Source organism: Trematomus bernacchii, unplaced genomic scaffold, assembly GCF_902827165.1.
Source record: "Trematomus bernacchii unplaced genomic scaffold, fTreBer1.1, whole genome shotgun sequence".
NCBI classification, from domain to species: Eukaryota; Metazoa; Chordata; class Actinopteri; order Perciformes; family Nototheniidae; genus Trematomus; species Trematomus bernacchii.
In genome coordinates, this window is record NW_022987582.1 from 7,374,156 (window position 1) to 7,518,334 (window position 144,179).

General features: G+C 41.6%; 1 long non-coding RNA gene across 1 annotated transcript; it reads left to right on the forward strand.

The window, feature by feature from the left end:
- Positions 1–5,384: 5,384 nt before the first annotated feature.
- LOC117480067 lies at positions 5,385–110,089 on the forward strand. The gene is made up of 7 exons (XR_004555631.1): positions 5,385–5,486; positions 6,893–7,261; positions 60,974–61,110; positions 72,449–72,527; positions 89,927–89,989; positions 102,792–102,847; positions 109,231–110,089. It is a non-coding gene; the product is annotated as an uncharacterized LOC117480067 (long non-coding RNA).
- Positions 110,090–144,179: the final 34,090 nt, after the last annotated feature.

Below are 144,179 nucleotides of genomic sequence, written 5' to 3' on the forward strand. Positions count from 1 at the left end.
GCAGGAAAAAGCGACACGTTTGTAGACATAGATATAATTATCTATGTCTACAAACGTGTCGCTTAAGAAGTGTCTTATAGCAAATCCTTATTTTCCTTATATAACCGACTTTATGTATTTATTGGCGCGACAATGCTTTCCGAAAAGATATAAAAAGAGAGTAAGAATTCAAACTAAGAACACACACTCATTATCATTTATTTTAAACCTTACTATATGTATTCCCAAAAGTGGTTAACATGGAGAACCCAACTTTTAAGAAATGAATCAAATGGATTTTAGCAAATCCACTCCAATTGTGTGACAACATACTGCATCCTAACCAACATCCACCTCTCTCTTTCGAATGAAGCACAGATGATTGTGGGCACTAAGGTGTGAAATGAAAAGGCCATATATTTCATACTTTTAGTTATTAAGTTAAAATATTTTCTTTCGCAAACATCTCCATATATGAAAAGAGGAGTTTCATTCAAGTTTCACATTTGGTGAGTATTGTCCATGTCAGCACATATTTGCAAAACAGGTTTTCTACATTGAGTGTAAATAGCCCACAGATGGTCCACAAAGAGTTTGCAAAGCTCATCACTGAGCTATGAAAAAGCACTACACTACAGTAGGCATGACTGATTTCAATAGCTTTATATCAATCTCTCCCTCTACATTCTTAGGATGCATGGTCTTTATTCTGTAAAGCCTCTGGGAAGCTTACACCAAGCACACTGGAGCCAAGAAATAGATGTATTTATATAGACTCAGACAGAGAAAATCAATAAGATTATTTTAACCCTATGGTGACACATATTTGATAGGTTTCATGTTAAGCCCCCATAAGGCTTAAGTCTACATCATGCATTCAAAATGAATCTTAGTAGGGGAGTGTTGATGTGAGACTTTGATGTCCCATACTGATGATTATATGGTCTTGTGACATAAGTATAGAAATCATACAATAATTGTAATCCCAATTCCTAAAACCTATAACACTACCTGCACCAAAATTGTAAGAAGTTACACAATGTCTAGAATATCTACGGTTACAAGTGTAAAACATAATAATGGATGCATGACCATATAGTTCTTGTCCACTTAATATTTAAAAAAACAACAATCACTGTTAAAAGAGTGAAGCATTAGAAAAAGCCTGCTGTAACAAATGCCTGCATCTTTCAACACATCCCCCTGAAACGTCAATACTCATAGAATCAAGAACCCAACTCAAAAGCTCCTGTGCGCTGACCAGATGAAGCTTCACATGAGGCTACTGTAAACACATCTGTACATTGTACAGGATGTGTATTTATTCACCTAGAGGCCACATTATAAACAGACCATGAAGTGATGAAGGCGAGCAGATTTCACCATCCCATGACTAACAGTACTGTTTTATTACTAATGTATTAGTAATTACTAAAGTAGCCAATAATGCTGCCTGCTTAGGTTTGTCTAATTGCCGAAAATGTATTCCTTCTGAAGAATAAAATCTCACTCATTTACATCATGAATCAAAGCTGCACACACACTAAGGTCATTTTAATTGGCTGAATTATAAGAAATGGCTGTAATAAAGGCTGTTTATTGGCGAATACACACTCAGAAGTTCAAAAGGTAAATATTCTTGGGCTTCATATCCAGGCAAACTGAATTTATTTTATTCTAGCCTGTAGTGCTGCTGTATGCTGGCTGTCTGGTGTTCAGACAGTCATGATTTCCCCTCCCCCTCTCCCAGACAGACCCTTATCGTGGGGGAAGGGCTGGTTTAGCAGCAGTCAGCCAAGGGCCCTCCAGCATAGCTGACAAGCATGTCTGTCTGTCTACGGTGTGTGTGTGTGTGTGTGTGTGTGTGTGTGTGTGTGTGTGTGTGTGTGTGTGTGTGTGTGTGTGTGTGTGTGTGTGTGTGTGTGTGTGTGTGTGTGTGTGTGTGTGTGTGTGTGTGTGTGTGTGTGTTTGTTGTTGAATCTCTATTCATCAAATTGAACCCCATGACATGACTTTCCCTGCAGATAGATTATATGTCTACCTCACATAATATCCAATGTATCTTCTTTGAGTAATTATTGTTCCTCGTCTTCCGTCAAAACAGCACACTATGTAACAATATTGCATAAGGAATCTTCACCAAGCACTATGAACATTGCTGTATGTATTTGTTTACTGTGACTCCCTGTAGCAATATTTTAGCACTATTGCATAACAGCCTAATTAGTTGTATAAAATTACAGGTACCATAGCTGTTACCGTGTGCAGCCATTATGTACGGTATAAACACTAACGGTTAATTCAGTTCATAGAGCTTTGCATTTCTTAATGTTGTAATTGGATGCAAAATGGTAATAGCAAACCATTTCAGGCTGTTCATTATTTTGTGTATCAGTCACACATTATACCATATGTAGCTGTTTAAATAAGCACTCGTGTGCATGTCATATTAGTTGAATTGCCTGTGTGTAATGAGTAGGTTAGTAGAAGATGTTCAGTATGTATTTCATTACAAATGTAGGTCCTAACCAGGTTACATTTCTTACCAAACACAGTATTATATTCTGGTATCAGACTTGGTGTCTAGACTTCTCAGGCAAGAATAAGACAAAACATCCGCAAACTGTATTAAAAGCTCCCAGCCATTTTAATTGTGATACATCTTGATCTAACAAAGAGCTAAAAGGTCTGTAATTTTGCCTAACTTAGATTTGTTGATGTGCGTTCCCTGCAATCTATTCATCTGTTGTTATGTTATAGACATTAATAGGACAACAGGAGAGGACAAACTCATCTACAAGATGCAAAACAGACAACACACTCATTTTTTATAAAATACATTCAACCCTCAATACCCTGGTGCAAAAAGCAGCTATGGCTTGCAGTTGTAGAGTCAATACAATGAGTGTGCACTAGTGCATTAATCCATAAGGGATTTTATGGAGCTGCTACAACCAAACCCTTGCAGCATTACAACTATATGCAGATATATGCATTTTATCCAAGCCTAATTGGCTTAGTTTAATTACTGACTTAGCACAGACTGTAAACACTGTCTTCTTTTCAGCTGGCATACATATGCATTTTGTGTTGCCCAGTTTATTAAATACTTGTTTGGTATAATCTTGAAAATTGTGCTAATATCTACTTTTGTCTCAATTTGTGTGAGAATCTCCTCTAATCTGTACTGTGTGTAGCCAGTTCAGTTTGCAGTCTCATGCCTGGCTCAGCTGACTGCAGTGGGAGATATGCAGGCAGCAGCCAGGGCAGAGCAGAGTGGGCTGACTGCTGGAGTCAGTGGCCCAGTAAAACCACAGCGGGGAGGATAAGAGCTTTGCTGAAGGGGGGGGAGAGGCATGACTGCATCTCTATGTCTGCCTGTCTGTATATGTATCTCAGCCCAGAGGGGGTGGATGCTGTAATGGTGGTGGTGTTGATGTTGGGGGTATGACTATTTCTCCACTCTCTCTGTTTTATACAAATGTTTTAAAACCTCTTCTTCTCTTACTGTCATTATGTATTGTGTCTCACATATGAATGAAGGAAACAGTGTCTGTAATATATTTTTCTTCTAATTCTTATCCCTACCTGACTTGTTTGTCTGGTTTGTTTTCAGGAGCAGATATTCTGGGTGAGAGAGGTACTTCATGTGTTCCTGCCAAGAGATGGAAGAAAAACCTGTGCGTCAGTTACTTGGAAGCAACAGATATTTCCGGCAGGGGCACATTTTTATCTTCTATTGTAATTGTATGTATGTGCATCTACATGTCTGTTGTCTGTCTGGTGGTTTTCTTTCCTTGGTCAATAAAATATGACATCAGGACAAAGGGGAAGACTAACAACTCGCAAACTGGGAGATACAGTTAGGAATTATTCTCTGCCTCTGCTTGTCCCTGATGTCTCTATTCGGGCAAAATGCCACCACTGGTTGCTACACCAGAAACATCTTGTGGTACTTTGTACCTGGAAACGATTTTGCTTCAGGGTAAAAAAAAACACTGATGCATTAGGATGTTTGACTGCAGGTGTACTGAACTCTGACAGGTGTTCTGTTGTGCTTTTTGATACAACAACCAAAAGACCCTTACCTATTGTTCTCAGTTTAGCAGCAGATCTATTAATGTATTCATCTGATAATAATAACCGATTATTAATTTAGGTTTGGTATACAAACTACCAAATCTGTATGCATATGGACAATGAATCTTGTTATCTAGGGAGTGTAATTAAAGGTGGGGTAGGTAATTTTGGAGAAACCAGCTTGAGTGTGCTAGAATTTGAAAATACAGAACCGGAAAAAATCTGTCACTTCCTTACAGAGCCCCTCCTCCAACACACACGAATGCGCACATGACCAATGAGGGCACGAGATAAGTTTGTGCACAGATGGAAGGCTGACAGGCAGGTAGGCCATCCAGTTATTTTAGCCGGGCCGGCTAAAATGATTGGTCGTGCTTTTTACAGTATTACGGCTTCCACAGATGAAATATTTGTATGGATTTTTTGTCAAAGCACTTAAGATATTCATTGCTATCGGGGTGTTAAGAGCATTCCATGGAATATAACAAAAAGTGTATCTCGAGCCGGTTTCTCAAACTTACCTACCCCACCTTTAAGTTATTCAATTATGATTTTCTATTAACAAAATATTCCTGCAAAATGAAAAAACATACAAAGATAGCTGAAATTGAACAAGATGAATGAGCCAATTTTTCTAAACCTCACAGGCCTACTTTGCCTCCAAATTACGCTTTCCAGTCTAAGAGGTTTCACCTTGTTGCAGAGTTGCCATTGTTTATATTTACTGCCACTCTGTGCATTAACAAACAAAGAGACCTTTTTTTCTTTTGTCTCTTCCTTTGTTCCCCTGCTGCTGCTGCTGTCCAGACACAATGGTAGTCTCCAAGCAGTGCATCCAGAAAAGTTTTAGTGAGCCGCACCCGCAGCCATGCTATTTGCACACTTGACATTGAGAAAAAAGACAAGAAAAGAAAGAAATGATAAAGCAGAGAGTGTGACAGCTGTGTTCCTTTAGTGGGCATGCACTTGAATAAGAAAAGAGAAGGGAAAGAGTTATCAAAGGGGGACATCTACAAGGTGCTAGCCATTGAACAACACAACGTTACATTTAGATAAAAATGAAATATTTGAAGATAAATAATATGTCATAACAGAAACACTGATTAGTTTATTGACTTGGGAAGTAAACTGATCAAATAAAGTTGGTGAGCTCAAATAAATAAATAAATATAAAATCAAACCGTTCCACTGTGCTCCATGGTATTCAGACATCTCCACAGTCCGTCTGCACTGTTGTGTTCATAGTTGTTTGACTTTGAGAGGGCGGGACTCTTTGGAGAGCGAAATGAACTAGGCGCGGCCAAAAGGAGCCCCATCCATCTATCACACGTGTAGACAAAGGGGGACTCCACAACACAAAGCTAGATGTGCCCTCTCAAACTTTTTCCACGACAAACGGCGACGCGCACAGAGCAAAACACCCCCAGGTGAGTTGTCTTCTGCCTTTACTTGAACCCCCGGCGTGATTTTTGTGAATTTATTTCCAGTTAAAAGTTGCTGCTGTAGTTGGTGCGTCAGCGCTCAAACTTGAGCACAAAGCAGGAGAGAGAGGGAGAGAGACATAGAGAATGAGAGGCAGCGAGGAGAGAGAGCGAGAGGAGCGGTCCCCTTTTCCTTTGTCTGATGCGGGGCGCTTTGAGGAGAGAACTTGATGGGATGCTCAGACACGCATCTTCATAACGCTTAAAAATAATCAACTTATCATAGTTATAATTAAAAGTCAGTTAAGCTCATTGGAGGTGAGATGGAGTTTGTGCAGCTGCCGTATTTTTGTCTCTCGGGGATGTTGCGACGCGCAAGACAAAGCAACTGTCTGTCAGAAGTTTGCGAAGAAAAAGGAGCTTTTACGCACACTGGAAAAAAGACAAAGTGACAAGTATTAGTTCATAAATAGTTTGTAAATAGTTTCCCCCCCGTGCAGTAGTTTTTTGATAGTGGTGTTCGTGATCTTGCGAAGTTGCCAGTGCACTGAGGGAATTCCGAACAATGCAATCAGGTGTAAAGTCTCAAAGAAACTTAACTGTGACACATAATTCCACTTGTTGCGTGAATAAGGAACACTATTCCGAGGATAAACAATGAATATAAATTATGTTTGTTTTGAAAATCACTAAGCAACTTGGAATAGTTTATTGGAAACTGAGCAACAGGTATAAGTCGCTGCAGCTTCTTTGTTACAGTAAAGGCTCCTTTGTTCTCAGTCCATACAAAGAAAACTAGCAGAAAGAAGCGCAATTCCACAAGGAAACACGTTTTTGGAACGACTTAAATATTTTGTATGGGATAAAAAATATTTCGAATTTTCCAAAGTGGAGAATGCGCTTTTAGTCCCCCTGTTTTCTACAAATATACAAACCCTGCCGGAAAGCGTCAAGATAAATAGTTATTAACTTAATTTTTTAAGGTCTCTAAAACACAAATGTAGTTTACATTTTTGTTTTTAAACTTTCTTTTTCATGTGAAGGTGTGGCCAAGCAAACAACTTGTTTGAATTTGCTGCATTCCATTGTATAGTAGCCCTACCCTTAAACTTTGTATTTGGCAACAAAGAAGAAAAATCTGCACTTATAGATTTATTTGTTGTATGAAACAGAATTAGTTTTGCAAACAATTGTTTTTTGATACATTTCTTTTTCAAACTTTTACCAACTCATACAGCAACTTTTAAAAGTCTATTATATTCACACCCTAAGTTCAATAGTTTATCAACAAATATATAATTTCATTTATTATTTGAGCAGTTTGAAACAATGAGCATATTTTTGCTGAACTTTCGTAGCGCAAGTTTTAATGCTTTCAATCTTTTCTTTATTCCTCTGGGATCTGTCCTTAGGTGGATTTTAACACCAGATTAACCAGGAAAGCGTTTCTGCTGTTGGAGGTTAAGGAAAGAAAAACTGTGGAAATCACATGGAAGATGTACAGTCACCTATCAAGCAGCTTTAAGACGCAGAGGAGGATTAAGAGACTGTGCAGTTTTCTTTTGGAGAAGGTGAAGACTCATCTTATAAGGATTTAAACTTCAGGAGCAGCACTGCCAGGCGGGATGCATTTCAGGCACACTTGGAAATATGAAACTCATGGAGACACTTTGAGGATTATACAAATGTGTAGTGTGTCTCTCCACAAGACAACTTTCCAGCCAAAAGTCACTGGGACAGCAGGATATTGCATTTGTGATCCTCAGAGGCCCTCCGCATTGGTAGGTGATATTACTTTGTTCTGGGATGTGGCACTTGTTCAACCCTTTGATTGCAGGACTGTCTTGCTCACTTGGAAACAGGACTGACCAGCAAACCCAGATATGAACACAGACATCGCCTCCATTAATTTCCCAATATTAATAGAATTTTGGTAGAGGCTGCACTTTACGTGGCTTTTTACATTTGTTTTAAGTGCAATTCTGAGCTACATCTTAAAAATAGCATCTCTGACATTCCAACATTATTTTCCTCTTACCTGTGTTTTGATTATGTCATTCTCCAGATTCTTATATCATTTCAGTCACTATCCCAAGAAAATAAGTCAATATCTTTTAGACGTTTGGACAATAATCTGGAATTACATTTTTTTTTATGACGACAGCATAGTGTTTTGTAGACTGACGCCAAACCAGGATTTATTTACTTACCTAATGACTAACTTATATATTAAACTCATATTTCTTGATATACAACACTTTTACATAAAGTTATATTTTTTATTTTACAATATGAATGAACCTTTCCTGAATGTTCTCATATTGTATGCAATTAACATGTGTTATACCCAACGTTTCTGTGTAGCTGACTTGACTGATCCAGTGCAGTGTGTTTGGCCTATTAATGTATTCTTAATCAGTTATTCCATGTTTATTTGATTTGAGATGTAGCAGTTGGAGTAGTATTTATAGTATTTTATGAATAGTGCTCTTAAATGCAATTAGTAGTTTTATTGCTGAGAATAAACATTATTGCACTGTTGACCTTGTGGTAACCTACATCTACATCTGAAAATAAAACAGAAACTTGAACTCCTGTGATGGACAAGTGTTGAGTAGTTGCGTAAACACAATTTATTAATATTGCCTATTTTCATGCAGCAGTCGATGAAGGCAAGAAAAAGTCATGAGAGATGCATATAAACCTCTTAACCTGTGCCTATACTTATGCTAGAGTGAGTGAGAGGGAGAAAGCAAGACACACTCCTTATCAATGATGTCATTGAGGGCCAATGAGAGCACACTGTGGTACTTGTCATCCAAGCTCCGCCCCCGGCCTCTGTGCATGGCGGTCCACATGGTCCTGCAGCAGCATCACTCTCTCACCATGCTGTGCTCTGCGGAGAGAAGCAGACACACAGAGATGTTGCTCTTGGCTGTGTACTCTGATTTTAATCTACCATGTCCGCTCCGAAATAGCTTGTTTATCTGTAAGCATATGCAAGGAACAACTTGGGGAGTGGTGGGGAGAGAAAACACTTTTGTTGTTTACATTACAGATTAGACTAGAAAATATCAGGCCTTGAAAAATGTGATGTGAATAAGAATGTGATAACATAACACCCAGGCAGGTGAGGATAAATCATCGCTCAGCCAACTGTTTGAGATGCTTTTTTTTATGTGGCAGTAAATTACTGTATGCTTTTATAGGTTTAATTATAGAAAATAAATTGCCTTAACTAAGCCCAATAGATCACATTTATAAGGGAAAGAGTGTCAGTCTACCTGGTATCTAACAACGGCAGTATCGATGTCAGCCTAACAACAATTAACCTGCAAGTGTGAACAGAGCTTTAATACTGCAGTTTCTCTCCTCTTCTGCTCTTGTGGCACAGGCTAAGGTCGCCTGGGAATGTGGGTCAGTCAACACGGTGTCACACAGGTGGGACAGATGTAGGTCAGTGGCAGAGGATGGGTGCTGATGAGTCATCAACTACAGGAAGCAAGGACAGAGGATGCAAGAGAGAGATGGAGACATTAATAATATTTTACAGAGTAAAATGGCTGTGAAGCTTTATTTAAGCATAATATACATGTGTATTTTGGTCTTATTCAGTTCATGTGTAAGTAGATCCAATGTTCCTGCTTTTAACATTAGAGCTCTACACCCCTCCTGCCTTACTATTTACCTACTGTGGATTACAAGTGTGCACATTCAGTCCAGTACCCAGTTAATGAACTTGTGAGCGAAACAGAAACATCAGGTTAAGCATAACTAATCATTGTGACAGGCCCAGCACTGAGCTCTTAATAGGCATTGCGCAGGCATGGTTTCAGCTACAATACAGTCTGCTCCGCTGTGTGTAGCTTAATTACATTGCTTATCTGTAATGCCATTATCAAGTACAGTGCAGTTTTCATAACATTTGCCATTTGGTGGACGCTTTGTGAGAGAATGCGTTTTTTATTCATACAGACGTCCCAGTGGGAGTTGAGCCTCTAAACCTAATCCATTGAGTTACATGGGACAACATTTGCACAGCAATCGGTGGCATCTTCCAGCTCTGAAGTCTCAATATCCCTCTAAGCTGGAATGCTCATTAAAATAGGCAATGGTTTCACACCATCTCTGTCTCTGCAGCATATGCACAACTAAATCTCTGTCACCATAATCTCTTATCCCATCGGTATTTACTATTACACTAATATAAAGTATTTCATTCTTGTATTTCTGGTGAAGTCTGATTAGCATCACAAAGTATATAACTTTGGAAAGTAGCGCTTTGACATCAATCCTACAGACATGAATGTATTCTATAGTCTGCGTAATTCTGACGTTATATATTTTTGTATGCATGGCATGTTGGTGAGCTGGACTGATGTTATGCAAAGAACATTAGACTATAGTAAAACATCAGGCCTAGAATAACTGATCACCACTGTAAGCCTAATTCTCTTAGACATCCTGTGGTCAGCCTCAGGAATGCTATCAGGTTTAGTTCAACCACTCATTACATGTAGCTTGTGGGCATTGCATGAAATAACTATAATGCTTGTATGTGTACAGTAGTTATATTTTCTGGTTCATCACACAACTAAATGAGAACAAGACCAGTTAAGGTCCAATCTGTAATACATTTTTAGTAATTTAAACTTGCAGACACATGAAGAATTGACCCACTACTATATATAGTATATGTTAACATTGTGCTTTATTGAATTCATACTTAGTTTTTCCATCTAAAGTGTAATTTCATATCCTCTGATACAAGCACTGACAGATGGACAAATACATTTGGAGTTGGACTTCAAAAATAGTACAGCCTTTTAAACAGATTAGCAATGTACTCTGTTTCTTTAGAGGAAAGAAATACTCAATTGATAATGTCTAAAAAAGTTACGATTTTGTTAGTTTTTCCTACCAGTTGAATTTAGGTTGATGCTCCCTTTGTGCATACCAGAGACTCATTCAGGACTACAGTACAGTATTACAGTGCAGTAAAACATTAGGCCCACCATCCCTAATCGTGACGGCAGTCCTGATTCTCTGAGCTACAGGCATTCTGTGGTCATCCCGTTGCAAACTATCAGAGCTTAGTTTAACCACTCAGCGCCTGTAGCCGCGAGATAAGTTAACGTGCTCTGCTGGCATGCTAATACATACCCGCACTGGGGGGACAGGAATACATTATTTCTTTATGACTGCGCACGAAGCAAGAGCGTTTGAAGGAGGGGAGGGAGAGATAGAGAGAGAACATAGGGAGATGAAGCTGGAAAAAAAAGACATGGGGTTAAAAGATGGGCAGGAAAGAAAGGAGGCAGAAAGAGAGAAGTGAGACAGAAGGAGAGGGGACGGGGAAAGTAGGAAGAAGGACAGGACACATAGTATACTGCTCTATATCTGTCTCTCTTCAGTTTATAGTAATTTTCTCACCATGACGGAGAGGGGTAGTCATTTTTATTTCTGACTGTGACTGAGTTTTTGAAAAACATAGTCCTCCAGACCCTCCTCACTCTTTACAGCCAATAAGACTGGTAACTGAAAAGCTTTTCGGTAATATTGGAATAAGTCAGGAGCTCAGGAACAACCCAAGGATTGCTTTTGAAAATAATAGCGGATTTATTTGACTGCTGTGTCCTGAAACCAGCTATCCTGCAGCCACTATCTTATGACCTTTTGAGGGATTTGTCCTGCTTTGAAATATCCAAATCATGCTGTGAGAAATAGCTTTGAAGATAACATTAAACAATATTGCAATGACTAACATGCATCTTTAAACATTTGTATTACTTTTAGTGCGGAAAGGCAAGGATTTAGATCTCTGAGGGTAAATGAGGACAGGACTTTGTCATGAAGATTGCTCTTTAGTTATTTTATGTTTGAGTTTAAATGTTAATGTCCTGCTTTGTGCCACATTGTGTGCTTACTCTTTTCTGCCAGCTGCACATTTGCCCTCTGGGATGTCAGTGGAGTCAAAACTGAAAGGCAGACAATAGCATGACAAACCAGTTGGAAAACTCATAAAGGTAAACACCAAATCAAAATTCTCTGGATGGGAGCTCGCATGGTGTGTTGCGCAGCAGGTCAAACTGCCCCTGAAGATATTGCTTTTTTCCTCCTCCTCCCATCCCAGGTGTAGATATAGGGACACCATTTCAATAAGAGCGCTAGTCAGTTGTCGGTCTATTACAGGTCAACTTATTACCTCCATAAATGCACAGCATGTTGCTGTCTGGGGATGGACTGATAATCCCTCTAAAGACTGAGGTTTTATCAAAGCTAAATCTGCTCCTTCTCTCACACACACGCACGCACGCACGCACGCACGCACGCACGCACACACACACGCACGCACACACACACACACACACACACACACACACACACACACACACACACACACACACAGAAGATGAGCAGCAACACACAGACGCACATATGAAGATTGACTTGTATGGCAGGCAGACAGACACGTGTATAAACCAGGATTTTATCACAGACAAATCTGTTATTGTCTGGTAGTTAGGAGATTAAGACACAGTGATTTTATAGATACAAACACACACCCCTGTGTCATCAGAGGATAAACACTGGCTTGTATACTGAATGCACAGTACAGTTAAATGATACAAGTACTGCTGAGCTTTTAATGCTGTGATTTACTGTGGTTTAATACTATGATACAGTCTCTAGAAATCATTTTGGTGACAGTTTTTATGTGGGCACTTATTCTGTTTTTGGATTACAATTTCCTTTCATTCACCGTCGGTCCATTATTGTGCCATCTCATTCTCAGATTTATAGATTGTAAAGGTGGCTCTTTGTTTTGTTCATCTATATTGACTATCTTTATGTAAGCTAGTTATCTTTTTTTTGCACCTTCTTCCTAATATAAGTGTGAGCATTTAAAAAAACGATGAAACCTTTTCACTCTAGTTGCCTTTTATGCCTGATATCCTTTGCTATGAGTTTGAAGAGGCGTATCATTTGCATAATAGAATCCTTGAACTTGGTCAGTGGGCAGCTTACTTTTTCAAAAAGACTTTAATACTTTTAAAACCATAAAATGGTTCCCTATTCCCAAAGCAGGGTTGTCATTCATCCAGATTGTCTAAAAATGTGTGTAAGCTAGAGTTGAGTTGAGACAGAAGGAAGACGTTTACATCCTTTTCCTACTTGTAAACAAATCTATGATGTGTCATTTTTTCTACATTTCTGGCAGCTAGAAAGTAATGTTTCTCTGCATCAGATAGTAACTTGCCTTACCTGTCAGACACAACCCAGTTAAGCTCAAACTAAAGCCTCTGACAGCCGTTTTTAGTCTGTAAACTAAAGCCTGTTCCTTTGAAACTGAAGGCATCCTCTGATTTCCACAGAACGTGTACTATTTTGACAGTAATTATTTAAAATATTTACTTTGCAAGACAAAAAAAGATCACATCAAAATAGGGATAAAAGCACAGGAGAATGACTGAGAATCTGCAGTGATGTAAAGCCATTAGGGAATGCAATAAATGAGCACAAACTGTAATGCTGCTGCCCTGTAAGTGTCTCTATGAAACGTTTTTTCAGACAATACAAAACAATCCCATATTTTTGTCATTTTTTATTTAATAAAATCAAGCTTATAATTAGGTTCCCTTTAACAGCTTGAAAAAAATACTAAAGACATGTACATAAAGTTGATATTATACTCGCCCAGGAGTATAATGCTAATCCACGGTAATGTGCCTCAGACGTTAGAGCTATTTTCCTAGAGTCTCGTTCAGATATAGCTGTCAGATTATAACATTTTAAGCAATATCTTTCTGTGTATTCATATAATGCTGTGTGCTGTATTGCCACAATTGAGGAGGTGATAGTCGAGCAAGCTAATCCAAAAATATTATCTGGTGTCCTATCTTTATTTAGTTATTTCTTTCCTGCATGACACCTTGTCAGGACTGTGTTTGACTAGTGCTGAATCAGATCTGTTTGGATGGAGATATCTTTAAGCTGAATATAGTGTGATAAATCCGATTTAGTCTTGTAACACTAGCTATTATCAGATGTTAAACTATCACAGTCTCTGCCTTTGTGGGTATAGTATAACACAACTCTTTCTTCCTTTGTTTGCATACAGACAAATATATTTTTAATACAAATATTACAGCGTGGGGTGAAGATATCTACAATCCTCTAGCTCATTGCTGTCTCTTTCCAATGAAGAGAAACCTGATCACATTAAGACAATCTGAGATCCACCTAACAACAAGCAGACTGAACAACATGGTGGGGGATTTGTTTGAATGTGTTCAGACAAGCTCTATTAAGACCCCAGTGTCTGTCTTCAAAATTGCATGCTGTCTTACTGCTTATTTAATACTCAATGAGTATATCCTGCATACTGCCTAACTAAATAACAATTAGGTAACCAGCAGACTGTTCACACACATATGTCATTGTTAAATATGAGCTGTAAAGTTAAGGTAATACTAACTGTACCTAAAAGTCAATCAACATAATTCATAATAATTGTATCCAACTACTTAAACCTTCTGTCTGGCAGTTGGCCATTGGACATTCTGAAGAGCCGCAATGCCCACGTCAAAAATCCACATACTATATAGTTCATCACACTTAATATAAGTACGCAATATCTTGATTGCTTCATAACCGATTAATTCATCAACCCTTTAAAACCATTCCCAAGTAAAGAGAAGCAGCTTTTCTTTCAACAATGACCACCATCCAAATCCCCTTCCCTTCTAAAATGCTAATTTTGCTGACATCATGGTAATTATAATGCTCTATGATGATACAATGGCGTAGTCTAGATGACTTATTTTTTCCATTAATAATCTGCATCAAAGGTCATTCATGTCTGGGAATCTTCATGTACGAGCATGCCATTTATATCCATGTGATGGTTAATGTCAAAAGTTGGGTTTCCAGGAGGCAGATTATGCAGCAGACTATGAAAGCCTTCCCGTAAAAGTATCTGCACTGACACGATTTTCCAGTCCAGTGCGAGGCATAATCTGAGTGCCTGGAAATGGGCTGAATAAGCTCAAGTAAATGCCCCTGCTCTCAATAATGTAGTAGTTCCATGCTGGATACAGCCTTTATGCTGAATACAGCTGGATACAGGCCCACTTTCGCAACAAACATGGCACAACACAGTCAAGTGGGAGTTTGGATTTCATTTGGGAGCACTTAAAAAAATGGCCATGCCCTTTAAAAAAAAATATAGACATATAGTTTAGCATGTGGCAAGCTGACTCAATCGTTATGTTCACCTACAGTAATTCCCCACTAATGTGAGTTTGTACCATTTGTACAGGGTCAGACAAATCAAGATTGCACCTCAAAGCTAAGGCTTTTTTAGACAATATTTTTCATTTAAGGTCTATTCATATCAGATCAATGTGTAATCTCTAAAAGGAATGTGGCTTAATAAGACCAAGTCATGCCCTGCTTTTAATTATTATGCGCTATTATTATAAGCTATTCTGTTCTTTGCTGTGGTGCCAGCGCCAGTTCACAAGGTCAAATTCATGGTACTTGTAAATAATGTCCTTGCTGGATAAAATTACAGTCTGACTCAAACAGTTTGTACAGTATGTATGTGTATATTGCTGACAATCTTAGGCGCTGAAATGATCACACATGCATGCCCAGTCCACACACACAGTTCTTTGTATAGCCAGCGGCAATGTTCACAACACCTCAACATTAAACCACGGCTATTATTAGGACTAACCAGCCAGAGCTGAATCACAGCGGACACACATTCCTTTCCCGACAAGGACAAGGCGTCATCTTCAGAAGAGAAATAAGTTGACTAAGCGTGAGTCATGCTTTCAATTATGCATTAGCCTGTTAGCATGCACTCTCTGACAGACAGGCAGGGTTAGCTTTACGATAGCTGTCAGAGGGTAGACTTGCGATTGAAATTTGTTGGCATGTTATCCTTACTCGGAAACAGAAAAATGTAAAGTTAGCTATCTAAAAATTAAAAACTCACTGTAATATAAACAGGTTGACTTAATCACAAACTGCTTGAGCTACTGCGTGTTACATTCAGGCTAATAACTCTTCTTTTAGATGGGAGTGGGCCCATGTTAAAACCATAATTGGCCTAGAGGGAATTAAAGAATGTTCACATGCAACTTAATTGTCCATTAATATGACTTATTTTCTTTTTTATCCAAATTACCTGCCTTCACATCACCACCTCAGGCAGCCTAGAGGAACCTGGATGGCCTTGTTCATGGCTAAAAAAAAAATCAGATTAATTTGAATATTCCTGCACATACAAAGTTAATCCCTGTGCAGCAGTCAGACTACTTTTCAGTTGGGTTGGGTAGATAATCCACTTCCTGCCTCGACAGTATGCATATGTGTGCAAGTGCTAAATGTGCATCAGTGATTCTGTGTTCATTTGTGAGCCTCTCTTTTCCTTGCTGTTTATTGTCGATGTGTGTGTGTGTGTGTGTGTGTGTGTTTGTGTCGTCCTCTGTGCTGCTGTTGTTTGTATTCAGACAGACAGAGGCTGCTTTACCAGCTAATAGGTCTCTGATGTCCACGGCTGTGTGGGGTAATGAGAGCTGCTGACACAGTCAACTTGTGGCCACTCACACACACATTTATTGAGGATGAAAGCACACAGTTACAAGGCCAATCGCAAGAAGATGTTTACAGCTTCTATCCAACCATATTATTCTCCCTTTAACTATCTTAGCAATTTGTTCAGTCTTTTCCCCCCCTCCTCTCTGCCTCTTTATCTCTCTTTCCCTGACTTAATCTCTCCGTCTCACACACGCACAGTGAGGTTTTGTGTGCCACAGTGAGAGCACTGAGCCAGCCTCCTCCTCAGTTCACCGGCAGTTCACTCGGCTCCACACTGACAGAAAGGATGCCAGACAGAAATGTAAATTTGACAACGACAGCAACCATACCCGCCACAAATGTTAACACTACTTCTCAAAAACTTCAGGTAGAAATTTGCATCCACTTGAAAAGATACCTCCAGACTTTCAGACAAGGGTCTCTATTATTCTTGTCTCAGAGGAACTTCTAGTCTGGTTTACTGATAATACGCTGTCATTTTGTGCAGACACATCTGTCCCAGGAGCTTCCAAATGATCTTAAAATATTTTTATAGCAAAACACATCTCATTTTAAAAGAACACAGCACTAAGTGGCATCATTATTTAAGAGTGCATTCTGGGACAGTATTCACAGGACTTAGAGCAGTCCCTTGGTCCTGTCCTTAAAAAAAACTCCATTAATCCAACCAAGCTAACCGTCTGCTGAAGTAATCTTTTACAGTGTGGACGGCTGGTAATCTGCTTGGCTGGCAGGCTGGTTAAGAGCCTGTTTCACAGCCTCAGAATGCAAGTTTAAGAGAGTGTGGAGGAAAGACAAGTTGTCCTTGTCATGTGGAGTATTTCTCTTTTCTGTTGGACTGTACAAGCATGTAAGAATCCCTGCTGAGCTATGCACTCTCTATCAGTCTGTGTGTATGTCTCTCTCATCCTCTCCAGCTCTCACTCATGCACCCTATTTGCGCTACCTCCTCTGTCACTTTTTCTCTCCCCTCCAGTTACACTTTGACTCTCTTCCCTCCTGCCTCTCTCTGCCTCTTTGTTTCATGCTGGTATGCACTGCTGTCTTTCAGAATTTGCACTTAACTTTCCTTGCGCCAATGCGGTCTGCCTGTCACAGTTGGGATGCCTGTCTGTCTTTTTCCTCACTTTATTTTTTGATTCCTGGCTGCCTTTCTGGCTGGCTGGGTGTCTGTGTCTATTTCTTTCTCTGTTTGTTTCTGGCTGTGCGTTTCAGTCTGCCGCATCCACCCACTATCTACCACTTTCTGTCTGCATTATTGCACTCTGTTTCTTTAACTTGACATTATAGTTGGTTCACAATGGTTTGTTGATCAGCCCTGCTTTCTTGCAGGTGTGCAGTGCACGCTCACTCCTTGACTGAGTCCTTATCGTGCAGAGTCACATGTGTTCATCTGATCTCTGTGAGAGTTTGCTGCTTCAGAAATTTCCACTGCTCAGATTACCTCTGACTTGCATTAGGACAATTATGATTTATAACTTTTTGAGTGAGTTTTGGGTTACTAATTAGTTGTGTTACCACACGTCAACTGCTCTTTATCTGCAAAAAATAAACATTAGAATCAGTTTTCCAAAGTTGGGAAGGGTAATACTGCAGATCATTTTAAACACAGTTTTATTACTTATCTGGCTCTGATCACAGAAAAATGTCCTGCTGTTATTTCAACACTGTTGGGAGAAAAATATATTAGCATCTAGCCTTTTTCTATTTATCTGCCTCTTACCACACTGCACCTGATCAGATAAACAAATGGAACGAACAGGTGGACCTACGATTTTGTACACAGGCAATCTCAACGGACAAATTGTAATATGGTGTGTTTTTTTACTTCATGTTTGTATGCCAGCTTGTTTGTGTCCCTTGGTGTTCATGTGTTAATGTCCATGTGTGCAGTGTATTTGCCTGTGCATCTGTGCCAGTTTATGTCTGTTTATCTACTTGTCTGTGTTTTTTTTCCTGCTCTTGTCGCATGTGTGCAGTATCACCCATACTGTACTGCTGAGCCACTGAGTGTGTCTGTGTTTGTATTAAGTTCCCTAGTCAACCCATCCAGTTGTTGTCATGGAATTCCTTTCAACAATACAAACCATTGGAGCCATTGTCTCAATCTGGGGAGTCATAAAGCTCAATTTCCCATGGAGGAGTGGTCGGTGCTGGAGGGGTGGGTGGGTTATGTTGGAGTCCAAATGTTCTTATCTCATGCACTATTAAGCGAGGCAGTGGGGTGTGTGGGTAACGTGGTTTAGAGTCCGTCTGTCACAGCCTCGGGGTATGTTGCTTCCAGTGCACGCACACACACGCACACACACGCACACGCACACGCACACACACACACACACACACACACACACACACACACACACACACACACACACTCACACACACACACACAAACCTATGCATATGCATAAACACACTTCAAAACAGACTGCCACACACATGCACACCTCTTTCTCTCGTTCCCCCATCAACACACACAATCATGTACTCTGCCTCAGGCCTCCATGGCTCTAGTCCTATGCGGCTTTGGTGAGTGGTCGACTGAGATTCTCACTTCATTAATCACATCTGGGAAGCTAGCTGCTTTCTTTATGTTTCCATATGCATTTACCCTTTATTCAACTTTGACTTGAGGGTTAACGTATGGACCTAAAGCTGTCTTTTCATTATTTATTTTTGATCTAGGAACTAATGTAATTGAGAGAAAATTGAAAAGTTTATTAACAGCTTGTATAGAATGGTACATATGTATGAACATTTGGTACCAAACATGTGACTTTGTTCAGTGAGATTTAGTGTGACTGTAGTTACATTTAAATATTGCTCAGAAACAATTAGGATTTTGTATTGAATTGTTTTATGATCAGCTGCATTTAACACAGTGGTAATTTAGTCATTAAAAGTGATGGACTACAAACATTACAATAGGCTGTTGATTTGAAGAAGATAATTGTTTTTGTTTGGTTTGTTGTTTTGTCTCTTTATGTTGAAATAAATCGTACATGTTCCGGGTCAGTTTATCTGTGTGTTTGGTTCACTGGACATTCAGAGAAAAAAACTAAACAACAACAGCTACTTATATGGTCAAATATATTTGACTTTTCAGCATGGAAAAACACCCATGAAAGCCTATAAGCACTTAATCTCCAGTCTAAGCCGCCCTCAGGGGGATTTGTGTTTTCTGTTGCTTTTTATTTTATTAGATGAAAAATGATTTAATTTGTGCACAATATGTAAACAACATTTACTAAAAGCTTTAATAAAATTGGGATCTTTTTTACCTCAACATTAAGCAAATAATAAATGACAACACAGTTTGACTTTTGACAATGCTATTATTTATACAGATGTAATAATACATTTCATTTACAGTGGTGATAAAACGAGATAAAATAGAATACAAAATTATTAAAACAGCAACACATATTATAATAGAATAAAAATATTAAAACAGCAACACAACATAATTCACAAATTGTGTGGGTGAGGAGTCGTAGAGGAGATGTAGAGTTGGATGTCATCTGCGTAGCAGTGATACTGAAGGTTATGGCGGCGGATGATTTTTCCAAGGGGGAGCATATAGAGGATGAAGAGGAGGGGACCAAGCACCGAACCCTGGGGGACGCCTTGGGACAGAGGGGCAGTGTGAGGTCGAGGAGGATGAGGATGAGGATGTTGAGATTGCCGGAGTCTGAGGAGAGGAGGAGGTCGTTCGTGATTCTGAGGAGGGCTGTTTCTGTGCTATGTTTTGTGCGGAATCCTGATTGAAAGGGTTCAAACAGGTTATTGGAGCTGAGGTGGGATTTCAGTTGGGAGGCTACAACACGTTCGGGTAGTTTCGATAGGAAGGAGAGATTCGAGATGGGCCGGAAGTTGGACATGATGTCAGGTGTGAGTCCAGGTCTTTTCAGTATGGGTGTAACAGCAGCCAGTTTGAGTGAGGGGGGGACCAATCCAGAGCAGAGGGAGGAGTTAATGATTGTGGTTATGAGTTGGGAGATGGGAGGGAGGCATTCCCTGACAAATGTTGTTGGTATGGGGTCCAGAGTGCAGGTGGAGTTCATTCCAGCCATGAGGGTGGACAGTTGCATTGGGGTCACAGGGGAGAACCGGGATAGGGGCTGTGAGGTGAAGGGGGGGAGCCAGGAGGGGAGATGGGGAGGGCTGCTGAGGAGGTCAAGTTTCTATAAATGCTGTCGATTTTGGATTGAAAGAACGAGAGGAAATAATTGCACTGTGCGGTTGTGAAGGATGGAGTGGTGTTGTCACAGGGTTTAAGGAGTGTGTTGATGGTGGAGAACAGAGCCTTGGGGTTGCTGGAGCCAGAGTGTATCAGTTGTGAGTAGTAGTTGGACCGGGCTGCTTTGAGTGCGTTATTGTACTGTTGTAAGTAGTCGGGGTAGGCATGGAGATGAACTGTTAGAGTGGTTTTCTTGTGAAGGCGTTCCAGTTGGCGTTTTTGTGATTTCATTTGGTGGAGTTCGGGGGTGTACCAGGGAGCTGAATGTGTGAAAGAGACAGTTTTGGTTTTTTGGGGGGCCAGTTCATTAAGACAGGAGGAGAGGGTGGTGTTGTAGTAGTCCACCAGTTGACATGGATTGTCAGGCAGGGGGGGAGGGAAGGCGGACATCTTGCAGGTGATGCAGGCTGAGAGTGCTGAGGGAGACAGGGATTTAAGGTTTCTGAAGGTTATTGTGCGCTTGTGTTTTTGGATGGGGATATTAATGTCCATGGTGAAGGCCAGGTGGTCGGAGATGTGAAGGTCGAGGCTGGATAGGTGGTGGGTGGTGAGACCAGTGGGTCCAGGATGTGTCCACGTCTGTGTGTGGGGAAGTTGATGTGCTGTGTAAAGTTGAAGCATTGTAGAGTTTCCAGAAATTCGATGGCATATTTACTGGTTGGGTCATCAATGTGGATATTGAAATCCCCTACGAGGAGCACATATGGAGATATTGCGCATAGCTGGCTTAGAAAGTCAGAGAGGTCGGAGAAAAAGGTGGGATTTTGTTTTGGAGGGCGGTAAATGATGGCTGTGACCAGGGGAGTGGGACCAGAGAGCTTGAATACCAGGTGCTCGAATGAAGGAATATCAGGGATGGAGATGGTGGTGGCTTTCACATCCTTCCTAAAAATAGCAGCAATACCACCACCCCGTCCTTGTGGACGCGGTTTGTCAAAATAGGTGAATCCTGATGGACTGGATGGACTGGAAACAATAAAACAAATAGGATTTAGGTGGTGGAGCGGCGGAGAAGCAACGCCAGCGTCCATTCAGTTGAAGATGTAACATGATTACCTGGTTATTTACATTCAGCCCTGTCTCCTACAAGAGGATACTCCCTAAAATCTTAACTACATTTTCAATAACGTTTCGAGGGACATTTATTCTATCCCGGATTACAGTCGCAGCTTTAGTGGTTAAAGTTATTAATAGAAAAAAAGGAAAAATTAATTGGTTATGTTTAGTAGTGTGGTTAAGCCTAAACATAGTTTTTTATTTTAAATTTCAATCATTTAATTTTGTTTTGTTGTATGGGAACTTCTTTCCTTTGCTATATTACAGCTACATAACAACATCCCTAAATCCCAGCATGTTGTGGTCATTTATAGGCAGCTTCCTGGCAATGCATAATCTGATTAACTATATAAATTATCTAAATGCATTAACACCATATTGACTGCATTTACAAGCGCATGCTGTCACCACTCACCTTAAGCCTGAGAGAGATACCTGAGAGAGGCTTTGGCAGAGCAGTGCTGAGCGGTGTGAGGTGGTATCAAAAGGCCTGTAGTGAAAATGATGTCACACTGTGTGTATGTGTGTTTTGCCCTTGACAGTTGGCACCTATTCTCACTAATGGGTAGGGGCTGTGATGCATGTTTGTTTGTGTGAGAGAAAAAGGTAGATGATTGGACTAAAAGTTAAAGATTAGCATTGATGAGTGGACAAGAATACACGTGCCCTTTTTCCTACATTGCTCTGACATCATACACAGTTGGACTGCAGGTGCCTAACTCTCAGCAGTTCACTAGTTGGGGAACATCAGGTCTTTCTCTCACAAGGTAGCTGTTGTGTGCGTGTGTGTGTGTGTGTGTGTCTGTGTGTGTGAAATAGGAAGAGAGAGGGAGGGGAAGGGAGTATTTGTGTCTCTTTGTGTGCCTGCCAGAATGTGATGTTTGATGTGTGTGTGTGTGTGTGTGTGCATGTATGAGAGTGACAGTGGGTGTATTTGTGTCAGCACAATCAACATGGAAGCAGGGGAGAAGGAAGTGAAGGATGTCTGAGCATATGTGCTTTATGTGTGTGTTGAAGTGTGCCTTTTCCATGTGGACATTTTTAATTTAAACACGATGCTTACTGTGTGTTACAGAGAATTTAGAGGGGGTGAAAAGGCGTTCACACTGTTTTAGTGGCCCCCTTGTGGTTAACACTATATAACAATTAATCCACTTGGCAAAGCCGGAATAAAATACGCACAGCTGAAATGTTGTGTTACCTGCGGGGGTCATTCCTCACCTATCAAGCATCCTCTTGAGGGGATTCTCAATATCACGCTGGCTTCTCTCTCAGATCATTCAACATCTCTGGAATTTAACCAACTCAAAACTTAGTCAATTATTTTACTTGGTTAGGTTATCCAGGACTGTGTTTTTTGGACCGTCGCACAAAAAACTTGCGCATACTTAATACTTTTGCTGAGTGAGTAACACAGAGGATGACATACTGTGTGTGAAGTGCTAAGTGAGCAGAAGACTATACGACTGCCTCTCACAGCTATCGCCAACAGCATGTTGCCTTGGCAGGACAACTGTCCTTTTTGCACAGCAAGTGGTATACTGATCGTGTGTGTGTGTGTGTGTGTGTGTGTGTGTGTGTGTGTGTGTGTGTGTGTGTGTGTGTGTGTGTGTGGTGTGTGTGTGTGTGTGTGTGTGTGTGTGTGTGTGTGTGGGGTAGATAGAACACTGTAGTTTCTAATAAGTATCTCAGTTTATTCCTAACTCAAAGTTCAGTCTGAGGATGAGGCTGCCTGCTCTGATAATGAAAGTATTAGAGTGGTGGTATTCTTGCATTTGTGTGTTTTCACTGCTTTCTCTGTCTGTATTAACGCATTTGAGAACAAAGGTGTTGCACCCCGCCGATCACAACAAGTTAACGTAGAGAGGCTCCAGAGATAGTTCGTATTGAGTTTGTTATCAGTGTGCCATTTAACCTGTTAAGCCCTGAGCCTGTTTTTCAGGTATCAGGCTAGAAAATGACATTCCCAGAACAAATGACCATATCTTCCCTTCTAAAAGGGGTAAATAAATAATCTTTTTTCTCAAAGCAATTATAAACCTGTGAGTTGGCTGTAGAAAAGTCAGAATCAATATAGATTTTTTTTATTTTAAAGTAAATTCAGATTGAACATAGTAAACAAATCTAAATTATAGTGTCCGTCCAAAAAAAAACATTACTTATAGTGAAAACCACCCTTGAATGATGGGATCGAAGACTAAAAGCTGTAGGAATCCAAACTATAACATATAATAAGTACCCTGTATCAAGATTGATGCAAAACAAGTGAACATCTTTAGCAAAAAGGGTGATTTGGGTGAATTTGCCATATCTCTGGCCCCCATCGGTCGATTTTGATGATTGACACCTCTTTTGAACTGTTAGAGCCAATAGAATCGAGGGAAAGTTCCTAAATCCACCTACACGTTACCATTGAGGAGTGAGAGTGATGCGCATGCAGTTGGCCCAAAACCGGAAGCTGGGTTGTAGTTTTCTAGCAGCTATATTAAATCTCCGTTTTTGACATAAATCTTATGATGGATTATCAGTAATCCTTTCAAAGTGACAGAGACACATTGGATTAACCTTCAGCAGCGTTTTTATCGTTTTAATGCCATTGAACACAACTTTTGATCAGAAAACAGCAAGGGTAAGACGTATTTGCCATTTTGGCTCCGTAAAGCTACGTTGTGTGATGTCTGGATTTGCCTTCGCTGCCCTGAGTTCTGGTCGCACAGTGATGATACTTATACCTCTAGAATCTGTGGAATCTCAGATTTCATCCAATATCTTGTTTGTGCAGATCCGATAAGTAATAACATATTTCTACAGTGAGTTCTGTGCTAAGTGCGTTAGCATTTTTTCTCTTAGTGCTAATTCGGCTTGGTATTACCCTTGTGTTTCGTTTAGCTAAAAATGGTTCATATCGTCAGTTAGCTGGGTTTCTTCCCGTTAAGTGGGTATGACACATTGATAGGTTGTTAAATGTTAAGAAGCCCTGAGACACAGTTTCGTGAAAAAGAAGCGCTGCGGGGGCTGCCGGGCTTAACAGGTTTAAACTCTATCAGATACCAAAGAGAACGTCTTTGTATACACATAAACCCACAACACACACATTTGAACACACCTCAGCACTTATCCCCACTACTCAAATAGCGTGAGGAGGTGAGCGAAATATTCTGACAGACCAGTGAACTCTAAAGTGGGTTTATCAACAAAGCACTTAGGAAGAGGAGGAAGAGGAGGAGGAGGAGGAGGAGAGATGCACAGTTGAAAGTAGCAATAGGGGTCTTTTCTAGTTGAAAGTTTACCTGAGAGTGAGCTTAGGATCAAGGCCCAGCTGGCTGACTCTCAGCTGACCCAAGTCCAGAGAAAAAACAGATATAAAACACATCAATTTCAAACTTTGGGGAGTTATAATCAAAGCCTTCAGAGAGGGAGAAGAGAGAGGGGAGAAAGGGAGTGTCAGCGAGGTGATGAGTCAGAGGGACTTTTATCTCTGCCTTAATGTTTCTACCTCACCCTTGTCTCAGGTTGTATTTTTCATGTCAGTCTTCCTCATACCATCCAGAAAAGCTAAAAATTACAAAATGTAACCACAAATGAAAACAAACTTTGAGTAATAACATTGTGGTTTAGTCAAAAGTCCAAAAATGAACACTTGTTTCATTCAATATGTTGCATGGTCTTTAAGAGGTAAGACTATATGGAAGACATATGGCTTCCTGTAGTTGAATATGCAGCATGTGAGTTACGTTCAACTCTCACTGTGACTTTCATTAACCACCTTTTCCGCCTCATCACAATTTTGGAATACTATCCCAAGCTATTTTGATATGGCCCGACAAGCCAGACTGTTCAATTAATTAAGCCCCAAAGTTGCAATCACAGCCACATTTTCAAGGATGTCCTGAGGCTGCTTATATCATGGAAATGTTTTCACCACAGTTTTCTAAATTTGGAGGAGCAGGCCTAATTAGAGGGTGAGTTTGGTTGCATAGCTTTGGCTGCACCACTGAGTCTTTATCCAATCTTAAAGCTCACCAGAGGGTCGTCTTGGTGTCTCAGCAGAAATAAGTGCATATCAAGTGTTGATGCAGCTCACAGCCCTGAATGTTTTTTACTGCCACTCTTCATTTCATGCTTTGAACATTTGATAATGTGTTTAATGGGAAGCAACCTTGCCTCGAGGATTTTGAGACAAAAATAAAATCAAAGCAAAAAAAGAGAAGCCTCCTTCAGCAAAAATAAAGCTGTGTTTAACAAGTATTTAGAGTATTTAGATTTTCAATCAGTGCAGAAATGTCAATACAATGATGGTGATCGTTAACTACAGCGGGCGATTAACCCTCATGCCTCACTTTGAAAAAGCTGCTCTTGTGTCCCAAGAGGACACACACGTCTGTGTCAAATGTGAACCCTGCAGTTTATTTTCAAAATTGAGCTTTTTTTATTATTATGCAGCCAAAAAAACCTGTATATTAAATGATGGGTTGAATTTTCTTTTTTCACAGAAATATGTCTAGAATTAGCAATGATGAGCAAGATTATTTTAATCCATATTATTTTTTGTGTGTGTTGGAAACACTGAAAATAGCATAATTGCCCCAAAGGGCTAATATCCTTTTTCAAAATTGTGGAAAAAAGACTAATAAAAAGGTATGGCTTCAGATGAAAAGTCTGTTATAAAGATGTTATGCTGTAACAGCTATTAGATCACAAACCGTGGTTCTAATGGATTTTAATGGGGACATTTTTGCCCTTAAGGGTCTGAGTTTCTGTATTTTGTGCACATAGTTTATTTTATAGACTTATTAAAAGGAGCTGGGGATGGGCTTCCAAGTAAAAAAAAAAAAGAAAAGTCACACCATTGGCAACATGTGCCATATACATTAACACTGTTACAATTATCAAAAAAAGGGATACTATTTAAATCTAAAACGGTACCTAGAAAGGCTCAAGGGGTAATGTCTGTTCTTCACATTTATGAGATACCATAAGAATTATGTCTGCATGCCTTATAGGCATCATTATGTGTCTCTTGGGATGTTACTTTCCACTTACAAAGTATCTGCATTGCCAAAAGCAAAGAGCCTGAAGTTGAGCCCATTAAATGGATCCAAGTCTCCTCAGGCCTCTTCTCAGTCCAGCAGGGTTTTATCAGGGTATATTTCACTGACTCACTGGCACAGCTGAGCAGGGAAATCCTTCTCTTCACGGTCTAGTTGGGATGACTGATGCAAATATGCCGCTGCTGAGTCCAGACACTGACACCATCATCACACTGACCCAGTTAGAGAGGGAGAGAGAGGGGGGGAGAGAGAGAGGGGGGGGGGGGGGGGGGGGGGGGGGGGGGGGGAGAGAGAGGTTCCAAGTCATATATTTATTTTTGTGACTGCACATGTTTTTAAATAGTTTCCAAAACCATTCAAGCTTTGAACCATGCATGGCAGCTCTTTGATGTGGGAAGGAAGAAGAGATACATTTCGGGATGTGTGTTTACTGAGCGATTTGACATTTTTTTGGACATGCACGAAAGAAAGAGAGCAGCTTCAGATCATTTGTGATGTATACTGTGCGTTTTATTGAGCAACTACACATGGTTATTCCTTGCGCTGTACTTTCCTAGATGACACATACTGTAGCTGTTAGCTTTGCATGAACGTTCTGCCCTGGTCTTCTATTTTGACATCAAAGAAACTGTTTGGTTTATTGGGATTTTTATTTAGCATATGACTCTCATTTGTTTTGAAGTGTTTGGACCATATGTGCATGAACATATGTTTAAAACTGATGTGTCATGTTGTAGAAACTGTCAATGATATCTGTCCTTTATATCTTAGCCTCCTGTGTTACTTATTAATGCCATCAAAGTCATCCTTTTCAACATGTGCAGCTTTCATCGCACAAAATAGAAATATAATTCAAAGGTCCAAAAAGCCATGTGACCCTCTCTCTCACCTATACAGGGTAAGGACTCTACTGTTCTTGTTTGTATTCCATGTGAGCGGTCTTACTGCTCGTTAACCTTTCTTAATACGACCGCATGTATTAATAACACTCAGAGGGAAAGGGCAATCAATGTATGTGTGCATGTGTGTGTTTGTGTAATTGTTTGTCACAGGGAATGCTTATGCAACCATAAGTGGCAGGCTATAGAAGCTATATGGGTTTGTCAGTGAACTGGTGAGGGTAAATTGAATTGGGTTTTAATAATTAACCAGGACTGATGGTTTGATGTTGTGATGCGTTTATGTGTCCTGTGCTGCAGGGACATTTTTTTAATGATATGCAATCAAATGTATTGTGTATCATAATGTTTGCCCTTGCAGGCTACATTAGATTAAAAATACCCCTGCACTGCCATTTAATACGAAGTGAAATTACAAAACAGCCTCCTGAGCCGGTGGCCATTCATTACATTGATTTTTTTAACCTGAAATTCAGTTATGATATTAACAAGATTACCACACCTTCATTTGCACAGAATCACCTTGGCCGTGGATCTAATCGCTTCTATAGTGATGAATTATGTAATTGAATTCAGTTTGACCTCAGGGGTTACTATAATGAATGTAAATGTATATATCTGACCTGAGTGACCAGGTTAAGGGCTTTGAATCGATTGCCTTATTGAGGTGTTGCATTCTGAGTCCAGGTTGACCTTTTTAGTGTGATAGTGCTTGGAAATGTGGCTCTAAAAAACAGAATAAAGAAAAATGAATAGCCCTTTTCATGCTGAATATATAATAGCTTTATAATAAGCAGACACAAGAAAAAAGAAGAGTACAAACTAAGATATAAGATGATAAAATTATATTAGATGATATTATTATAAATTGTATGTACAGTACAATATGTACTGCACTTGTGAGTATGGTAATACCACTTTTTTAAATATAACTATCTTTTCGCAACAACCATAAAACATTAAACATAACTTCCCAGAGTGACTCTTTGATGCATGTCTGTATTTAAGTTGTTTATTTTCACAGTGCCTAAGTGAATCTACTCAAAAATGTCCAATAACCTGAGCTTGTGAGGCCACCCCCTGGTGGGATGTCTTTCAAGTGAAGGGAGTCAAAACACACCTGATTCCAGGCCTTGGATGTCTAGTAAAGCATGACTTAGTGCTGTTAAAACCAGCGGAGGTAACAAAGAGCACAGGTTGATACAAAATCCTGTCATACCAGTTTCAAGTATTCAGTCAATAAATAATTCAAAGGAAATTCTTAAAAATTGTGAGAATATCCCTTTGTTTTTTTCAGCAAATAATGACAAAAACGATCTTTCCCCAAAGTAGGCCACCCTTTACCATAAAACAAATGTTAACAAAAACAAAACATATATAATCATCCATCTTGCTCCAGTTTTATTGATTATCAGCCAAACCAGATAGAAATGGTAAACAGAGCTAGAGTTATAGACAGTAAACAAACAGTGTATTTGTCTGCCTGTGCATGGATGCTTGGTGAATGTGAATGATTCACTCAGCCACAGCCTCAGCCTCGAGGCACAAGTATCACCCAGAAACTCCCGGTTCCTCACAAGTTAAAATATACCTATTACCAGCCTGTTTGTTGTGCAGATCAGTGACTCTGGCGTGTCAGAGCTTAGCAACATGCACGCAAAGTTCAGCTTTCATTTAATTGCAACCCGCCAAAGACCCAATTTTGGGTCCCAACCCATGGTTTAGGAAAACAGCCGCCACAACCCACTGCAGATGAACATTTCATGTTTTCTCGGTGTGTGATTTCCAATCTGACTGAGGCCCGATAACGGCGACATTGCTGTTACTCATTCCCTCAGATCCCCTGCCTCCGTCTTTGCTAATCAGATTTCTCTGGTTGGGTTATTTATCATCGCCAGCTCTGACTGTGAGTGATGCTTGGCTAATGGGTTTAGCATTCAAATCTGCTGGCTTGATGCGACAGAATCCCAACAAGGGTTGTCATTCCTGTGGCAGCAGCAGCTTCAGAGTGGCGTAAATAAGAGGGAAATGACATTGGTGAAATATTCATTCATGGCGGAGTGGCTGTTTTTAAATTTGGTTAGATTTGTATTGATTTTAAAGGTGTTAAAATGTAAAGTAGGCAGAAATGAGAAGAAGAGGGGAAGAAACTAAAACACTTGTGTGCTTCAAATGTGATTAAAACTTACAAAGATGTCTATCCATGCATTTATATATCCATGCATCCTTCCATCCATTCATCCATACACCATTAATTATTTTTCCTGCTCATTTATTTTAATAGGTGGCAGGACAAAGAAGAATCATGACTCCCCAAATGGGAGTCAGGAAATGAATAAAACTCAACAAAGAAAACATTAAAACAGAAAACCTCTGGAAGTGTGGTGAACACATGCACACCAATGAGACTGTGTGTATGCACAATGTGGTGTTGAATGACAGTTATGGGTATCACAATAATTATAAGCTATAAACCAACAGCTGTAGGAAACTCTGTCTTCCGTCTTTTTTCACATCTGCACCTGCGCCGTGCGGTAACATTCTGCGGTATCTGGTCGTCAGACAGCTCGTCCTCGTGCCTTATTGTTTTGTATAATCTGCACTGATGACAGAACTGTAAATTACAAGACAGCTGTTCGTCAGCCTCCATCCATTTCGTTCTTTAGTTCTATGATATGCGGTTGAGTGTCAGGTGTATCATTTTCTAATGTTTGATCTAAGACCGTAAATTAACTGAGAGCAGAGATAACGAGACAGTGTGCACGAATGTGTGTCTGTGTGTGTCAGGCTCTTCAGTCTTCAATGCCCCGCCACCTGTTCAATGTAACCAGCTCCATATGTGTGGAGGAAAGGCTTTACGTGGCTCATGGGAAACATTCTGACACCCTTAGCACCTCTCCGGGCCATCAGTCCCCCAGTTACAAATACTCCCATCACTTCTTTCAAAGTTATTTCTTATTTTTTTCACAGGAATTAAAGATCACAACTGCCATCTTCAGTGCTTAAGAATTTACAGAACACATAAAAGCAATGCTCCTGTGCAAGCCCCTGCAGTGCAGGACCTGTTAAGGCAATACAACTATAATTTAATTTAGAGAGAGCATGGTTGGGTTAAATACCAACGAAAGTTCCGTTGCAATAATTCAATCCAAGCTTCTTTTTTCACACTCCAAAACCACCAGTGTCCTGCGCAAAAGTGCTATTTTTGGGAATTTTGGATACATCCATTCCCCCTAGCTGTGTCCTTCTTTATACATCAGGGGTGTTTAACTCATTTTATTTCAGGGGCCAAATGCATATCTTCAGTGGAAAGGGCCAGTAAAATCATAGCATAATAACCTCAAATAAATAACGGCAATTCCAAATTGTTCCCCTTTGTTTGAGTGCAAAAACTGAAATCTTTTTTACAAAACATTATGAACAACCTGAAATTTCTTAAGAAAACTAAGTGCAATTTCAACAATATTATGCTTAAGTTATCCCCCTGCCTTTAAAATGTATGAACGTTGTGAAAAGTTAAGTTGGCAGTTAATGTCTTCTCTTTTTACACTTTGCAAAGTCATCCCACGGATCGGATCCAACCCTCTGGCGGGCTGGTATGTTGACACCCCTGATCAACCTCTTCGGCACCATCCCAGACAAGTCTGGACACGTCACTTAATCTTGTTCCAAAACACACACACACCACACACACACCACACACACACACACACACACACACACACACACACACACACACACACACACACACACACACACACACACACACACACACACACACACACACACACACACACACACACACACACACACACACCACACACACACACACACACACACACACACACACACACACACACACACCACACCCCAGTTGACCTGGATCTCACATTGTTATTAAACTGGTGTTACTAGTATGTCAGGGCACATCTGCACGGCCTGACTTTGAGGCTGAACAACCCGCTAATCAGGTGGATATGACAGGGTGTGAAGAAATGTCAGAACACTGATAGTATCATAGCACATGTTTATGGTTGTGTGTGTGCATGTGTGTGTGGTCTCGGCATGTCTCAGCCGATGTTATGATGATCTGCATTGACAAACCAACAGGATGTTAGCAAGTCAAAATCTGTTGACTTGCATCAAAACAGTTTTTGTTGTTTTTGTTCAAATGACATACTGATTTTAGTCATATTTACATAATGACTTTTAATGACATTAAGCAGTCTTTTATTTGCTAATTGTGGTTATTTCCTCTTTATTTCACCCATCAACCTTGCTTGAGTTGTTTGACTTTACTGGAATTTTATTTAATTATGAATCAGATGTGATTCTTCTGATTGTTTATGTTCTCTTTATGCTAATCAATGATGATTATCGTATCACTCTGTTGAATAACCTCCATGCAATACCTTTCTGTATAATTTCTCTGCCTAATTCAAAGAAAGCTTAAATGGCATTTAATTGTCCTGGTGTGTCTATATTGGGATCCTCCTTCAAATTGATAGGTTGACAAGCCCCTGTGTTCATGTATCATTTTGAGTTAGTGTCTGTCTGTGTTTGTGCAAATGTGTGTGTCTCAGCATGACTTAAAGTCTCCCACTTAGCTTTGTAATTACCTTTTTCCAGCTATGACTGTTAATTGGAGTACGGGAAAATCACTGCTGTACCCTCACACACCTACACACACAGTTGAACTGTCTTGCTGAGGTAGATCAAGACTTTTAAGTGTTTTTAATTAAGTTAAAGCTCTACAGTGACATTTATTTGTATTCATCTGTTATGACTTTCCGTTTATTATCTGCTGAAACCAATCCTTTGTGCATGTTCTAAGCCCCTGAGAAAGGGAAGTGACACCTTGACAAGCTGCTTGTGCAGTTGTTGACGAGATGTGCAAATACATTCAAAAGAAAGTGAGAAATCTCATTGTTCTTGCAGATGCACAGTGTGCAACAGTCAATGAGTGCAAATGTGTTTTTAATTGAATGTAGAACATGTAAATTACTTCGAACTTTTACAGCTTTTCCATTGAGTGAAAGTAAAGCAGCTTTTCAACATTTGTCACTCAGCTTAAAATATATAAACTCTTAAGCTATAACAAAGGACTTGACATTCACAAATGTTTACGTCAGTTCACAAGTATTTCATTCAACCCAATCTACAATCTTTTTCATAGTAACTCAAGTCATTTTGTTGCATAAAAAAACTAGCTAGACATAAAACACACACTGAAAAAATACAAAATAGCTTTTGGAAAGATGTTGCGTGAACCGTGTACTATCTTTACCTGTGTGTACTGTTCAATGAAGGACTTTACAATAGTATTCAATTGATTTTAGTGAATTAACAAGGACAAACATGCACACAGAGGAAGAAAGAGCTTGTTCAGTCATAGCCTTGGGGTTGCTTCAAAGTGTCAATGAATAAGGGTGCTAATTAGAGGTAGGTTAAATCAAACTGTCTTTCTGTTTGTAAAGCTGCCAAGACATCCACTTTGTCTGCCTGAAGATGCCACTTCACCTCATTGCAATATGTCTCTCCTCTTTGTCTATCTAGATGACTTATTCTGTTTCCTTCTGTCTCTCTCTCTGCTTTAGTTCACTTCCATTTCACACTCCCTTTGACTGCTGTCCTCTCTCATCATCTGCCTGTCTCAGTTAAGAGGAGCTCTTAAATAAAAGAAAAACACTGAAGTAAATGTACATGTGAAGTGATGATCACCTGCAATCTGTCAAATATGAAACATCACTTAACTGAGATTTATTTATATCAAAATGTCAGCAGTTCTTACTTTAATATAGATGTTGACAGACTCAAGGAGGAGTGTTCGTCAACTTATTCTTACAGTGCAGACAGAGTGACAGAAACAATGGGACGAAAAAGTGTGGGTAGACACAAAGAGGAATATAAACTGACAAAAGTTATAGAACTCATATTTCTTTCAATTAGTATGTCAGAGAGTGTCACTTTAATACCATTTCTGACAGAACAAAACGCTCATGTGCTTGAAAGAAGAATAAAGCAATAAATACAAGACAGAGTAGCAAAACAGACATTTATTTATAGGAATTGCCACACATTATTACTTTAGACATGTGTTTAGGTTTGGCCAGCCAGTTCCTATGGTGAACCCACATGCTCTTTAATTTGTGTGTGTGTGTGTGTGTGTGTGTGTGTGTGTGTGTGTGTGTGTGTGTGTGTGTGTGTGTGTGTGTGTGTGTGTGTGGAGATATACACACAAAGACAGAATGTGTGATTGTGGCCAAGGTTGAGGCCATTCCTCACCCGTGTGTGTGTGTGTGTGTGTGTGTGTGTGTGTGTGTGTGTGTGTGTGTGTGTGTGTGTGTGTGTGTGTGTGTGTGTGTGTGTGTGTGTGTGTGTGTGTGTACTTTTGGGACAAGAAAGCCACAGATTAGTGCACATGAAATGTTATTCATATAAAGTAGCTCTAGCGTGACTATCCCCCTGCTACAGCACTCAACAGCCTATTGGAGAAACACAACAGAACACATCTCGGTGAAAATAACATTCTGCAAATCTCTCCAGGGAGATTCTCTCTCACACCTCTCTTCATTTCTGATGCGACTTGTTTCAGAGGGGAGTACTTGTTATAGTTGACAACTAAAGTTTTTTTAATTAAGGGAAATTCACACATTGGTGCATGGTGTATGGTGATTATAGTACAGTGTCACTGTGTTCTGTTTCCAGAAAACTGAGTGTTGAAAAGTGTCAAATTTAGATTTAGAATGTAGTTATCAAATGTGCTTACAAATATAAGAGATAGTTTTAACAGTGGTACTGTTTGAAAATATAATCTGCCTGAATTATAATTTGTTTAGTTATTCCTAGACACATTTGTTTGACTATATTTACCGCAGGAGCAATGTTCTAAATAAAGGATGGGATATTAAGCATGAGCAGTTGAAGACATCCTGGCTGAGCAGACAAAGAGTTAATAAGGAAATCAAGAGAGAATCCTTACAGAAACAGTATAGTACAGTACTTGTCCAATAAAGTGTTTTATAAAACAGAACACACACAGAAGAATACAGAACAGAAACATTGTTTGCTTTGCCCCAGATGTTTTAAAGCTTCAATTTAGAGGACAATGGATTTCTATTTAGGATACTAATGTATAGAAAAACTGCCATTTGTGCGTGTGGATCCAAATATTTTCCAGTTTTCCTCCCATAAGGTTGACCTTCCCTCTCGAAACGGGACATTAACTCACTGACTCCCTGCGTAGATGTTTCTCCCCACTTAATATCTTTTCCCAACCTCTCTCATACTTTTTTTAACCACTCTTAAGGGGCTCCACTGTGGCCATTCTTAAATATGCAAGTCAAGCTCTGCCCAGTGTGGCATTACTCCTTCTCCTTCATTTAATGTAGCCCTCTACTGATGCAAATCTCTTTTGATGTAAGGCCCACTGTGGCTCCTTCACCTGATATCCCTAGATCCTGAGTCAGATGATGATCTTGCTCAAATGGGGGGAAATTACAGTTCCAGAGGTACAGTAGCAGCCATAACCAAGTGCTATAAGTGGCTTCAAGGGGTTACTAATGACTACGATTATCTGCTGCCACAAAGTCCTTTTTAATCCTTTGACATGTTTGTGACTAAATACCAGAGCTCCAAATTCTCATGTGCACCACAGCATGCTTTTGTGTTCAGGAAATGTTTTCTTTTAGAGACGCTAGTTTATATTTTTTTAATTTAATAGCTGTTATTTCACCTTTTCTTGATAGTTGGCAGATATTCCCCGGAAGGGCAGTTCAATTTGGAGAGATTTCATTGCAGTGAGGAAAAACACACAAAAAACCAGTCCTTGTTTTCAGTGCATCCAATTCGTTTTCCTCCCTCTCCTGTATTTGTGTTTCCTTATACACTCTCCGTGTGTGTATTGCATCTCCTTTCTTCTCTCAGTGTCATAGTTTCCCTCCTGGCTCGTACTGTTTTGATGCTTGTATCCACTTGTCTGTTTCTAAGCTGGATCTTGTTGCATTTCCCCACTTTGCTTTTTTCCTAGTTGTGTTCTGTGATTTCTTCCCTTTGCAGTTTTGTCTGTGTAATCTCTGTGATCTTTCTGTGAGTTGTTTATAACTCCTAAATGTGCCACTTCCCTATACCCTGATTCATTTTCCCGAGTAAGAGTGCAGAGAGAAATGTATTCATTTTCTTGGTGCTCTGGCACACTTATCTTTTATTTCCCTCTAGATTATTTTTTTATGGCTGTTCAGCTTTGTCAGATGTTATATGGTGAGGCGTGATAGGTAACATGGCAAGCGGTTCCTTTTGTATTTTCCCTGTGGTCGTGTTTTAGAGCTGGGGTCTCACTGTTTTTTTCATAATTTGAGTTTTACTGCTACGCTGAAAGTGTTCTTGGATTTCATATTTGAACACTTACTTTCTGTATGGTGAATTGAATAATACATATTTTATTGATGATTAAACCTACAGTAAGTGCCATAACAAAGGCCCCAAGCTGCTCTAAAGATGTAAAGAACAACCTTGCACTGCTCATTGCTCGGATGACATTCTAGTAATACATTGGAGCAATAACAAAGGCCAAATCTGTGCAAGACATTTTCTTTTAATTGTTAAGATTTAAATGTTATTTTTTTCTCTCTAAGCAAAGTCCTTGAACGGCAGCTAAACAAGTTGTGGTTGCTAAGCAACATGCAAGTGGTAATTTTGGGTTGGCATGATCACATTAAAATCAAGGCTAATGTGGTTGTATCTGTGTGTTTGTACATTTCTAATCCTGCAGTCAGTCAGAAGTACTGACAACAAGCTGTTTTATAGCGCTGATTATTCCACAGTGGTGTGCAGCTCTTGAAGTGGCAGCTCAGTCTTGCTAAAATGAATAAAGCACAAGCGTAGGAACAATCCATTCGCAGTCCCATAATTGCATGGATGAATATTAAAAGGATTTTTCAAATTCTGAATTCAGAAATGCGCTCTCTGGCTGTCTTCCATTGCTCATTGCACACAATAGGAACATCTTTAGCGAACAGGAATGAACCATAAGTCTAACACTATAGCCTTGTATTTGAAAAGGGAAGACAGCTAAAGAATGGCCTCTGTAGTCTGCCTTTGATGCTTATGATGCCTTCGACTTTTTAACCCCAACTTCCATTGGATGAAGGAACCCCCCTCTCAGACTGTCCCCTCTTCCAATTGGCTCTCCTCTATGTCTGTCACCCACATATCACCCCCCCACCCTCTTTCTATGTCTCATTACCTCTCTCTCCCCCCCTCACACACTCACACAATGTCTTTCTCTTCTCTCTCAGTGCCTACGGTCATTTTCAGTTGGTGATTGAACTGACTCTGTAGCTTGTGTGTGTGTCTGAAACAGGAGAAGTGAAAAAGAGAGTTATATCCAGTGAAGAGGACACGGCAATAGAGAGTAACAGGATGAGAGAGGGGAACCAGAGAGCCATAGGGAGAGAGATGCGAAGTGTACATCTAGATATGGCCTTGATGTTGATACTGCCCCACTGGCCCTCCATCCACCTGTTATCTTTTCCTTCCTCGCTGCCTCTTTTCTGCCTCTCAGTCTCACTTTCTCTATGAACTCTGCATTAAAATGACCGGAACCAATTAGTCTCTCACAATGCCATGCTCTATTTAGTACTGTTGCCTAATTATCTTAAGATGTGGCAAAAAGTCCTTCAGCAAGACAAAGTGAACTCTGAGCTTCATGAATATCTTTTTTGAAGCCGTATACTTTCTTTATCTCCTTCTCCCTCTCTGTGAATACATCAACCTTTCTCCCTTTGCCACAGCTGTGTAGTATCACCGCTTCCTCTCCTCGTATTCCTCTCTACCACCATGTAATTTGAGAGAGAACACGGTGAAGAAATCCCCCGGTAGTCTGACCCAGCATTGAACCTTTGCTGGCTTTGACAGATCGCTGCAACATGAGCCTTTCATTTCATCTGCGAAAAAAAGGGGTCTCACTCTCCTCCTTTTTTTAATGCGCCGTGTCTTTCACCGCAAATGGAAAAAGATCAAGTCCTGTGCCATTAACGTGTGTGATATGTGTGCATTGTGTGTGTTTGTCCACTTTGGTGCCATTTGATGTATATGATGATTGTGTGTCTGTATGGGGCCCATTTGTGAGATAAGGTTAGCTATAGCAGAGATAAGGGGAGCGCAGAAAGAGGATCCTTTTTTGGCCAGACGTGGCGAGAGGTGATAAAGATTCATTCGGTCCCAATTCTAACACCTCTTACTGAGAAAGTACACCCTGGAATACATTTCACTTGACATCCCAATGTGCTTTGTATTAGAGTTTGATTTTTCGATTTAAAGACGACAATATATAGAGAACCAAGACACGATTTTGATCAGATAAACCTCACGAAATTATAGTTACAGTGAAGTTACTTGGTTGACTGTAGATTATTCTTTATCTCGACACCCAGGTCTATAATTGTCTAAAATCCAGGCTAATTCATTTTAGGGTGTATTTCCGTAATCTCATTAAAAGAAAAAAATGTAATCTGCAGTTTAACAAGCTTATTTTTCTGAATAATCCTTAATAATTGAAGTAAACAAACATTCTTCATGAAAAGTCCTTTTTAGAAATATGTTGAGAATACAACAGTGGTGAACATGAGGTACAGTAAGCTGTTGTTTCAAGGTGGATTGAGGTTAAGTGAACTGACCCTACACCACAGCCAAAACTTTAATCTTCCAGTTATCAGTTTTGTATTTCAACATTAACTTGAATTACCTGGTTATCAAAAATGTGTTTAATCATAATTGTTATCACTTGGTATGAAATGCGGCAAAAGGGCAAAATGAAGCATTTCCATTATTTGTGATGATAAGGCCTATTATAAATCCATGTCAGGCCACTGTGAACATAACAGTCCTTTTGTTGTGGACAAAATGAAAGGTTATGGTGATTGAGAGTGAAATTAAAGGTTATAAAAGAAATTGAGTATTTCCTGCATGAGGGCATTTAGGAGATTGAGATTGTAATCACTACTGTTGTGCCTGACAAAGAGTCAAATGGGTACGGGGTCTATTGTATAATCATAATGAAAAAGTAAGGACTTGACATTGCAAAGGTTAGACTTATGGGAAAAGTGAAGGAAGGGAAGGAAGGGGGGTGTGGATACAGATAGATGGATGGGATGAATAGAGGTGGAGGGGGATGAGATGATAGAGAGATGGAAAGGGGGGGGGGGAAGGGTGAGGGAGGGGAAGACTGGAGAAGGATCGAGGTTAAGAGTGGGCTGGCAGCAAGAAAAAAACTGTCCAGGTTGGTTTGAGAGGTTGCAGAAAGGTCAGTCATTTGACACAGTAGGCTGCCTTTTGCCAACCCCAACCGACCGGACGGAATCAACTCGCATTATGTCTCCTATAGGGAATAGTTCTTTGTGTTGGGGTAAATACATACATACATTTTTACAGTTTTTGGTCATCATATAGAAATATTCCACCATTGTGTGCTGCCTGTTTAAAGTTTATTTTCTCAATTATTTTAACTCGATTTAGTTGAAATAATTGAGAAGTCGGTTGGTTGTTGGATTTGTAGTGTTAGCAATTGAAGGGCCCTAAATAAATGTTGTACATTGGATTTTTTTAGGGGCTTCATTTAATTTAATTTTAATTTATATTGGATCTTAGAACAGCAAACTCCATTGGAATGTTTAAAAGTAATACCTTTCTTTTTAATTTGGCTTTTAATTTGGGGTTATTTGCATGAAAGCTGCTATATAAATAACGTTTATTATTATTTCCAAAATATATAAAAAAAAAAAAGCTGCATTATTGAATATTCTGTCAATGAGTCCTTTAGGATCTTAAGTCCTAGCTCTTACATCAAATAAGCTCCTTTAGTTTTGCTAGTCTTCTCTGGTCTGAGTGTCCTTGTTTACAGGTGGTTCAAATAGGGCTTTGAAGATGAATCCATATATCTGCATCTTGAAATAGCTGCTTTTAGATGTTTAGCAGAGGGAGTTGCAGTGATTCCACCAGGAGCTGGGGTGAATGGATTCTGCATTCGTGCTGTTTACTGATATTGATTTATTGATGTCTAAGGGTACATTTGGACCATTCAAAAGGTCCTGTTCATCTGATTGATTTTTTGGGGAATTCATTTGAATTGCTTTCTCTTTGTTGTTCATCTTTACTTGGTCATGAAGGAAAGACAGGGGGAAAAAAGTAAAAAGATAAAGGAGAAGTCAAGAAAATGGGTAAGGAAAATAGGAAGCAAAAGGAGAAAGAGGACAATACACCAGTTTGTCACATGGGAATGTTCTCTTTACAAGAGTGTATTTCCATGTATTGGACCAAAGTCATATTTTGAATAAGAAGAACGGAAATACGGACAGGAAATACAGATCAAAGCTGTCGAATCCGATGTAACAGATGGACATTAATGATACTTGTTTCCTATGTCAGAGTACAAACTGCTCAAGTCTTTAAAGTTCCTGAGAGTTCATGACCCCTTGGCCTTTTTAGGGTCAAAAGGACATGCAGCGTGGGATTGGATGTACTTGTATGTGTGAGTGTGTGTATTTTGATGTTTAAAGTGAGCTACACATCTGACATTCACTGAACCCTTAACCCCTAGCAGTTCAAATCCTTGGCTCAGGCCCTGCGTTGCTTGGCAGGCTACTTAGGAAACAGCAATGGTGTGTGTGTGTTGTGTGATTGAGTGTGTGTAATTGCTAAGTGTGTGTAGTGTATGTTGCTTTGGTTTGCGCTGGGTTTTTGCCTTAAAAAATAGAATAATTTTCCAAAGCAAGCAGCCAAGGAAGACCACATTGAACATATTAAAAAAGGACTATACATCTTGTTTCTTGACCCTCTGAGACCAGGGGGATTGCTGGTGGTTCCGGCTAACTTGATATATACTTTTTCTATGGTGTTACTCAATTTCTGATGTCATAATGTGGTTTGTTTGAGGGATTTTTGACCTTTTCTATCCATTCTTGAGTGGTCAAAAATGTTTGTATTTGGCACCAAAAATGTATCAACCCCAAAACTTTAACAACAACTTCTGAGACATCAAAGAGCAAGGAAATTAACATGATATACTTCAATTATAGTGTTTCAAGCCATTATACACTGAACTATCTACATTTGAAAAGTCGCCTGACTTAAACACAATGTTCATTACATGTGTAGGATGAGAGTAACACAGAGCTGAGCTGCATCTGAACCGAAACATTAGACTGAATTATTACTGACATCCACTGTTGACCTTCTATATCCTCTGAAAAACCCCTGTGCCCCTATAGACAAGATAACAATGGGTCTATTTGGGTGTCTAAGGGTTAATATGCACCCTGCAATACTCTTGTAAACTAAACTCACAGCACTGTATACTATTCAAAGCTAGTATTAAAAACTTGATAATTGCAGTTGTGATTATTTTCATGCCAATGCACAACATCTGCATCACTTCTGTTCCCATTATCTTGGCTCACATGCTTATTAAAACATGTTAGTATTTGTCATGTTGAGAATCATTTTGAGTGGGTTCAAAAGTATTACTAAAGAAATGCCCCACCGGTAAGTGTTTAATTGAATAATTCTGATATGAAATAGATTACATGTTGAAAGTAATCTTCCCATCCTTGTTCACACTATACACTTCTTTTATGAGCCCCATGCCGTGTACAGAATAAGTCTTTCATGTAGAAGGCTTTCAGCTGTGTGTTAGCTGTGCCAATAAGACATGCTGTTTAAGACCTGGCAGCTAGTCTTCAGCCTCCACAGTAAATGGTTTGCAGCTGACTTTAACGCACAGTGGCTTTCAAACTTTTCAAAAGATTTTTGTCGTATCCAAAACGGATTTTAGGGGTAAGGTTACTGACCTCCACTCCAAGGGTTTGTCAGTCACACAGCTCAAAGTCAATTACTTCTGAGTTTTGGAAATGTAGCCATCCAAAGTCATTAAAGGAACCATTTTAGCCTCCCAAGCCCCCCTGACCAGGAGCTGACAGAGAGTTTTTTTTTTTAAAGGCAACAGAAAGATTTATTTGGATTGAGTTTTCAAAACACTATTCAAATAATGAAACAGTCATAAAGATTTGCTTCCCTCTCAAACATCTTGACTGTAATATCAACGTATTTGCAAACAGTATCACCTTTTGTTAGAGAGGAAGATATCTGTATGTGTGTTTGTGTTACTGCTTGTTTGTGTTTATCAGTAGTGGTAAAACCTGCCATTCCTTTCTACCTGACATAGCTTAGTAACCACATAGTCTAACAGAAACACACACACACACACACACACACACACACACACACACACACACACACACACACACACACACACACACACACACACACACACACACACACACACACACACACACCTTGTGTTTTAACAAGATAAGCCTGCTGCGCTTGCTCTCTGTAAAATCGACAGCTAATATATATCAGGAAGGGAAGTTATAATAAAGATAATAGAGTTTAGTGTGTGTGGGAGTGTGTGTGTGTGAGGCAGCGAGAGAGAGAGAGAGAGAGAGAGAGGGAGGACAGAGTAAGTAGGGGAGGGCTGCATTTTAATTATTTACAGCTGAGCAACCGAAACTCCTCTCTCTCTCTCTGCGTCTTTCTCAGTCTACCCTATAATCCAGAGTTATAAACACAGTTAAAGTTTCCATCTCTCTCAATCGTCCTGGGTGGCCACACCGTGTGTGTTTGTGCGTGTCTGTCTGCATGTGTGTGTTTGCCTCAATGTTGGTTTCTGTTACTCTATTTGCATCTCTGTGGATGAATGTCTTTGCAGTTTTGCGGCCACACTGCGACCTTTCATGACCCAGATTGTGTTTATTGCACCGTACAGGACTCTGATTTGATCACGTTTGCCTAAACACATGCAAACGACATCGACAAATGATACTTTTGTTAATGCTAACTTTGATAACATTGGTTGGCTTCTCACTCTACAGTGCCAAGAAGTTAAGGTGTCTTTGGCAAGACCTATACACTTTCTATAGCATGTGAGGTTTAACAGGCTTTGATAGAAAACTGGAAATCACAGGGAGAATAACACATACATAGGGATGGGATAGGGTGTAAAAGCAAATACATTACTGGGTGATGTATTTCTGGTATCTTAATGTTATCATGCGTTTTTACCCCTCTATAAAAGCCTTAGGAACGAGTATTATTGGGTGAACTTTCATTTCAAATTCACATCCAAAAAAACTTGCATTCACATGAAGATCAACAGTCTATGCTATGCTCTTTAAGAAATACTTCATGTGTAATATCTGAAGCTTTATTGATCCCTGTTTTCATTTGGAGTTTTTATTGAGGTTGAGGTCAAGCATAGCTACAGAACATCCCCACTGGAGCCAGGGCAGGCAGAGGGTATCACAATATAACCCTTCACGGCCTTTTGCTGTTTGACAACATTATATTTGAACCATTAATGAATGATGATTGAGTTTGTTCTTGTGCTTTGACCGCAAGTATGCTGTTGTTTATTCAAGCCTATGATTTAATCCTCCCGCCCTTATAGAGATGCTGTATATTTGACTCATTTCCAATAATAATATCACACCAGAAATATTCAGAAAGGTGCAGACTCAGTTAAAACAGAAGAACATACACAACACAAGTTTGACTCTAACAGACAACTAATAAGGATTTTTGTTACTGATGCTCTTATCAGCTTATTACCTTTCTATTTCTATTAATTCCTTTTTAACAACATGCAAAGCTACATATTGTTCAGTTTTCCACAACATGGTTGATTTTGAAGCAATAGAATGATCTGCTAGCAGTTCTTCTGTTGGAGTGACGGTGCACTTACCAATTGGATGACAATTGCTACGCTTCCCAGTGTCAGCTTGGCTACTGTATATAAAGTTGTTCCGTTTTTTAGAGTAAGAAGCTTTCACATTTGCAAACCAGAGCTCAGTTAAACAGTGGGGTTGCAAAGTTTTATGGTGTCTTTGGATTACCGGGCCTGCTTAGTTTGAAAACACAAACAGACATAATTGCAAACTTGTTGCCTTTTGGGCAAACTCGTTGCCCTTCTTTGTGGAAATTGGTCACAGATGGTCAGCTCTTTGACAACTGATGTCTACTGAAAAGATTAAGATGAAGCAACTTCTTGAAACAAATACTACGTTTATATGTGCATGGGTTTCTTTGTTGTGTTTTCCATTATCGATTATATAATCTTTACATGAATAAATGGAGCTGAAGCTGTAAAGGTCAGCCTCAACAGAGGGAGTGAAGGAGGGAGGCAGCAGGATGGTATGAGAAGTTGCTGACACAGCACTCTCTAGCTGTTGAGTATATAGAGAGACTCTATATGATCTGTGGGTGGCCTAAAAAGCTTTAGAGAGAGAGAGAGGGTTGAGCTTGTGCTGTGGAAAGTAAAACCAGCCAATCCTCTCAAGTCTTACATCAACATCAGAATGTTATTGATGTGCTCTATTTAAAGGTGCGAGCTTTGAGCGTCTCTCTCTCTCTGTATATATATCACGCTTACTCCCTCGCTCCCTGTGCCTGTGCATGCATGGAGCATTCCTCCTACTGTACAACTATGTGAAGAAATAGGCTTGCTTGGTTAACTTCCCCTCAAGTTAATGATTTAGAAGAGGTGTTGGCAGAATAAATTATCACCCTCTGAAAGGACTTATTGAGATATGTGAACCACACATATCTGAAGCAAAGCTCACTCAGCCAAAAAGATCGAGCCTCGCCCCGACCACTTCCAGAAAAGAGTCTGTTTAAAACTGCAATGAACCTTGGCTGTTGAGCTCTTTGTGAATCCAAACCTGAAAAAGGAATATTTGAATAAAAAAATGGGTCATGGCCCATTTTAAGCCCTGGCACACATTTAAGGAAACACTGCCTGCAAAACGGTTTGAAGCTGTTTTGCCAAGAGTAACAGATTGTATTGGATCATCTATGCCTGAACAAAAAAAAGATGAAGTAACACAGAGACACCTTTTTTGTTGTGATATGCTGAAAGACTCTCTTTCAAGGTGTTACTCCCTTAAGCAGTTGTTTCTGCTCGGGTGGATTCAGGTGTGTGCAGGTTAACCATGCACACCTTAAATCACTTAACTGATATATTAGATGTTGAGACTTCTGAGGCTTTTCCGCACATGCACCTCTTTCACCAATCCTCCCGTATGAAAATCATGAGATGAAAAATCCCCTAGATGAAAGAGGGGACTGAGCTAGTGTAATATGACAGCTAAATTGACGGCAATGGGCAGACTAAGCTGACTGTTCTGAAGGTCTAATGAAAGGTTTCTTTGAAAGGCCATGTCAGCAGGTGAATGGAGGTGAAATATGCCGGCCCCCCCTCCTCCTCCCTTTCCCCACCTGTCTTCTGCTCTCCTATCTCTTTCTTCCTCCCTCTCTCTCTCTACCTCTTTCTCTGGGATGAAAAGAAAGCCTGTCTCTACTTTGATAGCCAGAGTTATTATCGGCTCCAGTGGTGGTCTGAGGCCTGTGTGTATATGTGACTCAGGGCCACAAACACTCATCAGAGCTCTTATCTATACCATGCACGGTGGTACTTCCCAGGCACTGTGAGTGATGATAGCTGAGGTAACATACCATATATATGAATGTTTTCACTGAAGAGGAATCATTTCATATGTGAGTGGAGGTCAATCCTTCCATCAAGGGGCATAATGTCACTTTGCAGCTAGGTGTAGAGATGATGTTTCCATAGAACAAAAATGGATTGCCGGTTACAATTTTATGTTTCATAATGTCTGTATTAAGATATAACACATTGTTTCTGAAGGACTTTAACCCAGGTGACCTTAACTTGATCAAGAACTTGGTTTGTTTGAGTTTTACAACGTTAATCATGTGTAAAATGGCAACCCTAATCCTGGGAATCTATCCGTCTGTCTGTCTGTCTGTCTTAGGGCTGCTCAATTAATCGTATTTTAATCGCAATTACGATTTTGGCTTGCAACGATTATGAAAACAGCATAATCGAAATAAAACGATTATTATAATTTTTTTTAATTGGTTTTTCAGTTGAATTGTACTTAAAGTTCAGGGTAATCAACTGTTAAAAACATACTGTTCACATTTTATTTTTCAATAAATGGATGTTTTCAAAGCAAATGGATAATCGTTTTTAATAATCGTGATATCAATTATTGACCCAAATAATCGAGATTATGATTTTTGCCATAACCGAGCTGCCCTAGTCTGCCTGTCTATCTGTCTGTCTGTATACGTGTGTGAGAATGTCTGTCTGTATGCGTGTGTGTGTGTGTGTGAGAGTATGTGTGTGTATCTGTGTGTGTGTGTCTAACAGAGGGAGTTATTCCACTACAGCTAACAGCTACCTTTGCCGCTCCTTCTTGATTTATAGCAACATTAAAAGGCTGTTGCCGGCGTTTGCATTTTTATTTTATGTTTCCTCTTCCTTGCATGAAGAGACGCTGTGACTTATTAGTGCGACAGATTCTGCAGAGGACAGAGTTTCAGTGTGTGTGTGTGTGTGTGTGTCAGAGTGTGTGTGTGTCTGGAGGGGAAGGTGGGTGTGTAGTGGGCGGATCAGTAAGACTGCAGTCTGTGCTGCATGCATTTCAATGATTAGATATAAAATCTCATCATCATACTTTGCTGGAAAGTTCTTTGCTTTGAAAAAGAAACATTTAAATGGCTATGCTGCTTTAAATAATGCTTGGGTGTGCAAAAAATATGCAATTTTAGTTCACTCAAATGCATTTGTATGCTGGACACATTCAACAGAACACAGTGATTCATATTAACATACCTGGATACACATTAACGGCTACTCTTGTGTTTATTCTGAAAGCACTCTGAGAAAACACATGTGCAATGCATCATATGTTTGATTGACTTTGACAATTATGTCAAGTAGGCAATACATACAAATGCATTCTTGTTCAAGGACACATGCTTTTGCATGATCTTTTATTTCTTCAAAGTGTCTCAATGAACACTACTGTTCATTGTTCAAGCTGTAGCTTAAGACAGAAATGTAATCTGACACCACCTTGCATCGGGCCCCTGGCTAGTGAGAGACAATATGTTGTTCTAATATGCTAATTCTGCATTAAGAATTCACTGCAAATGAGCTTGTGAGATGATCACACCATTAAAAGTTAGCATTAGCAATGTAGTATGTTAATCAGTCCAGATGGGACCGTTCTGTTTGTGTAAATTAACTCACTAGACTTCATTGCCGTAATACCTGGAAAGATAATTCTTGACAGGCCATTGAAAGTGTTTTCATTATAAAAAAACTGAAATGTATTGCCCGAAACATTTATGTAGAAGTATAGCCTTAACTAAAACTCATCGTAAGATACCTTTTTACAACGAACATTGGTCTGTGATGCAGTGTATTCCAAGAGTTATGATGATAAATGTAGTCTTGTAATTTATTCTGTTTGTGGATCCAGTGAACCAGCCTGTTACTGGCTGGTGCGTGACCATAAGAACATAGTGTTAACTGCTGATCCTCATAGGGGCCATTCATGTAATGACATCCTATAATAACCCTAATACCCCAAAGGTATTTGCTTAATAGTTCCTAACATCTCCTGTTAAAATACTACACTATTATCCAAAGGAGATACTTAGTGAAATAATGTCTATCTCGATAATTATTAAGATAATGAAAGGTCTCCTAAAAATTACATTCATACTTATTTATTCTCCCAACCAAGTATAGCAGTCTTGGAACGTGGTCTGGGTGGAGGGTGAACATACTAAGCACACGGCTTTGACAGCTTCCTGTGGTTAGGCAACAAATGCACTTTCTTTAAGTTAATTAAAAAAGCAACTTGTTTTCTGTGCTAAAGGTAAAGGTCAGCCTTTTTTTGTTTTCTTTGCCACCTGCCAACAATGCAGTTGGGGGTTGTTTTTATTCTCCTACCTCCTACTTTAAATGTCACGACTGTGGTGCAGGCTATTTATAAAGTGTGACTTTAATTAAGGTACTAGGGTTTTTTACAGAAAGTTACAGAATAAAACTGCCCAGTTCTACTGACCATGTAGTGCAATAATGTTTAGTCATTGGGCCCAATTAAACTAGCAAAATAATGTACAAATATTAAACACCTCCTTAATCATGTATTTGTGTTTTATAGCCTCTTATTACATACTTGCATCAATCTGTAAATCATTCACAAAACATGCCTATTTTGTTATGTTCATTTTCACTTGTAATCTTCATGCCATTTACTGAGCTACACGTGTAAATGGGGATTTTATAAAATGCCGTTATTAAAGCAAAAAAACTGATCATATTACACTTTTTTTCTTTTCTTTTAGCAGTGGTGATCATTTCTAATTACGTTAGCCTACCAATCATGGATAAATGCAGGGAAACAACTGTCTGCACTACTGTTGGCTAACAACAAACCACCCCCCGTTCAAATCCATTATTGTTACCCCCTGAATACTGACATTATACTAACAACAAGAACAAACTGCCTCTTACACAACCCAGTATTCCTCTTTAGCCAAAATCAGTATTACCACTGTCCCTGGGCATGTTCTCGCTCTCTGGCTCGATAATCCAGGGCATATTCTAAGATCCTTAACCCAGTAGCAAGCTTTGTTTTTGGGCTTTAGTCCAGCTCTGCTCTTGAGAGGTCCAACAGCTCTTCCAAACCCCCTCTAGTAATTTTTTTTGCGTTAAAGGATTTTTATTTTCAATCAGGCTGTCCCAATCCCCGGGACAATTAGAGGTCATCACATAGCACTTTGCCCAAAGTGCAGGGCAACAAAATGCTGTTATGGAAAGTTGTAGTGGTTCCTTGACTGAGAATGAGCATGAAACAGCAAATAGGTTGGTATCTTTTAATAATTTGTACTTTCCAGAAAATCTTGTTTATCTTAATCCCCGAGGAGTCGAGGTTGTCCAAGAAAAATGAAATGTTCTGCTAAAACATTAATTGGAATTCCTCCCTAGGTCTTTTTACAAACTCTGAAGTTTGAATGGAATATATTTTCATCTTTCTGTTGCTTGTGCTCATTGTCGACTCAATCCACAAGTAGCATCAGAGATCTGAAGCTTTGGCCCACTAAGGTTGTTCAGTATCCCACAGTTCCCAATAAATCATCACCACATGTCGTATTAATGCTTGTAATGTGGAATGTTTGTTGAGGAAACAGCAAATGTCATGTCCTAGTGTCATAATCCATCTTCCAACACCGTGTATATTTCAGAATACACGGTATTGAAGGGACAAGGCCACTGGTGCAAACAATTCCACTCATTCTTCCCATGTGAGACAACTTGGCCTACATTTTAACATTGAATATTTGTGGAGACCAGCAAATAAAGAGATGGACCATAAGTGTTGCATTATCCAAAACAAATCAGCCAATGTCACTTAGCAGCCAAATCTATTAAGCACTCAACTTTGAGGTTTAAAATAACCCTGGTGCACTCAGCCACCTTTCATTTGTGCATGTGACTTCTGCAGCCTAACTTAACAGTGCTCTCTTTCTTTCTCTCTCTCTGTGTCTCTTTGCTGTTATCTTGTCAGCATGAGGTCATTGTCTGATCCAAGCCCAATGATGTCATTTCCTTCATAAACAAGTCCAACTTCCTCTCAAGGGTCCATATCAGCTGAGCTTATCCTGTGAGTGCCCCAGTGGGAATTGAGTTCATTTCAGAGTGTCCTTCCCTCCCCCACATAAACAGCTAAACTGTTTTGGTTTGTTATTCATTTTGTACAGCTGCATGAAAATGTATTTGCACAATATGTGTTCAGTTATGCAGTGTTTGACACAATAAGGATAGGCTACTAGTGTGCTGCCGAAAAAATATCAAGACCAGTTTGGTGAGTCAGGTGTTATTCATGTCCCTGACTCACAAAACATGGTGGTAAAGTTAGGTTTGTACAGCAGTGTGGATAAAGTGGAGAACCACAACCTACACTGATGTCAAACAACTCTCAGGCAACACAGTATGTGGAGTTCAACAGCTTCACTCAGATTATTTTAAAGGCCCGCACTCCTGCAGTGTTTTTCATGTGACGTTTGTAAATCAGCAAGGTAAGGGCAATGGCTAGGGAATGATTTTGGGGGTTTTATGGAGTGAGGCACAGCTGTAGCCGTCCTGCAATAACATGGGCTGGGTTACTGTATCCAGCCAAGGTAATCACAATTTAGATGAGATTTAAAGCTGATGGTTGCTGGTGGGGGAAAAAGGGACCTGTTTTCTTTGCCAAACCCCCTCCTCGCTCTGTTTCTCAGGGAACGTTGATATGGGTTAGAAGTTTAAAACCGCTACACACCCATGTGTTTTAACAGTTCTCCACCACATGTTATCAGCCGAGCCACGAATGTGGGAAAGCCCCGCAGGCAGAATGACATAATGCCCTGTGTAAAACTAGATATAGTTCAACACACAAGGGTGTAACTGGGAAAATGTAGGAAAGATTGATGAAAACAACTGAAACCAATGGAAACAAACAAAGATAAAAATGCCCACAAACTGTTGAAGAACAACACTCAGTTTTGGCTCTTCTCTGCACAATTCGGATAGGAACACAACTACACTAAAGCAGGAGTGATCACTACCACTGAATCAGAGTGTGTGATAGATTTCAATTCCAGTAAGAGCTTTGAACCTTTCATCCTTGCATCAGTAGCATCCTTTAAAATATGAAAGCAATGTTGACAACCTGGCCTGTACTGAATTGATTTCTTTAGCTGCAAATTGATTTTTGCGTGTGCTGGCCCTTTAAGAGCTCTGGCAGAGTCAGCTGTTTAGTGCTGTAATGTTTTCAACAGTTAAAGCGCCTCCGCATGTGTTATCAGTTTAGCCATAATGAGCAAGAAGCCCAGTGGCAGAGTGACATAATTTATAGTTCAGAACTAACACACAAGGGTGGAACTGGAAAATAGCAGGGAATCTTTGGAAATAAGTGAAAAGTAAAGTACAATGGAAACAATGATGACTATAGTTTGTCTGGAGCATGGGTTCGTGATGATATACAGTTATTCACTCACATTTGGAATTTGAGCATGTTGAAGTAATTGCTTTTGAAGGAGCACAGTATCATCAGGGCTGAGTAGGGATAGAGGATGGACTGCCTCTTCAGCACTGGAGCCTACAGTTTACACTCATTATAAACATGTGGGCTCTATTGAGAAAAACACAGTAATGACAGTAGATCAGCCTAATCATTGTAGTTTATTTTCCCGTGGAGTGGGGGAGATGGTACTGTATCCAATTGAGATAACACTATATACATTTAGATATATCGATACCACATCATAAATCATGGAAAGAATATATAGTAACACGCTCTCACAAGAGACATGTTTAAACTGCTTGGGGTTCATGTGTTTAACAAACACAGGACTTTAACCCAGGGGACCACTGTTTTTTTCGTGTAAACAATAAGTTAACATTGACATACTGTATTCTAAAGTACATAGTTCAAGTCAGGAAACAGACTTTCTTAGATTACGCCAAAGCATATTTTTTACTAAACCAAACCAAGTAGTGTTGTTGTTGTTTTTACATTTTGTTTTGTTTCAATTCACAAAGGTAACCATGTGTTTTAAAACTGCAAACATAATATGCACAGATTTATTTCTGAAAGATAATAAGTATGCACGTCGGTTGTTTAGAAACATAATTGTTTGTTTTTTTGACAATGTTCTATTGCAAAAAGAGTTAGAACATTGTTATTGCTATTAGGGCTGCACGATTTGGGGAAATAATCTAATTGCGATTTTTCTGACAGATATTGCGATTGCGATTCGATTTGCGATATTTGTTTTTAAGCGACCCAACGGAGGTTTATTGTAAAATGCGGCCATATCTCCGGCTAGGAAGGTCGCATCAACATGCTCCCGTCTCTAGCACCCCCGCAGCCCGAGCTACGAGTGAAAGAACTAAACTTACATGAAACTTCCGTTGGGTTGCTTTAAAGTCAAGCTTCAGTTTAAGATTCACCCTGTAATAGATGTAGAACATGTGATGGAGCATTACTAACCTGACTCAGATGCTTTGTTTCACCAAACCATCTAGGAAAGCTCCATTGGAAGCCATTTGGAAAGGGCAGGCACTAAAAATCGCGATTTCAATTTAAAATCGATTAATCGTTCAGCACTAATTGCTATTACAGTATTACTCTATATAACCAGGACTAAAAAAGGGTTAACAAAAAAAGTTTGGTATATTCTAAAAAAGTTCAGTAGATTATATGGGACCAAATGACATAATTACCTATTCAGATTACAATCATTTCATTACAGTTTGAGTCATTTTTTGTATAAATATGAGACATTTTATAATGGGATATGCTTTTCTGGTGAACGTTGAAAGACCAACACATTATGTTATAATTCAAAGTAAACTTAATTTTCCTTACAATTGATGATACATTAATGGTATTAATATTAATAGATACATTACTGGAGACATTAGACAAAGTAGTGACTCCTCCAGTCATGGAGGGTTTTTTTAATTAAAAGAAGTATATCAGAGGAGGATTTTTTTTCTCTGCACCACTTTCCAGAGAGAATTGGTAAACTGCTCATGTTGTAAAAATAAAAGGGCAAAGGCTTTAGGGAGGATTACATCATCATTGTCATCACCACCATGACCACTGCGCTGACCAGCACCATCATCATCACCACGACTCTATCCACCACCACCATCCCCACCATCATCATCATCTTCCAGTGCACAGAGCATTAACATAATAATATCTGAGATTTAGAGCGCTGTTGGAAAGATGACATCATTCTTTTCTTCCTCTATAACTCTCCAGGGTGCGACTGACAGAGCTGAAGAGTAAGGAAGTACTTTTGTAAATGATGTGATGTGTTGGCATCTTTGCAGGAATTGCCAGCTGCTTTGCTGTCTACATCCCGCAGAACAGGCCCTGCAGGAACGTTGACATCATTCTCATGCTGTAGAACAATAACTGGCATACCTAATCCTCTGACATAAAATTGACACATGTCTGGATATATGACAACAATGGAAATCGTTGGCCCTTCTGCATGAAATCGTCAGCTGTTTGGCGTTCTGGAAATAAATGGAGGGGATTGAAGTGTTTTAGCTTAGCAGCACACTTGCCAGAGACATGGTTCATGAACTGTGACTGCAAGGGTTCAAACCTTCCTTGTGAAATGCTGTCACACATCCCTGTGTGATATTCCAAGTGTACCCTTGAATGTCTAAAATCGGTTAATATCCCTCTGGAGTATGACTTAAGTCTGCTCTTGGTTTAAATGACATAATTCCAAGACTCTGGAAGCATAGTATTAAACTCGGAATCTGGGGAAACGAGAAGGTTCAAAGCATTTGAAAAATCATAACCACATTGGAAAGCTCTAGGTTACAAACCTAAAACCCATCATGTTTGGATCTAAACACAGAGTACTTCTCCACCCTCCAAATGGTTTTGATTTTAGGAAATAAATGAGGGAAACTTGGAAGAAGCAATTCCTCTACCATAAGTGCTTCACAGGACACATTCAGCTGTGTTTAACTAAAACCAAAAGTGCTACAGGCAAAATGAGTTAAAACTCCTCTGGTGGATTAGGACCCTGAAAGTGACAGCATGGTGGGAAATGACGACCACAGTGCTAGAAAGATGTGTGTTTGTTAGCTGTCAGCAGTTTCCCGAGGAGAGAGAGAAAATGTGTGAGTGTGTCTTTGTGTATTTGTGGTAGATGATGTGCCACTGGAAACAAATGCCAATCAGACACACTCTTGCATGCACATACACACACAACTGTAGCAAAATGGTATGTTTTCACAGAGAGCTGACAGCTATGTGATGTCATATTGCTTAAATCTCGCTATGCGCACCCGTTAATGTGTCATTGTGGTGTGTGTTGGAATGTGTGACTATCTATCTATCTGCCATTTTATTGATTTAATAAGTACTTTTAATCAGACAAGAACACATGCCTGCCTGACAAATATACAGTATATATCCAATTAAACATATGTTGGTGTGTGGATTTATTTATGTTCATGTAAGGCTGTTTGAGTAATTTTTTTACCCATACTATATTATGCTACGTTTCGGCTGATTTGCACATTCTTCCTGGCTGTAGTTTCTCTAATGACCACTAGATGTGCTTTTGCCAAGAAAACGATAGTTACGTATGTAACTACGGTTCTATGAATACTGGATGACCGCCAGAGGCGGTGCTTTAGCACTGGATATCTTCTGTCTCGCGCATGCGTAGGTCGAATATTTATATCAACAAAGTCACGTGTGACCTCGTATGACCCCGGAAGGTATAAGTTCCGGTGCTGTCAACGAGCTCAGTCCTATGGAATCTTCTCGCAGAAACACGAAATTCCGAGTGACCAAGAACTCTGGCGGTCATCCAGTATTCATAGAACCGTAGTTACATACGTAACTATCGTTCTATTTCATACTTACTGACCGCCAGAGGCGGTGCTTTAGCACTGGATGACCTATACCAACAGAGTCACGAGGAAGTCTGAATACTCACCTATAAGGATGGCCTAGACGGACTCTGCAGGAGGACCACACCCAGCGGGTGAGGGGCGGCAACATTCACCCTGTAGTATCTGGCGAATGTGCTCAGAGATGCCCATGTGGCCACAGCACATATGTCCTCCAGAGGCACACCTCTCCAGGTCGCCCATGATGTGGAGACACTCCTGGTAGAGTGGCACTTTATTCTAGGTGGCAAGGGACGGTCATTCGCCTTGTATGCCTGGGCAATGACGTCCACAATCCAGTGGGACAAGCGCTGTTTTGAGAGCGCACAGCCCCTTCTAGGACCACCGTAACCCAAAAAGAGCTGCTCAGACTGACGCATGCCAGCGGTAGTCTGGACATAAGCTCTAAGGGCCCGCACCGGGCATAGGAGTCTTGACCTCTCTTCCCCCTCTCCTGATGGGGGGTCAAACCGTGCCAGCTGGATAGGCCGATTAAAATGAGAGCGTGCCAGCACCTTAGGGAGGAACGCTGTGTTCGGCCAAAGGTGACACCTGAGCCATCTGAGTTCCACCTCAGACACGAGCTGTTCACGGACAAGGCCTGAAGCTCGCTTACACGCTTTGCTGAGGTGATGGCAAGAGGGAAAGCAGTCTTAGCTGAGAGCCACTTCAGTTCTGCCTGTAACAAAGGTTCAACAGGAGGCGAGCATAGGGCATCCAGCACCAAGGGCAGATCCCATGTAGGGGCCCTTGGGATATTCGGGGGGCGAAGCCTCAGAGCTCCCCTTTAAAAAGAGGGATACCAGCCTATGGCTCCCCACTGTGCTGTTGTCAGCCCTTGCGTGTTGAGCTGATATAGCAGCCACATACACCCTGACGGTAGCGGGACCCCGGCCATCGTCCAGGAGGGACTGAAGGAACTCAAGGGTCGTAGGTACCGAGCAATATGCTGGGTCCTCATTTCGCCCTTGGCACCAGTCAAAAAAACAGTTTCCACCTGTTTTCGTACTGCCTACGAGTAGATGGTGCCCTAGCATTTGAGAATAGTCTTCCTGACAGACTCTATGCAGTCGCTCAGCAGTGGGTCGGGCCCAGTGGCCAGACCCACAGCTGGAGGTGGCAGGGGTCGGGGTGCCACATCCGACCCTCCAACTGAGACAAGAGGTCCTTCCTGTTGGGGAGACGCCAAGGCGTCCCACAGCAGAGTCTGTGCAGCAGATGGACAGGCCCGCACCTAGCTGGGTTAAACAAGGAAGTTTAACAGGACAGCCTAGCCAGGCAGCTGCTGCTAGAATGAAGCAGCGCGTCTATCAGGAGCGGGGGCGAGAACACCGCCCTCACTGGTTGAGTTAATAACGAATGCCAGATGCAGCGTAGGCGGGAGCGGGGTGCGACAACACAGCCTTCCCCAGCTACCTGCTGAACGGAAAGAGTAGAGCAACGCTCCTACTCGCCGAACACAAAAGGGATGTAACTACACCCATGTTACCAGCAGAGGGAGCGGGAGCGAGAGCACTGCCTTCACCTAGCTGGAAAAAACAAGAAGTTTTAGCAGGACGGCTTATCCAGTCGGCTGCTGCTAGAATAAAGCATCACGTCTACCAGGAGTGGGGGCGAGAACACTGTTTTCGCTGATTGAGTGAATGTGTCCAGAGCCACCCCAATGAAGGTTAGGCTCTGAGAGGGGTTCTGACAACTCCTCTCCATGTTCACCCTGAGGCCTAGCCGGGCGACATGAGAGAGAAGGAGAGCCGTGTCCTGGATCGTCTGTAACCGGGATGGTGCACAGATTAACCAGTCGTCCAAGAGAGGGAGAGTCCAAATGGGAGCACCCTGAACTGGAAATGACGACCTCTGAAGGCAAAGCGAAGAAACTGCCTGTGATGAGGCACAATAGGCACATCACAATAAGCGTCCTTCAAGTCGACGGACGTGAACCATTCCCCCCTGGCCACGGTACGAAGAACGTCCGCTGTGCTCAGCACATGGAAAGGTAAAATCCTTAGGAACTTGTTGAGTCCCCTCAGATCGAGGATTGGGCGAAGTCCACCGCCTTTCTTCCTTACCAGGAAGTAGGTCGCGTAGAAGCCCGGGCTGTGAGATGGGGTCCACAGGCTCGATTGCACCCTTGGCAAGGAGGACTGACAGCTCCTGGTTTAGGGCGATTTATTTTGCCGGGTCGCTTATGGTGGTCATTTTGACCCGGCTGAAGACTGGGGGCCAGCGTCGGAACTGAAGCTTGTACCCTTGATTTAAGGAAGCGCTAAGAGCATCCTGCTGCAGGGAAGCTGAGAGGGCGAGCATGAGGTGCCTACACGGCCCATGCGCGCCGCTGCATCGTAAGCCTTAGTGAGCAGGTCATCAGTGACCCGACATTGGAGTCGAGGGCACCTGGCCTCCGACCTCAGGGCTTCGTCAGGGGAAACTATGAGGGAAGCAATGGTAGGCTCAACAGCCAGCGTGTGGTCAAGGCCAACTCTTGCCGCATCCTGCATGGCTACCAAGGCTCGGCCATCGGACGTAAGACTGTAAAGAGCCTTAGTGTCCCTCCAGCATGCATGCAACTCCCTCAGATACTCACAAGAGGGAGGAACAGTGCGGGTGGCGGATGCCGGAGTGCGCCTAAAGAACGCACTGGCAGGCGCTGTTTCGGGAATGGAGAGCCAAGAGGAGTGACCTCATCTGGGCTAGCTCAGTAGTGAGTAGGTCCACCCTGGAGGACAGCCCATCAGGCTTAGTCCTCTTCTTGGGCGGTGCACCCGCAGCCTCTGCGGCCCAACGCCTAGGATGGGTAGGTTGGGCTGGAGTCGACTGTGCGGGGGGAAGGCCACCCTCAGTCAGTAGTTCAACCTCGGCAGCTCTTACCGCACGAGGCATGATGGTGCAATTCATGCACGGGTCCTCCGAAAGGCCCTCCCTCAGATGCTCGAGGCCAAGACAAGAGGGGCAAAGGTCATGGCCATCCTCTGGTTAAAGAGGAGCCATACAGGTGTTAGAGCCGTTAGACCTAGCGATAGCTAGAGCACTCAGCTGCCTGTAAATAACTGGCCAGGAAACAAATATGCCGTGGAGGGGAGTGAGCACAATAGTAGTTAGCTTGAGCGTGAGCACTCTGCTAACTGGAGTGAGAAAAAATGAAGTCAGTTAATGGGTTTATGCCGTGAGAGGAGAGCGGAATACTCTCTCCACTAGCGCCGTAGCGAGTTAGCCTAAGCGAGAGCACTCTGCTAACTGAAGGCTGGAACGGGCATCCAACTGTGTGCAGGGAGAGGGGAGCGGATTCACTCTCTTCACTAGCGCTGTAGCAAGTTAGCTTTGAGCGAGAGCACTCAGTTAACTGGAGGATGGAACAGGAACCAACTGTGTGCAGTGAAAAGGGGAGCGAAGACACTCTCTTCACTAGCACTATAGCAAGTTAGCTTTGAGCGAGAGCACTCAGCTAACTGGAGGATAGAACAGGAACTAATTGTGAGCTGTGAGAGGGGAGTGAAGACACTCTCTTCACTAGCGCTGTAGCAAGTTAACTTTGAGCGAGAGCACTCAGTTAACTGGAGGATGGAACACTTTATGTGTCGTTGCCACTCTTTGCATATCATGTATATATTTTTTTACCCTGTTTGTAAAAAGTAATTTCCTTAATGTTTTATGTGAGGGAATGGAAAATAGCTCAAAGCTAAATCTGGCACTGTTACGCTTGACACATTTAAATGTTTTAAGTGTTCATTACAGTGCATTGTCCCTGTCAAATAAACGATTAAATAAAATAACCAATTGTGCGCCGTGAGAGGGGAGCGAAGACACTCCCTCACTAGCACTGTAGCAAGTTAGCTTTGAGCGAGAGTACTCAGCTAACTGGAGGATAGAACAGGAACTAATTGTGAGCTGTGAGAGGGGGGCGGAGACGCTCCCTTCACTAGCGCCGTAACAGTTAGCTTGAATGAAACCACTCAGCTTAACTGGACGATAGAACAGGTAAAGAAACAATGTATGCGGTGAGAGGGGGGCGGAGACGCTCCCTTCACTCGCGCCGCAACAGTTAACTTGAACGAAAACACTCAGCTTAACTGGACGATAGAACAGGTAAAGAAACAATTGTATGTAGTGAGAGGGGGGGGGGAGACGCTCCCTTCACTAACGCCGTAACAGTTAGCTTGAACAAAAACACTCAGCTAACTGGACGATAGAACAGGCAAGGAACCAAATGTATGCAGTGAAAAGGGGGGCGGAGACGCTCCCTTCACTAGTGAAGTAGAAAGTTAGCTTTCAGCAGGAGCACTCAGCTAACTGGATGATAGTACAGGTAAAGAACCAAAGTATGTAGTGAGAAGGAGGGCGGAGACGCTCTCTTCACTAGCGCAGTAGAAAGTTAGCTTTCAGCGGGAGCACTCAGCTAACTGGATGATAGTACAGGTAAAGAACCAAAAGTATGTAGTGAGAAGGAGGGCGGAGACGCTCTCTTCACTAGCGCAGTAGAAAGTTAGCTTTCAGCGGGAGCACTCAGCTAACTGGATGATAGTACAGGTAAAGAACCAAAAGTATGTAGTGAGAAGGAGGGCGGAGACGCTCTCTTCACTAGCACAGTAGAAAGTTAGCTTTCACCGGGAGCACTCAGCTAACTGGATGATAGTACAGGTAAAGAACCAAAAGTATGTAGTGAGCAGGAGGGCGGAGACGCTCTCTTCACTAGCACAGTAGAAAGTTAGCTTTCACCGGGAGCACTCAGCTAACTGGATGATAGTACAGGTAAAGAACCAAAAGTATGTAGTGAGCAGGAGGGCGGAGACGCTCTCCTCACTAGCGCAGTAGAAAGTTAGCCTTCAGCGGGAGCACTCAGCTAACTGGATGATAGTACAGGTAACAGTAACAAATTAGCGAGAGCCCTCGGTTAATTTGTACACAATTATCTCATTAGTTTGAGAGTATATAGATATAGCACAATCAGCAATAATTGGTAGCGATCTCACCGGCTGTGTGCAGGAGCGTCCGCTCTTTACCGGTCCGGAGCTCCTGGGGTCCGGGCGGTGAACACCGCGGTCCTCTCCCTTGGGAGGACGGACAGCTCGTCGCAGCCTTTGGAGGGCGAGCGTTTTTCCTAGCCCGCAGCTCCGATCAAACGATCGCAAGGCTACAGGTAGCGATGAGCTAGAATCTTAATTTTCAGTAAGCTAGCTTGGCTTCTACTCATAAGTAGTAACCTGCGCAGCGAGAAGATGAAAAAGGACTGAGCTCGTTGACAGCACCGGAACTTATACCTTCCGGGGTCATACGAGGTCACACGTGACTTTGTTGATATAAATATTCGACCTACGCATGCGCGAGACAGAAGATATCCAGTGCTAAAGCACCGCCTCTGGCGGTCAGTAAGTATGAAATAGAACTCAGAAAGGGGCAAAGAGGGTCCTCGCTTCTGTTTTGAAACACAAAGTAAAAGCAGGTAAACTTGATTTTCCAGATTTAAATTTTGGAGAGATTATGATTAAATAGTTACAATATGATAATAAGGCATAACTATGGTAGAAGAAGTGACAGTTTAGCATTCTTAGCTGTGCTTTTTGCCGCATGCTAGTCACTCCAAACAGGCCCACCCAATTTCAGTACATTTTGAATATGTTATTCATGCTACTAATAAAACCTTGGTACTGGATCCAAATGTTGATTGCATTTAAGATTGAATCATACCTACAAGGTTATGGGTTGGTGAGTCCTAGAAAGTGCCCACCTCTTCATCTACAAGTCCTTACCATGAGGGTCTACTGATAAAGACGATGACCTCCATGCAGGCCACATTTCATAGGCGGATGTGTTTGGCATTTATTGTGGCCATTATGTTTGTGGGCTGGTTTTTAATACACAACCATACCGCATACCATTACTGTCCACAAACTGGGGCAGTTGTAAAGGCAAATAGAGCACAGGTTGCCCACATGTACCATCTTATTCATTTGAATAAACATATCATAAACATACTGTATGGCTCAGTTGACAGGGTCATCAGGTGGGTTCTCACATGATCAGGAAGATGGATGAGTAACCCCTTTTCATTGCTAGGAAAAATGGATATTGCTAACCTTATAACAAAGGCCTGTGGGCAGTAAACATCTGAATCACTGATATCAAATGAATCACCACGAGGCAGAGAGGATAGCTACAGTAATGAGAGCAGTTTGGCATTCCCATTCCAAGTAGGATACAACATGCTGTGAGGTTGACTCAGTCGTCCAAGGGGTGAATAATGAAAATCTGAAGCCCTAAATAGGCCGTATATCTTACACTCTCTTCAGATGTATCCTCAGGCACAATGCAGCTTGGTCTCTGACTAATGTGAGTCACGATCATGTCTATAGAGGAAACATTGTGTATTGTGTTTGAATCAATGAGGAAAGGAGTCTGCCAGCTGAATCATTAGAGCTATACAAACTCAGTTGATAGGGCAACTTCCTGGTATCAGGTCTGAGAACATGATCTGTGAAACTGTGTGAAGAGGTAAAGGTATCATATATGACAAAACCACACAGAGCACCAGCGACTTGGCAAACACAAGGAAGTCTTGCACTTAAGCATATCTTACTATTTTATCCAGTTTACTCCGAATGGGACAATAATCTATGGAATTAACATTTTGTTGAGATCATAAACTCCCCAGTAAAATGTCTACTCCGTGAAAAAGACGTAGAATAATTTTTCATAGATAGATTTATTTTTGCACCCAGTGCAGTTGCCCTCTGCTGGCCATTAGAGAATGGCAATTGAAGGCACTTCCGCATTTACCCTACTTTCCATACCAAAAGGTTACCACGTGATTTAGAACTGCTTTGGGTTCAGTTTTGTGATGTTCAGGAAAGAGGTGGGAGAGTGTTTGAATTGGACTTCGACATGTGGCCAGATTGTGACTTTAGGACCTCTATGTAATTGAAAGGTCACCTGAAGCTCTCACCTAATCATTTTTTAGAATCCCTCTTTGTTGTACCCGACACGCACGCAACCACGCACACACACTCTGTCGAACTTGTCTTCCTTCCTGACAATGCTTCCTTGTTTATGCAGTTACCATAAAAACACAATCAGCCACAAGTCAACACTGACTGACTCCAAACAAGCTGGATTATTGCTCTAATTAAGCTTTAATAAGCCCTTATTAAACGGCCGCAGGCCTCGTTAGGCGGTTCATTAAGTCGTTTCATCCTTTTATTCCTTCATTAAGTCTCATTTCTTCTCTCCTTTCTTCTCAGGGAGTGTGGGAGTGGTGAGGTCTGGGAGATCATGACCTTAATTCTCTCCAAGACAGACGGTTTAATTAACACTGGAAGCATCCTCCCTGGCTCCAGACCTCTACAATGGGAATGTACACGGGAATTGGATTGCCAAGGTAAGGCACTAAGCTAATGTGTTTTTTACTGGCAATATACACTAATAACCTTTTTAAATTACAGCCACTGTGTTCCCTGCATTTATGATGTAATTAGATGGTAATATTGAATGCATTAAAGCACATACAAATTATGAATAAACATGTGTTTTAGCAGTGTTTTAGGGAAATGTCTGATACCAGCGGTTTAACCACCGTGACACTACTTGTGTCTCGGTGGTTTACAGTTAGTAACATTTAGTGACCTATTGATTTCAGAAATCCACAAAACCAAGTGTTTACTAGTGAAGAGTATTAAACACTTACCACAGTTTTAGAAATTCTAAATTTTTGACTGATAATCATCGATAATCAAACTCAGAGATTGTTAGTTTGTGCATAAAAAGTTAAGATAATGTTGAAAGTGTCAAAAGAAAATGCAATGTTTTTAGGCAGTTTTTGGCCTAACTTTAATGGTATTTGGATTTTGCACTTTGCAATGAACTTTCCCCTTATCATGGTTCACCACAGTATCCCCTTCAAACAGAAAGTATGTTCCAGGGCTCTTCACATTTTAAATAAAACGTAATGGGGATGTGGAGCACATAGTTGTCATGCACTTTTAGGTAGAGCAAAAATATTATTTTCAAGGTTAAATAAACAGAACTCCAACCTGTAACACACACACATTCACACAGACACAGACACATACACTGCATCCTCCAAACCTATTTCAAAGACGGAATAAAACGGTTCCTTTAAAGAGGGCGATGCAAACGGTTAACCCTTAAGCTCCAAAGTCTAAGACGACAGTTAGTAACACCTGCATGTTTTGTCTGCTGTGTGGGAGGGACTTCTAACTCTGTGTGGAATATTTAGAGGTGCACAAACAGCACTTTTTCTTTTTTCACATGCCAAGAAACAACATCCAAGAGACTGTTTACTGTTAGCAGTGAAGACAGATAAACCCCAGGGAATCTAACTGGAAACAGGTGTCTTAGTTCATACAACATGCAGTTTATTATTAGATAAGGATTAGTATGAACATGATTCGCCTGGACATGAATAGTTCTGTCTCCTGAAGGTGAAAGAAACTGGTGAATAAAAAAAGTGATGAGGATGTCTTATGTCTGTGGCTGTGGATACAGGTGTGTATTAACACTTCAACCAGTAACACATAGAGACTGTGCCAAATGTACCTATCTATTTTAACTGAAGAAGGTGTGCATGTGTGATACAGGGAGAGAGAAATAAAGATTGTGTGTGTGTGTGTGTGTGTGTGTGTGTGTGTGTGTGTGTGTGTGTGTGTGTGTGTGTGTGTGTGTGTGTGTGGATGCCCGCAAGCATGCCTTTGCATGTTTATTAGCAGTTTGGATCCTGCTGTGGAGACAGATGTTCATAGGTAGGCGGGGAGACGCGGTGTCAAAATTAATCCACTTGTGTGTTTCTGTGTGTGAGAAGGAGAAGTCTTTCACACAAAAAAGCTGTCCTTCACCTATCTGTTGTGTGTGTGGATGTTCTGTCTAAATGTTGGCATGATTTAGTGCAGACAGGTAAGACATCAACCTTCAGCCATAAAGTGACTGAGCTTCCTGAAGCTTCAGCAGATGTTCAAACCCCAGGATTCACCCTCTGACTGTTTCGATATTTTCCTCTCTTCCTGTCATTGTTACGATAGCTCGCTCTATGGTCTATTTATTAGCTCCGCCAATGGTTAGGGTGGTTTGTTTTTCAGTTTGTAAGCAGGATTACAGAAAAAAAAAAACGACTGTTCCAATTTTTGTGAAACTTGGTGAAAGGGCCGAGCGTGTGCCAAGGAAAAACCCATTACATTTTGGAACCGATCCGAATCATGGGGCGGATACACCCATTAATGTTCACTTATGGAAATTGCCTTGGTGGAGGTCTGTGCTCTTCGATTGCCCTTCTACTTTTAATTGACTATAGGCCAATTTGTAGAAGACTACAGACACACACACACACACACACACACACACACACACACACACACACACACACACACACACACACACACACACACACACACACACACACACACACACTAAATAAACAACCATAAACAATACATTCATATCCAGACACACCAGTATGACAGGCAAGAGAATGACTGAGGATGCAGACAAGTGTGCACCCACGCACAGTCAGAAACACAAGGAAGAGCTGGTTTGGATGTTATACAAAATTAGAGCTCCTGTACTGTATATAGAGAGACACACACCCCCCCCACCACACACACACATTACACAATTACAACCATAAAAAGCAGAAGCTCCAACTGTTTACCTTACAAAGGGGGAAATGAAACTTTTTCAGTTGAAGCCAAATACATGCTTGTGTCAAAACACATCCAGCATGATGCAGCACACAAACTAAAATATCAGAGATACAAGCCATAGTTGTTATGTGTTTTTCTTTAAAGCTTAACAAATCATTCCTACAGTAATATTTTATTCATAATACTTTTCATAATATTGCTTTTAATCGAATCTGGTAGGCTGTTATAATAATTACGTTTTGTGAAATGTGGGATAGTTTTACAATGCACATCCAACGTTGGTGCAAATGTTAGAATATAAAGGTTTCCAAAGAATACATAATATATACATAATTATAGTGGTTACTCTCAAGTCAAATGTTTCTCTGAAAGTAAGGGGTATAGGATTTGGACAAATGCTGAACCCACTAGAACAAATGTGTGTGCTGAGCAGGCTGACCATGAGCTGTGTGTTCTAATTGGCTGTAATTGTGGCTGTAGTCTACTCAATGAAAGCAATCAAAGGCGAGCAATTACAAGCCGTTGGTCACCAGCCTTGGGGGCAGAACTTCAGACCAATACACAACACACACGCACACACACACACACACACACACACACACACACACACACACACACACACACACACACACACACACACACACACACACACACACACACACACACACACACACACACACACACACACACACACACACACACACACACACACACACACACACACTTCACATTCACGCGCACGTGCACATGCACGCACACATCCAGTCAGTCACCCACACATTTCCTGTGTGTTTCATGTAAGACGCTCTTTACTTCTTTCTCTTCTGTTTGGAGAGGAAGTGCGGGTCTAATGACTTTTCCTATGCGTCACAAACACTGCATGTGGGAGGCAGACAGCCGCACTGCACGTGTGTTCATGTGAGAGACTAATGTATAAATGTATGAGTTTTATGAAAAGCTTGATACATGCAGGTTTAGATATGAATGTGTTACAGCTTTCATGTGTATATGCGAGTTAGTGTTTTGGAGCAGACTTCATATTTGTGTTTGAGAAAGTTATGCATGTTCATGTGCTCACAGGAAATGTACACACTCAGCTGCTGTTAGTATTGTTGTACTGCGTATGAAAAACAATTCTGTCTCTGAGGAATTTTACACATATGCTAGTTTCACTGTATGCATTTAATATGAACTTGGGACACTGTATGCGATGGTAACAAAGCGTGTCCATACATTACTGTGTGCAGTTTCTTTTTTTGATGGTTCCTCTTGCTCAGTTCTGGTAAACACCGCTACCACTGAGACCTCACACAGTCTGTAGAACTCACTGTTTTTCTGTTTTTGTACAACTCAAACTCGCTACATCGGTTTTAATCAATATTTTATTTCTTTTGAGAATTACTGTGGACGGAGCTGCAGTGTCAGTCAAATTTGCTGCAGTATAATATCCTATGTTTATGACTGTTGCTACTCCTACTGACGTTTGCATCAGTGTCCCAAAGCATTATTTCTGAGTTTCAAGGTGAATTCTATCCCCCAAATCGACAGCAAGCTGTCAAAAAAGTCAGCTTTTCAAAACAAATGTTAAAAAGTTTGAGAAAGACTTTCTGGGATCAATTTGATAGAATAGGAAATAACATATTGCACCATGTTTAAGATCTACAAAATGGCTAATAAATAGAAAATAATATAAATGATAAATGGTGTGTTTGAATATTCAGTATTAATGTCACAACCTCCAAAAAGCGTTCATAGTTAAATACATTCCATGTATATTTGGCACTAAAACCCATGCAAAAGTTAGGATTCAGTTGGATGTTCTCATAAACCATTTGTATGTCCTCATACAACAAGTTTCCATTTATATCCTTTAAAATCTGCATAAGGAGGTCTGGGTAGATGGGTCTGTCCAAAAAGATCTGACTTTCTGGTTGTTGTGTCTCCTGTGTTGTGTCTCCTGTGTAACTAGAAAATACGCTTCAGAATGATTTATTTAGTCATTTTAACCCAAATGATTCCAAACCAAACAAAACATTCTTCAGATTTCACAAATAATGTGGTCCACTGAAGCAAGGCCCCTGACTAAATAATCATGCAACTAACATTTAGGTTTCAAATGTCTCAAGCAATGTTAAACAATAAAGCATCTGGCTCTGAATCACATTTTCAAAAAGTGTGAATGATTCTTCACGGGGGTTAGACCAGGATAGTTAATCCAGCCACGCTTGTTGGTTCCCCAGCTACAGCTGCAGTGAGTTTGCACAGTTCATCTGGGGCCACAGAGAAGTGTTCTGCTCAAAACGAGTTCCCATTCACAGACCAGGGTTAGTGCTTAGCTATAAGCAAGGAACTATTGAAACATTATTTTAGGTGAAATGAAAAACAGAATCAAAAACAGTCTTTTGATTGGATCCTAGGCCTTTGCTGAACCCTTTTCCCAAACTCATCTCACTCTTTCTCTACCTTTGCTCCCTGATGCCAAATCCATCATCTCCCTCACTTTGTCTTGCTATGCCTAAGAGAGTGGGAGCGAATGAGCACCCACTCTCTTTTTGCCTTTCTTGTGTCCTTTTTATCTCTCCCTCCTTGCCCCTTCCATCAGTCCATCCTGTCGTGTTTCTTTTTCACATGGATTTCACTCTGATTGTTTACTAGTCCTTTGTCTTTGTTTCTGTCTCTTCAGATTCCATCATCCAAACTAACCCTAATATGTGTTTGAAAGAGTCAAAGAGAGGGAAGGAGAAGGTGAACTATTTACAAACTAATCTTGTGAGTTATCGACACATTTGGATCTCTGCTTTGGCTAGTGTTTAGCAGTCTTTATGCTAAGCTAAGCCAACTATCTCTTGAATGTGGCTTTATATTCAGCATGCAGTTTTGAATTTGAAATCAATCCTCTCATGTTATTCTCAGCAAGACAGAAGTAACGCATACAAAAACAAATGCTATGCTTATTTTTATGTAAGTTACAACGTGCTTTTAAAGACACATTCCTCTGAAAGGTATTCTCAATCAGGTATGGGAATATGTTAGCTTTTGTGTTGCAAGTAATTCCTGCATTAGTTACAGCAATGAAATTTAGGGGGTGACTTGAGTTATGCCTTTTCACCAGACGCATGTAAAGGGAATTGGTTTCTCTTGCTCTCCCTCCTCTTTTGCTCTGTTGCACTCTTTAGCTCGCTTGCAGCTCCACATCATCAGCAGTGAGACTACTGTTGCAGATGAGTTCAGTTCAGTTGAGGTCAGACAGACAGTGTGTGCTGCCCCAGGGAGATACAGGCTGGCTACCAACCAGATAAGTTGGAGGAGTTATCCTGGTATTTCCCCTCTCTAGCCCTTATTACTGAGAGCTTGTTGCTCCCACTGAGTGTTAGAGGCAACAAAGAGCTCCTGGGAAACCATATCTGACCATTAGAGCAAATAATAACGATAACAAATGAAGTACAGTCTGACTCTCATTTCACTATCACTCCTTCTAAGCCTTCGTCTCATCTGCCATACACACACACACACAAACACACACACACAGATTTGAAGGGTTTATTTATGTCAGCATAATTTAAAGCGATAATCTCTGGTGTAGTGTATGAGAATCAGATACTGGTGCTGTTGGTGTTTTAGCAATGATGTGATGTGGTGCCTTGATGCCAGCCAATTTTGATTGGTGTATGCCTGTGTGCGCATGTGTTTGTTTAAACTCACTTGGCTTTCCCTGACAATTTTAATGTGAGTAAACAAGGAGCCAGCCAAATAACTGTGGGGGGGGGGGGGGGGGGGGGGAAGAGAGAGAGAGAGAGAGAGAGAGAGGAGAGAGAGAGAGAGAGAGAGAGGGAGAGAGAGAGAGAGAGAGAGAGAGAGAGCAAACAAACACACCAGGTCATAAAGTGTGTGAAGCATGAGAAAGGCAGAAGTAAACGCTTACTCAGGCTAAACCCTGAAGTCATGGACAGGAAGCTGATATTTTCCCAGACTAACTTGACTCTTTTTTTTGGAGTCTGATCCGACAATTGGAGCTTCCTCTGCGGGGCTAATAATACAACAGAGCCATTGTGCAAAGCGTTGTTTCCCCTTGCTTGGTTTAGCAAGAGAAAAGCTGTTTGCATGAAATCTTTCCACTCCCAGTGTGGTTGGGTGGAGCTTTTACTGCCATCAGATTGGATTGTCACACCACATCGTAATAACGCACTATTATAGTCTGGCTCAGTTAAACATGAATACACAGATAACAGTGCTCTAGCCAGTAGCCACTGTACTCTGGTACTGTAGGTCTCTGGTGGAGCAGCTGTGCAGAAAGTATGTTAGATGTTAGAAATATCTCATGACTGGGAATATAAATGGATTTAGACTAAATCAGACATACAGAATAAGGACATCTTTGAGCAGAGGTAAACCGTTACACAAGCAAGAACACTGGAAGCCATTGTAAGTGTTTTGTTCACATTCAAGGCAAACAGAGTAAAACATATTTTTTTGTCAAATATGAAGCCATAAATATGACACAGTGGATGAATACACGCATACACAAAGTGGTTAATAGAACACATTTGGCACTTCATTAAACATATAAGTATATATATAATATACAATAAGGGGTGTTCAAACAGACAGTAAAGAAAATAATCGCTTCACATCATTGCATGCCATTTGTGTTTATTGGCCTAAAAACAGCCAATGCACAAACGTAAATTGCATGCTAGCTAAGTATACTAACCCTGTTAAACTGGCCTTCACTCTCTATTCGGCTTAGAGGAAATGCGTTTGTTTTGGTAATCAAATGTGTTTTTCTATGACTTTTTATGGAATTGTTGGGGTAGGTTACTTTTGTTATATAACTATTATTAATGGGTCTAGCATTGCTTTCTGTAAAGTGTATTCATCACAATCTCATAAAATATTGTGAGAGGTTTTCATTGCAGTAATACTAACAAGTTGATCTGAAATGTGATGGTCTAAGCTCTCATTTGTATTTATTACCATTGGAAACAACATGGACTTAGAGAACCAAGCACATGATGCAACATTATTGTTATGCATTTTTACTTCCAATAGCCTTAAGCTAGTGCAAGCTGTTATTCATGTTTTACTTCTGCCTCTAACTTATCATCTAACAAACACCTAAGCAACTGTATTAGCATTTCTTTAGATTAAAAACATCCATAATGCTATGTGTCTTATGTGTCCTGTGGGATGGGGCCAGGTTTTATTAGAAACTGTGTTGCGGGCAGGTGCGGCATTGAAAGTAGTCCCACACAAGCTTGAAGGCTGCATGAGCGATGAAATTACTTATTAGATGAATGGTTTTTTTAGTATACTTGACACAACCTTATAAAAAATACAAGTGATCTTGCAAATGATATATTAACCCTTGATTTTTTTCATATCCACCTCATATCTATTCTATACCTACATTGCATCGAATATGTCGACTTTTATACGGTTTAATGTTCTGTTGAATTTTTAAACACACACACCTTCACTTATTATTCACCTCTCCTAGACACACATGATCAATGGTGGGTTGGGGGATGAGATGATAATATAAAATCATAAGGAAAGCATTACTCTTACATGAGATGTAAGAAAGAAGTCGTTTTTATGACCTAGACAGCGCAACATTAATAATACAAATCACTGTGTATCGCAGCCTACCCTTGATCATCCCCACAGGCAAGACAAACTCAGCCTGTCTGGCTAGGTGGACTAGTTTGTCTGTCTTTGTTTGTGTGTGTCTCTGTGTGTGACTTTAGCCTTGCATGCATCCCTATCTGTTCATCTGGCTTCTGGCCGGTCTCGCTGTTTGTCTCCATGTTTGGCTAACCATGCATCTTTCATTTTATCAGTAAGTCTATCAATTGGTGTGTATATCTGTGTGTCCATGGGTGAAATGACCACTGTGTTTCCCGCTGTGTTGACCACATGCTCTACTCCATTCTCCTTTCCTCGGGTCCTCCTTTTTGACCCACCTGGCTGCTCTACCTTGACCACCCATGTTGTTCAGTCTGGCCTCCCTCTTTGTGTTGCACTGATTGATCACATTACTCAGACTTTTTTTAGCCTGGGGGCTTGTGGCCCCATGTGGGGTCCCTGCAGGTGAAAGTGGTTTTCCATCAAAACAAACTCTATTGGGAAGACCAACAAATGCAAAGTGGCTCACAGGACATTTTCATACAAATTACATTTTGCTACCCTCAATTGCAAATGTATATTCTATAGTAGTGATTCAAACAGTACTCGCAGTATGAAGAGTTTACAATGTTCTGTTCAAATCATCTGTCAAGTCGGTCTATTCGGGGCATATCAGTGTCAAACAGGGATATTTAGCTTTACTAAACAAATAATTTAAAAATAACGTTAAGCCTCTAAGAGCCAGGGACAATTTTAACCTGCTTTTTGTTTACAGTCCGATTCACAACTCGAGATGCGAGAAAGGAGTAGTAGTGACAGGATGTCTACAAGAGGATACTTTCAAATAGGCCAGTGAACAAGCTAATTGTGAGCTAATAAAAAGCTACATTGTCATTTGATAGCCAATGGATTCAGGGAATGCAATTTCAGCCAATGGGTTCTGCTTCTTTTGCTTTCATCGTGGACTGTGTGCCTGTATTCAACCAAAGCCTGCTCCAATGTCAATGGTCAACCCACCATAGAAACCAGAACGCATCCCACACCAACATAAGTCCTGTTGCCTTTAGATTCTGCAATCATATGTCGAATCAGTTAAAGACAAGACCTTCACAGACTCAAACAACACCAAATGAAAACAAGAGAAAAATGTAACCGTCGCTGCAAAGAGTCCATGATAACAGAAGCCCATTCTGGGAATCAACCTCTAAAACCTTTATTACTACACACTTCTTCACCCTCTCTCACCACCTGACCCCAACTCCTTTATCTCTCCCCTCATAGCCACATTCTCTAGCAGTCAGAGACAATAAAGGTCTAATTTGTCTTGGCCAGAGCTTGTGAGCACAAATACCTGACCAGCGGTCCATGTGGTAAATGGGAGTCTGTCCGTGTATAACCTTACCTGTCGGAATCCATGACATTGTTTGTGTTTGTGGAGTATGTGCAGTTTTAGTGATTATGTGTGTAGATAAGACCATTTGTTTGTGAGTAGGTTTCCTGCCTAGGTTTCTTGCGCCAATTCTAGTTATTATTGGGCTAATTACCTGGGTGTGAACAGAAGATTTTTCAGTACAGAAACAGGAGGTGAATTGACGTGTCGCGGTCCAGACTGATTCATGTAATTAGAAGTTTTTCCTATTTCCTTCCTTTTGTTTTAACTATTTTACAAAGGATGCAAAACAGAGGGCTAAGCTTGTGGCGAAAATAGTAACACAAAAGGTTTCATCTGATTAAATCCTATTATGGCTGATCAAATGATTCCCTCATGAATTCTAGAGGCCATGTTACCGATATTAAGCCCATTTAGAACAATTGAAATAAGTGCTTGCACCTTTATGCCCTGCTGTAAACATTCACTTGTGCCCTCTTTAAACTTTCTTCCAGTCTCTATTTAAAGGGCAGACGCTAGTAAAACTACCCAGCTGTCTGCTCTCTCTCTTTCTCTCTGTAAACCTAGCCAGCTGTCTGCCCTCCACTTCTGACCTTGTTTTGATGAACACTGTTGTATGTGTGTGTGTGAGTGCACACATGCATATGTGCATTTATGTCAATGGGCTTTCAGTGCGACCCTTGACCTTTTGTGACTGACAGGCTAAATCTAGCCACTCTGCCTCTCGCGCCTTTGCTCTCGTCTCCTTTTCTCCCCTCTGTTTCCTGACTGATAGCCTGTCAGAGGGACAAGCGTCCAGGCTTGGACATTATTTGTGTGTGTGTGTGTGTGTGTGTGTGTGTGTGTGTGTGTGTGTGTGGTGTGTGTGTGTGTGTGTGTGTGTGTGTGTGGTGTGTGTGTGTGTGTGTGTGTGTGTGTGTGTGTGTATGTGTGTGTGTGTGTGAGGGTAGGGTGGGGTGGGGTGTGTGAGGGCCAGTCAGACAGGGAGGAAAAGAGAGCATGTTCAAGTGTGTGTTTTTGTATAGGTGTAGGTGTGTGCACAGCCTAAGGGGGTCACAGAGGAAGAGACTGTCCAGACATTTCAAAAATAACAACCCTTATAGTCGTGAAGCTGTGTGTTTGTGTGTGTGTCGTCCAAAAGAGTATCTGGTAATTATTTAGTCAGGCTTTGACCTTTGACCCTCTCCTTTAACCTCCTACATCCTGTTCAACTGGATAGAAGATGGACACACATTCATACATATGCAGACCCACACTCTCACACACTCACGCACAAACTGGGGTTTAAGGGGTTTATGCGTGTGTGGGCTAGGGGGAAATTCACAGTTTTTGCGATTTCACCGATGAGAGAAGTTCAGGGTAAAACCAATACATATCTGGACTATCAAGAAACGATCACAACATGTTTAAACCATTTCTCAGAGATACTGCTTATGGACAAATGAGGCAGAGGTAGTAGCCATACTATTGTTAAACCAATCATATACCCAGTACACTCTTCTGTGTCTATATTATACCATTCTATCAATGGATATTATTGAAATGGTAACAGGTCAGAAAAATAGACACACACAAGGAGGGAGTGATCTACAGGCACTGTTGGGAAATGGAGGATGCTATGATTGAAAGTCTTTTGACGATTACTGTGAGTAACATAACTGTCTGTTGATAACCGCGTGCACCGCTGGCTTTTGTCAATTCAACAAAAGGATCCCAAACTATACAGAAATGTTCCTTGACAACCAAGGTTCATTTTCAATACAGAAGAAGAGAAGCAGCAGGAGTGCCTCTCGGCTTTATCATTACTTCTTTTGTGATAACATCTACTCAGAGCCAAATATTAGCCATTATTCATTATGTCTGTCTAAGTTATGTGTATTTGTGTCCTCATGTGTCCTTGGCAGTGTATCCTGTTTGTAATGTTGTTTATCCATATGAATGTTCATTTGAGCTAGGGTTAATATATTGATGCGTAACAGAAGGAGAATTGTCAGGGTATTTGTATAGCACATATCTATTCATGTTTTCTTTTATTTCATCTCTTATAGATACATTATTTCCAACCCACCACTACCCATGGCTGTGCAGCAATAACCACCGATGATGAAGGACCAATGTAGACAAAATGTGAGTATAGCACATGCCTGTTTTGTAGTTATGGATGGTCATTAATGGTTAATCTGGTTATGTTTTTGCTTTGATCAGATTTGAGATAAGTAATTGCACTAGTTCTAAGCCCTGCAGTTTCATTGCCATAACCATATCTTAGCACTGTATATATCCCAGCAGGGGAAGCAGCAAATGTCATCACGATGCTCCAAAATACACATGAAGAAAAAGAATGTATCAGTGCATGATGACATTTATTTCCCCAGTCTTCCCAAGGTATCAGACATTAAAACACACACAATAAAACATAGTGCGGCAGTATAGAAAGAAACTAAGTAAAAACAATAAAAATACAGCAGTGAAGGGGAATTCAATAAAATCACTTGAAAGCACTGACTCAATTATGGTCAGGCTTGAGTTTAGCTGGAGGGAAAAACTTTGTTTTTAACTGCCGGACTGGTTGAATGAGTTGACTTTGTACTTGGGCAAGATATTTGTCAGTGTGTGCTGCTGTGCAAGTTTGTAAGTGCAAGGGTGCGGGTGTGTTTGTGTGTGGATGTTAAAGGATGTCTGTGATTGTAAGCCGCGCAGCCCCTATTCTTAATGCCAGGGTGAACTTGGACTTCCTCTCCTTTCAAGTCTTCTTTTCAATACAGACCGACACAAGACATTTCTAAATTAGTAATTTCTCATGGGGCTCTCCCTCATCCTTTGTACTTACATGTTTATTGTTCTTCTAATATCCCTCTAGTAAACACATTATTTAGCAGCTGTGGTGCAATTTAGCAACTATTTGGCAGCTAATTAAAGCATGTATGTGAACAAATATTATTATGTCAGGGCCCAATGTAAACCGACGTTCTGTTGGAATGCACAAATCAAGACTACAACAATGTTATAGTCAACTCTGGAAGAAAACGAAAATGAAATCGTGACACCCCTAGTAACCACTTATCTCTTAGGGCAGTTTCCCATGTCTCTTTGCCTATAAAAGAGGACTGTGGTATGTCTTTGTATTGAATTGTTTTCCACTTGGGATGTTCTCTAAGTTCCCAAAGGTGTGAGTTGTCAAGCATTCAGCTGTGTGCTTGTTAAATGTCACCTCACACCAGACCTGACCCTGGTGGCTTTTCACCTTTTGAAGGGTGAACTTTGACCTTTCGAGAAATGACCCTTGATCTTAACAGGTCCTAATGTTGCTGAGAGGACTGCTGGTGACAGGAGACAGATGGAAACACACATATATGTAAAGGCAGATACACATGTGCTGCTGTGCAGACACTGAGACACTAATAGAGTGGAAAGCATTGCTGTGCAGGGCCGAGGAGTGACAGGAGAACCATGGGGACGCACACATACACAGAGCTCGTCTTACACAGGAAACTGCTGAGACATGCAGGTCATGTCTGTTTCCATGTTTATGGACCTAGCAGACTTACAAAGGCAGACCAGCACATACACACTCACTATGTCTAATCAATTTTCTGTGTTTTGTGTGCTGTTGTACCAAGTTTTGGTTACGACAACAATGTCTGTTTGACAAAGTAGTAGCTGCTTTTGTTCTGCCAGAACTACAGGTCAGCTTGACTTTGTTTTATTACTGTTGTTTTAAAACATGTATGCAAGTGTGCACAAACTCCTAAAGAACATGCATAAATATGGCACATGCATACACCCTACCTACTGTAATTGAGTTTTCTGAAGGTTAAACTGGACACAAACTAATTTGCTTTGGGCCTCCAAGGGCTGCCCTCTCCTAAAATAATGAGCCTCGTAGTTTACCCTTTACTAAACCTCCCCAGTAGACCGCAGATGGCCTTTCAATTACCAAGCTAAAACATGCAGAGTGGCAATGCATGGCATTATCAATGAAAATGCAACAAGGGACCACATTCTCAGCTCCTCATGAGCGAGCAGGCAAGCACACACACCAACACACATACACACAGAAACAATCACATACACACTTGCAGATATGCTCACACTGCACATCTGCAGACAAATACACAAGCATATGGGGAAGGTACACAAGTGTGAGCACACATATGCGCGCACACACCAAGCCAGATTACTTTGCCTATTTGCTTAGCAAGCAATCTTTGTTGGGGTCACCAGTCCTCACCCCTGCACTGCACCAATCTATAAAGCCGGCCCTCTGGGACCCAGTCAAGCCAAGGTATTTGTAGAGTGATCTGAAGTTAGTTTCTGCGCTGCTGCTGACTGTTTCACATTCTACCTGAGGTTTCACATTTAAGATAAATGCAGTATGCAGCAAAAGACGAATGACTGTCAGGTGTTCTTTCTGAAGCTCATACATGTGGCATCAGGCCATATTTTTCTCAATGTAAAGTGAGACACGCAATCAAGAATATTTAAGTAGGAAAATGAACATTTTGGAAGAACTTGGCCAGTGAAAAAGGAAAAGTGCAGTGGAGAGGAGGATGACTAGAAGTATTCTTTCCTCACAGACAAAGAAGTCTTCAGGAAACATTTACAATAATATGCTTTGACACTGCTACAATAAACACAACACTCAATATAACATAATTACTGAATGTAAAGTACTGAAACTCTAAACCAGATGTATTCATATTGTCCATGTTCGACAAAACTATACCAACACTGGGCGCGTTCACACCGGAGTACTTTTCCCCGTACTTTTCCCGTTTAGTTCCGTTAGTACCCCTTATGTTGCGTTCACACCAAAAAGAGTACTTAGTGCCGGGAACTTTTACCCCTGCTAGAGAGGTGGTACCAAAAAAGTACCAATTTCTATTGGCTGGGCGAATTGCAAACCACGCCCCGTAAAACTCTGAAAAGTTTTGTGAAGCCGCCATTGTATTTGTGGCATTAGCATTATTAGCATTAGCATTAGCCCCGCGCACCAACGGAGAGAGAATAACTTATGGCAACACAAAAAAAAACATGGGAGCGGTGGAGATGAGGAGGTGTCGGCGTTCTGGCGATTTACTCGGAAGCTGCTGGGAGTCCCAGCAGCTTCTACTGAAGCCAGTCCCCAACTCCGGGGACTTCCGGCCATAGACTTCGGGCGGCAGTATACGCCGTGAAGTTGTTTGCGGCCTGCCAGTAAACCCAAAGCAGAAGAAGAAGAAGTGACGTCAGCGGCTCATTTGCGTAATCTTCCCTCAGGGAACTTATTCCGGTGTGAACGCGATTAGTACTTAGTGCCCTGGGGTACTAAGTGCCGGGGCACTAAGTGCCGGGGCACTAAGTGCCGGCACTAAGTACGGCAAAGTACTTGGTGTGAAAGCGGCTATTGATGGCAACAAGCACCTATGCACCTCTATCAGCTCTGTGCATTCACTTTTTTTTATTGTTTTATCCTGTTAAGGATCTTTGACATGTTAGTGACCCGAGCCACTTGCTGAGCCACAGCCCTACAACATACATTTAAAGTTAGTGTTTCTATATCTCTTACAGCAGTGTCTTTTAACACGTACAGTAACTGATTTACCTACACCACTTAAAGTTTTATGAACTCTTTTATGATCAAAATCGTTTTTGGTTTCTGTTTTTATTACTGCTGATGATTCAATAAGGAGATTGATGTTTTTATGTGATGGCTCAACAATTCTTAGCATTTTCTTATTTTCCAACTGAGCTCATTTCCGAGAAGCAGATCACCTGCTGTATGATAAAGAGTTGGCACAGAGCTGCTAATTGTTGGTGATTAAGGGTCTGTTTAATCACTAGTGATAACGTGTGAGATGACCAACAGCAAACGTTTAAAATGTATTTCATCTGAAAATAACATAAATGCACCTGCTTATACAATATTTATAAAATATATGCCTGAAAAACAAATCATGACGGGGAACCTCTGTAATTTCAACATCAGCGTGACAGTTCAATTATACTTTTGGATGCTTTTAGTGTGAAATGTTTGCCTATTAGTATTTTTCTTTTAAATTGGCTCACGCTGTGACATGTTGAGATGAGAACGTTGTGGAAAGCTATATGTATGCAAGTCGTACTGTTTGGGAATATATAATTCTCTATTGATATGCTAAAAAGACATTTGGGATTGGGGGTTTTAAAGGCAGATATCCAACAGGGAGTTGTGGGCTAGCAGAGGGTAGCTGCATAATCAGTTCTACCATCAGCTAACTGATGTTCTGCATAATAGAGATGGGATTTCTGGGTCAGTCTGTGTGTGTGTGTGTGTGTGTGTGTGTGTGTGTGTGTGTGTGTGTGTGTGTGTGTGTGTGTGTGTGTGTGTGTGTGTGTGTGTGTGTGTGTGTGTGTGTGTGTGTGGCATTATTGGTGGGGGTTTGTCCTTTTATCTGCATGGATGTGTGCATGTCTGCATGTGTCCTGTCTGCATGTGTATGCATGTGTGCAGTCAACGTCTGTATGTTAATTTGTATGTGTGTGTGTATGTGTGTATCAGGGGCACTGACCTCTTTCCCCATAGGGAGGACAGTCCCTGTCTCATTAAGGAAGAGAGACTGAGAGTGAGTGAGACAGACAGACAGACAGACAGACAGACAGACAGACAGACAGACAGACAGACAGACAGACAGACAGACAGACAGACAGACAGACAGACAGACAGACAGACAGACAGACAGGAAAGGAAAGGAGAGAATGAACACAAAAACAGAAGATGTGTGGGGGAGATGGGGGCAGCAGTGGAAGGCAAGCATAGCATGTATTAGGGGGTCAAAGGTCACTTATCCATTACCACAATGAGCAGGAAGGGCCATGGCAAAAGAGGTCAGGAAGTGTTCTGATTCACACAAGAAACACAAGAAGCACACACACACACACACACACACACATCTCCCACTTCCCTCCATGGGGTATATGTCACAATCCAGACTTGACTGTGGTTTAATTGAATCAAGAGGCAGAGTGTGGGTGTTTGAGGTTTAGGAAACAGGGGAAGAAGGGGTGTGTGGGTGGGTGGTGAGAGTGTGTGTGTGCGTTTATTTAGAAAGAAAATCAGATTGGTGGGTTCCATGTGTGTATGAATGCACCCAGGGCTCTGTACTGTATAGATTTGTGTTTGGGGGCATGTGTGTGTGTGTGTCTGTTTGTGGAGAACGGGTTTGTGGTCGGATGTCTGATTATTATTATTATGGAGGCTGTGGCTCAGTGGATGTGTGCTGGACTTCAAATCATGGGGTAGCAAGTTCGAGTCCCACTTCAGTCAGCATGTCGTTGTGTCCCTGGGCAAGACACTTCACCCCAAATTGCTCCTGTGTGGATTGTCCACAGTACTGAATGTATGTAAGTCGCTTTGGATAAAAGCGTCTAACAAATGACATGTAATGTAATGTATTAAAATCTCTTTGAGTCTTGCTCCATCCTGAATGGCCAGTGACACAAAAGTTAGGTTAAAATGTCCTTTAAGTTAGATACCGTTTTTTTTCTTCTTCTTCTTACAGACAGAGCAAGGTTTGTGTAAGAACAGAGAGAAAGAGGAGGAAAAAGAGAAGAACATAAAACAAGTTATAAAGAGTTATACGTCTGAGAGAATCAAAGGAGAGAATGTAGCTCTGGTTATTGTACCTAACATAGTCAAGTAATTTGAGGATATTCAAATCACACTCTGTAGGAGGAAGAAAAGAGACAAAGAGGTTGAGTGATGGAGGAATGCTTAATGAATGTCATGATAATCCTGGAGAAAGAAAAAATCACTGAAGTACAAAGCGACCACAACAGAAGCCCTAAAACTCAACAAAGCCCACCACCTTATGATCACAGAGCCTTGTGGTTTATCTGGCAGGAGGTTCTTATACTTATTACAGTCATAATGTAAACTTATCCTGTGTTCATGTTACAACACTTAGGCCTACACATGCCTTAGAGATCAGGTAATTTAACCGTTTGTGTCACAGATCTGACTTTCAACTCATACCCCTATTTCAGAGTTTCCAGGGTAAGGCTCACTGATATGAGATTCTTTTTTGCTAAGCTGGTCTGTTCAGATGTTGTGTCCAGGGCCATTTGTAAGTGAGGTGATTTTTTTACATTTCCTCTCTGATATCTACCAGACATTCAAAGGGAATGGAGAATTTTTTTGCATAATGTTAACACAAGTCAGTGAATGTAGCTCAATGTAAGGGTTTAAGATTGACACAGTGTTGAAAAGGGGTGAGAAATGGAAAGGATTTTAGAAGTTCTTTCTTCATTTAAAAGTGTTGCAAATATGTAGGGTACATATTTGTCAATTTTCATGGTCGTGTATTGCCTCTAAGAAAGTGAAAATTGGAGGAGTTAGGGATAAGAAAGAGATCGATGTATATATAGAGAAGAAAATGCAGAGAAAACAGCCGGAGGGAAACGGAGCGTTGGACCGAGAAACAGACAGACCGGGATAGAGTGAGAGTCAGAGACAGAAAAAAAGAGAGGGGGAGAATTAAAGTAACCACAACAGAAGCCCAAAGCCCCCTAAGTCCCCTTCTCCTTATGATGGTGGGGTGTGGTGTTGGGGATCTGGCACAACTTCCTACAGCACAGCCCCTTTTCAAACATCTCATATATACACCCAGTCAGAGACAAAGTCACAGCTAACCACATCACAACGTTTGTGCACGTGTGTGTGTGTGTGTGTGTGTGTGTGTGTGTGTGTGTGTGTGTGTGTGTGTGTGTGTGTGTGTGTGTGTGTGTGTGTGTGTGTGTGTGCGTGTGTGAAGCCCAGCTGCTCCCAGGCTCGCAGAAAGCATACGCTGCCTGAGCGTGTCAGAGCTGTCTCTTGATCTCATCTGTCTTTTTATTGCCTAATCCCTGTCTCTCTACTCGTTCCTCCTCCTTATATACCCCACCTCCCCCTTTCTGTCCTTCATCTTCTCCCTTCACCCCCAAAAACCCTTTTCCATCTTTTTTCCTTAAGGTTTTTAAATATAACCTCAGTTGCTCTGGCATCGTATAATCCTTTCCATTGATGACGATAAAGGTTGTCTCTTTTCCTGCCCTTCCACACATCTGTCTTTCTCTCTGGGTTTGATATCTGCCCAGTGCATTGAACCCTTCAAAGCGTTCCCGTTTGCCACAGATGAGTTTCAGATAGTAGCCAACCCACCATATGGGTCATTCATGCACTCTCCCAATGGGTTGAGAATGAGACGATGGTTTGCTCATGAATGTTTCATTCTGGTTTACATAACAGTGGCTCAGCTCTTCGGTAGCTCACACTGACTGTATGATTACAGAATGCCCTCATCTTACTCTGTGACTGTCTGTCAGTCATCGCATACGCTCTCTGTCCCTTTAAATTGGCTTTTCCTTTGCTTTCTGACTCATTTTAAGAAAATAACATCACGCAATCCAGACATATCACCATCACACTGCACCCCCCCAGTCTCGTTTTTTTTTCAATTTCATCCTGCCTTATTGGCATGACAGGTTATATTTGTGTTGCTAAAGCCTTCACATAAGGAAATAGTAGATAAAGAAAAAAGAAAGACAGTGGGCATTACAAAAAATGAAAATGGTAACATAATAATTGAAAAATAAAATCTGTTTACATACGGTAAAACAAACTTTAGGGAATCTAAATGTATAAATATGCAAATTAACATGGTGATATTCAGGGAAGTCCTCTTTAATAGATTGCATCAATATACATTTACACATGTTTCTGGCTGGCTTAAGTTAGATTAAATATGTGGGAAGAATGATGAAAAATTATGAACAGCTATGCTTGATTTCAAATCGCTAGAAATTGTTTAGCTTGAGATGGAAACAGAAACATGATTATCCAGCTGTGCTTTGAGCTAAATACTTACACCAGCATGCATGCTCAAGATGAAAACACTAGCATGCTTATCTTTGGCAGGTTTTATGTTTACCATGTTTACAATCTTCAAACATTTGCTTATTATTACTAATGAGCACAAATTGAAACTGAGATTGATTTGAATTACCTTCGTCAATCACGTCTTGCTTGACTCAAGGCTGGACTCACACATAACCTACATTGTTGATTTATTAGCGGTGATAAAGATGTAATATGCACATAATTATCAATTACTATGTTAAGATGGTATTAACGTTTCTATTCTCTGTGCCAGCTTATAAATCTCTACTGTATGTAACAGTAAAACAGCTCAGTGCGAATCACTGATGAACTGTCAATTTGTTCTGTCTACCTCAAGTCGTCAGGAGACAAACTGAGTTGCTGCTCAGCCATACTGCTGTGTTCTTCATTAGAAAGGGAGGGTTTTCATTTTCTGGCAAGGTTGTGAAGGCTGGAGTTACCTTTTCACAACTTTGGTATTCTTATTGATTTTGGAATGTGTATAGGAAATACTTGATATGTGTTTTCTTTCTCCGTCCTGTTGTGGCATGAGGATAACTTGCAGACTGCTGTGTCAACTGTTCTACTCCTGCTCTTGCTTTTAGTTTCTGCAGTCCTGTAAGTCTGAGGGGAGGGTGTTTTTCTTTCTTGATTTTTCCTATAATTTCAATAACTAGGTTTATTTCGTCCTCCTTTGGGCCAGCTGTTGCTCCCTTGTGTCAGTATGTTCGATATTCAGACATCTAATAAACATCTCAATCAACTAACTGAGTTAAAAACGTTCAACCTTCCTGCCTCTAAGGGCCACATTTAAGTACATGAAAGTACATCTTAAATGTAATTTAATGCTCACGGAATCAGCCTGTAATTAGCGTCTGATTCACTAAGGCTAAAGATAATTACACAATCAGAGATCTGGTGCTGCCTTCGAGGCTCAGCCTGTGAGGGAAGCAGGGTCAACTTGTCAGCAGTATCATCTCCAGCTACAGTTCACATGACCCAAGAAACAGCTATTTTGTTTGGGAAGATACTATGGATTGGACAGTGTGTCTGCTTTAATTCTAAATGTTCTGACTCCGTCAACTGTGGTCCGACACCAGCTCCAATAGCTCCAGCTAAGTTAAGACACCACTATGAGTCAGCTCATCTTCTCCGTTGAGCCAAGTCCCTCTCACCACCCATAAACGTGAAAATAGTTAATGTGTTTCCATGCTGCTCCTATTGCCTTTTTCTGCGTCAGTTGTGGGCCAACCTCAGTTCCTTCTCCTTTATGCGTAGCCAGCACTGTGTTTGAGTTGGGTTCTTTTAGCCATTTATAAACATGGTGTTAAGCAGACAGTCACTCATAAATGTCTGCCTCCACCCTTTGGTAGATATATTGAAGCAGGGGCTCTAAACCTGCCACTGAATATAGTTTGGCTCTAATCATGACACCGGCCATTAAAAGATATTAGGACCAATATGATCGAAGCAATAAAAGTCTTCCTCTTATATCCCTGCTGTCATGCCATCTCACATCTCGCTCTCTGTCTCTTTATCTCTGACTTACTCTCTTTCGAGGTGTTTGCAGTGGTGATAACTGTATGAGTCAGGCCTTCTGGTATGTTTAGTTTAGATATTCTCCCTCTCACTATCTGTCATGTCCTCTCGGCTATTTAGTAGACTGTGAAGCTGACAGACGATGCCCATGAATGATGAATGATGACTGGAGGTCTGTCTGGTGCCAACGTTATGCATAATACAGCATCGATACATAGATACAGCTATTTCAGCTCAGACACATGATGCAGTTACTGTATCATCGGCATGATCTGCAGATTCTGTTCTGGACAAAAATGATGACCACTGAAGGGCATGTATACCTAAGTAGGATCCTAAATGAAGCAGCTTAAAATAAAGAGTTGACTGTCACACTGTATGAAGTGTGATCCTGTCAGGAGTGGGCATTTTGTGTTATTTAATGTTTTATTTAAAAGAATGATAGACTCATATCTGATTTGTTTCTTTTTCATCTTTTATCTCTTAAACATTTTATTCCAAAAAACAATACACTTTTCCTGTGTAGAGAGTCACACTCCCACTGTGTGTGTTATACTCCAAACGACTCTGTGCTTGTTTATGAAGCTGGGCTAGCAGCATGTGCATGTTAGTTTGGTTTGTGGCATTGTTAGAGAAGCACAAAGCCCACCTTTTGGTTCCCCCTCTGGATAACACTTAGCTTTGTCAACACGTTAGCACTGTTTTCGCTGCTAGCACCATTAGCTGCTAGCGGCGGTATCAGCCATCACCATGTAGAGTGCAAGAATTCCCTCAATGAAATAAATGCTCCAAATGATGTATTTAGCACCTTTAAATGATTAACAGTCAACTTTATTTTACCCCCAAGATCAGCTAGTTTGACCCCTACATCACCTGCAGAATATTAAATGTACAACTATTCAATCCATCATTGCACAATTTTCAATATAAATTATGAATACTATTTTCCTCTCAGTTTATTTTTTCATGGCTCTTAAGAAAGACCTGTGCGACCTCTCAAAGAAGACGTGGGAGTGCATCTGTATGTCCGTTTTTGAAGTGGGTGGCCCCACACACGTATGTACAGCATACAGACATGTTTACACGCCTGCAAGTCTGTGCATCTGATTGTGTGGATGTGCAGGCATGTTTCTGTGCCTGTGTCTGCATGCATTCGTGTGCCTGTAAGTACTCTAGTCTGCGTTTCCGTATAGTGTGTCTCTGTCTGTGTGTTCCTACTGTAGTATGTAGGTCACCAATATATTCCTGATGAGGTCTAGTTCTCTGGAGAACTCGACAGATATGAGGGCCTAAATTAGACACTATTATCTGTGTGTGTGTGTGTGTGTGTGTGTGTGTGTGTGTGTGTGTGTGTGTGTGTGTGTGTGTGTGTGTGTGTGTGTGTGTGTGTGTGTGTGTGTGTGTGTGTGTGTGTGTGTGTGTGTGTGTGTGTGTGTGTGTGAGAGAGAGAGAGAGAGAGAGCAAGAGCAAACTAGAAACTATTATCAGACAAGGGCCTCACAGGCATGCATGTTCAAATTGGTGCAGACGCTTTTACATGCAAAGAGCAGTATCATGAGTGAGTTTGTCTGTCTGTGCGTAGGTGTTAAATTGCATGCTTTTTTCAACATGATGTATTTGTGTAAGTGTGTGTGAAAATGACACACTGGTATAATCTAACAAGCTGCCTGTTACCACTGACCTGGGATTGAAACATCAACCCTCACTTTTAACGACTGTTGGCTCAGAAAGCCTGTCCATATTGCTGTTACCGAGCCAAACTGCTAATAGGCCTCAAGCACCACTCCAAGAAAACTAGGTGGCCATTGGCAAAGCTCTGGGTTAAGGTGATACAAAAACGCAGAAATCACATACCATCCATGAGGGTTGAGAAGGATGCTTTCTGAATGTGTACAAAAAAATGTTGTAGCTTGAAATAGGTCAGGGCAGCTGAATGTTTCAACAGACTTGTTTTTGGACTGTGTCAGTCAAATACAAAGATCCCATGCTTGTACTTTTATTAAGCACTTTTGCATGGCTACCAATAAAGAACCATGGGGAAATGATAATGAGGTTTCTTTTAGGCATACAGAATTACACATCTTCTGCCACTTCCTCAATAAAAAAGTGACTTTTAGCATAACTGTTGAAACATTAATTCCCCTTCATTTCAGGATGTCTACATTTCCAGCCAGCCTACTGTCCTCAAGTCACAGGGACAATACCACATGCAGTCAATCTGTCAAACCAATTCGGGAATTTTGCCGGCGCTCAGCCCAAAAGTTACATTGAATCTGAGGGGGATGAATGGGAGTGAGAATGTCTACCTTTGAAAAGCTTCATGCTTTGACCAAATCATATGCTGTCACTCCTAAGCTTTAGAAGGCCTGCACTTTTCATCAAAGCTCTTGATGGCTACCTTTCACAGTACTGTCGAATACACCCTCAAAAGCCTCCCTCCCTCTTTTCCTTCCTTCCCCTCCCAAATCTCTTTCTTCTCCCCTCCGATGTCGACTACCCCTTTTCCCTGCCCCCCCCCCCCTTCCCTCAATCCTTCCATTCCCCTTGTCCTTAATCCCTCCATCCCTCCCTCCTCAATAAAACCCTCAAATCCCTCCAGGTTTTTTCTCTCTCCCTGTGCATGTGTGACTTCAGTACTGTCAAGGCAGATAAAACAAGAGGAATTCAGAATCATCACAGTCATAACCTGCCGTGCTAATAATCCACTACTATCCTTCCCATGTGGCGGTAGGCTGGTGTAACAGGCCTTTTCTGGATTTATTTGCATATTTGTTTCCCCTTTGTTTCTTTTGATGAATTATTTACTGCAGAGTGAAATGACAGCAGAGATCACCGGTGATTGCTGTCGCGGGTGGATGGGTGCCTTTCTCCTCTTTGTAATTATTCCCTTTTTTCCTGATTTTCAATCAAGTTTTTCCACTCATGTTCCCCGGTGACAACAGACAAGAAGCCGTGAAAAAGGAAAAAAAAAACACATACATTTTAGCATTTCTAGTGGAACCTTTCCACTGTCTAGCGGGAGAGCAGCTTCCTTTGTTGTTGTAATGATTACAGAGTAGGAAACAGCAGGGGGAAAAGGAGAGAAGGGAGAGAGTAGACATCAAATGGAAAAAAACCACAAATGTGCTGGGAGGGCCACCTCACACACCCACCACACACAGGACAAAAAAACCTCACACACACTCATCATCTGACCAATCAGGAGACTTGATTAGCATAAAATAAGCTGAAAGTAATCATTTAAGGTTGCAGTTTGTGTTCCTACTGTTTCAAGTTTGAAAACAAAGTCAAATGAGCCTCCAGGAGCTTAAGGTTTGGGCACACAACATGTCTTGACAGATGTAATCACAGTGAGTTGTGTCCACATAAAAGCTGTGATTGTAAGCCTCACAAACTGACATTGTGTAGCAGGGATCTACTATATGTGCACACCATCACACACACACTGCCACCCTGTCCCCGCATTGCCCTATCCAGGAATAATAATGCATAATTCATATCCCGAAGTCTCGTCTGGAGACAAAAGTCATCGTTTGCATTTATTATTTATTGAAAACAGCTCTCACATGATGAGTCCTTTAACAAACAGAGCTTCCAGTAAGCAGTGTACCTCTTTTTCTTCTTCTCTTGCTGTTTGTGTTTTGGCATAGATTTAAGTGGGCTCATTAGCAGAGGATGAGGATGGAAGGAGCGGAGAGGAATGGCAGGCGAGGAAGAAAGAGAGATGCAGAGAGTTAGAAAGTGGGAGATAGAGAAGAAATGAGGCCAAAGGATAAAGAAATCACTTTTGTAAAGGTATGAATTAATGAGAGGCGTGTACATCGCAAGCTAATTCAATTATCTAAGAAATGCTTTAGGGAGTCAGTTGTACATTTGAGCACTTTGTGTCATTTATAGAGTTAAAGTTTACTTTTGCTACCCAGTGGGTATTTGAAATTACTTAACTGCTTTGCAAAACTTGGAAGTGCTAATGTATACTAATCTAATCTTTGCTTTATCATTGCTCCAAACTTCCTAACAATTCTGTAGAATTAGTACAAGTACAACTTTACTAGCACACAAACAGAAACACATACGAACACTGTCACAGTTACACTTGCTGTGCGGACAGTTTGCCTTGAGGAAGGGAGGCAATTTATTGGAGAGTGAAAAGAGCTATGCTAATGCAGTCATCATTTATTCCAGAGTACTTGCATTTTTATTTTCTTCTACCCCACCCCTTCACCATCCATCAATCATCCTAGCCATGAGGTATTATCTTTGCGGAACATTCTATATTCAGTCTCCCCTTAGATGGCTGGACGCACACTCATACACACGCGCAGTCATTTTTGTTGAATCAAAAAAATCAAATCTGGTCTAGCAAAGGTTGAATAATTGATGTGTTATGTTAAAAAAGGAATGAAATAATCATACCCTGTTGGATGTTGGAGGAACATCAAACCCAGAGTTGGAGCTTGGCAGACTGGGCTGAGCAGGGTAGGGGCCGTATGTATTTGGGACGGCTGCCCTGTGAAATAATAATGACGAGCAAAGAGTTAGAGGATTAGGAGATTTTTGTTCTGCCCTGTACCTGACACTTTGTGCGTGCCCACCCGTGCTTTATACAGCATGACCAGGGCATCCTGAGCTAATACAGCAAGGTTTTCTGAAAATGGTTTTGTCTGATGGCCTGGGGAAACATTCCAGCAGGTCTGCAGAAATAGATAAATGGCTGCAGTAAAAATGGACACATGGTTCACAACAAAAGTGTTGATCTAATGGATAGATATTGGTGCCATTCCACATGCAATGCAGCTCAGGGGTTCAGCTAAGGCTTAGCACAGATAGTAAGTGCAATGCAATGATGACAGTCAAATGAAATGAAATTAACATAAAGATGTACATTTAATCCTTGTGAAAAAATCTTTTACTTAGCATTCACCAGAGTTGAAAAACAAAATGTTTTTACTTATTATGTGCTGACAAAAAAAACTAATATCACCCACGACTACAGACTATATATGCATAGTGTCCAGTTCTGAAAAAAACAACGTGACTTGGCAGATGGCTTGTAAAAAACTATCAACACTTTCAGGCTTTACTGTGCTATAACCTTGTGATGGTGATGAAATGAAATAATATCCGCTTGTTGGCTACTGCAGACCACCACCCTGTTTTGATGCCAGCCATGAATAAATACGTACAATTCTTAGATGCATGCTCACACACACACACACACACACACACACACACACACACACACACACACACACACACACACACACACACACACACACACACACACACACACACACACACACACACACACACACACACACACACACACACACACACACACACCTCTTTGCATCATTGCTTCAAATGAAGATAAACAGTTTTAATGTTTAGGACCACCTTTTAAGATTGTCCCCATTTGGGATGCAACAACAGTGCATGATGAATACATTCATTCCAAGCTCCAGTGAGAGCTGTGCAGCCGTGCATCTCTGCCCGATACCTTTTCATGACTGTATGAAGGCTGCACAGTATAGATTTCCCCATACAGCAGCAGAGGGATATAAATGTTTATTATTATTACTCTTTCAGCTTCCCATTCGCTATCTGCGTTTTTTTTTGCCCACTAGTTCCAATTTGCGTTTAACGAATGATCTCAGGGAATGAGATGCAGTGAGGTCAGGAGGTGCATGTGCTTTTCTTTCACTGCAGGGGTTTGAATTAGGATTTTATAGATACTTAGGAATACTGTACATACAAATAAAGGACACAGCATGACCAACATGATGATTTGCCTGAAAGAGGGCGAGGGGGCATGGTGATTGACCAAAAAGAAGAAAAGGCTGATTTGGAGTCAAAGTAGAGAAGCTTATTGAGATTTATGACCCCATATAAGCCCTCAGTGTGGGGGGGGGGGAAACCATAGACTGTATATATAAATGGACGTAGTGTCCGTGACGTCACCCATAGGATTCTGCAGAGTTGCCGAGAAGCCCTTAGTAGGCGGAGTCGGCCACTAACGTCTCGACAGTGACGTCAGAGTCCCGCCTGCTCCAGCCTGATCCAAACAAGGGCAAAGAGGCGGAGCCGAGGCGGGACCTGCTGCCACCGAGCTGGAAGTTCCAGAGCTAGCTCAGGCTAAGAAGCTAAGCTAAAGGAAACCTTTATACAAAAATACATGAAAAGTTATATGTTAGGTGTGTAGGGTTACAGACTACTTAACAAGCAAAACATAGAACTTAAATTAGTGATGCAATGCTGAAATGTAAAAATGTGACAGTCAAACAGTATAGGTGTTTTAATGCCATATTCACTTAATAACGCATGAACAACTTTTACAAATATTTCTATATAGTCTGTGTTGGTAAATGTCATCTACGTTGCACATTTCCTGCTGAAATACATGCATACCAAGTTACTGCGTGGCACTTTGGTTTTGATAAAACAGTGTAGTTCCACTATATAAACGTTACATTCATAATCAAACGAGACAATCTGCAAGAGAATTAGCTATTTTTTGTTATTCTTAATGCTTGTCATTCACACGTTAATAAAATAAAATAAGTAGGCTACCGATGTATAGCAGAACAATTGTGGCGATGTTCAGCTTAATAATCCTTGTTCAACATAATTTCTTTAGCTAATACTACAGCGGGCTGCAGGCGAACCAAGTCCGCGTTTCGCTGCATTCCTTGATCTCCATTTATAACGCCGGACTCCGGCGGCCACCACTGGGATAATTGGGTCCCCTTTTAACATTTGCTCCCGTTTAGCATTATGGCCGGTGTAGTGTCCCCTCGGCAACAGACCACTCAGAGTTGGTGATTACTTCAGTTTATTTCCCTGCGTTTCTGCGTTTCAATGGACACATACAAAGAACACGTGAGCTGCGTTTCTCAACAGATCCTCACGTGCTATGATAATCTCCTTTACAAAATAAGTGTCCAATAATCAACAACACATCAATGATCGTATAGTGGTAGTACTTTCATAAACAATGTGAAACATTAAACATAACAAACTGGTGTACAAAACTCACATACCAGTGTTTCAAAGGACACATACAAAGAACACGTGAGCTGCGTTCTGTAGGAGAGATAGCACCACGCTCACGTTAGCTTATTAGCTCAGATTAGCTATTGATGATCACATTAATAAATCATATAACACAAATAGCCAATCACACAAAAAACATGTTGCTGTGAGCATTAAACGACTAACATTAAACTAAACAAACACAACAGAACGTTATTGTCCTAATAAAATAATAACATACATTTTGTCCACCGACATAATACAATAGCACCTTACTCTCAACAGATCCTCACGTGCTATGAGTAGCCATAGACTATAAAAGTCTTACCCAAGGCTGAATCATAAACTAAACTGTATATATATATATATATATATATATATATATATATATATATATATATATATATATCAAGTACAGTAACTACAACTAGCTAACGTTGTAGCCTATAGCAGAGTGGACAAGTTGCTGTTAGCTGACAGTGAGGCATGTACCTGTCCATCAAAGTGACCACGTCCTAATTTATGCAAACACTTTAAGACCTAATCTAAATAAAAGGGTCGCGTTATAAAACAATTCACTCACCAATTCATAATCATGAAGGTGGAATCTAACTATATCCCGAATAATTTTGATTGCATCCAGGGGCAGAAACATGTTTATTTCTGCTGTAAAGTTGGGCATTTTAACATGGGGGTCTATGGAAATTGATCCTTTCTGCAGTCATCGCCTATCGGCCAATAGATGAACTGCAGTTTGTGGCACTTCCCTATTGGCCTCCTGGCTCTGCCCCAGAGTCTGCCGCTTGGGGAAAACAAGACAAATTGTGAAATATATTGTCCGATTCAGACAAAGATAACATGTTATATTGGTTATCGTGAATCAAGCTTTACAACATTCAGAGCACATGTGTAAACCTTTAGATGGGTTAGCACACTTGCAAGTGGTGGCAAATTGTCACTTGTCCCTCCTTTAAGTTTATCCATTAAAACTCTCCCATCCGTTTCTGAGGCCTCTGACTTGAAATGGTGTTTAACTCAGGGGGGGGCTTATTTTATTAATTCACTGTTTCCTCTGTTACAGGCCCCCTTCTACAAAGTCCACATTGCGAGAAGACCACCTCACAGGGATTTTCCCCTTCACCAGGTAACCACAAAGAAAGAAAAGCAGCACATTATCCACATGTACAACATACCCCTCAACACACACACACACAGACACACACCACACACACACACACACACACACACACACACACACACACACACACACACACACACACACACACACACACACACACAACACACACACACACACACACACACACACACACACACACACACCCCACAACACGTTCAGTGCAGTACAATGCTGACCACCAGCACAGCAAGAAATACACGCACACACATAGCATATCTTTATGAGGTGTTATACACCAGTGACCACCAACACAGGGTCTCAGTGTTCTCTAATCCACACTCAGGCTGAATAGGCCGCTCCATGCAATGGAGGGATTACACTGTCGGATTAATGGGACTTTTAATTTGAGTCATTGTGAGTGCCCTTGATAACAAGAATAGGTGTGGGAAGAATACCACCGGCTCTATAATGATATTGCTAAATGTGTGGCAACTGGACATTTCTTCTAATGCATTTAGTGTACTACACTATGCCTGTGTGTGAGGATGTATCTGAAAATGATCATAAAGCGTCTAACAAGTGACATGTAATGTAATGTAATATTAACTATACTGCAGGTATTACCAAATTAGTATTACTACTACTACGTTTACTACTTGTATCACAATTGCTACCATAAGATCTGGAAAAGTGTTGTCATGTCAAGTCCCTGGTCAGCCTGCTTGTTGGTAGCCAACTGTACAGCACTGTGAAAATTGTTATGAGCTGAACTGAATGACACAACATTTCCGTAGTCACTTTTAGTTACATTTTCAATGGAAGTAAGGTCCAACCATATACACAAGGCACCCAATTCCTACAAAGTTGTGTGCTACCTAAATAGGGCCAAGATGGAAAGAAAGGGAGAGAAAAGAGTGAAGAGGCCAACAGTCAGGGAAAAAAAGACATTGGCCTATGAGACTTTTTTCAGCAGGGTGAAGAGAGCTTGATGAGTTGATGGATGACTGGATACTGAGTGGGAAAAAGAGCTTCATAGAATTTACTTTTCCTACAGGCAATAATTCAAGCATGGATTCAAGCATACCAATGGATAAACAGATAACAGCATTGCATTTTTCTTTTAGTCATTATCTTTCTCTCCTACCAGAAACCTGACAGCTGCTCTGATTACAGAATAATGTTATGTTAATTAAATCAAGTTGGATTCATTATATTTTGCACAAGGCCAGTGCTGTGCATTATGTTTTCATCTCCCTGGGAAACAGAATACAACAACCAAACCCTAAAACCTCACTGGTTGTTAATTAATTTTACTTATTAAAACCACACTGTTAAGCTTGCCCTTCAAACCTGGCTTTTCCAAAACTGCTGGTTGGAATTTTAATCAATCCCTTTCCTTAAAATAAAAATGTAAAAAGTTCAACAGTAGTCCCAACAACAGAGAACATTGGTGTTTTTACAACTGTATTTTAATGTTGGGAAATTATTTGAACATCAGTTAGATAACTTTAAAAGACCTAAATCTTTCTGCTGTTGGCTCTACTCCAACCTCATTTTGTCAAAATAGCACCACTGCTGAATTCCACATACAAGCTGTGAAAGTTAATTTGCCTCATCTTGAAAGCTTAGGTAGATATAACATGTTTTTAAAATACTTGTTTTCCCTTTTGTCACCCCACTGACATTCTTATTGTTTGTATTATGCCTGTAGTTTCCTTGTTGGTGGTTCAAGCCGCACAGAAAGCAATTACTTTCAGCCCAATGAAAGAGCTATTTAAATCTTTATTCGGGTCTTTTGAATAAGCTGTATGCATTATCTTATGCTAATATTATCATCATACAAGATATTACCACAGATATTTCTGAGGCGCTTACAGGTGTTGCATATTACTGACAGCGCTAAACAAGGGAGAAATGCCTTTACCTATAGAAACAATAAGTATAAGGTTGACAAATGATTACAATTGTATATATGCACCCCTAATACTAGGACAAGTGCTGAAGTTAATGAAGCTAATACTATAAGCACTTACAATGATACACATATATATAGAGGAGAGTAGTTATATCTGCTGAAATGAAAATAATAGAATACTTTTTGAAATGCTTGCTGAAACAAAACCAAAATTGTAAGAAAAGGTAATATAAGTTGCCAAATTGAACATCTTTGTAGACCATAGTAACCCTTTTTCTAGTGGAGGTATTCATTTGAATACAGCAGCTAAAACTGTAATGTTTTTAGCACGGAATTGGGATGTGCTTCAAAATAGGCAAATTGGGACAACCCCGTTGATATGGAGATGCGTTTGGCAGGGGAAATGGCACGCCTCATATATTATGCTAAAAAAATACACATTTGAAAGAAAGTCTGACGCTGTGAGCAGGAAATTGGGGGTAAATTGGCACATCCACGCAGCTTTACATTAATTGTGCTCGTGCTATTGTCGGGGTGTTGCGGGGTGACAGACAGATGGGTGAGGGCTGACACATGTTTTTGGAGGAGTTTAAAATTCAAATGCTCCTCATGTGTGAATACAGACACCTGGGGTAATCAACTGGCTGCATGTGTGTGGTTTTAGTGGCGTGCAGCACTGTATTTACCCATAAGCCTCTCTGTCCCTGCCTGTCTTGCTGTCAGGGTCTCTCCCTCGCTCTCTGGTGTCAGGTACATTTCCATGTTTTCTGACTGATTAAGAACCATATTGTAACACATTCTTTTTCTAAGAAGAGGTTTTAAATTATAGAGGCAAGGTCTTTATTTCTGTTTGAGCTCCCGGTACAGTTGATCTCAGCGCTATTGGAAATGTATTCACTGTTAATACCCTCCCACTCGTCCTTCTCCATCTCCCTGTCTCCCTCTCTAGCGCACTCTTTTTCTCAATGGTGTATCTGTGTCTTTGTGTCAGTTCACCTCATGTTATTGGCATGGGGTGTGATTCACTGTCTCTATCTCTCTTTGTTCACTTTTTCTCTCTTTTAAATATCTGTCTCCTTCCCTATCTCACCTCTTTCTTCAAAAAATCGAGACAGGAGCGCCCGCTGTTTTTTCTGACACACTATTCCTTCCTTAAATCTAAACCAACTGAGGCGAAATCAGGTTATTACCGTAGCTGTGTTTCTTCTCGCTTGCTCTCATCTGTTCTTCCATTTAAGCTTAAGGTCTATGCAATTCTAAACCTTTGAGAAGAAACAAAGGGCAGCCGGTCCGTCAGATGCAAGGGTGCGAAGTGGAATTGAAGTGCATTGCATAAATAATTCAGAAAAATAAACTCTGAAGTGTGAGATGGACATATGACAGGGTTGGTACGTGTGAATATGACTATTTGTGTGTAAGCATATGCCTTCCAGTCTCACTTTAAACTCCACATGATGGGCGGTGTAGGCTGTCTGGCCTGGTTTGTTGTGGTCAGATATTTGTGATTTTGTTTGCCTTTCATCTTAAGAGAGATATAAGCATCGACCACATGGTCTGTCCGTGTGTGTGATCTTAGAAAGAGGGAGTTGCAAATGAACTTTTAGGTTAGACAGGATAGATGGATAGAGGGAGAGGGAACAAACGGAGAAGTGGTCCGGCAGGGAATAAAGGAGGATAAGATGAGAAATGTTAGATAAACAAACCTAGATAACCTCAAATAACTTGTCTTAGAGAGAGGGACAAATGTGAAAAGCAATGGCAAAAAAGAGGGATAATGAAAGAGCTAGCAATAACATATTCACTTTTGACACAGGTGAGAAAGTTGGATGGATGGATGGAATTAGAGAGAAAGTGGTGATTTTTTTAGAAAAAGCAAGCTTCAAAAAGTCTGCTCTGGAGTGATGGATTGATCGATTGAAACGGATGGAAGAAGTTCAAATAAATAGGACAGCCTGAAGAGTTGAAGGAGAGTAGTGCAAAAACACAAGGACGGTCAGTAAACAGCATGGAAGAGAGTCAGGCAGGCACACACATCCGTTATTAAAGAAGGATGAAAAAAGATGGCAGAATGGCTGTACCAGTGATGGACGATCAGTGATGATGATGGATGAACCAATGATTGGAGGAGAAGAGAGGGCGGGGGAGTTGTAAACAATACTGAATCACCTCATAACAGAGGCAAATCCACAGAAGGATGGATGGATGGATGGATGGATGGATGGATGGATGGATGGATGGATGATGGATGGATGGATGGATGCATGGATGGATGGATGGATGGTAGATTGTTGTGCAATAGATGAAAGCAATGCAGAATAAAGTAACCTTGAATAGAAAGACTGAGGTTAAGTGAAAGATTGACAGAGGAAAAAGGTAACAACTCACAGCAATGTCAGATCATTGAAATCGAGAGAGTGAATGAAAGGATGAAGATCAGAGAGGTAGCATTAAGAAGTGATAATGAAGAAATGGAGAGACTTGCAATAAGATGTAAAGGGCAGTGAACTAAAATGATGCATGGGAATTGACCTTGTACAAGTTTTAGATGGATAAATCAGAGTTAAGCTCACACAAATATAATCGTTATTTAGAGCTGGCGGAGGTATTCTAGTTTGTTTACAAGTGTGTGTGTGTGTACTTGTGTCTGTCTATCTTTCTGTGCCACTACAAGGCTCATGTGATGGAGTCACACTGACACTTTTGTGTGTCTTCGCCCTGCCAGCGACAGCTCCACAACATTATCACAAGACCTAATGAAGGGCCACTTGTCCTCATAAAAGCCAAGAAAATAAACCAGGCTAGCGCAAATGTGAGATTAGCTTCAACAGACACATCAATTTAGCAAAAATAGAATATTTTTCAACTAAAATGCGACTATGATTTATTCAGGTGAATTATATTTTTAGCCTTGCAAGCTACAGGGAGTTCCTTTCCAGTCCAATTTACCTGATTTGTCTTTGAGCTGCAGGGAAATGGAACACCTGGTTAAAAGCTACACAAATATTTGAAACGCAAACTCTAAAAAATAAACTCATTGACCCCAGTCAGGATGAAACCCTTGACTGGTTTGCTTTAAAGGAACAGTGTCTCCATCTGGTCCAACCTGCTGCAAAATAAAACATTTACAATATCAAATATTTGTTGAATTCAGCTCCCAATAAGTTGATTTCCATTTGTCTTTATGACCATAACGTTTTTCTACTGTATTTTCATGTGACATCACTGCAGCGAACATATTATCTCAGCTCAGTTTGTCTTGCATTAAAAACACATTCTGTTCGTGGGGCATTCCAGGGTTGAATGTTTTCTTTTACAGGTGTTGATTTAGGCAGTTTTCCTCCTAAAAAGTGACTTCAGCTATTCAATTCCATAACCAGACTTCCTTCAAGTCAGTGCATACTGTATCACCCTTTTTCAAATACTAGTCAAATAAAAGACATATTCCACTCCTTTAAATTGCTGTACTTAGTTGATCTTACAGTTGTGCTCCCTTAAAACAACTATATTACTTCTATTTATAAAACGTTTTGGAGTATTTGTTTTATATAGGTGATTTACAACCTTGACAAATCTTAGTCTGGGATTAATGAATGAAATGAATTCATGACTTTTCCAACCGTCCTCCTTTCCCTTAGTGCTGGTGGAGTGCACAAGGCTCTGCTGTATTCACCCCGGCAGCCCAGCCTCTCACCTGTGCAAATTACTGAGTGTAAACAGACTGGATCACACTAGCTTCATGTGGTTAGCCACTTCCCTAGCTGGGACAGGGTCTACTCCAGAGAAATAAGCCATTTCCTGCTCACTGAGGGAAAGATATGCTCAACTGTAACCTACTGTAATTCTTTCCAGGTGGTGGGTGTGATTTTTATCTTTTTAGAGGATGTACAGTACCCGGCAAGAAACATGTTCAGCAATTTAGACTCCCTTAAACTCTAGCTGTCACTACGTTAATGTCTTTAAAACATGCAAACCGTGTAGTTTTCATGATCAAATATTATATCTCTTAAATAAAAACATTTGGATATGCTTATTCTAACACCTTTTAAATATGTCCAGATGGGGGGTATGATTTGTCTGCACATCATTTAGTTTAATAACCCTGTAATAATATGTCACAAAGATTTACTCAGTTTGAAGTAATATACCTTAACTCTAAAACAAGAACAAGTTAAGCTTCATGTTTTGCAAATATGTACTGTATGTGTTGAGGCTGAATGCAAAGCTAAATAGAGATACAAGAGTGGTTTGAAGATGTAGAGAATATTTTTTTAGTATTATGAGTCCTTACCACTTATTTTACTACTTCAGCTGTATCTCTTAGATACAATGTTTGAAATATGTGCAGCCATTTAGCCCCTTCTTCAGATCATCAGGATCTAAAGAATCTCAAAAGCAGTCGGACTGGTTGTAAACACAGCAGAGAAGCTGCTATTAAATGGACAAACCCCTGTATAGCAGTAGATGTATTTGAACCCATCTTCTGCTTGTTTATCGTGTTGATCATCCCGGAGATTTTGTGAGAAAAGACACTATCCTTAATTGGTTTGAATTACATCTCTGAAAAACACATGTTTTGCTCTCACTTTGTCACATTATATGATGCCTTTTTAATGAATGGTACTGCAAACTCGGGCAAAATCCTGAATGCTACTGATGCCATCTTATCTCCTTGACAGCTTATTTCCGAGGCTGACTCCTTCCAATCTGCTGTGATATGCATGTTGCAAAAGTGTAAATATTCTATTAGGCAAGATATACGGAGGTATATAAAATTATATATACCGGTATATATATTTCTTTTTTTTCTTTTACAATAATACCGAAAGAAATGGATTAATTATACACGGATGATCAAATATTTACCACACATTTAAATATTAAAAGCTGTATCAACATTTGAAGTGTATGAGTTAGTGAGATCATAAATACACAATGAGCCTCAGCTACAAGAATATGTATGATGTGATATGTGCTTTGGATGGATCATTTATACACTTTGTAATCGTTTTATAGAAAAAGCCAAGGTCATTTCAAACACTGATCTTATTTCCAAGCCTAAATGTGTGTGTGTGTGTGTGTGTGTGTGTGTGTGTGTGTGTGTGTGTGTGTGTGTGTGTGTGTGTGTGTGTGTGTGTGTGTGTGTGTGTGTGTGTGTGTGTGTGTGTGTGTGTGTGTGTGTGATAGAAACTAATTCCAGCCAGAGTGGAGGCATGTCCAGGCTAATCCACAGGCCAAAAGACACATGCGGTTAAGTTTCCATGACCTCAACTCCATGCTGTTGGAACATGCACATGCATACTGTACTCACACTCACACACTTGTGCACACACACAATAATGTTTCTACATTTGTATTTTTACCCTCTTTTTTTCCCTTTCTCCTTTCCTTTGCTGCTGCCTCCTCTCTCTAAATTGCAACATTTTCTCAATTACCATTTATTCCATTGTTAACCCACTGAGGAAAAGCGAAGTGTGTTCTGTAATACCACAGGAGTTCTGTCATCTGCAGAACAATTACGTCAATTAGCTCACATTTAAATGGTTTCCAGAGAGAGGCAGCTAGGCTAATAACAGTCCAATGAAGTGACAACCAACCAATTAATCTCAGTCTAATTGCTCAGTAGGTACCGTCAATCACTCATAATCCCCAAACCCCCCCCCCCCCCCCCTTGTTCTTTCTTGCTTTAGCACATTCCGCCACTCAGTAGCCTTACTCACCACCTGTCAATCAAATATAAACTCGCCTTTCCACCCCTCTGAAACGGCTGTGCATTCCAGCATGTTGACATCACAGCCATGCTGCGAGTCAGCACATTTGGCTTCTAACATAACATTGAGGAAGACTGGGGACAAGAACAATCACTTTAAAAAAAAAGAGGGAACTATAAGTCAGAGAGATGAGACATCAGGATAAGACAAAAACAATTTTAAGCAATGGGATTCATTTCACCTGGAGACTAGCAAAAACCTATAATCAAAAACTGACTCATTCCTGTAAAAGATAAATGCTTGCAGCTTAGATCACTTAAAATAAAGACAAACATAAGCCACCTTCTGCAGTCCTAATGCAGCAGTCTGATGATAGATTGCTGTGTCACTGTGCCACATCATGGAGCCGGTCTTTGAACTAATAGTTTCACAAGTTCAGATGTTATTAAATGTCTCGTGAGAGATTTATAGCATGTGTAGCTTTCTGCTTCTGGCAATGAACTCTTGCACACGTGTGCCTAGAAACACATGCTATGATTTAAAGCAGTCAGACAGATACAAACATTTTGCTACAAAAAGTATATCCAGTACTAATCCAAAAGCACATTACATTTGTGACAAGTGACATTGGTCAATGAATTTTAAACATTTTTTATTGTTGACACAAGCAGCCACAATCTGAGTTAAGTGGGCATTTAAGCCTCTTATGTCATAGCTGAGTTAGCCCACAAAAATAAAGTCCATGAATTTTATGAAGATAGTTATTTCTTCATGAGCCACAGTCGAGAGGCTCATGAAGAAATAAGTGGCAAAGAAATATGTGAGTCTGGGTTGTATCTTAAAGGGGAAGTTTCTCAGCACTTGAGAATGGAGTTACAGATGCAACACAGATACTGTTTCCCTTGTAAATAGTGTTCGTCAAGAGAAATTCTTACAAGTCTTAAAGGCCAAACTGTGCAACCAGTAAAATGTGTTGTTTGTGCCAGGCTTTTCTTTTACTTTAAAGTGTGATTTGTATGTGTTACTCTTTCAGACATACTCATAACTGTGCATTTGTTAGAAGGAGTTACTCATTCAAACTGTTTATTTTCTTGAGCAATACCATTTGAGATAACAATTGGAAGTGACACTTTTATTCATCACTTCCTCAATAATAATTTTTTGTTTTCAATTCCCACATTTCTCAGTCTCAGTCTCTCAGTCACAGACACAGTGTTAACTGCATATATCATCACTGACACCTTTAGATTAGTCATTCCTAAGAAACAGCTACTAGGACATTGTGAATATGGTTCTCTGCGTGTGCCAGTTACTGGAAGAATACTGTGACCAATTTGAGCAAAAGATGCACACAAGCTAAGAAAATGAAATTACATTTGCACAACATTTTCTGTATGGAACCATATAATTATGGTATTATACATCATGTTTTCAACAAATGTGTGGGCTTCAAAGCTTTGTTCACCACGCACATCTGTTAGCTGAACACTCAATCTCAAACTGTTACAGTAATATCTTTATTAAGTCATTAGTGACGTGTTTGAATGCGACATTTAGTTTGAAGTGGTATCACACACACCGCAACATTCTGTTCTGTAAGCTCAGAAGCAATACAAATATCCACACTTGTAAAATATGTGATTTCTGCAGACTAATCGCTCCATATTTTATTGTTAACATATGTATCCTTTGACCCTTCTCAAGGCATGTCTAGCCAATTGGGAACACATTTTGCCATTGTTATTAAAAGTGAAGCTGATGTATAAGTACCTTAAACCTGCATTATTATTCCATGAACAGGTCAAATTAAATAGAAGTACTGTATATGAGAAAATTACCCTATGACTTCTTTTATTTATTCTTTCAGTAAACATTCAACTAATGGTGCTTATGGTCTAAATCGCCAGTTCCAAGTCTTCTTCAATTCAACATTATATTCATTTTATAAATTCTTGTTGTGTTAAAGGTAGGGTAGGTAAGTTTGAGAAACCGGCTCGAGATACACTTTTTGTTATATTCCATGGAATGCTCTTAACATCCTGATAGCAATGAATATCTTAAGTGCTTTGACAAAAAATCCATAAAAAAATGTCATCTGTGGAAGCCGTAGTACTGTAAAAAGTACGACCAATCATTTTAGCCGGCCCGGCTAAAATAACTGGATGGCCTACCTGCCTGTCAGCCTTCCATCTGTGCACAAACTTATCTCGTGCCCTCATTGGTCATGTGCGCGTTCGTGTGTGTTGGAGGAGGGGCTCTATAAGGAAGTGGCAGATTTTCTCCGGTTGTGTATTTTCAAATTCTAGCGATCTCGAGCCGGTTTCTCAAACTTACCTACCCTACCTTTAATGGTAAAAAAAAAAGACGATATGGCAACGTATGCTTGACAAAGGGGCTTATTTGTGATTGAAGGGTCACTCTCACATTGTCCATGTCTTGGTTTTTGTTTTAGAACTTTAACTCTTTCTCAGCTTTTTATCCATGAAACTTAACTGACTAACAATGTGGTCGCCTAAACATGTTCATATTTTGGTTTGATCCACCCTTTCATGGCACTTCTGTTTCCAAGAAAACAAGAGGGCGAAGACCAAAAACCAAGATGGCGGCAGCAAAAATGTCACATTTTAAGCTTCAACAACCTAGTCCACAAACCAATGGTTGACATCATGGTACATACGTCCTATTCTTATTTACTGTCTATAGACTTACTTTGATTGAAATGATAACGTTAAAGCTACAGATAAAATGTATCAAGCAGAGAAACACATGGCGGTGGTGGCGAAGTCCATAGGGACTTGGCTTGGCAACTGGAAGGTCACCAGTTCAAGTCCCGGCAAGACCAAGTGCTACAGAGGTGTCCCTGAGCAAGGCACCGTTCCCTACACTGCTCCCCGGGTGCCGTTCATAATGGCAGCCCACTGCTCCTAACACTAAGATGGGTCAAATGCAGAGAAACCATTTTGTTACATAGTACATGTACTGTGAAAAAAAAAGAAAAGGAAAGGAGGAAGAAATGTGAAGCATATTCTCAGTGATGGTTGAAATCTGCACTGTCACAAGTACATGTTATGTGGCACCATCACACCCCATAATGAGAAATATCATTTGGCAATATTGTTTTCCCTCACTGATGTTTAATTGTTCCTTAACCAAATTGGCTTGTTCCCTTTTTCATTCGGTTTCCCACCACTAATTAGGCATGGGATTTAACTGCCGATGACTTTAGAGCTCGATCAGAACACACCCAGCCATTATAAAAAACCCAGGGACCCATAATGTGGTGTGGGCTTGGCCGCTGTAACCATGGGGTGGAGAGACAGGAGGGGGGGGGGGAGAGCCAGTAACAGTTGTTCTCGGTTGCTCTTTGAATCGTTGGCTGTGTCCTTTCTCGCCTTTGGCCTGTCATAAGAGTTTTCTCTCCCCCCATTTTGCAATTGTTTTCTATTTGTTTCCTTTGACTCCCTGGCTCTTTTTCTCAATGTCTCTCTGTTTCTCTATTGTCTGCCAGTTTCACCTCCTTTACCCTTATCCCCTCTTGCACACTCGCTCTCCCTCCCACACTCCCGCCACAGTAAGACCTAATATGAACTTTTGACAGGAGCTGGGATCTTTGTTTAATTGCCAGTGTTACTGCGAATGCCCTCATAAATCTAATGCTGTAATGCCTTTGAAACGCCTTCTAGGCCTCACAATCACACGCACACAGACGCACACAATCTCTTTCTCACTTTCTCCCACTTTTGCTTCACGCACACTTCAGCACATGCACAATCACACACACAGATGTGACGTGTGAGAACGAGGGCTTTGAGGTTGTTTGTGCTCACATCAGACACAGCAGCTCCAGTGTTTGTTTGCAATTTCCACTGGCTTTGGTCCAGTCCCACCAAACCCATGGGAATTTGTGGATCAGCATCTTCTCAAAAAGCTCCTGGGCGTCAGACTGTATAACTGAACAAAGAAAGAGTGCAATGAGTGCAATGAGGTTGTTATTTTTATGTTGTTTTTTACTATTTGATCCATACCCAGTAGTTTATAGTTGTGTGTGACAGTGGGAAAAAAGGAAAGCAACACAAGTAGTGACATTATTTAGAAGTTAGGCTCTAAATAACCAAATCATACGGAAGAAACATTTACTTTTGAGTGTATAATATTTTGTTACTAGGCGATTTGTTTATTTGTATGTGTCTTTTATATCTAATCATACATTCAAGAACGTTTATATTTCTGTAGGCTCTATTTTTTCCTTTTAAGCAGAATGGTAAATGATTAATTATAACAAGTCAGTATGAATAATCGTGTAGAGACTGATGGAACACATTCAATTGGGCTCATCAAATGTACTTAATAATTGTAATCAACCTGAAAACTAAAAATAACACTTAAACAGGAAGAGATGTATATATATGTACTGCTGTTATAAATATAATCCATGACATTTGAATGTCAAATTTGACATTAGTGTTTTCTGCTGGATTTTGCACACTGTGTCAGTTCATATTTGATAATATTCAGTCTATTGCCTACGGGGACATTTGTAATCAGTGAATGTAGCTACAGTTCATACATTCCTTCTTAGAGAAGTCAGACACCACGTTGGATTGCTCAGTTTTTGTTTTTGCAATGTCCCAGGCAGCATGGTAGAAGTCAAAACTGAAGGCATTTGCACTCTTATCCCAATGCCAGGAAGTATAGCTCAGTGATATTTGTACGCAATACGGTCAAGTTGTGTCGTTATTTTTAAAGTGAATGTTGTCACACAACCAACAATTGCTCAGTGTTCCTAAATAACATACTGATAACTGTTTGCGGGTTTTATATAGGGGCTGTTCATGGGAATCTTCAATCTGCAATGTTAACGAAAGTGAAACATGGTCTGTGTATCAGCTCTGTGATTCACATCCTTTCCCAAATGTTATGGGTTCTTCCTTGGCCCATGTTACACCCTCCCACCAAGTTTAATACAAATCAGACTAGTAGTTACAGTATATACAAATACCTTTATGAAGGATAATACATTCCTAGCATTATGTCTGGGCTGACAGACAAAAAGATCAAAGAAGGTATAAAATTACTTATATGGTACAGGTTTAGTTGGCTCTTGTAACATGTAAGAAGGAATCTGAAGCTGTGCATGTAACCAGAGAATGACACATGTAAACTGAGTTATTGTTTTTTTCCCCAGGTGGGGCAGAGTGAGAGTCAGAGGGAAGATCTTCTGGTCTAGACAGGACTGTCAGGGTAAGTGTTACATTCCTTCTTTGTTGTCTATTACAGTATACAATACCTGTCTGTATTTGCACATCCTTCTTTCTCTCTGCAGCCCTGATTGTTTTATTCTCTTATTGTCTGTGTCTCCATCTCTCTCTGTGTATCTGTGCTCCTACAGCTGATTACATGAATTATTTACAGCACGTAAATCCTCAGCAGCTGCTCACTGTTTGCTGTTTTTCCCCCATTGTTCCTCCTCTCTCTTCTCTCTTTCAGGTTTACATGGGAGGGTTTTTCTCAACCTTGTCACCTTTCCTTTCCTCTCTCTCTCTCTCTCTCTCTCTCTCTTTCACTTCCTGCTTCTGTGCCTGGGGTTAAGCTCTCTCTCTTTCTGTCTCCTCTTATTCTCTGTAATTACACAGCTCTCGGTTGCAGCCCTATGTCTTCCCATGGGTTTGTATGTCCTTATGTAACTGGCTGAATCACATTTATTTTCTATATTCATGGGAATTTTCACTTACAAGTTTACAGTTGTTTGTCTGTGTATATTTGTGTGTGGGTTGTGTGTGTTTGCATATATGGTTGACCTGTACACAGTTACTATATGGTTTCAGATCCTTAAAATGAAGACACTTTTGTGGATTCAAAACTCATTGTGTTTGCTGTTCTTCAGCAGTTGTCACTTATATAAAATTGAGTCAATTTTTGATTTCACACCAGGCTTTAAATGCATTGAATAACGAGCCAGAACTGTGCTGTCAAATTAGTTTTTCTTCTTTTCTTCTTTGGTTCCCTCAATCAAGTCCCTATAGGTTTGAGTCCAAGTATATTTTTTTCATGCACGTGAAGTAATTTCATGTTGAAAAGAAATACAATAATAGTAGTTCCACACAAGAAAATCTATCAAAAAATAGCATGAGGCTAATTCCAGGGTAGAAAAAGAGACACCGAAAGGGAAGCGTTACCTTTGGCTGTGTTAAATCATTTCTTTTCCACCATTCAGTTTCCATTGTTTGAAGCCACAGTCGATCTGTCCAATATTACTGCTAATCTAACTTCAAAGGGCTTCAGTCATGTTAAAGCACTTTTTAATTGTGATAAGGAATATGCTTTCATGCCTAAACCCTTCTCCTCAGTTCGTCTGGACAGAACCCATAAATATTGAGGGCCTTTTTTCATTGGCAATTAAAATTAGAATTGGTCACATATTTCACTGTCAGCCATTTCCCTTGCACACAAAGACATGTGTGGGCCACACACATGGAGAGCCAGACATGTGTGCACGCAGAAACACATGCAGTGTACATAGTGTTTTTGCCCAAGTTAAGGACACTTTGATCAAACATCATTTGATGTTCTTCGGACATTACAAACTCTGAAGAAAAACAATTGCTCAAAGCCTTTTCTAGCTTTTCCACTTTGGTAGGCTGATGATTCACCACAGGTTTCCCTGTTGTCCCTGTGACACATGAGATGCAGGCAGCGCCACACTGTCCAAAGATAACACAATAAGATGAGACTTGAGTGAATCACTTGCATTTGACACGGAAGACTCTTCAAGCTTTGATATGTAGACGATATTTTGAGGGGGTGGAACAGAAAGATGTTATTCTCAAATGACAGTATCAAGTTGGATAACATTTTATTGGACGGAACAAGACCAGAATTAACATTTATGATTTGTTGTAGTGGTTGGGTAAATCGCTATATTTGACCTCAGAATGATTCCTTCAAGGCCATCTTAATATTTCCTGAACAAATGACAGAAATATGAAAAGAAGAAGAAAAATAAACAACTGTTTGCTGCCATATCCACGGTCACATGAAAAGATGGATATCAGTTTCATCAATGCGCTTCCTGTGGGCATATAGTAGATGCGGGATGTGTTTTCCCGACATACGACAGAGACAAGTAAATAGAAATATGAGCCCAGCTCTATAAAAAATGTTAAAAACACATTCTAATAAGTTACACGTAATACACAAGTCATAAAATGTATCTAGGAGACATTTGATTCAGTGTTAATGGCTCCTGAGACTGGAGTATTAACTGCCAACGCATTCATGACCAAGCAATTTTATTTGATTATGTGCATATATTGCAACATAACTTATCTACAACAGTTATGGTATGACAGGTATAAAAAGACCGTTTACACCTTACTTTAAATTCGTATTAAGTTCCTTATGTTTCCACTTATACATTGATTACCGTGTCACAAGTGACATGCTCATAAGGCTAAGAGGTTGGACAGAAACCCTCTCCCCTTTTACAGGCTCATCAATTCAACAGAGAAAAAGTCTCCCAGTGACACGCAGCGTTACTGACACGCCAGTCAGACTGACAGGCCAGTCAGACTGACAGCTCGAGCTTCACTGCAGTAGCTCTCACACTTCAACACAGCACAACTTTACACTGCAGTCAGTCAGGATTTGAGACACGCTGCAAATTGTTCCAACTGAGTTTCCCACTGACAACACTCAGAGTGGGATTTGTTTCTAAGGTTGGAGAATAAACTATTAGTGACGGAGAAGGAACAGAAGAAGCTTGACTTGGGTTCGTTCCCCCTCACCTCAGCTCACTGCAGCGTGCCTTTAACAGTGCAGTCAGGCTGGGTATTGAGTTTTGGCTGACATGGCTGGGTTGGCGCACTGCTTGTTTAGCAGTCTGTCTGAGCCAAGCATGTGCATGTGTGGCTGTCTGTATGTGTGTTTGTGTGTGTTTATGTGCATGCATGTCTGCGCTTGTGTTTGTCTGCAGGATTTCTTTGCATACGCAGATCTGTATGTGCCTGCATGACCTGATTGTATGTCTACAGTATATATCATCATGTGCAGTGAACGAGGGCTATAAACCTTGGTGGGATGTTTTTTTCGGGGTTGCTGTGCAGTGTGGCCTCATTACCCAGGTGTTTACCCCCAACAACAGGAAGCACTTGTCATTGACTGTCTGCCGGCAAACATTGCCTGAGGGAAGAAAAGACAGACAGTCAGGAAGGGAGACAGAGAGAGGTGAAAGAAGCAGGGCTTTTCGTAGAGTGCCTTGTGAGACTATCTATCTACCTATCTAGTAGATAGGTAGATAGTATCTACCTATCTACCTATCTACCTACCTACCTACCTATCTACAGTATCTATCTATCTATCTATCTATCTATCTATCTATCTACCTATCTATCTATCTATCTATCTATCTATCTATCTATCTATCTATCTATCTATCTATCTATCTATCTATCTATCTATCTATCTATCTATCCATCTATCTATTTACAGCACATCCTGTGTCTGTCTTTTTCCGAAATGTGTGTTTATGTGTGGCTGTGCCAGTCAAACCCTAGCTGGCAGGTCAATGGGTTCCTCCATTCCTTCACCAGAGGAGGCAGAGAGGGAGGGAGAGAGGGAGGGAGAGAGGGAGGGAGAGAGGGAGGGAGAGAGGGAGGGAGGAGAGAGAGAGAGAAGCGCAGAGGAGACATACAAGCTGTTGACAGGGATTTATGAGCTGATAGTGTCAGACTGCAAGCACAACAACAGTCTCCCTGTCTCTGCCTGTCTGCTCATAGAGAGAGACAGAGACTGACAGAAAGAATGGAAAGGGGAGGAGCGAGGTGCAAGAGAGTGAGGCAGCAAAATGTGTCGAATAAAGCAAGGAAGAACGAGAAGAATCAGGATTGGGGTTTCATTTAATTTGTTTCTGGTGGATTTTCCTTTAAATTTTCCTTCCTTAATTTCCTCTTTTCATTCCTCTAACTTCAATATCCCTTCAAGAGCTGACTTGTTGTCATGTTGATTGGTGACTGTGTTTGTTTTTGCTCATTTAGACTCATGAGAGTTAGAAACCATGTGTTCACTTTTTCAATATAAAGTCTATTGTTGTCTTCACTCACTGCAGAGATATTGACGAGAAGTTTGAAAATATGACCATGCATGTTGTGTATTCTGGATAGTATATTATCTTGCAACATATTTTTGCCTCACAATTTCAAAAAAGCGGAGAACTGTTGTTAAGTTTTAATGTCAGGAATAACAAGTTATTCAAAACGTTCAGCATTAAAGACATACATTTTTATGGCTGCTTGTGTGTGTGAGTGTTCAATTTAGTCGTGGTGAGTCACGACTGCAGTGTTCACTGTTGGATGACACATACTGTTGGGCTGTCTGACATACAGTATGAGAGACACAGTCTGGTGGGTCATTTTGTCTAATTTGCTGTCTTAAGCAATAATCCAAAATATCTGACTCTGAGGTTTGATGAGTCCAACAATATGTATTTGTTCCCTTCCTATTTACCATTGGTTCCTTCTTAGATAAGGTTATGTTTTTTATATAGCGGGGTTTTCCTCACCACACTTATTCAGACGGCTGTTACAAGTACATTTAGCTTACACTGAAACTAAGAAATGTGTGAAAAAGTCTGTAATATTCATGTTTCTAAGTTATTAGTTATTTGTATTACAGTTTTCATTGTAAATGTAGGTGAGACACAAATGTCTATCCAACTGTTGTGTTGTTCATTGTATATTCTCAAGTCTAAAAACATGCTGTACATATAGACATCCTTCCTCTCTGACACAACACCAGCATTTAACTTTGGATATTTAAAATACACTAACATGTTAGGGTTGTGATAATAACAGTGATACAGATGTGAAGACTTCCAGTCTGACTTGTTGGGAGACAGACAGCCTGACAGTGCAAAGAACACATACCCCCTGGGGATAATATACACTGTAAGTGATTTATATGTCAGTTCTAGTTCAATAATATAGTATTAAAGAGTTGTGATTTATGAGCCTTTTTTTTCATTTCGCATAGACACTGAGATTCAAGACTCATGGTTTAGCTTTTACCCTGCTGAGTAATGATTCCCATGTTGGGTTTCCCAGAATAGCAACTTCATTTTCTTCCAGAACTCCTGTATAAAGATAATGGTCTTCAGCGCAGATGCAATGCAAGTTAATGTTGGCTGCAGATTGCCTACAGGGAAATGTGGTCCTCTGGTTAAGGCTTTCATGCAAAGAGCAACAGTGCAGTTGGTTAAGGATAGGTAGGCTAGGATGAGTGTTTTCTTGGTCAGCACAAATCACTTTGTTCACATGGGGTAAAAAAGAGTAGAACAACCTCAAGGGCAGTGGTTCTCAACTGGTGGGTCGCGGACCAGTTTCGAGTGGGTCGCAGATGTGTGAGTGAAGATATTTTTTTTCCTTTTTTTTTGTGGAAAAAAAGTCAAACTTTTATTTTGAAGGCCCGATTTTCTAACGCTGTACATGCAGTAGGCGTTGGACTGGAAGTACCGTAGACCATAAACGGTTTTGAAAACTTCTGTCACGTAGTGATCATCTTCTCAATAAAACATCTTTGCTGATGTTTTTTCGAGTCTTCTGGCCAATCAGAATCAAGATTGTTTCCGGAAGTCCCCACGGAGAATAACTTTGAGGTAGAACTATTCTTTACTGTATACATCCATGGGTACAACTTCAGATACAAATGAAGACATAATTAAATATGACCCCTGGTTTGATGATTGACAGGTCACAGAACAATGGGGGCTATCTACCCTTACCCACAATTTAAAGTAATTCACACAGACTCTCTCCTCTTTACTCTTCTCTCTGTGTGGAGCAGCAAGCTGTCAGAACAAAGTGAAAAACAAACAATGGCATAAAATATTATTAATATGTCAGGTAGAAATAGATTTATTTATTTTCTCAGAGTGTACCATAATGCGTAGTTTATATGTTAGTATTTCTAAAAATCTCGTAGGGGAGAATCCCCCAAGACCCCCCTTCTGAGGTTGGGTTTTCAGCATGTGTGCCTTTTTATAATACAGTTCAGCTTTGATTCCATCATCTCATTAAACCTTTTTTAAAGAATACTTTAGTTCTGTGAAGGGATATAAGGGATATATGCACTGTACTTCACTTTAATGAATATTGTATGCTGAAAAGCGTATATATATTACAGCACAATTTTTTGTTGAATAGATCTGAGTGGTTCAAAATTTCGGGTCGCGATTTATTGACAAAGGAAAAAGTGGGTCCCGAGGCCTGACCAGTTGAGAACCACTGCTCTAGGGACCGCAAGAGTGTTAGACTCTGTTTTTACTTTTACTTAATCATTTTCGTCTTGTATTACATCATATGAAAGACATACAGTCCATATGTCTTTATTCTTACATACAGTATTCTAATGCCGACTGCCAGTGAATCATGTGTCTAAGACATTGGCTAATGAAAACACATCAGTAAATATAAATACATCTGTGGGGATCTTGTGTAACAAATACACATGCTTCATCAGCACTGAAATGCTGAAAATATGTCACTGAAAGATTACAGTTGCAATTCTACAGTTGTTTACTTATGAATTTACATGCATTTATCTTTGTTTCTGTCTACTCCTTCTCTCTCTAGGTGAGTGTGTATTGCAGATCTGCAGAAAAACGTTCATACAAATGAAGACGTTTATGAAGATAAAGAGGAAAACAGCTGAATGGAGAAATATCTCTTAAGTTATGAATATTCGTCACACAACTTCAAATTGTTTGCCAACATCCATTATAACTCCTTTACCTGCATTTAAGGTTTTTAACTTTAAGTAATTGAGCAAAGATCTTGTGGCTCTCAGGAGTTACTTTTTAGAGGAAATCCCTAGCTGTAAATAAATTAGGAAATCAGTATGGATTATGTTATTTTGTATGTGTTTTGAGAATTATGAGTTTGTTTGCTCATTAAATAAAACATGTTTATTAGTTGCATGTTCATAACCACAATGTGTGTCACTATTGTAATGTGAATAATTGAAAAGCCAATTATTGATAATCCTCCCTGATAGAAATTCATTTTCTTTCGCTCTTCCACAATACTGTAATAGCTACTTTTTCAGCATAGCTTTGTACTAATGGTTTTCATGTAGTACATGTGAGAGAACATGTGGTCAGAACAATGTATAGGCATCTAAGGATTCACAGAGCTACACAGTTTTGAAAACCCTAGTGTCTGGTACAATAACATATTTATGTTTCTGCACTGTATCTGTTAAGAAGTAATGATCCCGATTTGGTCTCAGGAGAACAAAGACAACGTTAAGGACATGTGCTCATGCAATATGTAAAGCTCTTCGGAGAAATACTCCCCGACTGTACTGCTCTCCTGTGACGGTATATATGTACAGCGTTTCCCTTTTTATCATCAAGTAGAATATGAATGAATATTGTATTGTTCCGCAAAACATTGAGGTAATAAAATGTTGAATAAAGAATTGTAATGGTTACTGCAGAGTTATGACAACATGGGACTACACTTGTTAGATTAGTATATACATAGAGTGTGTGTGTGTGGAGAAGCCTCCTCCATTGCAACATCTTCCACACCCATGTTTAAAAGCCTTTTAAGTAGCTAAGAGTTCAGTGGTTTGCTGCAGGGTGCTGTGGTTATAGTGGTGAATTCAGATGTAAAATGAACATTGTGTCATAGATACAATGGTGTTTTAAATTACAAAGTAAGTGCATTCTTAAGCCTGTTTTCACAATATGTTTGTGGTTCACTTACAGTACATGTCCAGATTGACCTGCAATGATAGAAACCTCCTTTCAACAGTAATAACAGATGTTCCTTTTGTACCTCACCATCTACAATTATGTGGTTTCCTTTTTAGACTACAGTCCACACAGAACTTATTTATTTATTTGCTTTTATAGAACATAACGCATTTTTAAGACTAAACTCAAATTGTAGCACTTATTGAGCCGATGTTCACTTACATCAGCAAATTATGATGTTTGTTACTTATTTTGGAGTATTTGGTGAAGCCTAGAGGTCGTGATTGTTTTGTTGACTTGACAAACGCAAAAAAACACAGAAAAAGTCTCTATACTGTAGCTACACACACAACTCTATGGGAATAGGCATGATTTGAAGATGCTTTTGAGCTAAATGCTAATATCAGCATGCTAACAGAGTGACAATGACCTTAATAAAATGATAATATTATCCACGTTTACCATATTAGCATAGCATGTTAGCATGCTAAAACTAGCACTGAACGCAAAGTACAGCTGAGGCTGATTTGAATGGCATTGGTTGGGTCATGTTTGTACCAAATTACATAGCAATAAATCCAACTGTTAAAAAAAAAACAGGAATGTCAAGCAATATAGGCAATACAGAAATGTTCAGGGCATATCCAAAATCATTAAAATGCATCAACTTGAAACCATGAATATCTGTGTAAATTTTCCTGCCAATTCATGTTGAACATGTTAAGCTATTTCACAGGATAAGGGAAATCTTTGACCTGCTGGTGGCTCTTCTGGAGATGAAATGTCAGGGGATAATCAACGTCACTGAAGGCTCCATCCTTTGGAAATATACTCAAAAGGTCATGGTAATCTATTTGATGGTTCAGTCTGAACCAAAGTGGCTTCTTGTTTGGCTAGTAAACAATATGTGTTTTATACCACTCCTATGCAATAGGTCACATTATAATACTTTTCTTTTAATAAAGCGCAAAATATAGATAATCCAGAATACCAGAGCTGGGTAGGCCCTACACCCTTTGAGTCAACAGTTTTGGAGCCTCCATATCTGTTTCCCTCCATCTCTGTCTGTGGTTACTAACCCCAGCTATAGTGGTCAGACATGGGCCCCCTATGTTTTCCATGGACAGTTTATCACACTTCCGTTCCCTCTGCTCTGGGTCTCCAGTTAGTCTGCCAGACAGGAAAATCAAAGACTTGGGGACATACCATTACAGTGCAAATGGTATATTGCAATGTAAAGCATGCTGATGATATATACCATTAAGGTCTTAGTAGTAAACACTAAACAGGAAGGAGGCCTTAGCTGAGTTTCCATTAACATCCCTCACAAGTGAACATAAATGTCTGAATCACACATTGGATTGAGTGAAAGTAAAAAAAGAGCCTATACATATTAGATGGTATGGAATTGAATGAAAAGTAAAAAAAAGCATCCTCTTGTATGTTTAGGTTATTTCATTGAGACTGTGTGGAGTTGGACGCTATTAAATAAAGTGTTGAATACATCATTTATTATTCAGTTAGTTTTACTTTCATAATGTTGTATGGATTTCAGTAGCAGGTAAAGGGATTTTATTATTTTCTAGGGCAGTTTGTCATTCTCTCTGTCAGTCTTGCCTGGCTTCACAGTTATTCTATCCAACAGTGTGAAACAGATTTCCTAAGAGGGAACAGAGCATAACACCTCTGCCTTCAACTCTGTCCAACATTCTCCTTATTCCTGCAAGCACGCTGCTATCTGGATCATGAATTGTGCTTGAAACATAGAAGCAGCTTTAATAAAAAAAGGAACATCTCTTCTTGTATATGAAGAGAGTAGACATGTATACATAGCATGTGAGCTGTAATGTGAACATAGACCTAGTTGTAAATAAGACCTCTGGGGTTTCCTGCTTGTGACTTATTAATGATATTTAGTTAGGAAGTACATGTGGAATACTCAGTTCCACTGAAGTAGTAAACACATGCATGGCATACAGTATTTAATAACAAACTTACTTAAAGTAGGACAAACTATAAGTTATAGAATAGTCTAATGCATTATGTTTTCTACAACCTTTGTTCTGGAGAGGAAAACATAACTCCATGTCTTCTAAGGACACACACAGATGCTCTGTTTTTAAACTTAATAGGTGATTTTGTTTTTTAACAAATGCCCACATCTGTCCACCACTGTTTCCCTAGCTTTTTTCCAACCTCTTTGCTGCATACAACTACATACAACAATAGGGTAATTTCAAGTAATGACGGGGCCTCTCAAGCCATTAGACAGTGCAAGCAGAAAAAGGCTTTCTGGTGCCTATTTTTCTACTTTCTGGAGGAAGTTGTTTGATTAATTACTTTAATTCTTACACTCTTCAAATAACCCCAAAATGCACTTACTTTCAAGTTAAAATACCACCGGTTCTTCCCTTGAAAGATGTGTTCAATGCCTGTTTTTAAAGTTAAATAAAAACTCCCATTTCAACAAGCAAATATGTTACCTGAACTGCTTGTCCTATACTGAGGCTCAGACACATAAGGCGCTTTCACACCGCAGTACTTTTACCCGTACTTTTCCCGTTTAGTTCCGATAGTGCCTGGAATTTTGCGTTCACACCCAAAAGAGAACTTAGTTCAGAGAACTTTTACCCCCATTTTTAGTGCCTGCTAGAGAGGTGGTACTAGCCTGGGGAGAAAAAAGTACCAAGTTCTGATTGGCTGGGCGAATTGCAAACCACGCCCTGTAAAACTCTGAAAGGTTTTGTGAAGCCGCCATTGTATTTCCTGGCATTAGCATTATTAGCATTAGCTCCGCGCACCAACGGAGAGAGAATAACTTATGGCAACACAACAAAAAACATGGGAGCGTTGGAGATGAGGAGGTGTCGGCGTTCTGGCGATTTACTCGGAAGGCTTCAGTAGAAGCTGCTGGGAGTCCCAGCAGCTTCTACTGAAGCCAGCCCCCAACTCCGGGGACTTCCGGCCGGGGACTTCGGGTGGCAGTATACGCCGTGAAGTTGTTTGCGGCCTGCCAGTAAACCCAAAGCAGAAGAAGAAGAAGTGGCGTCAGCGGCTTCATTTGCGTAATCTTCCCTCAGGGAACTTATTCCGGTGTGAACGCGATCTGTACTTAGTTCCATGGGAGTACTAAGTGCTGGGCACTAAGTGCTGAGCACTAAGTACGGCAAAGTACTTGGTGTGAAAGTGGCTATAGTGAAAACCAAGAATAAAAAATGGCACGTTTCATGGAACAATTAAGAAAGAATTATGATGATAATGCTGCATATTGGTTTATGACACGTGGTAACTATCTCTTTAATCGATTGGCTTAATTTGGAATTACGCTGTGAAATACACAGGCTACCGTACACTTATAAGCTTCCATGACAGCAATGGCTCCGATTGAGTTTTTTCTCCTTCAGCATGTGCCTCAGCCAGGAGGTGCATAAGCCTGCCAGCCGTTAACCCCACAGAGGAAGTGTGCAGGAAATGAGATCAGCCTTAAAGAGAGGTAACGCCTGAGCCACTGACACCAGACCAATAACTGTCACTCACTGCACCTGATACTGAGATACTAAACATGCAGTGAAAAACAGGAAGGTCAGATTAGAAAGGAATAGGACAGATGCATTTGAAACAAAAGGGGCACTAAGGAGAAGAGCATAGAAAAGCAGGATGGGATATAATACTCAAATAAAAGGAATTAGAAAAGGTACAGACAGATACAAATAGAGCAGATAACACAACAGAATCAAACAGAGGATGGCAGAAAAGTGACACAAGAAAGAAGAAAATTCAGCACAACTTTTACCATCACTCTCTCTCAAAGTGAAATCTGTTGTGAAAACTGTTAAAAGATTAAAGAATATCTGTGAAGGGGTGGAGGTTACACTTTGGCACTGTATATTTAACTACAGTATTGGGTTTTCATGTATGCTGCTATAGAATAGATAGATAATGGCAAAAACAAACAATGTACACCAAATTACTACAGCAAACACCAGACGAAAACAAGCCAGAACTTTCCAGTATAAAGAGCGTAAAGAAGATAAAAGAACAGCACCACCTAAAGTAACTATCAGACAAATTCTGTTTGAAAACAGATTTTTCAAAAGCTAAAAATACCAGCAGGATCGGGCCTCATTCAGTGGCTGTGTTTGTGAAACTGTCACTATGCCCTGCACACATTCTCTTTGCCATGATGAAAGACATAGTCTCTAACTTCAGGGGAAAAAAACAGGCCTGACAGTCACGTGTGTGTGTGTGTGTGTGTGTGTGTGTGTGTGTGTGTGTGTGTGTGTGTGTGTGTGTGTGTGTGTGTGTGTGTGTGTGTGTGTGTGTGTGTGTGTGTGTTGTGCATATGTATACGTGTATCTCAACTGGCACACAAACGGCAGATTTTTTTCTTTCTCTAAGATTGAAAAAGAAAACATGTTTTCTTTTTTTTTCATTTATTGAGACAGTTGGCAGGAAGAATGATGAAACATTTACAGAGCCAGCTATCACCTACACCCAAGAACAAGAGCCGTTTGATAAAATACATACTGTAGACACAAACAAAACACTTGTTTTTTTAGGCACAATACATGACTCCGCTAGGCAGAAAACTTGCTCGTTATTTTGGGTTTATGTTTAATTTGATACGACTGATTTGTGTTGGTATAAACTCCTAAATAAATAATGCTGGATTTCTCAGAATATATGGATTTAGGCTGCTGAAGTCCACTGACACTGCTCCACCAAGAAAATAATAAATCATTAATATTGCTGTTGTCCATCCCAATTTCATGTATGTGTCTGTCTTGTCTTCTCCTGTTGTCTCTTGAACTGCTCACTCGTAACATACGAAAACACCTTTGTTGTGCAGTTACAACATTTGCAGTGCTTTCACAAAAGATATTAAAAAAAGATGATAGACGTAAAACGAGAGCATGTCCCTTCCTTATTGTAGTAAAACAAAATAAGACCTTTTCAGCACCATTAAAAACAGCATGCTTCTCTGTTTGTCTGCAAATTACCTATCTCCCCTGACATGACTGAAAAATAGCCATGGCAAGATATTGAGACAAATCATAAACTGTTGACTTATCATGCCCCAAAAATATAATTAATGTATGATGGTGTTAAAGTCTTTGTATCACATTATTTGACTCAATGAATGACTGATGAAATGGGTAAATATATGAGCAAATAAATGAATAAGTAATGAAATGATTAATCATTTAATTAGTAAAACAAACCAAGCGCTTGTCGGAGACTGACAATGCTCCAAAGCCTCATCACCATGTTTGCATAATCAGACAGTCAGTTTCTGACACATTTTACAGAGCAACTACACATATTTATATATATAAATATATATCTTCAGGCATAGCTAAATTAGATTATGCATACTTTATGAACATGCAGAAAAAGTATTAATTGCATACGTTTTCTAAATATTTAAACTAAAATTGATTGTTGTTGTTGTACATCTGTAAATTGCTAAATTCTGTGAAATAATGTATTAAGAAAAAAGTCCACAATCTTAAACCAAACTGAATGATAACATAAAATATATACTTAATATAATTTATTGGGTGTGAATTTGAACTCAAATTGATTTGAAAACGTTGCCCTCTTTTTAAATGATAAAGCAACTTCTTTAATCAGCTCACAGCTTAAGTTATATATACCATTATATGACATTAAATGTCCTGTGTGTCAGCCCATGCAAACATGTTCCACCTCAAGAATCAATTCCCTATTTGTGAATGTAAAAAGTCTAAGGCTTTTATGTTATTGCAAATATATCACATAAATGATAAAGGACAGCCAAAAAGTGAGAACTAATAGGGGATGAAACCACCAAACACACAATATATCTTCATTTTGCACAGCTCTAAATGTCATTTACACTGCACACTCGGCTTTTTCATTTGCTCTAGGAAACGGGGGCAAACTAATTTAGCAAAAACACAGTTGGCTGGCTGATGCAACACAGTGAAATTTGAGGAGTATTCATGCACAATAAACCACTTCTGTCAGACCACCTATTGTGTGTGTGCATGTGTGTGTGTCTGAGTGTTTGTGCATGTGTACAAATCAATGTCACTATTTTTGTGTACTGTGCAAGTGTGGGTGTCTGTGTGTGTACCTGCCACTGATTATTAATAGAAGCTTCTTCTGTTGTTCACTCCTACAGCGCAGCCTGAAGGCAATTTTCATCACTACCTCCGTGTTGTTGCAGGTATCTATTATGGACCGTTCCTGCTGAAATTTTGGCTCAGAGACTTAAGATCCTGTAAATCACCCCACTTAGCCGAAGTCATGTAATTGAAAATCAAGCCCATAATCAGCATGTGGAGTTTAGTGCCACTGCTATTTCTAGGAAAAAGCTCTACTGCTATTAGATGATTGCAATGCCTTTTTTAAATGTTTTTGGCCCATTGGTACCCCAGTGTGTGACAGGGACAATCACAACAAGGGAGATTGCTCTGTCCACTGTGCACACTAACCAGAGAGCGAATAAAATGGCAATTTTATGAGCACCATTAAAATACCCATCTGGGCTTTTACCTGTATTCCCTAGTTGAACAGAAATGGAAACATGGGTAGTTTATAAGTAAAGATAAGGTTGAAGATTAAACACTAGTTCATTATTTATACGTTATCAATACTGAAACAATATTAAGGGAGTAGTTCAAACCATGTCTCTGAATATATCAATTGGATTAAAGCACCTGACAGATCATTGAATGTAAACTTCGTTATGACATCTTCATTTCAACATTCAAACACAAAATGTAAAGGGTATTACTTATTTTGGCCCTCTGCTTGTTGACCCTATAGGCTCTGTTATGTCTTCTGCGCTTTCTAGAGCTCCAAGAGCACAAGCCTGAACATGCAGAAAGGATCGTCCTGTAAGAATACAAAGACAAAGGTGTTTTTATACCGTGAGTAAGTCATCAAAACCCTGAGCTGTGACATCATAGTTGGCACCTGACTCCTATAAATAGCAATTCAACTAAACAGCCATAGTCATGCGATCATACTGCAGCAAATGACAGGTTGTTTTGCAAATGATTCATATAATCTTTCTCTTTCAATACAATGCTTAATTAGTTGGTAATTAGTTGGTTTGGTAAGTAACTCATATTGCGTCTATCGTCTTTGGAAGGTTGAGCTTGCAGCTATATTGAATCAATGATCCATCGCCTACTTTGAGCCGATCCATTCCTTGAACATGTCTCTGGGTCTTGACAGTCTGGCGATTGACTTGGCTCAGTTGAATCTTCATGTCTCCTTCTAGCTTTTTCTTCATCCTCACAGCTTCTTTCTTGCTCTTCACCGCAGAGTTCAGGATGCTCAGCATGGAGTCGATCACCCTTTAGCTACTTCTTTTAATTTCTTCCATCTCCGGATCTTTTTTGCAAACTTCCTGCCTGCTTCGATCTTGGCCTCCATGTTCAGCTCAAGTAAATACTATCCTCCAATATTATACTTCAACCATGTGAGCAAAGAGATCATGGACTTACAGTATGTTTGTGTTATATATACTGTATAGACGTACATATCACTATTAATATCAACTTTAATTTCAATTTAAATATTAAAATAGAAGCTGCAAAAGTGTTATATTCGGCTCTAAGGCACCAACTGACCCAGCAGACTATATTTTTCTTCATCAAGGGTAGACTTTTTATTCTATTGCTGTTATAATTGGATGATATCCGAATAATTGATAAAAAAGCGATCTTGTCTGTGGGCTACTGATGGTCAGTAAAATTACCTTTTTTATGCCTTCCGTATTAAAGCATCTTATTCATATCATCAGATCATTTGCAGACATCCATTAATTGGTATAATATGTCACTAAAGACACAAGAAAACTGGATCCAATGTTTGCCCTTGTACTTACTCTTCAAAGTCGTCATAAATAAATGTAAATATGTTTTTTTTGGTCTGGTCCAAAAGAAGATTAATCCCAAAAGTCATATGGAACTCACAATCAGTAGCCTATAATAACCAAAACAGGATGTTCCTCTTGGAAGCAAGTTGATTTGTCTACTTTGAAAGTGAGTGTGAGGTAAGAATTACACTCAGGTTAGATTCCAAGTTAATCTAAAACATCCAAGTGTTAACCACAGGAACAAAAGGCTTGATGTACTCAACACTGCAGGTTCTTGTTCTCTTTCTTCAAGGTCTCTAATCGATCTAAAGCCTCCTTATAGGAGTTCTTCATTTTAAAGAGCTCAGCACTCACAGATCTGGCCTCCACCTGGGCTGCCTGCAGCTCAGCTTGGCCATATTCCTGCGTGTGCTTCCAATCTGTAAAACGTGGTGTTATAAATACATCAGTGATTGGATTGTATGATACTAGTACTTAGTGTGTGTATGGGCCTGCTGAGTAATCAGCCACTACTTGGTATTGCAGTAATGTACATTAGTTATAGAGAATGATTTAAGATGTTAATAATAGATCTGCTATGTTCTTATTGCCTTGGCCAAAGAGGTTTATTTTGGCACAGTTTGCTTGTCAGCAGGATTCACAAAAAACACTGCTGGCCCAAATTTCATAAACCTTGGTGGAAGGCTGTACCATGGGCTAAGAAAGAACCCAGTTCATTAGAGCTGACCCAAACCAGGGGGCGGATTCAAGAAACGGTCTCAGCAAAGATGTACTCCATCCAAATATACCTTTGGATAAGACATTGCATTACTTTAGAATTGTATTTTATTTATTTTTAAATGCAACATGCTGTTTAAAGAAAATATGCATTTCTGAAAGTGGAATGCTTTTTAATTCAACTCTTTTATTTACCGCATTTTAATTTTTTTTTACCATCATGCTTGTTTTTGTATGAATAGCTAATGATTAACCAAAATGACCAACATTTTGAGTTGGTGCAACAGGAAAAGCAAAAGTGCAACATATCAGCCATGATGGCTTAGTTTCATCAAGTGTCCCAATAAGCCATTGCAACGAGACTGCATGCAAAATACCAGAAACCTAGAATTAGCCCAGCCAAGGGGATGCCTTTCCTGCTGTGACAAGCCACAATGTACTCTGCTTTAAAGGTCCCCTATTATACTCTTTTTCATCAATACATTAAAGTTCTCAAAACATGTCTCTGAAGTGTTTGGCTCGAAATACCAAACAGATCGTGCATTGTAGCATCCCATAAACCCCTCTGTTTCAGCCCTGTTTCTAAAGTGCTGATTCTGTGTCTTTTACTTTAAATGAAAATAAGGAGCCACTGCCCATGCCCCTCTGCTATATTTGGTTAAAAATAACACAATAGTGCTCTAGGAGGAGATGCAGGTGATAAGGTGGGCGGGTGTTACCTTGGTTGGTTATTGGCTAATGGTTACACAACCCAAAAAAAGATTATGACATCACAAAGTGGCCAAAATCTGATCAGTTCCTTTTCAGACAGGTTTTTATAGAAATGGATCAGGACAAAAAGAAAGGGTGTCTTAGTTCCTGAAACTTTCAGAATCTCTTTACACAGAGGGGACACATATTTATGTATAAAAGACATGAAAAAATTGACTTTGCATAATAGGTGACCTTTAAGACATCCCTCACCCCATTAACATTCCTCTGTTTCTTGTCAAGGTAAGTCATGACATGATTATAATGATATAATTATAATAACTTCTCCTCACTGCTATATATCAGGAGCCCACTGACAGTCTACATTTCACAGGAAAACATTTGCTTTTTAAACTCGTTTTTATTTTAATTACTTTGAATGTGAAATGACAGTAGTTATTCAATTGTTCACTCCATCTGGCTGAATATAACCTTTAATTAAAGCTGCCAGTCTTTTAGTTCATAATTACTGTGTCATTCCATATTCAGTAAAGTAATACTGTGAACCATCAGATCCTCCTTCACACTCTCCAAGAACCTGGAGTTTCAGGCTCTGCACTTTCCCTCCTCACCTCATACCTCAAAGACCGCACCTACAGGGTAACTTGGTGAGGGTCTGAGTCCGACCCTTGTCAATTATCTATAGGGGTCCCTCAGGGCTCTGTCCTCTGTCCCCTCCTCTTCTCTCTGTACACAAACTTGCTCGGATCTGTCATTAGCCCGGATGGTTTTTCATACCATTGCTATGCTGACGACACCCAATTAATTCTGTCTTTTCCCCGCTCAGAGACCCAAGTCGTCGCACGCATCTCTGCTTGTCTAGCAGACATCTCTCAGTGGATGTCTGCTCACCACCTCAAGCTCAACCTTGACAAGACTGAACTGCTTTTTCTTCCGGGAAAAGATTGTCCCACTCTTGACCTAACAATCAACATCGGCCCCTCTGTTGTTTCCCCGACTCAGACTGCAAGGAATCTGGGTGTGACCCTAGATAACAAACTGTCCTTCACTGCAAACATCGCTGCAACAACCCGCTGCTGCAGATATACTCTTTACAACATCAGGAGGATACGTCCCCTCCTGACCCAGAAAACGACGCAGCTTCTGGTTCAGGCTCTCGTCATCTCACGCCTAGACTACTGCAACTCCCTCCTGGCTGGTCTACCTGCATGTGCCATCCGACCTCTGCAGCTCATCCAGAATGCAGCGGCTCGTCTGGTCTTCAACCTTCCTAAATGTTCCCACACCACATCGCTCCTCCGCTCCCTTCACTGGCTTCCAGTAACTGCTAGAATCCACTTCAAGACACTGGTACTTGCGTACCATGCTGTGAATGGTTCTGGCCCTTCCTACATCCAGGACATGGTTAAACCATACACCCCAGCACGTGCACTCCGCTCTGCATCAGCCAAACGGCTCGCTGCACCCGCACTGCGAGGGGGACCCAAGTTCCCATCAGCAAAAACACGTTGGTTTGCTATCCTGGCTCCAAAATGGTGGAATGAGCTCCCCATTGAAATCAGGACAGCAGATAGATTACACATCTTCTGGCGCAGACTGAAAACTCATCTCTTTTGACTCCACTTCGAGCAATAAAACAAAAAACAAAAAACAAAACAAAAAAACAAAATAAAAAGCACTTATATACTAATTAAGCACTTACATAGGACTGGCTAATCTAAAGCCTATTGAGTAGCACTTAAAATGGTATGGCTCTATGAAACCTAATGTACTTATATGATTCTGTTTTCTTCAAGTTTGTATCTTCTTGGTCGAATGCACTTATTGTAAGTCACTTTGGATAAAGGCGTCAGCTAAATGCAATGTAATAACAGCAGGGAGCTAAAACATCAAACATTGTGTCACAGCCTAAATCCATATGGGGCTCAAGAAATTCCATTCCATTGACTTACTGTCACGGTTTTGTATTTATGTTTTCATTTTCCACCTTTGTTTTGAAATGTTTTCCTCCTTGTGTCTTCTCTGTTCCTTCTTCCTGTGTTTGCCTTCCTGTCGTTAGTTTCCCTGGTGTGTCTGATTGTCTGATTGTGTTCACCTGTTGCCCTTGTGTTTCTGCCTCCCTTACCCCAGCTGTGTCTTGTCTTGTGATTACCCCTCTCTGTATTTAGTCTTGTCTTTCCCTCTGTGCCTTGTCGGTTCATTGTTGGTTTTTCCTGTCTTCCTCCATGTCAGTCACGGTTGTCTCTCCTGTCTCCCTCCATGTGGGTCACGGTCAGTTTTTTGTACAACCCATTTGTTTCATGCCTTGTTTTGATCAGCTTTTAAAATAAAGCTCGCTTTTTGTTACGAGACCTGTTACCTTTTTGATAGTCTGCATTTGGGTCCTACCCTTCCACGCCATCCTAACAGAATGAACCGACCAGCTTTGGACTCAGCAGACTCTGATTGTTTGTTGCTACAAGCGGATCGTCTTGGGTGCTCTCTGGAGTACATTTTTTATACCTGGAGAGACGCCACATCTATACGGGGTAGAGTGGCGGCTTTGAAGGAGGCACGCCGGGAGGTTGCTCGCAAGCCCGGGCTCAGGGGTTTGTTGCCTGAGTGGCTACAACATTTTTCATGTGTTCCTGGAAGCTTTTCTCAAGCCTCTAACCCTTTCCTGGGAACCGACTACTGTGATGTTGGAGGTCCACAGCGTCTCCAAAAGGCCTCTAATGGCGCATTTCCACTACACGGTCGGCCTCGGCCACACTCGGTACGGCTCGGTACGGCTTGGCCGCGTTGGGCCTTAACAGGGCCGACTCACTTCATGCTGCGCTTCCATTACAGTTTAGGAACTGGGGTAGTTACTATAGTAACGCAGTGTAGGCGGAGCCGTGACGTCATCTTCAATGAGAAATCCAGAAACACAACACAGCCGTTAGCTGTGAGCACTCAGAGCTCACAGCTCCTTATATATGTTCAGAAACTCGACAAAAGTTAAACAAGTACACACCACAGACTGCCTGTGTCATGGTGAATACAGTCGCTGCTGTATTTATGTCTGTATAGGCCGTTGTTGTGAGTGTGGACGGTCGGGGCATATACTGCGTTAGCTTAGCCAATCTCCATCTAGAAAAACACGAATTTTAAAAGGTTTTTCGCCTGCCGTCTGTCTGCAGACTTGACAAAGCATTAATTCATGGTTTTTACTAACCGGTATCAGTATGTTGTTACTTCGGCATCATTTTGAAACGTGTATTACAATTAAATCACGGTCAAATATGTCCATCTTGTTGTAGTTCTAGCCCTCTTGCCAGCGCTCCTCTCTCTAGTTTAGCATACTCAGCCCGACTCAGCCCTGTTTGTTGGCCCCGATAGAACCACAATTTTCTAGGGCCAGAAAAGAGGGGAAAAAGTGGCCCCGCGCCGTGCCGCGCCGGAACGAGGCCTAGTGGAAGCACAACCAAAAAAGGGGACGGCACGACACGGCACGCTTAAAGCGAGCTACGCGCTGCAATGGAAATGCGCCATAAGAGACGCAGGGCCAGGATTCCAGCCCGTGCCCCAGCAGCCATGGTTTCAGCCCCAGGTCTGGTCCCAGCAGCCATGGTTCCGGCCCCAGTTCCGGCCCCAGCAGCCATGGTTCCGGCTTCAGTTTCGGCTCCAGTACTGGCTCCCCGGCCGACGCCAGCCCCCCGTGTCCTGTCGGTGGTCCGGCCGACGCCAGCCCCCCGTGTCCTGTCGGTGGTCCGGCCGACTCCAGCACCTCGTGTCCTGTCGGTGGTCCGGCCGATTCCAGCACCTCGTGTCCTGTCGGTGGTCCGGCCGACTCCAGCACCCCGTCTCCTGTCGGTGGTCCGGCCGACTCCAGCACCTCGTGTCCTGTCGGTGGTCCGGCCGACTCCAGCACCTCGTGTCCTGTTGGCTCTACGGCCGACGCCAGCCCCCCGTGTTTTGTCAGTGGTTCGGCCCACTCCAGCCCCTCGTGTCCTGTCGGTGGTCCGGCCGACTCCAGCACCTCGTCTCCTGTTGGCTCTCCGGCCGACGCCAGCCCCCCGTGTCCTGTTGGCTCTACGGCCGACGCCTACCCCATGTCCTGTACCGTTGGAGGACCCGCCGACTACTCTTCTGCCGGGGGTCCTGCCAACCCTATGTCCTGTGATGTTGGAGGTCCCGCCGACTACTCTCCTCCCGGGGGTCCTGCCAACCCTATGTCCTGTGATGTTGGAGGTCCCGCCGACTACTCTCCTGCCGGGGGTCCTGCCAATCCTATGTCCTGTTCCGTTGGGGGTCCCGCCGACTACTCTCCTGCCGGGGGTCTTGCCAACTCCATGTCCTGTCCCGTTGGGGGTCCCGCCGACTACTCTTCTGCCGGGGGTCCTGCCAACCCTATGTCCTGTGCCGTTGGAGGTCCCGCCGACTACTCTTCTGCCGGGGGTCCTGCCAACCCTATGTCCTGTGCCGTTGGAGGTCCCGCCGACTACTCTTCTGCCGGGGGTCTTGCCAACCCTATGTCCTGTGCCGTTGGAGGTCCCGCCGACTACTCTTCTGCCGGGGGTCCTGCCAACCCTATGTCCTGTGCCGTTGGAGGTCCCGCCGACTACTCTTCTGCCGGGGGTCTTGCCAATCCTATGTCCTGTTCCGTTGGGGGTCCCGCCGACTACTCTCCTGCTGGGGGTCTTGCCAACTCCATGTCCTGTCCCATTGGGGGTCCCGCCGACTACTCTTCTGCCGGGGGTCCTGCCAACCCTATGTCCTGTGCCGTTGGAGGTCCCGCCGACTACTCTTCTGCCGGGGGTCTTGCCAATCCTATGTCCTGTCCCGTTGGGGGTCCCGCCGACTACTCTTCTGCCGGGGGTCCTGCCAACCCTATGTCCAGTGCTGTTGGAGGTCCCGCCGACTACTCTCCTGCCGGGGGTCTTGCCAACTCCATGTCCTGTCCCGTTGGGGGTCCCGCCGACTACTCTTCTGCCGGGGGTCTTGCCAATCCTATGTCCTGTCCTGTTGGGGGTCCCGCCGACTACTCTTCTGCCGGGGGTCCTGCCAACCCTATGTCCTGTGCTGTTGGAGGTCCCGCCGACTACTGCTCCGCCGGGATTCCTGCCAACACCAGATCCTGTCCTGTTGGGGGTCCCGCCGACACCTGCTCCGCCAGATTTCCTGCCTACACCATATCCTGTCCTGTTGGGGGTCCCGCCGACACCTGTCCCGCCGGGGGTCCTGCCAGCTCCATGTTCTGTTCTGTTGGCGGTCCCGCCGACACCTGTCCCGCCGGGGGTCCTGCCAACTCTGTGTCCTGTCCTGTTGGAGGTCCCGCCGACACCTGTTCCACCGGGGGTCCTGCCAACTCTGTGTCCTGTTCCGTTGGGGGTCCAGTCGACACCAGCCCTTGCTCCATCCGGGGTCCCATTGACACCAGCCCATGTCATGTTCAGGATCCCGTCTACGCCTGTCCCGTCGGCTCCGGTTCCTGTCCGGCCGATACTGGGTCCTGCCCGTCCTCCGGAGCTGTCCCGTCAGCGCCTTCCTGGCCGGCCTCCGGAGCTGTCCCGTCGGTGCCTTCCTGCCCGGCCTCCGGAGCTGTCCCGTCGGTGCCTTCCTGCCCGGCCTCCGGAGCTGTCCCGTCGGTGCCTTCCTGCCCGGCCTCCGGAGCTGTCCCGTCGGTGCCTTCCTGCCCGGCCTCCGGAGCTGTCCCGTCGGTGCCTTCCTGCCCGGCCTCCGGAGCTGTCCCGTCATGGCCTTCCTGCCCGTCCTCCGGAGCTGTCCCGTCATGGCCTTCCTGCCCGTCCTCCGGAGCTGTCCCGTCATGGCCTTCCTGCCCGTCCTCCGGAGTTGTCCCGTCAGCACCTTCCTGCCCGGCCTCCGGAGCTGTCCCGTCAGCGCCTTCCTGCCCGTCCTCCGGAGCTGTCCCGTCGCCGCCTTCTTGTTCGCCCTCGAGCCCGGCCCCCTGAGTGCCGCGGTCTTCGCCCTCGAGCCCGGCCTCCTGAGTTCCCCAGCCGCGGTCTTCGCCCTCGAGCCCGGCCCCCTGACTCTTCCAGCCGCTGCCTTCGCCCTCGAGCCCGGCCCCTTGAGTTCCCCAGCCGTGGTCTTCGCCCTCGAGCCCGGCCTCCTGACTCTTCCAGCCACTGCCTTCGCTCTCATGCCCGGGCCCCTGAGTTCGCCCGCTGTGGCCTTTGCCCCTTTTTGGACTCTGCCTTGCCCCCGGGCCGTCCGCCCGGGACCCCTTCCGGGCCCGTCCTCCGGACCCCCTCCACCCACCCTTTTGGTCCTGGTTGTGCGTCCCTCCTCCGGGCCCCCTCCGCCCACCCTTCTAGAGGTTTTGGACTTTTGGGGGTTTTCTTGGGACGTCTGGAATCCGTCCCTTGAGGGGGGGGGTTCTGTCACGGTTTTGTATTTATGTTTTCATTTTCCACCTTTGTTTTGAAATGTTTTCCTCCTTGTGTCTTCTCTGTTCCTTCTTCCTGTGTTTGCCTTCCTGTCGTTAGTTTCCCTGGTGTGTCTGATTGTCTGATTGTGTTCACCTGTTGCCCTTGTGTTTCTGCCTCCCTTACCCCAGCTGTGTCTTGTCTTGTGATTACCCCTCTCTGTATTTAGTCTTGTCTTTCCCTCTGTGCCTTGTCGGTTCATTGTTGGTTTTTCCTGTCTTCCTCCATGTCGGTCACGGTTGTCTCTCCTGTCTCCCTCCATGTGGGTCACGGTCAGTTTTTTGTACAACCCATTTTGTTTCATGCCTTGTTTTGATCAGCTTTTAAAATAAAGCTCGCTTTTTGTTACGAGACCTGTTACCTTTTTGATAGTCTGCATTTGGGTCCTACCCTTCCACGCCATCCTAACACTTACATCAGTGGCAATGCACTCTTAATGTCATTAATGCACTTGGCAAATATGTGTGGATGATCATTAGCTAGTGATAAGAGTTCGTACAGATATAATTGTAATATTTTCCTTATGCACCTTTTGCATCACTACATGCCAGAATTGTAACTTGAAGTCACTGATGTCCAGACTGAGCATGAAGGAACAAGCTAGAGGATGTTTGGTGAAGCATGGAACTGTACAATCTCAATCCGTTTTGTTGTATTCCTAAACTGTATACTAGATACAATTTCCACACATCACAAATAGGAAATGCACAATTTAATTACTACTCACTTTAGTTTAATAAAAGTGTTCGCTGTTTACTGTCAGCAACCTCTCAGGTCAAGTTAATTGTTTTGTTTTGGTGATAATTATTAATTTCCCTATCCAACGGAAACTTTATTGATATGAAGAAGTTTCATCTTTATCTGACAAATGTTAAGGATATCAGCCGCTTATGGCTCATATGCAGGCAACTAAGGAAGCTCATTATTTTTTTATTAGCCCCACCTTTTTCAGTCCCTTAACTGAACTGCAGATAACATTTACCATTCTCTTCAAAGTAGAGCATGCCCTGTTTACACCTTGTCAACAAGGAAATATGTTGAAAGCAGGCCTAATTTACGGGAGCTCATTTTGTTTACAGCTGCACGACGTGTAGCTGTTAACACGTCTTTTTTAGGGTTGAATAGCTGGCTGACTGGCGGTTTTATGACATTGGCATGGACACATTTTTCTAAAACAAGGATCTGTATGTTAAGCCCATTGTAGTTAATAATAACTCATCAAATATGTAACCTTTATTTTGAGAGCGTTTGGATCCAGCTGCCTCCTGAAGTTCACACACTGCATCGGTTGCATGGTGTTGACAGTCCTTCGGGCACCACACACTGGATGTGACAAACACAGTTCAGCAGTTGCTCCAAAATGTGTGAACAGTTCCAAGAAATAGCTTCACTGAGATATATTGATAACTTTTCTGAGTAAAATGTGGCTACCCCTTTAATCTTTAACATTAACAGATTTAAAAAGCCTTCCTACATTTACTTAGTACCAAAGAGTAAAACCCACTTCTTGGAACTTGTCCCTGTTGTCAGATAATAAAAATGATCCACTGAACAGACTAGTTGGACCTGAAAGGACCTGGTTGCTTCATCGCCAATAAACTATCAGCTAGAATTTCCTCCTTCATTTAAGTTAAAGGCCATACCAGAGTTCAGCTGCTGCTTTGAAAAATTATCTGGGCTTCATTGGGCTTGTGTCATATTTCTGTTCGAAGAATAGGCCTGCCAAACAACAGGTGATTGCATACAAACAGTTGGGGATTACCAACAAATAAACAAACCTAATGAACCATGTGAGCTGCAGCATCATATTGTTCTCAGAAATCTCTGTTTTCAATGTAGACCAAGTAGAAGTAAGCCTTCAAAAACAAAGGCCTACACTCCCTTACCATAAAGTTTAAATCTTTACAAATGGATTGACTGGTGGTGAAGTACTCATCATTGGTTATTTTCTCATTGCATACATATACCCAAAGCTGCATTTCATTTTCATATCGCTGTGATACATTTTTTCATAGTTACATTAAAGACAATTCTACCTTGCAAAGAGTTGTATGTTAACTTTAGAAAGAAAAGATGAACCTCTAGGTAAAATTAAACTAAGAAAGAAAAAAATACTATTGAAAAATAATATCACCGTTGTCCATCTAATACTTTAGGCGTTCCATCATCACTATAGGGTATTGCACACGTTTCCTGATGGTAGCTGAGTGAACCAAAAATAATATTGTGGCCAAAAACACAGGAAAACCCAAACCATGCACAGCATCTCGACCATAAACACACACAGGGTGCCAGGAAATAACCAAACACCAAATCTTACTGTAATTGTTCCCGCTGTCTCAAATGCTCTCTCCCTCTCTGTCTCTCATAATAAAAGCCGGTTTGACAGGCTGGTGCAGTGTATGTGTGGCACAGGAGGGAGTCTTCTATTGCTGCTGAACACAAAATTGTATTACTGAAGGCTGCACCCAGCACAGTGCCTTCTTATTCTCCCCCCCTGTGTCTGTCCTTATATTAGAAATGTTTTCAGTTGCCAATAAAAGCATAATGCGGTCTTATACATGCAGCATTTGCAAGTGAATTGCGGTGCCCCATATTGCCTCTGATGGTAATCAGAAAAACATTGTGCTTTGAGAGGAAGAATAGCCAGTCCAATATTGAGTGTGATTGTGCTGAATGTTATCTGATGGAGATGTTGGAAATCAAGGCAGTACTGTATACTGAATGCAATGCTGGTTGGCCATATGGGTAGCAATAAGATGCGGGCATATGAAACAGCAGGAACAAATTATTCTTAAATTATAGTCATAGCACTGCTTGCATGTGAAACCATAAGTAAATGGGACAAGCATATGGTGTGGAATAACTTAAGAGCGTGTTGGATGGGAAATATGGTTAAATTGTTTATGAAGGGATGTGTGTGTGTGCATCCTTTGTGTTGTCAGTGAACAGCATATCAATTCTCGTCCTCTCTGTCTCGTTTGTGTCATCTCATTTTCCTCCCAATCAAACCTCCATTTCACATTTCATTCTTATCTCTCAGCTGCCTCAGCTTATTATTATTTCCCCTGTTTGTGTTTCTCAGTGTCTCCTGCTTTCTTTATATTTTACTCTTGATCCCTCTCCCTGTGATTTCTTCTCTTCCCTATACAGCTCTGTTTCATCTTATCTCGTCACTTGTTTTTCTTTTATTTCCGCCCATTCAGTATATTCTGATTCCATTCTGCACAAGCAAAAAAAGGGCAGGATCTCAGTTAATGCATCCCTAAAATTACACATTTATTCCACAGAAATCTAAAAACCCTACAAATGACTCAACCCGCATCCGTTAGTGGGATCCTTTTTAGCTCCTCCTTGGCATCTCAAATACTGACAGTGCTGGTGACAGGTGCAAATATGCTGCTGGCTTTCTAAAATTACAGCAAACATTGAACAGGTGAAGAAAGGAAAGGTAGGGCTAAGAGAAACGAGACTGAAGAAGAAAAGAGAATGCAAGAATATAAAGTGCAGAGGAGTGGAGACACTAAACACGGCAAAATTAAAGAAAATAGAAAGCAGGCGGGAAAGAAAACGGACAAATTATTGCATTTCGATTTTAACAACATTCAAATTTACACTGACAGAGATTCCAAAAGTGTTGGAACGACCTGGGACCTGTATTCAGAAACAGTGAAGAGTTTTAGCTGCAAGGAACATTTTTATATATCTACATTCATGAATTGTTTGTAAAATAAATAAAAATGCTGCTAGGGGAACTTCTGCCAAGTACTTGCTGTTTCCTTTTACGTGCATCCATGTAAATATTGTGCAGTTTCGGAACAAACATAATAAAAACCTGAGGAAACACAGTTATATTTAGAACATGAGACTTATTCACTCAGGGAGTAATGGATTTAAAAACTAGTATTTGCGAAAGACTTAAAAAAATGACAAAATGTGAAGGTAAAGATCAAAAAGAGAGGGAGAAAACTAAGACAATGATAGAAACCAAAGCAGAGATTAAGGCGCCGTTTACACGAGGAGAAAACTGCTTGTATCTGCATAGTTTCGCGTGCGTATAGCCCTATTATTTACACGAGGCCGATAGAAACTGACCCCACAAACGATAACGGGTCCCAAGGTGGATAGATTTGCAAACGAAACGCTCTGGGGGGTCAACCGAGTCCGTGTAATCACCTCGATACGAATATTTCCTGAAAAAATAACGATAGCCCCACCTCTCCCCACCTCTCCTGCTCACTGCTGTAGCAACTATCAAAAATAGCTGTGTTAATTAAACGCACAAGGGGTTCTTGAATGAAATAATATTATAAAAGGCAAACCAGAATTGTTAACGCCCAATATACTCCTTAAACAAAATAAACAGAGTCAGATTTCATGCATTGATCCATTATACTGTATTGACAATTTTCCAGCCAAACAACACAAACAAAATTAAACAGTCCGCTCTGCGATACACCAAACTTGTCTTTACTGCCTAATCCAGGCCATTATTGTTCATTGCTCCTGCGCCTGTTTGTAGGCAGAGGACCGGCGTGTCCCAGAGGAGCGATCTCACCCGGTGTTTGTAGAGAATATCTCTCTTTCTGAGCGCGTCCTCTCCACGGAGACGTGCTTCTTGGTCGGTCGATGCAATATCCACAGATTCGGTTTCTTTCAGTTAACTTTCCCGTTGCATTTATCCATATGCTGAGGAAATGACTATATCCCGCTGAATACCAGCAATCACCACACACACTTCCTCCTGTCAGTAGCTACTGCTAGTGCTACTGCTACTGACCATGCTACAGATATTAGTGCAAAATCTACAGCTCCTCTACCACAACCATCAGCAACAAGTGGACATGGAGAATTACATGAACTACATGTTGCTAAATACACCGCGGGGCATAAACAGAAGGGTAGCCATGGCAACATTGCTGCGGGGCTGCTCCAGGCTGCTCTTCTTCGCTGCTTTTGGTGTATTTTGGCAGAAGTTACAGCGCCACTTACAGTCCCGGCATATGTACTACAGCGTTTCCAGCGGTCTCGTTTGAACAGACACGTTAAATGAAACGAATGCATGTGAACGGAAGACTTTTTTGAATACGCATACTGTGCATAAACGCAAACGTTCCCGTGTGAAGGAGGCCTAAGCCTGGGAAAGTGAATTGGCTCTCATTGCACACTCCTCTTTCTTCTTCCCTTCCTCTATCTCACGCACTCCGTCCTTCTTTCCGCATCTGCTTTGACCCAGTAAACTTGGCTGTGAACCTGAATCAGAGTTTTCTGATTGGGTGCGTCAGTCATGTGACAACACACAGACTTTTTTTCGAACTCCAAAGCTGAGGATGCAGTTTTCTGCCAAAAAATCCTGGGTCATTTTGCTTACGATGATGTGAGCGCTGTGTCTTTTGATTCCTTTTTTTAGTCTCGCCTCATACTTCACCCTCTTGTCTCCTCTCGTCTTATCCTGTTTTCTGAGTATCTTATCTTGTTAGAAACTTCTACGATGGTCAACCTCGAATAAGATGTGCAGTGGGATGTCATCATTTAAACAACTAATAAATGAGCTGACACCTAAATGAATAAGAGCCTCTGTTATGTTCTGTCTCTCTTTCTCTTTTAACAACACATATCACATCTCCTTGTTAAGCCTGCCTCACTGTCTCCCTCTTTTGCCTCGTCTGACACTCTCATTTTACCTTTTATCAGTTGGGTGTGACAGTGTGTAAAGACACTTCCTTTACGGTTATTCTTTCAGTAACCTTCTGTCAAATTCAGTTAATAAAACGTACATCATAAAACTGAGCTGAGTCTGAATCTAGCCGTTTGCTCTGGATAACTTGCAATGTGCTTCCAAAAAAAGGAGGTCTACACATTCACTCATTAGCATTTTCATACACAATTTACACCAAATAGTTCCTCGTTGACATTTTCATTTCTGTTCATAAAACATATGTTCATCTAACTCTTGGCAAGGGAACGACAAAGTGTTTTTCCCATAATGTTAAACGTTTTCTGTTCTCTATTTTTTAAATAAAGCTTTAAATGCTTTAAATATCAATTAGTTTTGGGGGCTTTGGTCATAAAATAAACTACACAAAAAATCATTACATTGTACATTTTATACCAGAAAATGTGCATTCTGCTTTCTAGTCCAGGGTGCTGCTTTACAAGCCATTGAGCAGCCTGATGCTTCAGTGAAGCAGAGCCAACCTGCTCTGTCACGGGAAGCTAATCATTATTTACAGCCCACACGAATGTCACTTTAGCAACGGCTGGACACACAGCCAGCTCAACTCCACTTTCCCACACTGCAGATGATTTCTGTCTTTCCCCCCTGTCCTTTATCCCGTTTTCTTTCTTTTCTGCATCAATCTTGCCTTGCTCTACCTTTCACCTCTCAGTGTACTCCTCCTGCTGTTTTCCCATGCTGTCATGCCCACAGCTGCAGCAGATCTGGGAACTCTCTCCTATCTCCCGGCTCTCTTTGCCCTGGCCTACAGTGTGTCCTGCTTTATTTTCTTTTGTGCAACAATAACATCCAACCCCATTTCTTCAAATGTTTCTAATGTATCATTGACTTTACAGTCTCCCTTCTGTCTGTCCTTATCTTCCTATACAGTGTACATCACCTTATTGTTATCTATCCCTGCTTTACGTGAGACCATAATGAAAAGGCAGCTCTTATCTCAACAAAAAGTGCTTCACATGCAACTTTTGACCTGGCAATAATACTTAAGTCTCAATACTGTTGGCTTTGTTTCAAAGCCTTTTAAAACAACACGGTAATAGCCTAGCCTAGAGGACATTTTTATGGGTTTGTTCTTAGTTCAGATGCTATCTTCCTTTATTTTCCTGTACTTTTCAGCAGTTAAACTGTGGCGCAACATACCTGATCTGAATCTTGTAAATGAGGCTTGCAGCTCCAGCTGCTGACGAGGCCAGACACGTACAGAGAGGTTAGGTTCAGGAGCCCCAGGAAGACTAGGAATGGATACATATATTACTAAAGTGCAGATCTGGGACCATGACACCATGACTTCATGTAGCATGATTTTCTATAAAAAATTATTACTTATTCCAAAAGATTACATGGGAAATTGGGCTGGTAGAAGTAATGCTGCATGTATTGAATACAGCATTGGTGTCATGAAAGACTGATGAATGTTCAAGAAATGTCCCTTTGTATTTCCTTATGTACATCATGAATCTACTGCTACATCTCTTTGGTAACATCAGTGTTTCCCACAGATCTGAAATATACTTGGGGGGGTGGTGGTAACGGGGGGGGGTCGAGGTGACGTGCCTTTGTGACGTGCAACAACATTAACATTAACCTTTCTGTTGGTCGCTTGTTAGCAGACCCCTCACGCGATGGCAGAGCGAACAGGTACAGGCAGGGCCCATAGTGATAGCCCTATAGTTTAAATCTACTACCCACAAATACACATATGGACATGGGTTACTATTTAAAAAAAATTGTAAATGTATTTAGCATGTGATTTTAAGTGGGGGTCGACCTCAAATCCTCTAGGGGGGTCAGGGGGCATGCTCCCCCGGTAAGATTTCTTTTTTAATTTTGGAGTTAAATGCATCAATCTGGTGCATTTTGAGGGGAAAATAAAGAGGCTAGATCTATGGGAACACCTATATGAAACAGAACTGTATACATTTCAATAATCATAAAATCATGGCCATAACCAATAACGGGGGGTTACGTATTGTAACCCTAGTTATATAAACACAGGCGGAGCCCTCTACTGGACTCTATGGGTACTACCTTATCCCGCGTGCATTCTCCCACTGAGACTTCTATAGACGTAGCCGGCCCAGGGCGGGCCTACCTGAATGCGCGCGCATCACACCGTATAAAAGGAGGCCTCGCCTCCTGACTATCATCCTATACCTCTCTTCAGCGAGTTACTTGCTGTACTTTTCAGCAGTTAAACTGTGGCGCAACATACCTGATCTGAATCTTGTAAATGAGGCTTGCAGCTCCAGCTGCTGACGAGGCCAGACACGTACAGAGAGGTTAGGTTCAGGAGCCCCAGGAAGACTAGGAATGGATACATATATTACTAAAGTGCAGATCTGGGACCATGACACCATGACTTCATGTAGCATGATTTTCTATAAAAGATTACATGGGAAATTGGGCTGGTAGAAGTAATGCTGCATGTATTGAATACAGCATTGGTGTCATGAAAGACTGATGAATGTTCAAGAAATGTCCCTTTGTATTTCCTTATGTACGTCATGAATCTACTGCTACATCTCTTTGGTAACATCAGTGTTTCCCACAGATCTGAAATATACTTGGGGGGGTGGTGGTAACGGGGGGGGGGGGGGGGGGGGGTCGAGGTGACGTGCCTTTGTGACGTGCAACAACATTAACATTAACCTTTCTGTTGGTCGCTTGTTAGCAGACCCCTCACGCGATGGCAGAGCGAACAGGTACAGGCAGGGCCCATAGTGATAGCCCTATAGTTTAAATCTACTACCCACAAATACACATATGGACATGGGTTACTAATTAAAAAAAATTGTAAATGTATTTAGCATGTGATTTTAAGTGGGGGTCGACCTCAAATCCTCTAGGGGGGTCAGGGGGCATGCTCCCCCGGTAAGATTTCTTTTTTAATTTTGGAGTTAAATGCATCAATCTGGTGCATTTTGAGGGGAAAATAAAGAGGCTAGATATATGGGAACACCTATATGAAACAGAACTGTATACATTTCAATAATCATAAAATCATGGCCATAACCAATAACGGGGGGTTACGTATTGTAACCCTAGTTATATAAACACAGGCGGAGCCCTCTACTGGACTCTATGGGTACTACCTTATCCCGCGTGCATTCTTCCACTGAGACTTCTATAGACGTAGCCGGCCCAGGGCGGGCCTACCTGAATGCGCGCGCATCACACCGTATAAAAGGAGGCCTCGCCTCCTGACTATCATCCTATACCTCTCTTCAGCGAGCGGAATAGAACAGACAGTGCCCTGAGTAGAGGGCTCCGCCTGTGTTTATATAACTAGGGTTACAATACGTAACCCCCCGTTATATCTCTCACAGGCTCCGCCCTCTACTGGACTCTATGGGTACAGTGGGTGGAGCCCTGATGTATACGCGCACTGTCGTCCAACACCATTCCACCCTACTGCCCCTGACCGGCTTTTCTGGTCAGTAGCATCTGCCCCACAATCTCCCTTAACCCGGTTGTGACCGAGGAGAAATCTGGGCTGCGGCTGACAGAGCACACCCTGCTGCGCTTACCTCGCAGAAAGTGTGCTCAAAAAACAGTGCCGGGGGACCCCCCCGCCCATAGACGGGTGGGGAGAGCCCCCTCGGCTTGCTACGCACCTGCCTTCCTGAATCCCTAAGGATAACAGGGAGAGCGCCAGCGCCCATGCCTCACACTCAAGCACTGACCCCGTGCAGAGTGTGAGAGGACTAAAAATGTGGGGGGCAGCCCCTCCGCCCGTAACGGGCCAGCGCGCCCCTTGCCTATCCCGGGACCCTCAGAGGGCCCAGGAAAGGTGAAGGCGGGGAGGGGGTCAGATGCCAACTGACCCACAACCCCCCCCCCCCCCCCCTACAAATCCTGTGTTGCCCCAGCAAGCACAGACGAGGAGAAAGAGCCAGACAAGTCCAAGAGATAAAACCTTATAAAGGGGCCTGGCGTCGACCAAGACGCCGCTGTGCATAAATCCTCCACACTGTTGAATAAGGCTGTTGACACAGCTACAGCCCGTGTGGAGTGCGCACGAATCCCCGTGGGGCAGGCTCTCCCTGCCTGTCCGTAGGCATGTGCAATGCACTCGCAGAGCCAGCCTGAATGGTCAGCCACCTGACCATTACATGTCTCCCCTGAAATGCCGGAGGACTAACACTACTGCCCGTAGCTCTATGAGGTTGCTGTGTCGAAACTCTGTCAGAGCCCAGCGCCCACCTATAGCTCTCTTCAGGCAGGTCCCTCCCCATCCTGTTCCGGACGCGTCCGTGAACACTGTGATGTAGGAGGCCACCCGTCCCAGTGGAGACCCCCTCCGGAGGTGGTCCGGAGACCCCCAAAACCGGAGGTTGCCCCCACTGAGGGGGGAAGGGATGGTCACCAGCCGTCGTTTGTGCCTCCAAACGCAGGCTGGGGAACCACCTCTGCAGGCGGCGCATATGTAGTAACCGGCGGGACCACCATGTGAGCAGCCGCCATGAGACCCAGTCTGCATGACAGTTAAAGCTGTCACTGTTGCCCCCTGTCGCAGCCTGTGCACCGCCCTGAGACGGGGCGCACGTCTGCTCTCTGACAGGGTGGCACGCAGCGCGTCTGCATCGAGCACCACACCCAAATACAACGCCTGTTGGCGAGGTATGGGGGTGCTCTTTCTTTCCCATCGATCGCAAAACCTAATTTGGTTAGGTGTGTGATCAATTGTGCTGTGCAAAACATTGCCTGTTCCCGGGACCCAGCCATGACTATGAGGTCGTCTATGTAAAAGAAAACTCTCATGCGGTGTGCGCGCAGCGGTTGAGGCGCTGTGGCCACACATTTGCTGAATGTGCGTGGGGATAGGGAATAACCGAACGGCAGCCTGTTGTACTCGTAGGCTATTCCCTGGAAGGCAAAACGCAGATACTTTCTGTGCTCTGGAACAATTTCCACATGAAAGTACGCGTCTTTCAGGTCGATGGTGGTGAACCAATCGCCTGGCTGCACAAGCCCTAGTAACTGTTTCACAGTTAACATGCGGAATTTCCTGCTGGAAATATGACGATTCAGGCCCCGGAGATCTAGAATAGGTCTGAATTCCCCTGTTTTCTTGAGAACCAGGAAATACATGGAATAAAGACCCTTCTCTCTGTGCTGAGGATGCACAACAGACACAGCCTGTTTCTGCACCAGAGCCTGAATCTCTGCTGAGAGGAAACCCATCTCCTCCTGGGAAGACAGATTTACCTCTCGCATGCCCATAAAAGGAGGTGGGATGCTGCAAAACTGGAGTGAATAGCCCCGTTTCAGCGTCCTGTCCATCCACCTTGTCAGTACACAGCTGAGTTTCCATTCCCCATAACATTGTGTTAATGGGCAAGCCCTCAGCTGTGGGGCCGCAGCTATGAAGCTGTGGTACTCTCTGGTGGCCCACTCCGCCGTCAAACCCTCCATAAAAGGAAGTTTGACCCATGGGGGGCTGACACAGAAAGGGCCGTTTTTCTATAATGCAGTTTCCACTCAGAGAAAAAAACGGCAGATTTTCCACTGAGGTCCCTGAACGCACCACGGCACGCTCCCGTGAGAGTGTGCGCTCCGCCATAATGCTGTTTCCTCTTAAAGAGAAAGAGGCATTAATTGGAGCTTCTTCTGTCCATGAACGCACCGCGGCCCGCTCTCGGAGGGGGGGAGGCGCGTCGTCATAATGCTATTTTCCTCACTATGGAAAACAGCATTAACCCGGAGTTCTTACAGGCGTAGTGTGTTTTACTAATGCCCCTGAACGCACCGCCACGCGCCTCTTTACAAGTGCGGGCGTTGCTATAATGCAGCCCCTATCACTATAGTAAACAGCATTATTTGGAGTCTTAGCTTCAGGCATAGAATGTTTTCTAACAGAAAAACGTCGGCCATAATGTCCCTGTACCCGCACCGCACTATAACAGTGCTGCCTGCGGTTTATCACTCTCATCTGCGCACTCCCACTAGCCTCCTCCCTAACGGGAGCTATAGCTGGGGCGGCGAGTGGGGAATTTGTACAGTCATCAACATGTGCAAGTGTATTGTGGAAACAAAGGACACTCAGACTTGGATATAGATCAACACCATCTTTATTTTAAAAGTTTTGACAGAGATCTGGGCATTAAATAGGCAGTTAGCTCCGCGAAGATGGAGCTCCCCACCCGGGTGCTCTGCTGTTGCGGAGCCTGCCTCGGTCGGGCAGCCCTTCCCCGTGATTGCCGGTATGCCGGTGCCACGGGGTGGGCCGTAGAGGTGGAGGGCGCTGCAGCTACGGGACCCCCGTGCCGGCGCCTCTCCCTCCGCTTCACTGTCGCACTACGCTCCCTCCCCTGCATGGCAACGCGAGGGGGGCACGTAGCGGGGCCTGAGGAGGAGCCAGCGATAGCATGCGGCTAAGCTGGACTCTCTCCTCCTCTAGGCGGCTGAAGCGCTGGGTGACCGAGGAGACCGACCCAAAGAGCCCCTCCGTGGACACGGGGGCTCCGAGGAGATCTTCTCGGTCCTTCTTAGATAGGGCCGTGAGCCCTGGCCACACGTGACGAGACGCCACTGTGGCCAGGGAAATCATCCGCCCTGCTGCGGTGGCCACGCCATAAATCAGATTACTCATCTGACTAACAGCGTGGTCCGAATAATCGCTCTCGTCCTGAGACGGGAGGGCGGGGGCGTCTGCCTGAGGGTGATCAGGAAGACGCCAACACGCCAAGATTATCGGCCGCAGCCGCCATCTGCGTACAGAGCTTGAACAACTTATCCAGATATTCCAGGTGTCTCGGTCCCGGGGCAGCGGGGCAGAGGACGTTTACCCTCCGCCCAACCAGCCGCGGAAGCAGATGGGCCGCCAGGCTCTCATCGAGGGGGGGGGCACACCTGGACATGTCGTGTCCGAGCGATCCACCACCTTAACGATACCCGCCATGGCGGCTATCGGGGCCTTCGTTTTAAATGGCTGCTGCCATGTTGCCTCCACACTCTGGCAGCTGGGGCGAAACGAAGGTCGGCTGCGCCGGACGCACCGGGCCGTAAATCTCAGGAGGTTTACAGGCCTCGGTGGCAGCGGTGGGGGAGCGGTAAGCCTACATGCTCCGCCGCCAGAGTCATCACCGCCGGGAAATCGATCCGCGCAGACCTGAGAGTTGGACCTCCGGTCAGCGAGGCGTCCTCCTCGTCCCCCATCGGAAGAACCGGGAGACGTCACCTCGCTCCCCGAATCGCCTACGTCCATGACGTCGAGCTCCAGATCCACCGACTCCTCCTGCGGGGTAGCCCTCGCCAGGAAGTGCTGCCCACGATGCTCTCGTGTGAGCCGCGGGATCATCTGGCAGTCTGGGCATGTCAGCGTCGGGCCCATTTTACCCACCGCGTGGTCAGGCCCCAAGGACGTGAAGCAGAACGGTAATTAGATTCGGGCTTTTCGGGTAGGTCCTACACTTTACTCTCTTTTTCTCAATCGTCTCGAAGCTCGTGGAATCACTTCCGCTGCTGAAGAAAAAAAGGATGATAGTCAGGAGGCGAGGCCTCCTTTTATACGGTGTGATGCACGCGCATTCAGGTAGGCCCGCCCTGGGCCGGCTACGTCTATAGAAGTCTCAGTGGGAGAATGCACGCGGGATAAGGTAGTACCCATAGAGTCCAGTAGAGGGCGGAGCCTGTGAGAGATATAACATATCATTTCCAATATGAAAAACACTGAAACTTGTTTATTTATTTATTTTTGGTTCATTTATAGTTGTGAGTGTGTCTGTGCTCCTGAATCAGCCTCACCTGTCTCCCTCCTCTCTCCCTGCTCCTCTTTGAGGCAGCAGCAAAGACTAGTTTTAGCTCTCAACAAGTTTTAAAAGTGATCTTTTTTCACCTAGTTAACTTTTTTTTTTAATTCATGCATATTTTACTACCCCCTCAAATGGAAATATGTGTTTACATAAATGGTGACCAAACCGTTTGAGACCCACTGAGAACTAAGTTAACTATCTAAACACTCAGAGAGTCCTTTACCTCACCTGAGCTGAATGACACACAGAGACCAATCAAGGGCTTTGATTTATGATCTGTATGACAGTGGCCATGTCGGCAGGCCACATCATGTAGACAGCCAGTCACCCTGTGTGAGGCAGGCCACTTAACAGGCCAGGCCATCGGGAAACCCCCCGATCCTCCCGATGGCCAGTCCGGGACTGGGTACAGGAGGCGTAGAGCGAGGGATCATTGTCCACAAGTTAATCGATCACAGATGGCGTCGTGGTCGCGGACGAATAAAAAATAAAATTAAAAAATAAACAGGTCGCGAAATATACTTGGGTGGCCGTTAATATACCTGGGCGGCCCGCCTAAGTATAGTCTATGTGTGGGAAACCCTGAACATGATCAAACCTTTACACGTCATGAGCCAAATGACTGTAGGAATGTTCACATACTTCAACATGAATTCTTCTTCTATGCATTCTAGCCATGTTCGTCCTTTATAATCCACTGTCTGCTCCTGACCTGCTTCAATCAGGGCCGGGCTATAACAGACAAGTTTGATGTAATCACAAGGCCCACAAAGGGACTATGAGAACCAGACTCTAGACGATGAATGATAGCATTCATAAACCGAACATCTGACGTTAGCACTTTCCCTCAATAATAAACAGGCTTCGTAACAGAACACCTCAACTCACTGGAAAACATACCTTGAGGCACGACCGGTTTAGACATCCAACACCTTCATATGAGTTGTTGTCAAACTCAAACAGGTAGTGCTGTGCTCATTAAAACTGTAAAACGAAAGATGGGCTGGAATACAAACAGGCATGCAGTATCTGTAGCATCTGTACTCCTGGTGACCTCTGACACCATGTGGACGGTGGAAAAAAAAGAAGAGCTTAATTTTTTCAAGTGAAGACAAGCAAAGAGGGATGATGCAGAGAAAAGAGAGAAAAAAGAAAAAAAAACTATAAATGGAGATTGATAGATGGGTTTCGAATGAGAGGACAGATGCTCAGATGCAAATAGGTTCTTTCTAAATATGATTAGAGAGAATATTCAGTTTATATGATGAAGTACACGTCCACTCTGCTCACGCCTCTGTGTGATTTTCTGATATGAGAGATGACTGGTGGTGTTAATTGCATTTTAACACAGTAGGGTTTATCATGCTGTTAATTATACACATGCTGTCTGGGATTAAGTCTCACACACACTCTGACATCTGAAAAAGTAAATGATAAAAAGAGCATAGCTAACCCGATCCGAACTGAGCTTGTTAAGGTAAAGAAAATTCAACAAATTTAAATCAAATCAAGCTAAACCATGTACTGATCAACAATAAACTTTATGTTTCAGTACGACTAAACTCAAGTAAGTACAGATACACACACGAATACACTAACGCCTTCTCCAAACTATAACCACATGAAAGCACAGCTGGGTGTGTGTGTCTTTTGTGTATCATGCAGCTTAATTTTGCCATATGATGTCTGTCTCTCCCAAAGTCTTCAATTTAGACGTCCTGCCTTTTATTTAATTGGCATTAATTATCAAAATGATAGGGATCTCATCGTGTGTGTGTTTGTTTGTTTGTGTGTGCGCGTGTGTGTGTGTGTGTGTGTGTGTGTGTGTGTGTGTGTGTGTGTGTGTGTGTGTGTGTGTGTGTGTGTGTGTGTGTGTGTGTGCGTGTGTGCGTGCATGCGTGTGTGTGTGTGTGTATGTGGTTGCCTGCATATGCACCTCCCTAATGTTGCTTAGTAAGAAGTATGAAATGCTAATTATACAGTGACTGCAGTCGTTTGGGACTGACTTCACATACCAGCCTGCTGTGTTCATGCCATTCCTTTACAACAAACTTCTATCTGTCCCGACATGTGAAGTTCTCGTATTACTGCATTTAATACAATGTTGTGATACACCATTTCTTATGCACATGTATAAATGTTTTCAGGTTTGTATATGAATGAGGAAACTTGTGATTTTGCACATGTACATGATCATGAAAAGGGTCCTTAATTTTCGCTGAAAAAACGCACTTTCACTTGATAGATTAGTTCTGTGACAATGACCTCTCGGGGTCCTCAGAGTAATTTAAGGAGGTCACCAAATGATGTATATATATGAGTACTTTATATACAGATCATTATTTTCCAAAATCAAAATATATATGAACATTTACATTACAGCAATATGAATCCTACACGTTATTAGCAAAGAAAAACTGTCCGGTTTGTAAAGGTCACTATATTGTACTATATTATATTGGTCACTATATTGTGTGCTAAATCACTTAACCCTAACCCTATATATACCATATAAATGGTTAGCTTAAACCTGGACCTTCATGCAAAGTTACACCTCATGGTAGGTAGTGCAAACCAATGTTATACATTAGGGAGTCCCTTGCTCTGTCTCTTTTTCAGCTAAGAGGCTCTCTAAAACATTGATTCCTAGCCCCTGATTGAATGAGAATTTGTATTTATTTTCCTTTGAAAAACATCATAGATGATAGATCACATCAATTCATGTAAAATGATAGTAATTATTCAATTGCCTGGCGAGGGTATTTATTTTTTCTTTCTGATCTGTGATAAGTATGTTTATTTGCATCATTTATACAGAGGCAAAGCAGGAAGAGACTGCATCACCGTGTTCAGACAAAGGTCCACATGGTCTTTTCACAACAGCTGTATTTTTATGATCTTCAAATCTCCTCTTCGGCAAATATCTCTGTGAAAACTAAAAATGTTTGTGTCTGGAGGATTGCATGTTAGTGGAATTCTTAAAATCATAGACAAACACTGACTTAATATATTTCACCATTCACAGCTGATGACGACGAAGAAGAGTGAGAGAAGAGATAGAGAGAGAGGCAGGAGAGAGGGAGTAGAGAGATGGAGCAGCAGCGAGAGAGGAGAGGATAGATAGCGAGAGATGATAGAGATAGATAGAGCGAGTAGAGAGCTCTCTCTCTCTCTCTCTCTCTCTCTCTCTCTCTCTCTCTCTCTCTCTCTCTCTCTCTCTCTCTCTCTCTCTCTCTCTCTCTCTCTCGCTCTCCTTTTTCATTGGCATGTGTCTTTTTCACTTTCCTCACTCCATTCCCTTTCTACATCTCTCCCCTGTCTTTATCCTTATCACTTTTACAAAAAATAGTTCAGAGGTAGGACTCCAAGAGAAAGGCCACACACACACACACACACACACACACACACACACAACACAACACACCCACACACACACACACACACACACACACACTCCACACACACACACACACCACACCACACAACACCACACACGTCAACACACACACACACACACACACACACACACACACACACACACACATATACATACTCACGCACACTCTGACACACACTCACAAGCACACGCATCCAAACACACACACACACACACACACTCACAGGGGGCTCCACTGTGTTGCTGTTTCCAGAGACTGGAGGGGGTTCTGGGAGCAAAAATAATGAGCTCATCAGTTCAGCCTAGAGGTGGTGTTTGCAACACACACACACACACACACGCACAGATACACACACACAATTTGTCTTTTCTTTCTTTCCATCCTATACACAGAGGCAATTACCACGATCCATGCACAGTAGGATATTCCATCTCTCTCCAGCCGACTTCACCGTGACTCACTGTAAAGATTGTGGGCCGCTGAAGAGATTGCCCCCCTGCCCCCTCTTTTTGCCCCTTCCCTTTCTTGTGGCAGAGAAATGTATGTGGTTTCAAAAGAGGAGTGCCTGCACCGTGTGCGCATGTGTCAGAGTGTGTGCTCATGTTTGGCCCTGGCTGTTTGTTAAGATGCACGTATGTGTGTGTCAGTACAGCTTGCTGCTTTTGTGTAGCACTTATATGGAGATTTGCATTTGTTTGTAGGAAGTTACTGTAAGGGGCGGCAGGGATATTGTATATGTGCATGTCTGGGTGCATATAGTTATAGATGATGAGACGGGAAGGAGGCGCAGAAGGCTGGTGATGGAGCGTTTCCAAAGGCTGTCTGCAGGAGCTGTGGCTTGTTTGTTTGAAGTGAGGATTATCATTTGAATGAACTGCATGAACCCAGAGTTAAAGCGTGGCAGTTTGAGAGACGAAGGTCATGAACTAGTAGATTGAATAATTGCCATGCTTTTTCTGTGCTAACTGCAAAGTAAAACATCAAGTGGGTAGCCTGAATACAAACAAATAGAGATGAAAAAAAACACCCATAAAGAGGAAGCTGTGGATTTTCTAATTAAAATATTGCTGTGAAATTAGCAGTAAAGAAATGATATAATGCTGGGGAAATATACTGTAGTTTAATTCAACAAGTATGTCACATTACTACATTGCAGAGGATAGCTGTTATTAATTAAATACATTCAAAGTGTAATTTTTGAATGTTTAACTGAATAACTATTTTC